Raw genomic sequence first — 140410 nt, 5'->3', positions numbered from 1 at the left:
GGTTTGTCACGAATGGCACAGCACCTTAACATGTAGTGAGTGGCCCAGCTGAGTTACTAAAAATAAAACTTTAAGATGTTTATTAAAATCCTGTAACCTCACTTATTAAAGGAGCGTGGAGTCCCGTAAAAGTATTAAGTCAGCCTTGTACTAGTTCTTCAAGGTTGAATCAGAATCATTCCCTCACACTTACAGATAGGAAAACTGACTTCTGCCAAGCCCAGTAATCCAGCCTTCCCCACCCTGTTGACTTCCACACTGGAAAAAAGGAGGTAGAGAGCACCCTGCATGCCACCCCAGGTAAGTACTTCTCAACGGTAAAACGACTGCGGCACAGCGGGCTGAGTAGCCACAGACTCATCTGCTGAGCACAGCGGTGTGACACAGCTCTCGGGAGCGTATGCAGCCACAGACTCTGCCACAGCAGCGTGACCCTCTGGAGCCAGGACCTACCGTACAATCCAGGAGAGGCAGGCGGAGCAGTACCTATGGCCGCAGAGCGTTTGCAGGGCTTTCTTCAGAATGTTATTACAGTTGCTGCACAGGTACTTCTGATCGGGCGCATCCTCACAAATGTTAGTGGGATATCCGAAAGGAAATTCATTCTCATCAGGAGAAGAGCCAGGGACATCCTGCGAGCCTCTGGTTGTTTTCTCAGCCATCTGAAGTAAACTGTCAGAGATAAGGAAAAAAAATAGGTGCTCAAACAAGCAGGCACAGGCTCACTTTGATGTGAGAGAATGTATCAGGCATCAAAGTCCACGAGCAGCTCCAAACCTGTGCAGTAACCTAGCGATCTGTTTAATCGAGTCTACAAGTGACATGTGTGACTAAATGTCACAGTGGGGTTTGACTAGGTACCTGCAGGAAATTACTGTACAGATTTAAAATTTCCCTCAAACACAACTTGAAAATGGACAATATATTACAATAAGGGGCTGGGGTTTTCTTTCCAGAGTTTTTTTACCTTGTAGGAAGATGAAGTAAATATTGCCATCATCTTAGAGCTACAATCCCATCAGTTCACATCACACACAATTATTTCCTGTAGAGTAAATCCCCAACCACCTTCAATTCCCAGCAGCCAAAATTCATGATTATGCTTCACAGATGCAGAAACCAAGCAACTGATGTGTTTGCAGTGACTTTCCTGAAGTCACAGAGCTACTGGTGAAACGAAAAAGGAAATCTTAAGTCCACAAAGTACTTAAACGCTTGTGCTCTTACCAGATACGCCTTGAGCCACATGTGCCAAGGTGTCGTGCACATTCAGTGTAAGGTTTAGTTACCAAGAGCTGTGCAGTTGAGTATTTTTGAAAAAGCAACAAAAAACGATTGTGGTGTCTCCACAGTCACTTGGGAAGTTCAGGAAGGCTTTTCACCCAGGGGCCTGGTACAGTTTGATCACAGTAATGCCTTTATAAATCTGGTTTTTTGCCCGTATATAGTTTGATCACAATGCCTTTATAAATCCATTTTTTTGCCCGTATACAGTTTCATCACAATAACACCTTTATAAATCTATTTTTTTCCCCGTAATGGTACTGACACGCAATAACCCAGCTCAGTATTACCAAAAGCAACACTGACTAATAAAGTCTCTGAAAAAAATGAAGCACAAGGCTGCCTAGGCCAGGCACAGGACAGGGCACACCCTGGATTTAACACACTCCTCTCTGGACAAACAGCATGTTCAGTGGCCTGGTATCGCCAATTCCCTTGGCTTCTCCAGATGTGTGCCGGGGAGCGCAGCACCACTGCAGGGGCTTCCCCATCCGCCCAGAACCGTCAATTAAAAACCAGTGACACTACAGGCACAGCCGGCGGGCTGGTGCCCGGTGAGGAGGCGGTAGACCAGCCGCCCGGCTGAGGAGGGGGCAGACAGAGCTGCCCGCCAGCTTCTGGCGTGCCCGCGGAGCCCGCTGGGCAGCAGCCCACCCGCGGGGGCCTGACACCGGTGACACCGGCAACCCCGGCACCACAGCAGCCCCAGGGCACGCCACCCCCGGCTCAGCAGGGCACAGGGGCGGCAGCGAGGGCGGCCAGCACCCCCGGGGGCCCCCCCACACCCTCCGGCTGCCCCCCGGGGGCCGGGCCCGTGCGCCCGGGGAGGCCGCGGGCGGTCTCCCCTCAGCGGGGCCGGGCGCGGCGGCGGGCGGGAGGCGCCCAGGCCGCGGGCGGCTGAGGCGGGGCCCGCGCTCCCCCTCCCGCGCCCCTTACCTGAGCCCGCCGGCGCCGGGCCCGCGGCCTGAGGGGGCGGCGGGGCGATGGGCCGGCGGTGGGGCGGGGCCGGTGCCTGCCCCGGTGGAGGCCGGCCGTGCGGTGCCGCAGGCGGGGGAAATGCAGGCGGCCGGCTCGGCGGAATCTGGGCGACTGCTGCCTCGCTCCGGCCGGGAGGAGCGGGGAAGGAAAGGCGGCCCGGGGGCCGGGGGGAGCCGGCCTTCCCCCGCCCGGGGCAGCGCGGCCCGGCTCCGGGCGGCGGCCCGGGCCTCGGGAGCCTGAGCGGCACCGACCCGCCGGGAGGACATTCCCCCGGGACAGCCGGCATGGAAGGTGCGCTTGGCTGACCTGTCCCTGACAGCCGCTCACAGCGGCGGTGACCCGACCCTGTCACTCAGCCAGCAATCATGCCTGCCCCGAGCACGATGGCAGGGAAAAATGCCCTGTCTGAACCCCTGCCCCCCCGCCCCCGGGAGCCGCAGCCTTGCCCTCCGCACGCCACCGAGAAGCCCCCCGGCTGCCCCCGACGCCGGCACTGACCCCCCCCAGCTAGCACAGGGCAGGTAATACATGCAAAACCTTCTCGGCTGCTCGCAGCGCGGTAAAGATTTCTACAAATGAAAGTTTCGCTCTCAGAAGGTCCTCTTTTCCCCTTGAAATTTCACTATGAAATCACACACTGTAACGCTGTCTGCCAGGATTCGCTTAGAAGAGAGAAAGTTGCAAGCTGCAAATGTGTCAGCTCTTCCTCGGGAAAGAAACTTGGGGAATACCGCTGTGGGGGGAGTCCTAGCTGCAAATTAAAAATAAAAAGCGGAGGTGGTTCTCTAGATGCTTCACTTGGCTCATTGCTCCACTACATTTACAACTATGTTTGCATCCCGGTGCCTTGTGACTGCAGGGAAGCTGCTGGGGCGGTTATTGCTCATCAGCATCAGCCCCAGCAGCTTCCCATGGTGTGTGCACAGGTAATAGCTCCACATCTGGAACAGCTGCCCTGGGCAACTGCCCCCTCACCATCATTCCAGATTACCGATCGCAACACCAAACAGACTGGAGCTATGTTGGATAATCAATGAGAAGGATGCTTCTGGCATCAAGACATAGCCCTCCTTCAAGTGTAGTATACTGTAGTGCTTTGTTGCATTGCTAAGAGAAATATTGGAATTAATTATGGAACTTTTTCCCCTCACACTGTTATAAACAGCTACGTTCGTGTTTTCATGAAGAAGCAAAGACCATCCATAAACTCTGCTCACACAGCTGCATGACTCAACTCCTATATTTGCCTGTATGATATAACATCATTCTTTTTCGTGCATTCCTCTGCTACACACATACTGTATTTATTGAAGATTTTCCAGGAAAAAAAAATCCATTAAACTTCTACCTTTTTGTCTCAAAAGGGCTGTCAAACGAAGCAAGAATAACCTAAACATTTTTCTAGACTTCAAAAGGGCAGTTTAGTTTAAAACCAAATACACCTAAGGAAGAAACCTCTAAAAAGATAGCCAGGTCCCTGGGTAAGATATATATTTATCCCTTACAGGATGATATACTGGAAGTCTATATACACACACAAAAAAATGAATCTTCTCAGGATACAGTACTGTGAAGATATTATAAGCACCAAGCCTGGCACTGTTTGCAGAATACAGGCTAAAGAAACCCATAATAACCAAGAAACAGGATGTAAAATGTTTATACAAAATATTCAAGATTGCAAATTCAACCATCTTTGTGGTAAATTAAAAATAACAGGAAGTATTAAAAATACACTCAGAACACAGTAAGAATGTACCTGGACTCTTTAAGGCAGATAGCTGCTCAGTTTTCTCTGTATGCTGGTTCATTTGTGGGACTTGGAGACAAATAATGACCATCTTCTAGCATCTAGGATTTCTAATAATAAAATTCCCATTCTTGCAAGCAGTTTGTCAAAAAGGTTTCCTACATTTATGTCCACAATCTCTTCAATTTTTTTATTAAAAATTCACCTGTGGGCCAAATGCTACTTTCAGTTCCACCCTGCAGTCCCACAGGAATCAGGATGCAAGACTGTTTCCAAAAGAAGGATTTGATCCTTCGCTTTGCCAGATAATCATTCCTTTGCTTTCCCTTGAATGAGACAGGCTTTTGACAAGTGACATGATTTTCTTCTGAAGGCTTTCACAGTTTAAAAATGATGATGCAAAGGAAATTGTCATTATAGGGGGAAGTGAACATAAGCCTGATGGAGCCAACTGCAGAGCCAGTTTTAGGGAATCCGTCTGGCTTACTGCCCTACATCACCGGAGTGGTGCTGGGTAAACCACTGGCCTACTAAATGCTTCCACCTTCCCCTGCAATGAGGCAGTAACTTTTGCTTCCTTTTATAAAACACTCAGATCTCACCAGATGAAAAGCATCATGTGCAGTTCAGTAACGCTGTCATATCACAAGAAAATGACTAATTTAGCAAGATGGGCGTGCAATTACCTGGTCATACACAGCCACGGTACCTGCATGTGTAACCTTTTTTAAGAGTCAGGATGTTATTAAGATCTGGCAATGAAATTGTGGAAGAGGAAAAGCATGTCAGTTTTACTACAGTTATTTTTAAGGCTTCCAGTTGAAATGTCAACATTCACCTATGTGAGTGAGAAGACTTCCCCTACCAATACTTGCAGAATCACATGTATAGTCTCTTCATTTCCACTTCCCTCTCTCTGCTTCTCTGTGCTGTAAACGTACTTGTAGACGCTGCAAGTGCAGAGTCATAGTGCCATGTACTAACTAAAGTTAAAAGTCTATGGGAAAAGTATGATACAGTCTTAGTAGTCCTTACGGCTGAAACATTTCAGTCTTATCATTAGGATTGTTAAAATTCATGGCAAGTTAATCTTGCACAGACAGTTGCTGCCAGGATGTGAGTTAGTTTCTGAAAAAGTTTCAAAAATATTTCTGGAGGTGGCTTTTTAAGCTTTTGTAATATAAAGAGGTGTAAGTTAATAATTTCAGAAAGATCAGTGTTTACACCAATGGGTCAGTTTCTGTTTCGGTATGAAGGGGCACCTATGTCTCCCTTCTGTGCTGTCAGCTTGCTCCTTTTCTTTTGCTTTGAGACTTCTCAAAAAGTATTACACCTCTGTCTGAAAAGGTGCTGAATTACACAAAGGAACTAAAGATAAGTTTTTGGTACTTTCCAAACTAGACATATTTCCTCTGGTAAATTTCCCCCATATGAGATCAGTTAACTGAAAACAGGATGTGGCTCAGAGAGAGATTAACATTTGAAGTTTAACTTTATTGTAGAGCCATTCCACCAACGCGCAGCATTGCAGGGCACTGTGTTACTATTTAAGATGAATGATCATTTTTACAGCCAAGAAAAAAAGGTCATAAGGGAATATATTTAATATGAGTATTTTCTTTTGAAAATAATCCAAGGGCTTGAGATTTTTAATGAAACAGATTTCTTAGTACATTTAAAAATGGAATTTAGGCTCAGATGTTAACTGTCTTAAAGACCATGGCCAATGTGCAAATAGTATTTCCAGGGCTGAGAATCTCATTTCAGAGAGGTGCATGAGATAGGGATGTCTCATTCTACAGAAACATAATTTTCAGTTAGCATAAATTATCTGGAAATATGCATATGTTCTAGGAAACCCTGAAAGACTGTTAAAACACAGAAAGGAAAACTTTTTAGTAAAAGAAGATCCAGGCCCCATGAGATGCAGTACTTCTAGGAACTGGAGCCGAGTGCTCCAAGCCAAGATTCCTGCCTGTTCATAGCTCTGATAGTAAGTAGTTCTTTAACGTCTATGCTATTACTTCTTTTCTGACTTACGCTGCCCATGAAATAGGAGTACAACAGAGTAGCTGTGACATTTCATCAATTGATCTTCAAGATTAGGAAAAGAAAAACCTACATGACATTTGATATATGGTTACCCTCAGCAAATTTGACAGCTTTGAAACAATTAAATCTCTTGTTTACAATAAAATCTTTTAAAATGTTTTTGTTGTATCTGCCTGTGCCCACTACCAGTTGTAGCTCTGCTTTGTTATAGTGATATCCTGAGGACCCAGCCCAACTCGTATTACAGGAGATGGAAAGTTTCCCACTCCATAAGAGTTGGAGTGTAATCCTCAAAGAGACACCAGGAATTAATTTATTTTTTTTCTCCATCCCTGCTCTGCCTCAAGATTTTTTCCAGATCATATTCTCTGTAACACAGTATTACCCTCAGCTTCCTAGTAATTTTTTTCCCCAAATAATAGATGTTCTGGAACATCTCTTAAGCATTTGTCAGAAAAAAAGCACCCATAAAATGGATGCTGTATACCATTTATCTTCTTTTAGTCACTTACTCAAGCAGTTTCCACAATACAAACTAAGGAATCACCCTGGAGAGAAGAGGCTAGAGAAAACTAAAGCGTTTTTCTCTGTCATAGTGACCTTGGTAGTTTCCTATAAGCAATACTACTTCAGACTAAAACCTCATTAAGAGATGACTGAGCCTGCCTCTGATTTTAGGCAACCTAACTAGGCAGACCTTCTTTACATTAAGCAGCTTCTTGGTGGTTTACCTGTCTTGGTCACTTTGTCACCATGTCAGGACAAACATGTGAAGTCAACATGGACCAGTTTACGACAGCTTCACCAGATGAAGCTCTGCTTTCTGTTGCAGCCTGACTACATTAAGGGCTTATGCTGGTACTTGTGGTTATGCTTCTGTTTCTCTGAACGTACACAGAGCCTGATCTAAACTGGAAAATTCCTAGCTGCTTATTTCCATTCTTAATGCTTTGGAAAGAACTCTGGGAATGGGAGCTGTGCCCACCAGGAAGCCTGCCAAAACACTCTTCCAAAGCTCTGGATGCAACATGAAAAAACAAGTACAGATTCAACATCTTTTGACTATAAAACAGCTGGCAAAATAAGGATATTCTATCGATAGCTCAGGTCACTTGTACAGTGTGCTATAGAAACCTACGCAATATCAGAAAACTCAGTATATTTGACTAGGACTAATTAGTGGAAATAGAAAAAGAAACACATTATTAAAGTTTCCTTAATAATTTCTTCATTAATCCTCATTAACGGCAAGAATTGAGGGGACAGTGAAGGCTATGATAAATCTCCACTAATTCTTTCTTAAGTTACCCATTTTGCTAATAAAGGCACAAAAAAAAAAGTTTAGAAGATGTTCTTTTACATGATAGAAGCAGAAAGAGACTGACTACGCACTAACTTGCATCTCTGTTCCACTGAGACAGTAATTTACTTTGCTATCATAGAGTGACTGATAGCATTGGGTTTATCTTTCTAATAGTATTTTTCAGCATGGTTCCTAAACCTGAATAATTTCCAGAATACCACTGACAATGTCTATTTGTGCCTGTATTTTATGGGCAACAAACCCAGCGAACATGGAAGTTCCCAGTGTTACCCAAGGTTTCACAGGAAGAAAGTGGTATTGTAAAGAAAACCAAAGCCCCCGTCAAAACATTGCTACAGAAAGAAAACTCCTGAGCGTTCGCAAACCGAGATGTTTTTACAGAGGAATCTGAAGGAGAAAGGAAAATATATTTTAAACATAGGAGAAGCCTGAATGAAAAAGTAAAGTTGGAAGTGGAAGAAAGCAGGCATAGAGAAAGACGGGTCTATATTCTGAACAGAGGCAAGCTTAGTGTTTAAATTCCCAAATAGAGAGTCCTCTCATGAGGCCAAGTGTCTTGGCAGCTTTGCCACTGATGGGACTCCAAAAGCACATCGTCACACATAAGTTTCCAGCAGTGTCCTTGGAATTCAGCCAAGAAAACAAAACTTGTAGCTCCTTGTCAAACATCTGCATCATAAATTGGATGTTGAAACCCCAAAGCAAGCAAACAGGGCACAAAGTGGCTAGGACATGAATGCTCCCAATCTGTTCGGGTTCAGTGACAATGGGTCATCCTGGAAGAAATCAGAATACAGATTGGCTTCATAGCACAACACTTCAGAATTGTGGCAAGTTTTCACAAGCTAAGGTTGTATTTTCTTTGTGGCAAGATATGCACCAGAAGGAAACTGAGCATTTTTAAATCTGGTTATCTAAAATCACATCTAACGCTTTTTCTTACCATGAATATTTTGCTTCAGAGCCTAAGAAACAAAGAAATGTTTCTGGGCTGGGCTGCCCTATGCCAGGACTCGCCCTGGAGCTGTTCAGAACTGGACACGGAGATGAGCAGGACCACCGCAGCCATGGGGCTGATGGACACACAGGAGCATAGCTTTCTACAAATTTGCTTTGAACTCATGTGAGTTTAGATATGTTCCCCCAGTTTCTGGTATAAATCCATGGAATCCTGTTAAATTACAGATTAATTTCACCCCTCCTGTTTCCCTGGGAAGTTTTTGATCCTAGCTTGTGTTTGAGATTCCTGACTAAAACAGAAGCTTAGCTGATCCTGCCAGGCTCCTGCAGTGGCATAGGGAAACTCTGAAGTGGTGACACTATTTAGCTTTGATGGGAAGCCACAAATGACACCAGGGACATAAAGAAGATTCCCCCATCAGCCTGGCCTGAGTAATTGTGTATAACCACAAGTTGGGCAAGTTTGATGGAGGTTGAAATTTTAATGTGAAAATACATCTCTGACTACGTTGTAGGTACTTGGTGCAGAAAACAACCACGTGCTGTCTTTTCATCCAGTACGTACAAAGAGATTCATTCCAGGAATTGAAATCTCTACCACAAATACATCTCCAGACTTCTCTTGTCACTGGGAGTACAGGCCTTTACAAGTGCCCTTACACCCTGTTGTAAATTCCACCAAACCAATACTTTTTATTGGCTGCTTCAAAAGGTCTTATCTGGCAGCAAATGCTGAACTCTGGGGATTAATGCTGTGATTATCACCCAAGACAGCTGTCCCAAACCCACTGTTGAACGTGGCATGAAGGCTGTGTGGTGAAAGTTGAGTGAAAATCAGGACCAAAACACTCCTCCTGACTTCCAGTTGCGTTTTATAACTGCACCTCGGGAGCACCCACCTTGCACCAAAAGCAACTGCAAATGTTACTTAAAACAGTTATTCAATACATACTGTTCTAACACATCCCAACTAGCTGGAGCTAGAAACAGAACACCTTTTAACATTACATAGACTGGTGACTCCAAACTTTTGGAATTACACCAATGGTGGAAACTAATACCTATTTCTACCTAGCTGTCAGAGTCTGGGGGATGAATATTCTCTAGTACCTTACAGCAGGAGGCTTTTATGGAAAATTTTATGATTTGGGCAGTGAAAATCTGGTTTTATGGCATATTACTTTTTATAAACAATGAAGGAAAACTGGCTAATCAGACTCTGGCAGGGACAGACAATGCAGCCACGTAGTAAGTGGGACTCTTCAGTTACAGCTGCAGTTTATGCCCACTGTCACCAACACTACCATTTATGTCTATACATTGTAAATCACATTTCAGCAGGTATAAACTGGCATAGTGAAATGTGAATCTCCTTGTGTGTGGATGGGCGAGATGTTTAGAAAATATTTTCTCTTTGGAAAGAAATTTTCAAATTTACTTTCTGTGATCCGCTTAGGAAAATACTGTACCTACAGATTTAGGTATCAAGTCTAAAATAATTGCAACAACACTGATTTGCATTAGCTGAGGATATGCTCCATGGCCTCACAGTACAAACTGCAGAGAACATATAATAGCCAGTGGAAAGAATGCACTGTTGAGGTTACTCTTGTAAAGCCAAATTAGACAACGCAAGTCCATGACAGGGCTCCTTGAAACCAGTTCGCAGTGTACTAAACCCAGACTTTGAACCTCTCTCTGTTTCTTTTGGAGTACTTTTAACTGGCACCAGTGGGGCTGCTGTCATTAAGAAAAAATTGATTTTCCATTGTAAACCCCAATCTTTGTGGTTTAATATCTCAGCTGATTCAAAATGCATCAAATATAACTTTTTGTTTGTTTTACCTGCAAAAGAAATCACCATTTTAGTTATCAAGCAGCAAATAAATAAAAGAAATGCAGTCTGAACCATGGCACCTTAGGAATAATCTGCATTTTGTGACTTTTAGCTATGAATATGGGTAAATATAGTATGACAAATAACCAGCTGTGTGTAACAAATATTCCCTGGGATGGAAAAGAAATGGTTGAATATAGCAATCTTTACTCAAGATTTCTCTGCTATTGCTTTCTAAACTTGAATGTTCTTTTTATGAAAGTTGTGGTGTTTAATTGAGTTTAGTATTTTCCAGGAAATCAGTTGCTGGTTAAACCTGTATCCAAATTCCAAGTTCATTCAGAACTTGAAAAGCAAAATTTAACACAAGGAACAGAATTTTATAATGACCCAGTAATAGGCAAAACCAAACTCTTAGTTCCCAGGAGAATGAAAGAGCCAAACCCAGATATTTCTCCTAATTAGAGGTGAAAACAGTAAATACCTTAAAAAATGAAAACATATGTAACTCCTATAAGGTGGTTTTTTACTGGAAAATAACTGATGGCCATGCCAAATTTCAGTGTGTTCTGATGTAAGAATTCAGCAGGAGATTAAGAACACATTTTGCTAGGAGACATGCATAAACATTAGCATTTACATAGACTGAAAATAAGCCTCTGTAGGTAGGGTCAAGTGAGACAACTCACGATGGAAGAACACCAAATTGGCAGCTCTCAGAGTGAGAGAGATTTTTATAAATGGCAAAATAATATTCACTCAAAAGAGAAAATAGATTTCCTGGGTATGTTTTCATCATCTCCCCACACCCCTACTATAAATGAATCTACTGACCCCTGTCAGTAGATTCCATTACTCCTTGTTTGTGGGAGTTTGAGACTATGTATTGAAAAAAGACTTTCCAACTTGAAAGAAATCTTACTAAGGGTTCAATTCTAGGATTTTGTATTGTTCTACCCAATGCAGGATCCCACCTGCTGACTCAGAAGAGAGGCTGTGCCTATAGCAAAGATTTTCATTGCTATACAAATATGGAAAATAATTTCCATGTGATATTCTCACTTTACATTGCTCAAACACACTGAACAAACTGCTCTGTGTGATGAAGTAACTATGTCTCCTCTTCCAGATGACTTCAGATTTTTTGTACCATCATAACAAAATAAAAATTATGCGGTAACCTGGACTTGCATCCTACTAGCTCATGTAAGCAATTACCTCTTTCACCTAATGTTTAATATGGTATGTTTTCAAGTCAGATGAGAAAGAATTCAGACAGCCACTTAAAGGTACTGAGGTATTAAAAAGCAAGATTATTAACCTGCTACAGGGATTTAGCATTCCTCTTCTAAAATTGTAGCATATTCCTAATCCAAAAATATTTTTGACAGAGCACTCATCTGGCTAAGGCTACTTGGAGCTCATGGCATATCCTGAAAGATTATAGATGGAAAATAATTTCTGCACTGCTAGTAAAACAATGTCCAGAGAATGGCACCATTTGGCTCTCTCCCTAAATTAGTCACAGTCATTAGACACAGCACAGCAGCTTTCATGACTAGACCAAAAGAGCACAAGTTTCATGTGTCACTATGCATAATAGGGTGGAATTCGGTCTATTCAAGTCACTAGCTGGGATCAGTTAATTTCTGGTTGCAATCAAGTGAAGAGAGAAATCGGTTCATTTTGTGACACTTTACTATCTAAAAATCAGCAAAATACAATTGGAAGCTTACAGGAGTATATATATGTATTTAGAAGAACCAAAAGGCTTAGTTTGTCTTAACCTTTACAATTGTTATCAACTTGGGAATTCAACCAATTCAGGTCTGATATATCTGCCAAGAGTATTCAAGGAGAATCATGTTAGAATGGCATCTGGTGATTTTTTTTTGTTCAAAGGCTGATGTGGGGAATATATTAAAAAGGAATAAAAGTATAATGACCAACTCATTTAATCAACTTTAGCGGGTCCTGCTTTCAGAGGTTATCTGTGCATATCACTAGGAGCAACTGTGAAGTTCACTTTGGAGGCTAGGTTGACTATAATGGCTATTATGTCGATAAATGACAATAAAAATCCTGTTTATACCTGGCCCTTGGCATGTGCCAGAACAGACAGGCAAGGCCACTTATTTCTATTCTAGGAGATGTGAGAGTAAATTTGGACTGAAGTACACAGCTTCTGGACAAGTGCCTTAATATGTGGGCAGCCCAGTAATCCCACAGAGAGGCTGGCTGGCCTTTTGGTAGACTACAAAAGCGTAGCAGCGGAATGCATGTTTTTCTGGAACCACTAAAGCTATCAATCGGTGATTAAAGCCTGGAACATTTGGAGACTCAAACACCATGGATATAAACAACCAAGGAATAGAAAAACACTGAATACAATTCAGATATAAAAGGACCTTTATAACATTCAGAATCCCCAGTAAGCGTGGAAGTACAGAATGTGTTTTGAAATAATTTCCTTTTCATAATACAGATGAGTCATCTAAGCAGTGATTATTCCAAGAATTTCCACTTTTGCTGGGATTCATCCTGTGAGTTGCTTAGTAGCTCAGAACTCTCCGACTACAAATCACTACAGTTAGCACGGCAGTTAGATTATAAAAATTAATCCCATGTAATTTCCACCTTCTTGTTTTACAACAGAGCTTGGGCTACCTGCTTTCGGAGGCGCAGGAATGGTCCCGGCACATTCGTAGCTCTACTGGAGGGCCAGGGCCATGCTGGGAACATCCTGGACCAGTTCCCACACGGAAAGGACTGGCAGGAGCTCCACTGTTGGCCCTCACCAGGCCTTGGCCACCATGGACCTGCCACAACAGAGCTTGGGCTACCTGGCCTCTGAGGCGAGGGAATGGCCCCAGCGCATTCCCAGCTCTAAGGGAGACCCTCCGCCACATTGGAAACGTCCATTCTCTGCTCCCACAGGGCAGGGCCAGGCAGCAGCTCCACTGCTGGCCCTCACTGGCCCTTGGCCACCATGAACCTGCCACAACAGAGCTTGGGCTCCCTGATTTCTGAGCCAGGAACGGGCCCCAGCACCTTCCCAGCTGTACCCAGGGCCCTGGGCCATGTCAACACCTCCGGCCTCTGCTCCCACCAGCAGGAGCTCTGCTGCTGCCCCTCACCGGCCCCTGGCAGCCACCGGGCTTGGGCTACCAGCTCCCTGAGCCACAAAACCGGCCCCCCTTTACTTCCTCACTCCAAGGGAGCCGATCCCCCGCTGACGGGGATGTCCGCAACGCAGCGGGCACGCCCGGTGTCCTGGAGGACCGCCGGGCCACCGACTGCGACCTCGGGAGGACTGAGGGGCACTTCCGGCGGCCTGATGGCCGCTTCCGGGACCCGGGCAGGGCGGGGAGCGGGTTTCCCGGAGCGCCGATGGGCGCTCTCGGTGTCGGGCTGGCAGCCGCGGCGCTGGGGTAGCCGAGGAGCCGCTCCGTGAGGCGGGAGGTGCCGGCTAGCCCGCCCTCCTCCGTGCCGGCGCATCCCCGCGCCTCGGGGTGCCTTGCGCGGCCTGCAGCGGTACCGGTGCTGCTGGGCCCTCTCGCCTCCGCGGGCGCCGCGCTCCACCCCGGCACTGAACGGAGAGCTGGGCGGTTCGTTAATTGTGAGGCGTGACGGAGCCTGTGTGTGGTGGTGGGAAACGCCTGCATTTGCATAATCGCATTATTTGCATGTGTAAGCAATAATTGCTGTTTAATCCATACAGCTAATTAAAGGTTACAACAGCCTGTGCTCGTGGCTGTTCCGATCAGTAGTGACTCCGAATTAGAAGAGCAGCTGCAGGTCCCCTCACTTTCTCACCCCAAACGGAGCCCAGCTCCCACATACGAATCCCAGGCCCACTGCTCCCACTCCCACGGGGAAGGTGCCAGGCAGGAATTCTCTTCCCGGCTTTCACCTGCCCTGTGCGGCCGTGGCACTGCTCCAGGGAAGCCTGAGCAGTGTGCTTTGTGTGTCGAGAAACGGTCAGGAAAGCAGCGGTTCGTCTGTGGATTTCAGGATTTTTTTTCAATGATGCAGCTTGTTGCCATCAGCTCTGCAGTTTAGCTCTGTGCGGGACAACAGCCCAAATCCAGCAGCACTCGGGCCTTTGTCTTTACTCACAGCTCAGGCTATAGTCAAAGTCACTTTCTACAAGATTCATTTATGCTGAAACAAGCAAAAATAAATATCTGATTAAAACCTTATACTCTCACAAGTAACAAAATCCTGCCAAGGACCACCAAGTGGTCCTACCAAGGCCACAATGGACATCAAATTTGGGAACAAGATACTGGACTGAGCGGCCCATCAGCCAAACCATTATTACTGAACCTGTACCTTTCCTTTCCAGGCTCAGCTGGTCACTCTAGGTAATACTGTAAAAACAACCTGGAAAGCTTTACAATAGAAAAACTACGATAGAGTCCAGCCCTGCAGGGAACCAGGTAACTCTGTCCCTCGGCTCTCCTGAAAATCCAGTCCTATTCTCCATATAACAAATTCCAGCATGTTTTTATGGCTTGTATTGCACAATGTCTGGAGGGAGCCAGAAAACCTGGATTGGGCTAACAGTTACGCTTGATATACAGCACTGCAGATAGCGGTGCATGTTGTGGGCGATAGCTTCCTACTCTAAGCTCTGTGGCTGCTTAACTCTGCAGAGTCACTGGGGACAAGTCAGGAGAAAATGAAAATCCCCCACTGGAGAGGAAGGAAGCAAATATTGTTCTGCAGCAGTCACTAAAAAATGGGACATTTGAAGCCTGAATGGGGATAACAGTAGAAGTATATGCAAAACTTTTATGAAGAACCAAATAATTCACGCAGGTGTAACTTCCAGTTGTGTAACATCTGTTTGGTCCAACAACAGGCAAATTGTTTGAAAAATTATTCTGCTTTTTAGCTGTTGCCATCCTTGCCAGTCTGGTATGCATATCTTCACCAGATGCCCCTGCAGCAAGAGCCTCCTTTGTCCCTTTCCTGAGCACGTTCCTCATCCAACCAGTTGTGCCAGAGCAACCAGTCCCACCTATGTCTCCACGGATCTGTACATGGGAAAATTAGTATCAGCAAAGTAAAAGGGCTTGGGCATTACCTTTCCACTCTTCAGGATTCATCTGAGCAGGGAGGGTGCAGAGCATCTTCTGCCTGTCCTGTAAATCACACCTCTGCCTGTCTTCCCGGCTCTCAGTGATGAACAGCTTTCACAGATCAGAAGAGGTGTTACCAGAGATTATAAAAAGAGTTAAAAATAGAATGCAGCAGGAAATATCTTGTCGAAGGAGAGGCTGGTAGGAAACAAACCACTGAAATGAAATCCTTTTTGGGTAGGCTGCCTCAATATGCTACTGTAAAGAGAATTAAGCAAAGGCTTAACACCACCTCCTAGAGGAAACCAAGCAGATGCTAAACCAAAGGTTCAGCAAGGTGTGCAGCTGCTGTGCAATAACTGATAGACACTTGTTCTAATTGGGTCTCAAAATTCGGAAACTGCTGTGCCCCAAAATCAGTGTATGGAAGTGTGGGGAAGGAGCCCCTAGATGCAGGTTCAGTGCTCTGTGTTCATAAATCACTGTGCTGCCAGGCTGCCCGGTGTTAAAAACATGCTACAGCCAGCACCAGCTATGGGAAGGTTGGCTTTGCTCTGCCCAGCAGGAACAGTCTGTGGGCGCCAGTCAGCACCAGTGAAACCAGCAGCCTGAGCTCCTCACAGCCAGGACCTTCCATTGAATCTGCCCTGGGAAAGCAAAGAGTGAAACTTCATTCAGCAGTGCAGCATGTGAAACCCAAGGGGTGAGTGGGGGGGCAAGCTGTCTTTAGAAACTCTACCAATTATCTGTGCCTTTTTGGAGCCTCAGGAACCTCTTGGAACGTATTTTGTAGTAAGGACAAGTGAAATGTGCAGCAGAGTTCTTAGCACTGAGGGGCTCGGGCACTCCAAGGCGCCGTATGTTCACAAAACCCAGAAGCAGAAAGGGAAAACTAAGGAACAGCTTTTGAAAAAACTGCTGGCTTAGCTTGGGCAAATGTCCCCACCATAGATACTAAGACTAGTTATGGGTTGAGGAAATTGTCGCTCGGAAATATAAGTGTTCATCAAAAAAACCCCTGAAAATGTTGTTATTTGCACAGAGTGAAGAGCTATAAACAGGATAGCCCTCAAAAGGCTAAGCTGAAGAACATCTTTCCTTGTTGCTTTGGATGATAACCTACCCCTGCAGGTTGACATCACTCCTATCCCAGCAAGGCAAGTCTCCAAAGCACATGGAAGCTCCCCATGAACACCTGCAATGGTGCCAACTCCCGAGCAAACTCTTATTTCACATCACTTAAAGTCAGATCTGTCACAGTTTTCCTCCTGGTTCCCCAGTGCCAACTGCCTGCCCTTCTCACAGCTTTAGGAGTTTGTGGCAGTGTTTGTGGGTTAGCACAGAGCAGAGGAACACAATCCCTGGGGCTTGCTGCCTATTATTTCGGGTACTTAAAGCTTTTGCAGCTCTTGCCATCCTCCCTGCAGAGCTCTAGCATCCTGGTGGCAGCAAAGGCCCAGGATCCCAGCAGGAGCCAGGATTTCACCTACAATTTTGCATGAATCAGTGCTAAATCCCCTGTTATACACAGTTATGATGCTCCCACAGGAACTTTTTGAAGCTCTTCTGCCATCTGGTTGTGCCTTTTGATTTGCTAAGCTGAATTTCTTGGGGATTTGCAGATCAGTTCAGTTCTGGGGACTTCACTCTTGGCATTTATGTCTCTAGAGGTAAGCGATGGGTCACAGTGTTCAGAGGTACTCCCCATTCACCCAGTGTGCTCAAAATTCTTGTTTTCTCATCCCCAAAGTGATCCCGGACTTTTGAGACTCACAGGGGACATTTCCCAGGGATCAAAGGAGAATCTACACAGAAAAAAGGATGGCTGATGGTGTAAAAGATCAGGCCTCTGCCATCTTCACTGGGTCCTGGGATGAGAAAAAGCAATTAAGGACATATTGATCACTGAGCCAATTTCAAAATCTACCCTCGGGGGCCTGACCTACTTTGGACTAAGCTGGCTCATTGTCAGTTTCCCCCCTGCTCCCAAAAGTATCTGCATTCACAAGGACACTGCTGCTGTCCTCAGATGGCAGTGGGGTGACATCTCCAGGTGTCCCCCAAGCTGGGTGGAACCTGCAGCTGGTAACGTCTAAAGGGATGCATCAGAGCTGGGCAGAGAGATCACAGATGCTCCCACAACGTGTGTTCTCAGCCCAACCCAGAGCTGGACCCCTGCTCATGGAGCAACTGGGAAAACCTGGGCAAACCCTTTTTTTTTTGTTTTTCTCTCCTTGGCAGGACAGATCTAACCAGGAGCCTTTGAGAGACTGTGACAATGGGGTAATCTGCAAGGCTATTGCCTTTTGGAGTGATTTACCAAGGCAAACAGCTGAGAGCAGCAGCTTTTACCTCCAGGTAGTTGGAACAAGGTGTTGCAGCCATTTCCAGGCACAGAGCACAGGATACAAGGCGCTGGGTGGGAGAAGGCTTCTTGGTGCTGGGTGCTGGTGCTCCATCTTCACCTGCCCCATGGGACACACACAAGCCCATCCCGGGTGGGCAGCACAGGCTGCACAGATGAGAGAAGTGGGGTGCACCAGTCACCCTACAGCTGCCCTGCAGAGACTTCTCCCTCCCTAGCAGCTCAGAGGCACCTGCTCATCCTTTTTCCCTTCTGAAAGGCTGAAGAAAGAAGCTGCTCTCATTTCACCCCCAGAACTGGATGTGTGCTTGCCACGGACGAGACAGGTACTTTTTCCCATGTAAAGCAAAACCTGAACTTGAATGCAACCAGTCTGATCACAAGCCCTCTGATTTCCCTGGGCTATTTTCAGATGGTTGCAGGAAAGCAAGGTGTGCAGGTGTAATCCCCTGCCAGAACTGGTTCTCTGGAATAGCAATAATCACAATATCTACTGGATTATTATTTTATGTGCATGCATATATGAATATGTATAAGAATGTGTATACGAGTATATGTATGGGCTATTTAGGGGACACAGAATTTAAGTGACAACCAAATACTTATTTCTCCCCTGCCTTCTCCCATTTGCTTAACCTTAAAGCAAGCTGCAAATAATTGGAATTTGGGATGTTACAGGGACCTCATGATAGAAGCAAGTGCTTGAGGGTGAGCTATGTTCTGCCTCTGATGCTCTGCTGGGAAAGACTCCAAGAAATCACAGTCTTCTCTGAACTAGGATGCAACAACAAGGAGAAAAAAAACCCTTTAATTTCTGTCCTCTGCTAAAATTAATAAACTTTACAGGCTCAATGTCTGAAAGTAACATGGGGGTCAAACTTGGTGAGGCAGTTTGGACCTCTAGTAATGGTGCCACAAAAAAGCAGAGCACAGGAGACAGCAACAGCCAAGCAAAACAGAATTCCTGCTCACTATTACAATAAAGAGACTGGAGAAAAAAAGCAGGTGGAGAAAAAAAAAAATAATCAGATATGCTCTGCCCACCTAACCTTGCTTGGAAACATGGAGTTTTAACTCCACATCAGTCCTGGAAATAAACTGATACCTCTGTTTGAAGAGTTGCAGAGTAACCCTGGGCTGCCTGGCAGGCAGAGCGTTGGAGCATGAGCCAGGTTGTGTGGCTTCTGTCTGCCAGTGGCCTCAGCTGACCTTGGGCTTTTCGACCCCAAGTGCCTCAGTTTCCCCATATACATGGTAAGCTCTGCTCTTTGTAAAGGGCCACTAGCAGGCAGGATGAGGGAAGCTGTCTGCACTTAGCTAAACCAATGTTTTTGCTGGTTCGTTTCCCATAGAAATACAATACGGGAGGAGAAGGGCATCCAAAATTTGCAGAGGATGGAGACAAGGAAGGCTGGGGCAGCCGGACAAGAATTTGCCCATCAGAATTGTGGAAAGTGGCATGTTTGGGAAACAGCTGGACACCCAGCCAGAGTCCCAGACCCGAGAGCAGGCAGTGGGCAAGCGCAGAGGTGGAGCTTGTGCTGGGTTTTTTGTTTGGTATAAAAAGCTTAGATGGGTCAATGCTAACCACAGCGCCTGGGACGTGGATGAGGGGAGCTGCACAGAGAGCAGACACCAGTACCAGCCATGGGGAGGGCAGCCACAATCCTCCTGGCACTACTCAGCCTAACAGCGACTATTTGTGATACCCAGGACACCTGCCCAGGTGAGTGGGGCACAGATCCTGCTGCCATCCCACTGAGACAGCCTGTTTCATCACCCTCTATAACTCAAGGAGCTTGGGCAAGGGAGGGGATATATGATTTTTTTCCTTCTATGCTTTTTTTATTTCAGCTGCAAGTGGGAGGAAGGTAAGGGGGAGGCTGAAGTCTCAGCAACCATTTTACAAAACTGCTGGCTCCAGCCAAAGGTGTAACATCCTTCCTTACTCACCCGTGGGATCTCCAGGAACAGGCTGTCCCAGTCGAGATTTTTTATCCTGGTTAAGGGGTTTTTGTTCTTGGTGCCTTGGCCCAGTTACTAAAGGGGGCAGAGCAATGCAAAGGATGGGTCAAGTGCTTGCTGGGTGCTGGGCACCCTGGCAGCTTGGGGATGCTGCACAACACAGCTTTCTGTCTGTATTCCTTGGGAAGGCAATAGGGACAATTTCAAACTGTCCTGCTGACAGGAAATTTAGTAGAGCCTTTACTGTCCACAGATGGGTCAATGTCACTTACTCTGCTGTCAATTCCCCCCAGGGCACCTCTCAGCTTTTGTTTTATTGAGCTACAGTCTTTTCGTCATGCACGTAATGTCATATATAACAGCCTCCTCTCCCACTGAACTCCCCTGAAACCAGAGATTCAGTATCTAGCTCCTCTAATATGTAAGCTCCTCAATGCCATCTGTTAATCCATACAACACCTGCAAACTCCCACCCTCATTGCTTTTGCTTGCACTGTTCCTCAAGTCCAGAGGGTTCAGATTCCTCTCCAAGACACTTTCGAGCCCTAAGAATCTACACAAAGACTTTCTTCATTTCCTTAGAGGTGAGAATAGTGGGACTGGGTGATGCTGACCGGCTTGCTGTTCTCCAAGGATGCCCAGGGATCCCAGGTGCCTCTGGCCCAAAAGGAGAACCAGGTCTCCCAGGAGCAAAAGGTGAGAGCCCAAACTCTAGCGATGAGCACTGTGATGTGAGATGGCGTTGTTGCTTTGGGTGGGGGAAGCAAGCTGGGCTGGAGCAGTGGCTGGCCTGGCCCTGGCTTCTGTGTGCAGTTGGAGGGTCAAATAGGAGCAGGAGATAACCCATCTAGAGATGTGCTGGTACACATGGTCTCATCTTTTTTTCCCTGAGTCCTGTCACAAGTGTGAAGTGGTCCTGGGTGGTTTCTTCTACAACAAAAACATCAATTTATTTTCTGAGTCTATTGAACAGTCTGGGTGGGAGGGAGGCTGTGATGCTCCTGCATGTCTACCAGGGGACAGTTTGGGAACTGTACTGGCACTCCCTACCCCAGGAAGCAAGGGAGATGGGGGTCCTTCAGGGTTTTCATAGCCAACTCATAGAGAAGGCGAATCACGTTAGCAGAGGGAGCAGATCCACTGCAGCAAAATCCATGGACTGGCTCCAAGAAGTACAGAGCTCATAGGATTTCATATGTGAACTGCAAATTAGGACTTACATTGGCAGGACCAGTGTAGTGTAGCTTCAACAGGAGAGAAGGAGTAAGATACGTTGCAAGATGAAATCTAATTAACAAAACCCAGCTTCCTTGTTTCCCTGGGCTTCTGCATTGTATCTCCCCTGGCCAGTTTGCAATGTGCACATATAAACTGAGTCCTTCCTTGCAGGAGAAATGGGAGCCCAGGGACTTCCTGGGAAAACAGGACCAACTGGTGCCAAAGGTAATACACAGCATATTCAACTTGAACCCATAAATCTACCCAAGTTCAGGACATGCACTGGGAAATTGGGTCTACAGAGATGAACTGCAGAGCTGGTCATAGTTGAAGAAACAGCACTGAAATAGCATAGGCAAAGCAGGATTTGGGGGGCTGGATCTTGCGTGGGGTGAGTACTAGAAATAGTGTCCTTGAGTCAGACCACACTCATCAGAGGAAGGTACTACTCTTCTTCTCAAAATTCTCCACTGATCCTTACCAGCCCTCTAAAATAAGACCTCTCCCCATTCCTTACTCCCACATTAACCTTCTTCCACCATGACAAACCTGCCCAAATGGCTCTCTGAGGAGCTTTGGGGTGCAGGAGGCATGATGCAGAGACACGATGCTGAGTGCTTCCAGCAGCCTCCAGCCCTGGACTCAGCATGTGATGCCACTGTAGCCCACTTGACCACAAGAGTGGGATCAGACCCCCAAGAAACAGCTAGTGTAGGGTGAAGCAAGGAGGGAATGGGGGTTTGTTTGCAACAGGATGAGCCCCAGAAAAGAGGAAGATGTCTGCTTTCATTCCATCCAGGCTGTACTTAAGGTCTTCAGCAGGATCTGTGTGCTGCAAACACTGAAAAAGTGTCACTTTTAAATAAACTAGTTTGCAGAACAAGGTGGCACCCAGGAACTGAGCACTGGTGCACTGACTAGCTCGGAAAACGGCCCCTTTGCATGCTGAATTAGGTAGCTATTATTTCCTGGCCAAAAGCATCCAAGAAAGTGAAAGATCTCAGCTGAAACCTCAGAGGAGATGGATGAACCCACTGCAAAAGCAGCTATTGCCCAAAATCTTACAGGTGCCTGACTAAAAACAAAAAGCCCCTCAAAAAAGTCGCGGAGCTGGAGCGGTGAACCCCCCATACGCTCCAGCAGATGGAGCAGCAGTTCTCTCTCTGCCCTGTATTTTCCTGCGCTTCCCGAGAGATGCTGCTGATCCGGAGAGCAGCCAGGCCGGGGTGGCAGCACCAGCTGGGACACGGTGGCTTTGCACCACTTGACAGCCTCTCCTGTACATTCGGGACATATGGACAGGCTGGAGCAGCCGCTTGGGGAGCCAAGTAATTCACTCTCGTTGAATCATCTGTGATGAGCATTTTCCTCTTGTCTTTTGCAGGAGCAGCTGGAGAGCCTGGCTTCCCAGGACCACAAGGTAAATCATGCTGCACTGAATTTATCCTGTGAGCTGGGTTAGTTAAACTTCCACCCTGTGCTGTTCTGGAACAACACACCAGGTGGGAGCAAATACCGAGAAATTAAAGTACCCACCAGGTACTGGATGGGACTGTTTGATGACAGTTGTGCCCCATCATAGGCTCAGCCCTGGTGTGGGTGGTGTGAGCCCCTCTCCCAAACCAGCTGTTCAGCAACAGGGGCTGTCCCCAGCTTGGGGGCATGATGCTGCTGCACAGCACCATCAGCTACAGAACCTACAGGGCTTCACACGCCCCAGCCTGATGGACCAGCCAGATTTGGGCAGACCTCTGGCATTCCCATGCTATGGCAGCAGGTAGAGACTCGGACGTCAGAAGAACATACCTCTCTACCAGCAATAGGCTGGAGGGAAAACAAGGTTTTGGTTCCTGCTGCTGTCATCCTGCACGCAAGGGCTGCTGGCACCCAGCGCTGAGCACTGGCTGCGCTGCAGCTTCCCACACAGGAGCTTGGCTTGTCATAGCTGCTGGTTGAGCACATTTGCTCCAGCTGGTACAGCTGCTCCCAAACCACTGACTAAAGCCCTCTGCCAGCAGCAAATATTTGACCCTGCCTTCCCGCAGGTGCGTTGCCTCCTCCTTCCCATTCCTACATGTCCCAGACCGATGGGACTAACTGGCACAAAGCGTTGGTACCCAGCTCGGTGGGCTGGCCAGCAGCAGGCAGAGCAGCCAGGTCCAACAGAGACACATCTTGTGTCAGTCTGGCCATTTAGACCTCCTAAACCCAAATCAGATGTCAGGGGAAAATACATCATGCCAGGTACAACAATCCAAGAGAGGCAAGGCTGCTGCTTCTTGTGCATCTATAATGTGTCCCACTTCCCTGGCAGAGCAATTGATGGTGTTGTTTGTCTAACAGGAATAAAAGGAGAGCCCGGATTTCCAGAAACATGGGGTGAGTTTCGTCCTAGCTCCTTCATGCCACCATTGGCTTCACAGAGCAGATAGATGGTGGTGGGACTCCCTGCACCAGAAGTCAGGACATGGCAGTAAAAAACCCCAAATTCAGAGTGACAATGAAAGACAGAATAAGGAAATATCACTGTTAGCCTATTTGCTTCTCAGAGCCACATGCAGCTTCTCTGTGTCTGCTCTGTAATCCAGCCAGGCCAGGAAAGTCCTGTCCTCCGAACACACTGCACATCACCTGCCCTCTGTGTGTCCTGGAGGAGATCTGCCTTGGGTTTTGAGAGCCTCAGTGTCCTGGTTTCCAAGATGAAACCACTAGAAACACCTCTATAGACATGCTGCTACTTCAAAGACAGTTATACCATCCTGCTTATAGTAGCAGATTCAGTAGACACAGTGTTCATGTGTGTGACGGCACTCAGATTAATTTATTCATTGGGGGAGGGAAGGAAAGGGAAGAAAAGAAGGAAGGAAAAACTTCAGTTGAACTGTCTGTCTCCATGAGCTACAACCAAAGCAGAGCTACAACCTGCTTTAGCTACACTTGGATGCCGTAAGGTCACAGTCACACGCAGAGGCTTGGGCAGATCAGAGCTGCTGTAACGCCTGGAAGAGGGAGTCTGTGATGCTCCTGGACTGGCCCCTTGCTGCTCCAGGCACTCCTTTGCCCTTATGTTTCCTGGGCATGTAAAACTATTTGACTAATGAGAAGAGGCCAAGTCCAGGACCATCCCTTCGTTAGGAAGGATGCCCATGCCCACAAGACAGCCTGGTACAGCTGTGCGTCCGTTCATCAAATACAGCACGCTCAGACGCCTGCACTGCCACCACCGCTGCCTCAGATCAGCTCCCAAGGCTTTCCCCTCTGAAAGCCACAGATGCAGCTGGAAGCTGGGATGTCTGATAGTGACCGCTTCAGTCAATCCTTCGGCATCTGTGAATCTGAGCTTCTGTCATCAGGTCTAGTTTTGGGGAAGAAAAATAAATTTATATATCATATATATGTATATATACAAAAGTACTGTCTGTCCAGTCCACAGAGGATGATCTGAACGCTGTTTTCTGTATTACAGGTAAGTGTTTTTCTGTGTCACCACTCCTTTGCTGCCAACTACCCACACACTCCCTGTGCCCCCATACATTCCTGAGCCTGGATCATGACTTTGTCATCCTGCTCAGAGCAGCTCCTCCACCCAGAAGCCCAAAAGAGTCATGGCAGATGAGAGGAGTCTGAGCACCTCAGACCATCTCTTAGCAGGTGCCCATCTCCCCTGTGATGTTTGGATCAGAAACTGCAGCGGGGTTTGGCTCCCAGGAGGTGTGCACCAGAGTTCTGCAGTGCAAAGAGCCAGCTGGGAGGCTGAAGGGCTCCAAGTCTCCTACTTGGGGCATGTGGCTGATGTGCCCCCTGAATACAGTGGGCATGTTATAACTCTTTCCGCTTGATCTCTTTCCCTGACTTGTACAGAAGCCAGGAACTGCCAAGAGCTGTTGGGGAAAGGGAAGAACCTGAGCGGCTGGTACACCATCTACCCACAAGGCTGCAATGCCACCACTGTCTTCTGTGACATGGACACGGATGGCGGAGGATGGATTGTGAGTAGGACGAGCAAAGGGAGGTTTCTATGTCCCTATAGTGATTTTTATTTGGGCTGCAAAGGATGGCACCAAAATAGAAACAAAAAAGGAGGAAAACACACACTGAGGAGACAGCAAGCCTGCATGAATCCCTGTGGATGCAGGGGATGCTCCTGAGAATGTCTCTGGGAGCAGGCTGAGCACCACAGACCCATTCCCCACTTAAATCAGCAAATAATTTGCTCCTCATTTCCAAGGGCAGGTGGAGGAGATAAGTGAGTGAGGGATTCCCCTGGGGTTTGGTCCCCAGAGACCCACAGGAGTGTCCTGATGCAGGGGGAGCATTTGCTGGGTGGGGGGCTGTGCCACCTGGGCACTGCAGATGCTTTTGGTGGGGAGGGAGTGCCCTGGCAAAACTGAGACTCTCCTTTCCTGCAGGTTTTCCAGAGGCGCTGGGATGGGTCAGTGAACTTCTTGCGAGGTTGGGATTCATACAAACGAGGTTTTGGCAACCAGCTGACAGAGTTTTGGCTGGGGAATGACAACATCCACTTCCTCACCTCACTGGGTAAGGTCTGCCTCCATCCCCGGCTGGGGTCCTGAGTTTAACCCCGTACCACACTCAGGCATTAAAGGAATCGGAGCTTCCTGCAGCTCCCTGAGGTCCCAGCAGTTAAACAGCGTCCAGGTTCCTGCTGCCCAGGACACTGCACTTAAAATAAAAAAAAAAAAAAGGCAATCTTGAAGCCAGGGAAGATAATGAGCTGGTTGCATGACCTCTCCTGGAGACAGACCAACACATCTTCCTACTAGGTGTAGCTGTGATGGCAATCGTCTTGTTCATACACAGCCTTGGAGTCACGGTTGTGTGCAGGGTGCCTGGGCGTGCAGTTCTCAGTGCCCATGACCACCCAAGATCAGATCCAAAAAGGTGCTTCACAAGAAAGCCATCAACAGTGCAGGAGATTCTTCAGGAATTTCAAATAAATCATAATCCCTCAAGTAGTGGAAGCTCCTCCCAAGTTAGCTCACGGCTCCTTAAATCCTCCACCCAGAAACCCAGGTGCATATTCCCCCTCCGCCCTGCACCACTACTGTCCACTTTCTTTTCCAGGAACCTGTGAACTCCGCATTGACCTGAGAGACTTCGAAAACAACTACTATTTTGCCAAGTATGCTTCGTTCAGAGTGTTAGGAGAGTCTGAGAAATACAAACTGGTGCTAGGAGACTTCCTTGGTGGAAATGCTGGTAAGTGAGCCCAGCAGCTCACTGGGCAAGGCTGTTTTCTAGCCCATCTCAGAAGTGTTCAGCATTTATAGGGCAGAGCAGTATCACGCAAACTCCTCGTGCTGCTTACACTTTGGGTCACTTTTTTAAAACTGGCTGTGGTACACCAGGTGCCAAGTGACCTCTGGGTGCTGGGAAGGACAGGGACACCCATCACCCACAGAAGTGTAACGCACAGCATTACCTACAAGCCCAGCCACATGGTTTAGCAATAAATGTGGAACTTGGTCCTGAGCAGCACCTCATCCAGCATAACCTTCCCAACAGTTCTGCAGCAGCTGGGCCAGGTTCTGCTTTCAGTTCCATTGGAAGGAAATATTTGCCCTCAAGGTTTGGCATTTCCAGGGCTGGGATGCTCTTCAATACTTGCAGCATCAGCACTGCATCCTCTTAATGTCTAATTCTTTTGTTTTTCTTTAAAAAAGCAAACAAATCCCCTGCAAAATTCAATACTTTTCATGCAGGAATGAATGAAACCAACACCTGAGATAACAGTGCTCTGGGTTTATGTAGCTTTGTACATTGCAACTCTGTCTGATAGTCCAGACCTCAGTACGTCTGCAGGAAATCTGAGCAGTGCAAAAGAAGTGGCACCTGTGTAACTGTGAGGAGAATCTGGCCCATTTTATTCACAGGCATAGGTAAGTTCTCCACGTGTTTTAGCAGTCCTGGCAGAGCTCAGGATACTCTTTTTCTCTAGGACCAAGCAACCAAGAGAACAGCAGGATTTATAAAACCTGCCTTGCATCCAGCCATGATGCCCTGCAGTGATGCACAGACACATATAGGTTCCCTTTTGTGCTCTCTACTGCAGTAACTTCTCATGTGCTCTCTGCAGGAGACTCCTTATCATACCACAAGGACATGCCGTTTTCAACAACAGACCAGGACAACGACATGAGCTCCTTTAACTGTGCCACAGAGTACAAGGGAGCATGGTGGTACAACGACTGCCATTACTCCAACCTGAACGGGATGTACTGGCTGGGAGTGCACGGCAGCTACGCTGATGGCATAAACTGGAAGACGGGCAAAGAATACCATTACTCCCATAAGCGAACAGAAATGAAATTCAGGCTGGTTTAACATGCCAAGAGGGTGTCTGACTAGCACCAACAGGCGCCCCTCAACAGCCTAGAGAAGACACAAAACATGATGTTGTTTGAGGGCGAATTTGGACCAGGAAGGGTATTACAGGGTGTGCCTTCAGCCTAGAGCAGGCTTTTAGAGACCAGAAGAAATTGGTGCTGGTTTGAGCTCCTGTAAGCCCCAGACTCTCACCTTGGATTATTTCCAGCAGCCCCACAGATGCTGACTGAGCTCAAGCATCTTTTTTCTGAAAAGTGCGTTACCTTGATTTAAAGACCAAGTGATGGTGAGGCTATTGCATCTCAGTAAAGCTCTCAGACATCACTACTCTATATGGTAATTACCGGTAATTTTCAGTCTAATCCAAGTATATGAAGCCTCCAGTGTTCTCACAGCCTCTTTTTCTGTTGGACCCAAGAGCCACCTGACAGGCACTGAAGTCCCAACTCCCTCTCTCCCTGCAGGCTGTGACGGAGCCACAACACAGGCCAGCATTGAAAGGACTGAGCTTCCAGCACAGAGCTGTGAGCACTGCTACCTTCCCACTGCTTCACACAACACTTGCTCCAGAACCTCAGGTGGGACCTCAGCTCCTGGAACCACAATAGTATTGCCCAGCAATTCCCACCACTCCTCCAGGGCATCTTTCCAGATCTCATTCTTTAGCTGCTGGGGACCAAGAGCTGGGTACAAAATGTGCATGCTGGTCCAGCAACACGTGTGGTACCAGGACACTACAGTAGTCCCAAGTCAAGCCTTGCACACGTGGACATCATGTAAATCACTAGCACATGCCAGTATCTTCCTTTTCCCCCTTGTTTCCAGTAGCATTTGAAGATGGGCTACCTGCTGTCCGATGGAGGCAGTTCATCCCGTTAGTGTTGATGTTGTATTTGACTTTTAGCAGAACTGGTTAAAGGGTCTTTTCCCAGACTCCTCCCCACAGCTGACAAAGGGAAGGGAGAGCTCACTGCCAACTCACTGCAGGGACAGCCCAGAGTCACCAGAAGCAGAGTATTCATTTGTGTTACATTCCTGACTGTCCTATGTTTATCACACTTATTGCACAGATGTGCAGCCAAGGCAGCTCCAGCCCTACAACACAGAATTCAAACCCTGTGAGTGAGAAAAGCGAAGAAACCGCTCACCCAGCACACCACAGCAGGTCAGCAATGTGCTACGAAATAAACCTGAGGTTTTGCATCTCCCTGTTCACTAGGTCCTGTCCCTGTTCACTTCTCCTTTTCAGGTACATGAGAAAGCATGTGTCTGAGCAGAGAAGCACACACTGAAAGTCCCACAGTCGTTTCCCTATCTCCAGGAGCTCTGTTTTGTTTTTCTCCTACTCCCAGGCAGATTGATATGCCCCCAGCAGGAGCAAGGTCCCACAGCATCCAGCTGTGTCTCACCCAATCCAGGCACTGGTGCTGTTGTCCAGCTTCTCAGAGAGGCCCAGCGTGCTGCCACAGACACCTCTGCAGAACCACAGAGCCCTCTGCAGAGACACACGAGCAGGTGCTGACATCCTCAGCTCGCTTCCCTTAGTACACAGAAACCTCCAACATTTAAATTTCATTTCTGAAGGACACTGATGTTAAAGGGATTAAGAGAACATCATGAACAGTTTACCCAAGCCCATGTAGCTGATATTCCCAGACCGCCACCTGGCTCCACAGAGGAAACGGTTAGGTATGACAAGCCATCACCAGTGCTAGGTGAGGGGGTTGGACCTGGCTGCAGAGCAAAATTCTCCTGCATCCCCTAAGCTGATGCAGTAACCCGTTGGCTGGCAGCAGCCCCTCCAGCACGAGGGAATTTTGGCTTATGGGCTGCTGGGGTGGAGAAGGTGACTCCAACGCCCTTTGCACGATGCTTGTGCTGCTGCTGTTACCTTGTGCCCACCTAACCTAAGTAAAGAAGCGACCTGAGACACCAGCTGACCCTGCCACAGAGGGCACAGCAAGGCAACGGACCCAAAATACCACTCTTTCATAGCTAAGACTCTTCTGTAAATTACTTTTAACTGAAGGTGTATTACACCAGCTACACTGATAGACCATGAAGCTGCTTGTTTAGTTGTTTGGAAACACAGTATTTCAGCAGCACCACTCAGCAGACCCAGGATGATGAAACACAGCAGCCAGGGCTGACGTGGAAAAGAACCATTAGACTTTATTCCCAAATGGCATTTATAAAACCAAACAAACAAAGACACAATGGAGGATGTGGGAACACCATGGCCCGTGGGGCGCAGCATGGCCAGGTCCAGGCCATCAGCACCTGCGGAGCAAGCGGCCAACAGAGGGAAGAGAGGAGAAGTGGCAGCTGCTGGTCAGGTCCAGCAGAGGCAAGCCTGCTGTGCTGCCCAAACCCTCCACTCACCGTCACACTGACTTCAGTTCAGTGCCAGGACTCTGAGGCATGAAATTCAACCACTAACTTGGACTTTGCATCAGAGAGGTGTGGGGAAACTAGACTCTGTGCTCCAGCGCAGGGGCTCGTACCTGGAGGGCATTTCAGCAGGTTTCCCATGCTCACCTCTCCCTCCAGCTCTCACCAGTGAAGAGAAACTCTTAGTCCATGAGATGCACCAGACAAATTCCCAGACCTGGAACTGTTCTCTGCACGCTCCCAGCATGGGCTTTTCTACTCCATATGGTGCCTGTATACAGTCTCAGTCCCACCTGCCCCTGCAGCAGGCACCAAAGGTCCTTCCAGCAAGGACCCAATACCCTTCAGTCACCTGAGATCCAGCACGTGGCCGCGCTGTGAGAGTGGATGAGGCACATGGCAAGCGCAGAAGGAACCTAGTTCTGCTCCATCACAGCTCAGACTGTGCTGGTTGATGCTATCCTCTGTGCAGAAAATATCCCCCCATTTAACCCTTGAGCAGGCTGCTTCTGTCCAAGCAGATAAAAAAACCCAAAAGATCTTCCTTCATACCATAGCATCACCAAAGTATGTGCAACTCCACACGCCTTTTCTACAGTGTCCCAGCCTCACTGTTGCTGTTCTGCAGGACCAGAGCCCGATGTCTAACTAGAGGAAGAATCAGCCCAGTCTGCAGCAGGGCACCGCCAGCACCAAGCCTTGCTGGTCCTGGGAAGGAGGTGGCCAGCAGGGCAGCAGCTCCGCAGGGAAGTGCCCCTAGAACAAGACACCTTCACCCCATCACAGGCTGTTTGAGGGGTCGGCGTGTTGAGGGATCTGCCTTTAGTCTGCTCTTGTGCAGGAGGGCCAGAGGAAGAACAGGCTCCAGCTTGTCACATCAGGCAGCACGGGGCAGGCTGGGGAAAGGCTTTGCGAAAGCAACGTGTCTAGCCAGCAACTGAGCTGAGGTGGACAGCTATCCTTCATCCAGAGTGGCCTTTGGAAGACTTTGTATCCTTAATGCCTTGGGTGTTAGGACAGACTGTTGGATTCCTCGTTCTCAAGTCTGTTCCTCTGTGGAAGGCCAGGGGAGCCTGGGAAGCCCTGGGAGGTTGTGGTTATCTCCTCAGGTCCATCTCCTGGTAGGCAAATATACACCCTCTGGTTCTTGTGCAATGCATTGCTGTGATGCTGCTGGTGGCTGGCTCTCACTGACACGCACCCATTGGTGCTGTTTGCACTGCTGTTGCAGTCCATTTCACTTCACTGCTCTTAAGTCCCCAAACTGGTGCAAGTCAAAAAGTGGCCACTTCTCCCTCCTTCAGGCTGAAGAGTTTCCCTTATTTTCAGTCTCCTACTTCTTGAAGCTTTGCTTCCCTGCCACTGGCAGTATCCAGCTGGGATGAAGGTATTTTCTGGGCAGTTTACTGTTGAGCAGGAGGTTTCTTACGCAAGTAAGTCCGTATCCCACAAAAGCACAATGGCACCTCTGGGGAATGAGGAGCTGCAGATGTCCCCTGGAGATGTGGCTGAGCTGGTGGCCCTGGTGCCATTCAGTGCGTTTCATGCCAGCTCCCAATTCCTTACAATCCCTGGTGAAAATGCACCGTGCTTCTCCACCAAGTCTCTGTCCCAGCACACTGACAGTCCCTTGTGCAGGTACCATGGCACAGAGACACCAGGCTATATGTGACACCAAATCCAGCTCCAAGAGCTTGAGATGAGGCCCCCAGGTGGGTCAACAACTATATATGGGAGAACATCCTTCAAACTGTAGGTTGAAGGCCCATTGAGCTAAACACTGAAATACTTTTTGGTGGACAGATGAATGATCCTTGCTCCAAGAGCTTACAGTCTACAAGAACAGAGCCACAGCTCCACCACTATACAGACTTTACACCTATTTACATCCACAAACGTTTTGGTTCCAGCAGAACATGTCTTTCAGACCAATGGCCCAGCAATCAGCCGATCTGGGGGCAGGGACTCGACTGTTCACCTCTTAATTTGAAACGCCAAACTATTTCTAGGCATTATTATTTCCACCTCTGGTTTGGATCCGCGGCCCCAGCACCCTCCTCTGGCCCACAGAAGAAAACACAGTATCAAAACCAAGTCCCTTCCTGGCTGCCTGAGCCCTGGGGCCCATGAGGGTGTCCCACCCTGTCAAGGAGGTGATGGGTGCTGGACCAGGCAGAGAAATGGGTGACATGCTGGGTGATGCTGGACCCAGCTCTCCCTGTTTTGGCCTCATAAGCTGCTGGCCCTGTGCTCGTTGCCGTGTTTGCAGCAGGACAAGAAAGGGGGAGGCAGACCCCTCCATCTTTGAGCCCCAGTTGAGGGCAGCAGGGAGAAACCCAGACTGCCGTGATGCTGGGACATGTGTCTGACAAAGCTTTTCTGAGAGGAGACATTAGTCAGTTAGTCCGTATCACGATAAGGCACACCCTCCCCATCACCTCGGCTGGCACAGGTCAGCACCCCATGGGTGGCTCTGTTGACTCTCCAAACCCCTGCCAGATGCCTCCGTGCCTGGCTGTGCCCTGAGCACGATGCCAGGAGACCCAGTCAGAGATCTTGCAGAGGGTACCTGCTCCTGCAAGGCTGCTGGATGGGTGCTTTAAGGCTTTAAAAATAAGGCGACACCAAGGCTCACCAAGCACCCCAGAGCCCCTCTCCTTCACACTGCACAGACCCCAGGCCCCCGAGAGGCGATTCCCCAAGGCCATGGGGATGGAGGAGGGGAAGGCCCTGGGTGTGGGGAAGCAGGAGAGGATGATGTTTCTGTTGGGGATTTGGAAAGCATCCTCAAGGGAATTTGGGTCCCTCCAGGATCATTTGCTTTTAACAAGCAAACAGACAAAGGCTGCTTGGTGTCCTAATTACATCTGTTAAAAATCTTAGCTAGGAAAAATATACCCTTGGTAAGTCCCTTCGCCATTTTTAACCATGTTTTCCATCCAAGAAATTAGAAACTGAGACTATGATTAAATAAACACCAGCACGTCACTTAGCTCTTCCCTTCCCCATCTTCCTTCTTCACTCCTGACACCCCAGACAGTTAATTTACAGTTCAGGTGATTCTCTGCCAAGCTTCACAGGAGGCAGACAGCTCAGCCCGAAAGCTGATTGTCCCTCCTAGACTCCAGGCTCTCTGCCACATCCTCCAACGCATCCAGGATTTCGGAGAAAGATGGCCTCTTAAATGCTTCCACCTGGAAGGAGAAGGGAAAGCTGAAGAGGACACCCTGGGAGGCCAGGAGGCGGGGGCTCTGCTGGCTCCCCCAAGGCTGGGCAACAGCATCCACCCACCAGTAGCAGCGGTGTGGGTGACACATGTGGTGGTGGAGCCCTCTGGCATCACCACGTGGTGATCCAGGCCTGGGTTGCTGCAAAGGAGCAGCAGCAGGACAAGTCCCATGGTGTGGTACAGCTCCAGCAAGGGCAGTGAGAAGGTGAAAACCAGCTCCACACACGCCAGCCTGGCCAGGCTGCGGGAACTGCTCATCCCAAAGCCCACCCAAAGGGTGCAGGGGCAGGGAAAGGCTGCAGGTGGGCATCAGGAGGGAGATGTATCATCCCCGGAGCTTTTTCATGACAGTCAGGATCTGTCTTCTCTCCCCGATGCAGCTCATCCTTCAGCAGGCTGTGATCCCTCAGCCCTCCCAGTGCCATCGGGGTGTACTCGAAGTGGGGCACATGGCCCAGGGCACCTGTCCCACGCCCCCGCCAGCCCATCCCAGGGCTGCCCGTCCTGCCTGACGCTGCAGAGCCAGCCGGAGGGGCTGCACAGAGACTCCCAGACCCACACATCGCACACAGGCAGAGACCAGCCCCAGTTCTGGCAGGAGCCCTTTATTATATGGACTGGCATTCAGAAGCTGCCTGGCAGAGGTACGGGGTCTGAGCACACACACATCTAAGCCTGTTGCTGACATGAATGACTCCTCTGATTCAGGGCAAGTTATTCACACATCCTCGAGATCCGTGCAAGGATTTACTCCTACTTGCTGGCTTGAGTTCCCAGCAATTAGGTCCATTGTGATGACCCAGCTTCTCCAATCTCTACCTTATGATTACTGCCTTTGGTTTTCTCTTCCTTTCAGAAATTACCTTGAATCCTTACTTTCTCTCTGCTTTGCCTCCCAGAGCTTTGGGCGGCATGGGGAGGCATCCCAGTTTTCACCATTTCTTTTACGCTAAAGCAAAAAAGGTTGGAGGACTATGCTCCGATGCTATCTGTAACCCAGGGCTGGTGATGGCGAGGCAGCATCCTCCAGAAGCGACCAGCCAGGTGCCTCTGCCTGCAGCCTGGCTTCAGGAGGGACTGGACACCATCACCCATGTGCTTCCCACTCTGGGGTCAACATCCAAGAGAACAGGCGGGACCTTGGGGTGTTTTGGGCTGTAATACACAAACTAAACACTTCTAGGGGCAAAACTGCATGGTGGATGAAAGCGTATTACTGGCCCAGGAAGATGTCATCACTTCACAGCTCAAGTGGCAGAACCCCTGAGAGCAGCAGGTGCAAGCTCTCCAGGGTTCACAACAATTTTGGTCTCTGTCATACAACTGTGACACAAATCCAATAAAAGCAAAGCAAAAAAAAAAAAAAAAAAAAAAAAAAAGCTAGCAAGAATCTCACCCGACAGCAGCTGGCAGCAAGATCTATCACCTGCTTGGGGCATTCGCCAATCATCCCTTGGAAGGCAGCAACATCCAAGCCGTAATCCTGTGAGGAAAGGGAAAGAATACGTAGACAAGACTTCAGCTATAAAGTCCTTTCAAAGCTCTTCATCCTTCTCAAAGTGTTAAAACACAAAATGCTCATGGTTTAAAGCTTTTTTGGGGTCTCCATCACAGTTTTTACTGATGGCTATACAAAGGTACTGGGTCAACATCAGCTCTGGCAGGACGGCACAGGTGGTAAATCATTAGCAGAGCTGGGAGACTGCAGCATCCTTCTGCTTGCTTTGTGCTATCCCTCTGGGGCTGTATGTGTCCTCCTGGAAAAGCTCAGACTAAGGCAACAAGAGCCACAAAAGCAGAAACCGGTAGAGGAACCAGCACCAGGTGCTGAGCAGTGGCTGCTGAGGACAAGAGCTGCAGATAATCTGGTCTTGCAACAGCAACTGAGAGTCAAAGGGGTCCAGCCAGCTGCTTCCCTAACTACAGCTTTGTCCCTCCAGAATTTGGAGTCTCTGATACATAATTCTCCTTCATCTTGTGAACACAGATGGAGTGTTAGTTCCTGTTCAGTCTCACAGAATCGTAAAATAATCCCCGGTCACTGCAGGTTCTTTGCATTCTGCCTTGGAAAGCAGCAATTTGCTGTTTTCCTGCTGGACTTTTCATTCCTGTTCAGGACAAAATTTCCCTTCCCACTTTGGGAAAGGGAAATGCTGATAACGTGGAAACAAAAAAGGTCATGTTTTTAGGGAAGCCCACTGTTTCCACATGAACTCTGTATTGACTGCAATGTATCTGAAAATAAACACTTGTGATGACAGTTGTGTTTAACCTGCCACTTCAACGGAGAAGCTGAAATGGCAAAGTGAAATGAAGGATTTGGAATGAAGGTCTTTAAACAGAAGTACTTAATCTCAAATTGCTGATCAAAGAAAAAGTTTTGAAAGTATAGACGCACTGAAATCTGGTGCACTGAAAACGTGGAGATTAGATTTTCTCACTGCAAAACCTGAGTGTGAATACGTACACGTGTGTGCTGGGCTGTCTGGTCCAGAGAGATGCCACAGTCTGGTACCATGGAGAAAACACCAACAGTTTGGGCTGCAGGAATCATTACCTGAGTCCTAGGAAGCACTTCAGGGTCAGCTGGGATCCTGCCCAGGATTTCACACAGAACAATGCCAAAGGAAAACACATCCACCTGCAGGAGGGGTGGGAGAGTGGGAGCAGGGACAGGGCATGCACAGAAGCGAAGCATGAGAAAGGGGAGTACCAACAACAAGGTCCTGCCATTAGTTACGCAAAAGCCCATCACAAAAGCCCACTGGAGATGGAGGCAGCAAACCCCTAAACTTTTTCTGGGCTTCTGAACCCACCCAAAACCACCACTGCCCCACTTGGGAATCCAGCCTCATCCTCAGGAAGCCTGGCCCTGTGCTCGTTCAATGTGTCTGGTGCTTCTGCCACAGCTCTGGCACCACCCACAGATCCTGCACGGGGCTCATCGGGCTGCAACTCATCAAGCATCTTCCTCAGAGATGCTTCACTCTGTTTGTCCCCAGCAGCAATCCGTTTCCTTAATAATTTAACTTAATGAGGCCACTTAAGGGACTTCCAAGTCACTAAGCAGAGCATCACTGAGCAAAGGTCCAGGGAGCAGGGCAACTTTTCCCGGGGAAGGAAGGAAGGGCTTTTCTGCTGTTGGGACACGTCAGCAAGCAGAGGAGACATCTCCTGTGCTCGCTCAGGAGCTCTGAGGATGACCAAGGCGCTGGGACACAGTGCCATACCTTCCGGTCATAGGGCTCTCCCCGCAGCATCTCAGGAGCCATCCAGAAAGCAGAGCCCACCAGAGATAGCTTCCTCTCCACGTCCTTCACTGGCAGCTCCACCACCTCCCTGGCCAGCCCGAAGTCTGTCACCAGTGCTTCACGGCCCCGCGGCGTCACTCGAATGAGGCAGTTCTGAAAGGAGCCCACGGGGCACGGCGTGAGATGCCTGGCGAGGAAGCACCTCACCAAGTAGCACCTCACCAGCCCTCAGCACCCCCCGCCAGTACAGGCTCTCCCCTTGCCAGAGAACTGCACCCTGGCAGCACGCACAGAGCGCGAGGCAGGTTAGGGAGGGACTGATCACATCTGAAGCCAGGAAAAGTCCTTCAAAGAAGATGGTTTTTATCTGAAAGAGACCTCAAAATGTGCACACCGATTTTGTTCGCCGCTCAGCCAAAAGCAGGCAGGGTAACAGCCACAGCCCTTCTTGCTGCCCATGGCTACTCTCCCCTAACATGGCTTTCTGGAGGAATTCCTGCAACATGATCTTAAGGTTTCTCAACATCCCAGAGGTTTCAGCCCATTCGGTTCCCCAGGATTTTCTCCTCAGCATCTGCTCCCAGGGAGCTACCAGAAGTGACAGGCATCTTCTCACTGACAACTACATCTCAAGCAAGCACACACACTTCTCTCCCATATCTTCAGCCACCATCCCTGTAGGATGAACCTCCTTCAGAGCTGAACCACCACAGCAAGACAGAAGGGACAGGCAGGGACCTCCAGCACTTTCCACCAGCAGATCTAGAAAGTTCCTGAGCTCATCAGCCACCACCAAACAGGAAATTACATCTCACCTGACTTCAGAGCACACTGAGCAAGGAACTGGTGGTCAGAGTGGCTCTTGCCTTGCCCTTGCCTGGTGCTGGTGATGCATGGTTAGTAACTGAGCCAAGTAACCAGTTTGAGATTACAAAGGTGAGATACATTCCTCTGCTGGTGTCCCTCAAGACTGTAACACTTGACTGGCTTCCCTACTGCCAACCTTCATCGATATTTCAAGTTTCTCTTAAAAAGCTCACAGAGCACCAGCAAAAACGGCTTGTAAGAGATACTCCCTATCCAGCATCCACAGCAAGGACCTGCAGGCTCCGTTTCCATGAATCACCGAGCCAGCCTCTGGCATTGGCTAACACCGATACGGTCCAGGCTAGTGGCCAGCCCCTCAGCTCACATTCCCTGTGGTATGGACACACTGCAGATCCACCTGAAGTTCGGATAGTTTTGCCCAAGAAAGATCAAGGAGGCACTCCCTTACCGCATTCCTACTGCCATACCAGTGGCAAAGCCACACCAAAGCCTGTCCCCATGGACTAACCTGAGAATGGCAAAGCCCCAGTGTTGTTCCAGCCCCCACAGGAACCCACGCTGAGGAAAGCGGCCTCCCAGCCGGAGGGCCAGTGCACCAGGAACGTGATGTGCCTTTGTGGTACACCCAAAGCCCATCTCCCAGATGCCAATCTTCACAGCCGGCACGCTGCCAGGTTGTGAAACCTGCAGAGGTACCCATCCTCAAATTGGTGACCTGGACCCTCCGGATCAAGAAAAACCAACTTCCCTGTGCTTGAGTGAGGAGACAAAGGTCTCCTGAGTTCTGCTGGTGCTCTGCACACAGGCAGGGATCATCTCACATGGCACTTGGTCCCAGAGCCCATGACCAGCTCCAGTTAGCCACAGCTTCCTCCTTGCTGTGAGCAGGAAAGGCACCCTCTAAATCCGGCAGAGCCTCTCCTACAACCGCAGGCAAAGAAAACCACGTGCACTCCTGTACACATTTCCATCTGGCTCCTTTTCTGACAGCAACAGCGCTAGGAGCGATCTATTTTCATCTCTGTCTGGGTCTCCTGCTTGGCAAGTGATGAATGCAACGTAATGACAGGTTTTCTCAAGAAAGCTTCCATGCCCGCGGAGGGATTGGCATGGAGCAGAGCACCAGCAGGAGGCCTGTGGCCTTCTGGTTACAGCTCTAAGGGGTCCCTGTACGGTCCCCTACACAGTCATCTTCAGCAGTCTGGGGGTGAGGACCCCTTCCCAGCTGCATACCTTGGAGTTGAGATCCCGGTGGTAGATGTTTTTGGAGTGCAGGTAGATCATGCCTCTGGTGATGTCAGAAGCTAAGTCCACTTTTTCCTTCCACGTCAAAGCAATGTCTTTGCTGGCCAGGAGCTCTTCCAGGCAACCCCCATTCACATACTGTGAACATAGACAAAAACTCCCCGGAGCATCCCGGGTGCTGAGCTGGACTCTCCCTCGCTAACCCAGGAGCCTCTCCTTTGGGATGGAGGGTGGGAATGCAAACGAAGGGGCCCCTCCAGGTGCAAATACCCCTCCTGGTACAGCAAGCGACTGCCAGTCTCTGGGCTCTGCCCCACCGCAGGGATGGTGCATGGTCCTCACTCACGGGGAGTGAACTAGAAGCCAAAATTCCTGGCAGTGGCTCAGGGACCCCCTTCTGGCACTGGTAGTGTAGCAACAAGGTGGGACCTCCCCAGTACCAGCCCAGGCTTTTCCATTAGACCATTCCAGAGCCACCCTGGAGGTCCTGCCACTCTCAGTCTATTTTACTTTCTACTCCTGCCCTCCATCCCTGGCTCTCCCATTCCAGCCCTTTGGTGGTACTATGCCAACCTGAAACATTTTTTGGCTAACCTGCCTGAATCTCACAGCCCTGCAGTGGCTGTGCCCCACTCCAGCTGCGACCAGCTGTGGGGCAGAAAGGACCAGAAGCCCTTTCGAGGCAATCTTGCTAGTCCAGAGCCACTCACAGGCACAGGAGTCAGAGAGGCGTAGACATGCATTACAGGACATCTGCCATCCTCCCTGCCAAAGAGCCGCAGGGTCTTTGCCTGCCTACAGCACACTTATAAGCAAGAAACCTTTACCTCCAGAATGGGGTACAGCTTGTCATCCTTCACACATATCCCAAGGTACCTGTGCAGAAGAACACATTAAAAAAAAAAAAAAAAAAGAAAAGAAGCCATCAAGGTTCAGCTGAATTCCTCACTTCAGAGCTACCTTAGAGACACCAAGCCACCGCCAGCTCCTGTCAGTGCCCACCGCTCATGTCCAGAGGATGTGCCCACCTGACGATGTTGGGGTGGGACAGCTTCTGCAGCAGGCTGATCTCACGCACAATCACTTCTTGGTCCACGTTGTTCTTGTAGATCTTCACCACCATCACTTTACAAGCAGCAGCCTGGGTCACCTGGAGTCAAGGTTGGAGCAGGACATCCCTTAGCTTCCAGAGGTCTGCCAGCCCCTCTGGACAACAGCATCCCTTCCCAAGGCCTGAATCTCATTTCCCTGCTGCCCAGAGCTTTGCAGAGTCATTTGCACAAGTGCAAGGTGCTGTCCCTGCCACATAAGCTCCACTCCAGGGATGCCTGCCTGGGTGGCTGGGGACACCTAGGTCCCTCCTGTCCCAACACATCACAACACTATTTCTTTGCTCTGCATGTTCCTTGGGTGGGAGCAGTTTCTCAGCCCACACTGGGTTACCGCAGAGCTGACCTCCTTGCATTCAACATCCTTTCCCAACCACAGCCTGCCTCACATCTCCATCCCTCCTTCCTACCTGGGTCTGACCACTGCACAAGGCTGTTGGCCACGCTCCTCACCCCGAGCTCCTTCTACGCCCCTGCCCAGAGCCAGCGTCCCCTCCACCTGGGCTGTCAGACAGGCACAACAAAGAGCACAGAGCCAGCTCATCTCTCCCCCCATCCCAGGACGGAGGTCCCGTGGCTGCTACCCAGCTGCAAGCTAACCCAGACCTCTGCTATGGACCACCACCAGGGATTTGCTCCCAGGGCTTCCCCCAAGCAGGGGTACTGGAAGGTAAAGAACAGAAAGCAAAATGCTTTTCCCCCTCCTCAGAACACCGACCAGACTGAGTAGGGTTTTTTAAGAGGAAATTTACTGTCCCCTGTGGAGGCACCAAGGCTGGGCAGTACTGACGGCAGGGGTGTCAGGCAGACTGCAGGACATGCAGGGGTCCCCTGGTGCTCAACCCTGATGGGACCATCCAGGGCCTGCGCTGCAGCTCCTGTTATCTGGCCTGACAATCCAAACAGCAGCTTCCAGACCACATCACAGAGCACTGTGGTACTTTAACCTTTCCACCCTCAATTAACATCTGTTTTAAGGAGATCAGCTGTGATCCATACTGATGTCCTGACAGCTCTGCCAGGGCTAGCAGAGAATCCAGCCGCCTGTTTAATTTTCTCTTATTTTGAGGTTTGTGGGGTTTTGTTTCTTTTTTTTAAAGGGAAAAATACTTTAGACACAGCATGAGCTGGCTTAAGAGCAGCCCTCTGAATCCCAAAGTGTCACCCACTGCTCTCTGTGATGATCACTTCAGGGATGAGGTTACCAGCCCAGGTGAGGAGAACAAAGAACTGCATGTAAGACCTGGCTGGGCTGGAAGGAGAGAAAGGTTCATTATGATCAGGGTCACAAAACAAATTGTCTTGGGAGCACCGTGAACTGCTGCTTCCTTTCTGAAAGAACACCACCTGACAGTTGATGTTATCTCTGGAATAACTGCCTCCCTACTTGAGCAGGTTGTAAGGAAGCCAGGGCTCTGCCACCCTCACCCCGTGGGACTTCATAGCCACAGACTGCGTCACAAGTCAGATGTAACAGATTATTAACTGTAATTGCACAGAGGTAAATATAAAAGATGATATCAGTCATCTTTACCCAAAGCCTGTGAGTGCTCCAATGCCCAGGACAGAGCACTGGGAGCAGCTGAAATCTGGAAGATCTGAAGAACTTTCAGAAGAGCTAATACTGAGTTTCAGCCAGACCTACCAGCTCTGCACAAACTCTGGTGGAGACAACGAGCCACACTGAGCTTCCAGGCCAGGTTGCACATCCCAGCTGGATGTACTTGGGCTGGTGGAGTCAGCGAGTGCTGGAGGTGTTCCTGGCCACAGGGCAATGCAGAGACCAGCTTGGTCTGGAGAACAAATGACTGAAAAGGAAAGGTAGACACCACCCCACCCCACCCCACCCCCAAAAAAAAAAAAGAGTAGTGGGAGAGATGGGCAAAGAAAGGTAGCGGGCTCAGAAGGTCTCTTTAAGACCACAGGCCCTAAGACTTTGCTCTGGCCAAGTTGGAACAGCCCTTGGCTCACCCTGAATCACACAAAGTGTCTGGTTTTGTCCTGGATCAGTGTGAGAACCAGACAAGGGCAGAGCAGCCTCCAAGGTATTCTCACTTCATGCTAACAGGTGATGAAGGGTACAGACTTGGTGCCAGCCTTGAGCAGAGAAATAAAGATGCAAATCTGGCCCTGGAAAGTTGCAAGCAGACAGGGAGTGGGACTGGGCTTCCTAATGTGCGTGAAGCTTTTTGAGGGCCAACCGAGAAAGAGGTTGCTCAGAGGCTCCCTTTGGACAATGCCTTACACCAGCTTTGGAAAAAAGTCACGCTGCATTTCTCTTCTGCTTTTTGAGCACCCTATGCATGAGAGAGCTGCCAACAAAAGAAGATTTATGCTTTCCCCAAGAGATACTCACTCCTGAATAACTCCTTATTGCACATCAGAAAACTAAGGCAGAGAAAGAGAGAAAGCACCTTGTGCCCAGGCCGTGCAATACATAACCCGCAGGGCAGGAGGCTGTGCCCAGTCCTCTTGAATCTGAGTCACCAAGTAGAACCAAGCGAATCCTCCTTCCTCAGCCAACCCACATATAACAACTCTTGAGAAGGGGCTTAACTGAAGGATAAAGGATGGCAAAACCAACAGGCAGCCCACAGAGGCAGTGCCAGAACACCGGGGACTCCACGTCCTTGCTGCAGGAGCACTTTGGAAGAGAGCATCTGTTGGCAAAGACCTTCAAAGGACAATCATCAGTGATGCTTCACAGCAGGAGCGCTGCTGTTCAGGACTACGGGTCCACAGGGCACTGGCTGACCCAAGAGGACCATGAGTCATCAGGGCATTCAGCTCGAATCCCAGACAAATGTCAAGCCCCTGCAAAGGACTGTCCTTGTCCCAAATCCTCCTCCACTGTCTTCTGACTATTTGCCCCATAGCATTTCATTCAAACTTCATTTTTTTTCGCATTTCTTTTTCTGCTTCGACTTTAAGAAGTTATTTCATTTTCATTCAAGATCCCTGTCTCCAGCCTGCCTACTGCTGGAATTTCATTCACTGCCAGGGCAGGAGGAAAATGTCACACACGGAGGAAACAGCAACTGTTACTATGAAAATCTGCTAGATAAAGAAAAGAGAAAGTGATGGCAACAGCACACCACGTAGGTGGGGAAAGCAGTTACCAGTGGGAGGCTGTGGTGGGGAGAGGTATTTGTCATGTGTCGCTCCAGTTTGCAAAGAGCCGCCGCAGACCTTTGGCCGGAGATTCCCCTCGAACAGCATTAGTGCACTGGCCCTGGGCCTGAAGTTCACCCAAAGGCTTTAATTTATCACAGCACCAAGCCCCGATGCCGTAGAGGAAGAAACAGAGCCTTGAGCAAGCAATGTGCACTTATCTATCCGACTCACATAGTTTCTGCAGTTCCATGGCCAAATCCTGCCAGCCTGGCTCCATTAGTTTCCACTGGCCACATGTGCTTACGCCAGCCAAGGATCTCACCCAGAATATGTCAGAGTACTTCTCTGGCAGAAGCATCTCATGCTGGCCCAGGGGAAATGCGCAGTCGTGATGTTTTATCACAGGGCTGCTCAAGCTGAGGAGCTGGAGGCAATGATGAAGTCAGGTCCAATTGGTTTGCACTGGGTCTGTGTCACGTCCCAACAACCAAGACCAGTGCCAGCAGCCACATTCTGGGGGGCTGCTGGGAGGAGAGATAAAGTGGGCAAAGCTGACCATCTTTGCCCTCAGAGGTGGAGGCTGAGTCTCAGTTCCTGATGTGAAGCACCTCCTTCGCTTTGCTGCTCGCAGAGCAGTGATGGCTGGGGGCTGCAGGGAAAGAGCCCCAGGTCCTGTCCACTCACCCCAGACAAAGCAGCGGCTTAACTCCCGGCTGAGGAGCAGCACTGGGCCGGGGGGGGGGGGGGGGGAGTAAAGCCAGCAGCACCCTGGCTCCTTTGCTTGCTCAGAGTTAAACAAACTCCCACACCAGTGGAGCCTTGTGCAGGGAGCGACTCACAACAGCCCCGGTGAGCAAAGCAGTTTTGCTCAGATGATTTAACATCCCCATCATCATACACTGGCTTGCAGGGAGCCATGGGTCTCTGGACATGAAGGCAGCAGAGGCAGATGTGGACGGATGCAGCAGCAGCCTCCTGTCCCAGGTTCCCTGCTCCTCCCCAGCACCACTGCAGTGCAGGGCAGCAGCTGGAGAAGGGTGACAGCACTGGTGTCTCCACGGGGTGTGGGTGGCAGGTATTCTGGGAAGCAAATGCAGCTCAATTTTACATCCTTTTTCTCTATATATTTTCCTATAGCTTTGATAACAAAACCTGCACAGAGCATAAATACCTGCTAATCTCATTCAACACTCAGTTTAGCTCCCTGACAAGCCTGTTGTATGGCCAGATGACAGTACCAGTAGACGCTGACTGACCAAGTCCTCCCATGTCCTTTGTCCCTGTGGAAGGGGAGATGTGCATCAAAGGCAATGTGCTGGGTGTGCAGAGCGGGGTGCCCTTTCCTCCATCACCCAACCTGCCAGAGTGAGCTGGGAGGGACCAAGATGAGGAAATAACTCAAGGGCAGGTTCCTCAGGTGAGGCACCATCTACACAGCCTCAGCAGCTGCTCAGCCGCTCTCACGCAGGTTGTGGGCTGCCTGCATGTCATTTACCTTGTAGACCTTGGAGAAGAAGCCGCTGCCTATCAGCTCGGCGTTGAAGTTTTCCCAGAACTCCAGCTTCCTGACAGCCGTGCGCAGCCTCTGCCAGCGGTCCATGTGGTAGTAGGTGTCCGATGACTCACCATAGTACTGCATGGGGCCGGAGGGCTCCGGTGCGATCAGCCCTGCCTCGCACATCATGGGGGCAGCGGCTAAAACACAGAGTAGTACACAGTGAGCCAGCAGCAGTGTTTGGACATCAGACAAACACCTGTACTAGAGGCCAGTACTGGACAAAGCCTCGGGAACAGAGGGAAAGGAGACAAGGCACTGAGATGATGCAGCCTGCAGCACACGTTCTGCTGGAAGCAGCCACAAGCACTGTCTCCTGGATAAATCATCGTGGACTTAAGCCTGCCTTATGCAGGTTGTGTTCAGACTTCTTCAGACTAGGACTTAAAGGTGGCAAATTAGCATATACTCACTTATACTTTCCAAAGGTTTCCGGTAGATAGGATGCATCACCTTCAACACACGATAGTGCAGCCCAGGAGAAGTCCAGAGGACTCGGTCTTGCTTAGCCGGCTTATATTGGGTTAAAAGCCACCGTGTCTAAATTAGGCTTTTAGCACGGGTCATGTGCCACATCCTAAGGTTACATCCATTAGCCCAGAGCTCTAGACAGGTCTTAGCTACTGTTGCAGACAGCGGGTCATAGCTTGATGTGCTAGCAGGAAACAATCTTAAAAGGGTGCTCACTTGGCAGGTTCCTTCTAAGTTCCTTCTAAGTTCCTACAGTTCCTTACAAGCCCAAAAGAATCACAGAACAAGGAAATGCCCCAGCAACCCTCCTCCTGTCTGTGTATCCTGAATTTGACTCCAAGCCCCCAGTGCCTTTGCTCGTGTTCCACTGCTCTGATTCTCACAGTTCCCTTGCCAGCCCCCCCTCCTTCCATTCCCCTTCCTGCCTTTTACAGCACCAGGCTCCCACCCCCCCAAAGCCACATGCTATCCTTTCCCTTCTCCCACATCTAGTTACTTAGAAAAATGCAGGAGAGGCAAATCCAGTGGAAAACGGTCTTCTGACACCCTGAGCAAGGCAAGTAAGGCGTCTGCTCCTGGATAACTGTAAATAACCGTTGGTATGCTACAAAGCTGTCTGAGCACCTTCCACTCATGGCATGTGCTCAGATTGCTGAGCCCTGGCGAGCTGCTTTGTCAGACTGTAACCAGATGAGACAATGGTCAATAAAGGGTAATTCTTCAATGTTGCCAGCTGAAACAAAGCTAAGCTCTGCCCTCCCTACATTTCTGACCAAGGTCTTGCACCAGACAAGGAGCTGCACCAGCATCCCTTGACCCCGTGGATTATTTCACGGCTACTTTGCATCTACAGGGTGAGGCAAAATCTGCACTAAGCCATGCATGAAATATTTGCACCAGTCACCTCATCCACCCACAGCCCAGCCCACATCCAAAAAGAGCTGCCAAACCGGGACAGATGGATGTGGTGGCAGGGCTAAGCAGGGCAGGAATTCGAGCCGAGCTGTGGGGCAGGGATCCCCGACACGAGCAGCAGGCGAGCTCCAGGCTGAGACGCTGCAACACAGGTGAACAACAGCACAAACTTCTGAAAGCAGCCAGACCCCAAAGCTGCCACCACAGGGCAGTCCCACACAGACTGCAGGATTCCAGTCATGGACCATGACGGATCAAGCACAGATCAAGCAAAATCAGCATGACACACAGGCTCCTACCTGATTGCATGGCAAACATCAGCAGGACAGTGGGCTGTCATGAACAGGGGAGCCCACGGCCACGATCGGTGGAGAGCACTCAGATCAGGCAGGGCACATCAACGAGGTTACAGGGCCACAGCTTTAGCCCTGCTCAGACCCAAGGACAGGTAACCAAGCAATATCCCAGGATGGGATGCAGCTGCAGGGACCTGCCTGGAGCATTTTGCCTTGGGGCAGTCACTGCTCCTGACAGCCAGCACCATCTGAAACGCACCGTGGCCGGCCCCCTCCCATCCTGCCCGCATCCAGGCACCACACGCTGGCACAAGGGAAGAGGCTCCTGCAGAAGCAGGGGACAGGACCTACATCCATCACGCTCAGCACTGCCAAAGCCACCCTGCTCTGGTTCTGTCACCGAAGGCATTACCTTCCCACAGGAACGATTCCTCCAGGTTCTGCAAGGAACCCTCTGGCATACAAAGTGGCCCAGCTGTGGCAGGGCTTGGGGCACAGGCGCAGCAGGGCAAGGCACTGGCACAAGCTGGTGGACAGGTGCAGCAAAAGGCTTTTATTGCTCAGCATGCAGGGCTGCAGCTCCAGGCCAAGCAAGTGGTGCTTCACACTCCATCAGCAAGACACAGAGGAGCTCCTGCACGACTGGCCAGGGCATAAGGGGATGCTAACAGGGGCTGACAGATCCTGCTGACCCTAAACCACCAAGGAAACATGGAGAAGGAATGGCAAAGGGTCTCCCTGAGCATCAGACCCATCACTGAGGGGGCACTCTCAGGGTTTACCCACTCCTGCCCCTGATCCTGGGACACAGGTTTGCCCTCTCCTGTTGTGTGGCTAGCGAAACAGCAACACAGCAAGCCACAACCTCACCCTGGAGCGCCAGTCACTCAGCTGGCAGAGCTGTGGCGGGTACCCCAAACGATGCTCTAGTCTCCAAAGACACACCCAGAAGGCTCTGAAAGCTTCTCCCTTCTCTTTAGCACCCTTCAGTAACAAAAGAGGAGCCTGTCCTTTGCAAAGCAGCACACCTGCAGGTGCCCTGGTCCCCAGCCACCTCCTTCTGCCTGCAGGGTGACCAGGGCACAGGCGTGACAGGTCCCCTTGGGCAAGGCAGGCTGCCTGGGGCTGCCTCTTCCACAGGGAATGGTTTCCTTTTCAGAGGCCTCTCTGTTCAGCGCTTTTCCCACGTACCATCTCCTCCCGCCATGACCTAGTTCATCAATTGCTTCTTTGTCCAGTAAAGAATCCCTGCAGCATCCCCAGCATGCCGGGAACGGCCCCTCGCATTATGCCACTGAGTGGGAGCCGAGTCTTTATTTTCTTCTTATAAATGCAGCTGTTTGTCCCCAGATTAGTGCTGACACATAGGCTGGGGGAGAAAACAGCCTTTCAAAATGCCAAGATTTATTTGAAGGCTTCCTAGGAGCCAGGGGGGCAGGGAGGGAGGGGGAGAAGGTGGGAGAAGGATGGGGAGCAGGCAGGGTGGTCTCAGGGGCCAGCCCACAGCCGCAGGCAGCAGGGCAAGGCACATCCTCATGTCACCAGCAAGGTTTAGAGCATGCAGAGCTGCGCTTTTTGTCTGAGCAGGCAAAGCGCGGAGGCAGCTGCCTGCTCCCTGGTGCTCCCAGCTCAAATTCAACCTATGGTGGGGAGACCAGGCTTGGGCATGGGAGGAGGCTCATCCCCTTCCAGACCACCTTTGCCTGCAGGGAGGGGGGAGACAGAGCCACTGGCTCCCACCACCTTCTGGGGAGACTGCCCATGTCCCCAGGCTTTGGGCTGTGCCCGCAGTGAGCAAGGAGCATCCTCTGTGCCCGGCTGCCAACACGCACCTCCCAGCTCCCCGGGCAGCAAGAAGCACCAAGGATGCAGCTTACGGGCAGCCGGGAAACGTTTGGATACTGAGAGCACTGCAGGGAACCTACTCCTTGCCATGTCCAAAACATGAAATTAGCAGTCATTTTGAAAAGCAGACCTGGGGCACCGCTTTCCTCTGGACTTTCCTCACCTGCAGACACAGCGAGGCCCCTGCACGCTGCAGGGAAGGGTCAGGCTCCGCAGCAGGGCTCACTGGGGCTGCCCGCGCTTGCTGCCATGCCATGCACCCAGCGATGCTCCAGCAGCTGCCAGGGCCGGCAGAGAGGCCGTAACCAGCCCTGTGCATGCACCCTGCGAAATCAGTCGTGCAGCTCCAGCCCCACCGCTGCAGCTGGCTCCAGCCTGGGGAAGCAGCTGGCAGGAGCAGGCAGGCGGCGGCAGGTTTATTCTCTCTGTTCAGCAATGCAGCACCCACAGCTCCCACCCCCTGCTCAGCAATGCAGCAATGTGCATCTATTCCCTCCGCTCAGCAATGCAGTAATGTGCATCTATTCCCTCCGCTCAGCAATGCAGCAATGTGCATCTATTCCCTTTGCTCAGCAATGTTCATCTATTCCCTTTGCTCAGCAATGCAGCACCCATGGCCACCCAGCCGGCAGATTGACTCTTCCCAGACCTGTGCACAGCTGGACAGAGCCCCGAGCATCTGCCCAGGCTCCGCTATGAGGACGCAAACCCCAGGCTTCAAACCCCTCTTCCAGACAGCAGATTTTCCTGAAAAAAGGGAAGACTAGACCCTTCCTCCCCTCACCTGCTGAACAGCCAACCTGCCTCTCCTGCCACTGTTTCCAGGACTTTTCTTCCCATCATCAGAGAGCTTCTCCCCAGCCTCCTCTGCCCATAAGTGGGAGGTTGGACCAGCCCCAGGGGCCTCCCTGGACCAGGAAGCCCAGTGCCTGATGGCTGCAGCCTTGCCCTGGGGAGCAGCATGGAAAAGCTTATCTGCTGCTTGCTAAGCTCCGTGCAAAAACATTCTGTGAGTGGGATCACTCTGTAAATGAAGTATCTATGCCAGGGCAGCAGGGTGCCACCAGCACTGGGGTCTGCAAACCATGGAAGCCACCTTCCCAGTGGAGCAGGGGGTGTATGCTGACTGCGCACCCGTGCCTGCGTGCAGGATTTGGTCTTGGGGGGAGATCAGGTACAGAAGTTTAGAAATCTGTAGGTGCTTTCAATATTTTGTAAGCATCTAGCACTGGGGTTTACCTGTTGTGCTGCTGATAATGGTGCTGATGCTTCACTGATGGCCAGTTGTCTACATCTCATCAATAAATCAGCACATCATTTCAGTCCCCAGGTGGTTTACATCTCACAAGTTGAGTGGGTTTCTCCTGCAGGCGTGTGCAAGGCTCCCTCAGCCCTCTCCACCTGCCCTGCCTGCGCCTGGCTCCGGCAGCAGCAGCGGCAGCTGGAGGGATGGGTGCTCCTCGGCTCCCCGGTGAAAATGCAAAGTAAATCCAGATAACAACGGTGACATTAAACAAAACCATTTGCCTAAGCCAGGTGAACAAAACACCTTAGTAGTAGAGTTACTCAGCATTTATCTCGGTCAACAGAAATGGACTTTCTTCTGTCCTGGCTTGTTCTAACAGACACTGGCAAACCTTGTAGTATTAGGAAAATGTACTAGGTTAAGCAAAATCACAATGGATTTGCTTACCAGTACTAGTTTGCCTATCCCTAAAAATATAAACCCTAAAAAAAAAAGTATTTTTTATTCTTGACTCACATAAAAATAGGAAAAACTATTTCCTGAATACTCCCAGCCTGGGAAGGAGGCTAAAGACAGACCACAGCTCCTGCTGCCCAGTGAGAGGATGGTTTCCCACAGATAAAACAGCGACATTCACCAGTGTGAGGATGTCAGGAACAGCCCTGCAGCCAACAGCTCTGGCTCTGCCTGGATGCCATCATTACACAAAATAGCAATTAGCTTTTCATAGACATTCTCACATTCATGAGAACATCTAGTCTAAGCTGGGCTGTTTCCCTCAAGCTAATCCCAATATATTTGATCTCTCCAGTCAAAAAGACAATTTTCTGTTGGAAAAAAAATAAAATAAAACAGAATCAGGGAGGCGAATTCCTCTCTCCACAGGAAGGCAAATTAAAGTAAATTACGCAGCAGGGATAAAGGGATACTTGCATTTCATTTGAGCACAAACATGTTTTTCATAGAATGAAATAAATAAATACAGCCCAGAAAGTAAGACTTAAAAAGCTCAGGGTAAGTTACTGGCAGGATAAATCGTTTTCACTTTGCAAATTTAAGTGTTTATTATGCTGCTGCCAACAAGGACATCTGTGAGCCACAGACCTGGCCGAAATCCTGCCCTCCTGCCATGGCACCGTGCTCACAGGGCCAGGGTCACACCCGGGACTGCAATCCCAGCTTCGATTTAGCTGCTCTGATTGCAAACCTATCCCCTGCCAGGTATGAAAGAAACCTTAGGAAAGATCTAAAATCTGGGATATCTGCTTCCTCCGGAGATTTAAATACAATGGAAAGTCACGAGAGGGTCGACAGCTAAGGTATCCTTTTGCTGAGGGGAAAATGCCAAGGAATAGGGACAAGGACAGTAAGATCCTGCAAATGGGAACTCAAGACGATCCAAGAGGACTGCGGGTTCTTGGCACAGGCAAGTATAGGTACTCACAACTGGCCACTGACTGACACAAATCCCCTTTGAAACCTGGAACAGTTAAAAGACTCCACACGTGTTATGCTGAGGGTGAACTGAAGCACTGGAAAACCTGATCAGGACACAGTCTTGCTCCCACCTAACTTACCGACAAGATGCATGCCATTCAGAAAGCAACCCAACCAGAAAGCATAGAAGTTTCCAGCTGAAGATCTATGGCTGATGCTACCTGCAAGGGGTACACAAGCTCTTAAGATCTTCTGGCCCCAAAAATCAGCATTTCCCCAAGGCTTTCAACGAAAAGATTGTCTGTACCTTTAGCTTTAGCAAGGAATATTTTTGAAGGTATGTGGAGACCTGGTTCTCCAGCAATTGACCCCTTCCCACGAGACAAGACTAGAGGGGCATGAAAACACAGCCGGCCCCCTCTTCACCCAAAGACCCTTATCTCCAGCCCCCTTGTGCCCAGTGGACTGAGTCCCACTTGAAATGGCTTTCACAAAACTGATCAAAGACGCATCCAGCCAGGATGCATAAGGACATTCAGGCAGCCACCGTGCAGTTTGGCCTCTAGCAGGGTTAAGGACAGCCAGGCACCTCAGTCTTCCAAGAAGAACAGGGCTGTTCTGCACTGTTTTGGGCAAATTTAACCCAACCATCCATGAAGGTCTCTGTGCAGACCCTCCCCATGCACAGCAAGTGCCACGGTGGTTCCTGCCTGGGGGGAAACTGGTGGGTGTTTTGGAGGAAGAAAAACAAGACAAGAACAAGTGAAAACACGCTCTCTGGGGCAGTAAGCAGAGAAGGCTTCAAGTTGGCTCACCCTGCAAAATGGATGATGATCGACAAGGCACGCGGATTCCTTTGAGATGGAAAGGTGCAAAAAAAGAGTAGAAAAAACTCCAGTTGTAACAACTCAGCAGTCACAAGCCTAATCCCACACATTTACTGTCTATCTCTGCTCCCTTTGCTACACCCTTCATGCATTTTCATTTTAATTCTGAAGACTCACGGTACAAGACCCCTAATTGATGTCATACGGCACTTACTTCACCAGCACATATAAACCTCATTTTCCCCTGACATTTAATTGACGCTATACAAATGAAAAAGCAGAGCAAGGCACGTGGGCGTTTAAAAGGAAGCTCAGCGTGTGGGAACTATCAAGCATTTGAGCTGGCTAAAACATCTCAAGCCCACCCTCTCCATCAAGAAAAACACATTAAGATGAGAAAAGATACCTTGACCTTACTGCTAAAATGTCCGAGCATCATCTGAGAGCGATTGCCATAACCTGCTTGTTGTTACAGCCCAGAGAGGAGGTCTGAGGGCTGTGGGTGGCCCAGGGGGAGAGGTGGGAGACACTGTCACACAGCCCATAAAGGCTGGGTTCAAACATGCTCCACAGCAGGTGAAAGCCGTGCCCGTTATCTTTGGGGTTTCCAGCCAAAATCCCAAAGATCAACCTCAAACCTCAACCACTCTGTGTGGCTCCCAGAAGTCGAGAGATTATTTTTAGCTCAAGGATTGTTCCTGGTACAGATGGCCAGAGTCCTAAGCTAGAATAAAGGCTCAGGCTGGCTGCCACACGCTGCTGGCAGATCACCCCGCGGTGAATGAGCCTCTGTATCCATCTCTCCTCAAATGCCAAAAGCCACTAACAGCACTTTTCTGGCTTTGCAAGACATTCTGATACCTCAGCATGGAAAAAACCATCTGCAGCGAACAGCATTGCTCTTTGCAAGGGAGAACATGGTTTCCTGCCCCTTGCACCCCTCCTGCGTGTCTTGCTTGGTCTCCCAAAGCATTTCCTACCTCCTGTCTGTAAGAAATCAGTGGGCTGGAGACAGCCACACACTGCACAGCGGGTGGGCACACTGGCAACTCACCGCAGCAGTGATACCTGGCACTAACGGCGCTTTATATATTCCATAAGCAGCTGGAGTGGTACATGGCCTCTGCCAGCTGTTTCTGAGCAATGCAAAAGCCCCCCAGCCGAGCTTCACACACAAGCTCTCACACCTGATGAGTAGTTCTCCCCCTGAACCTGGTCTCTCCCTTTTCAAAGGACTGGACATGATGGGGCTCTTGCCGGCTCTTTTAACACCCACAAAAAATACAACAGAAACAGGTGAATAGAAACAGCACCAAATCCCCTGAAAGTGCTTCATTTCGCAGATGCTTAGGGGGCATTAACTGGATGATGCACTTTGGGAGCCAGGTGGGAAGAAACTTGATTTTACACGTGGAAAACCATCAGTAAACAGCTTGAAGTCACAGAACTGCCCCAGCAGCATCTCAGAGAGGACCCAGCAGACCTGAGACCTGTGCTCTAACCATATCCCCCTCCCTCAGAGACAAGGGGATGAGTTGGGTGAAAAAGATAGCTAACAGGGACCCACCTCCTGTTGACTGCTGTATGTACAGGCTCCCAGTGAATCATGGAAAGAATTGCCCAACGGGTCCTCGTGGCATCCTCCAACACTGGGGTGCTGGCTGCCACCGGGGACAAGGACAGCCTGGAGGGACCATGAAACCCTGCTCTTCTGAGACTGTTCCTAGGAAAACACTAACCATGCTAAACTGAATTAAACATTTTAAGATCTTTGATATGTGGAGGTGGGCAGATAGCAGAGTCACCACCGTAACTGTGCTGCTCCATAAGATTATTCATCCTGCAGAAGTGGCACAGCCCAGTGAGTAAGGAGCTGAGTCAGGACATCTAGGCTGCACCTAGGCAACCTAGCCAGTATCTCCTTGGCATCACCTTTCCTCCTCCTTTCTCTTCCTGGCTTTTCTCAGCCCTTCAGGACACAGACCAGCTCCTAATCCACACAGAGCTTGCAAAATGAGTGTGATGTTTGGCCCTGGCTGGACACCAGGCACCCCCCACAGCCACTCTACCACCCCCCTCCTCAACCAGGCAGGGGAGAAGAAAATAATAACGAAAGGCTCGTGGGTTGACACAGGTACAGGGGGATCACTCAGCAATTACCATCACAGGCAAAACAGATGCAACTTGGGGAAATTAATTTAATTTATTACCATTCAAATCAGAGTAGGACAATGAGAACTAAAATCAAAACTTAAAAACACCTTCCCCCCACCCCTCCCTTCTTCCCTGGCACCAGCTGCAGCCAGCCAGTGAAGGAGGGTCTGCTGTGCCCCTTCTCTGACTCCAAACAGCCAGTTTTGGCCCCGCATCCACTTATAAATCATCGCTTCCCAACACCTCTGGGATGCAACAATGCAGGATTGAAGGTGGTACATTTTCTAGACATCTCGGGCTTGATGAGTTTAAGGGAGAGCAAATCAACCCCTGGCTCATCAGGCATGAAAAGCACTCATGCATCACCTGCATGTCCCATGCACCACTCCCAGGTGAGCAGAGTTTCTCATTTCAAGCCCAGGGCTGCCTAAAGAGCATCGCTATCACCATGGTCCTACCTCTCACACCATGACACCAAGCACCAGCACAAGGCACTGCTCGACATTTACACGGAGTGCAAATGGGAACTAGAATAAGCTCTTCAAACTGCTCCCTGCAGTTCTTTGGTAGGTACGCAAACAGAGCTGAGGGTTCAGCTGGAACTAGCACACAAGAAACTGCAGCTGCCTGTCCTGAAACAAGCCATGGTCCATTTGGGATCCTGTGCATTGGGGCTGCCAGGAGGCTTGAAACTACCAACAGAAGACTGAGGGCTTCTTGTGTGGGGCCTTAAAGGTCTGATCATCATGCTAATTGCAGAGGAGGGACACTGCTCTGCCCCACAGGGCTCAAGGGACGCTCCCAAGGGACTCCTGACAGTGGGAGCGCAGCCATGGGCACAGCCATGTCTCCAGGGCAGAGGAGAGCTGCAGACTGTGCTCTGACGCAGCGGGGGGGATGGTGCCCACCCACCCTGGCACCCAAAAGGTCCTGGATGAGGTGGGACGCAAACTGTGCCCTGCCAGCGGTGCTGAGGATGCTGCAGAGGGATACCCCAGGCGGTGGGATCAGTCTTCCTTGGGAAGTGCTGTCTTTCCCCAGCAACTGTTAAAACCACCAGGGAGACCCACTCGGACCAGGCACCCCACTTTCAGAGACCTCAACCCGGTGAGAGGTGACCCTGGGCCCCCAGTACCCTCAAGGCTACCGGCCTTAGTTTGCCCTTCTACTGATGGCAGCCATTTGGGCGGAGAGGAACAGCACCTGAGAGCCACCTGAGAATTAAAACAAAGCAAATCCAGCCTTTAATTTAAGGGATGATCCCTTGGCTGAGGGAACAGAGTCTGCTGCTGCTGCCCGCAGGCTTGGCAGATGCCAGCCATACGCCAGAAGCCTCAGCATGCAGGGAAAGCCAGAGAGCGGTGGCAATGCTTTCGTAACTCAGGCTCACAGCCCTGAACAACCTACTGGACTGTGGTCACAACAGAAGTACATTAAACCACCTCACTGTGCAACCCTCCCTCACTCCAACCATCACAGCTTCCCACCCTTGCCCACGTGCCCTTCCCCATTCAGCGACGCTTAGGGTCTGCTTCATTTTCATTGCAAAACTAAAGAATCATCCTTCTCTTCAGCAGAAATCATTCATCCTATTCCCTTCCTAAAGAGACCCCTTTCCCCCTCTCCACATTTGCCGTCACAGTCTGAGGAAAAAGATGGCAAAGAGCTGCTGAGAGGATGCTGAAAAGCTGCCTCCACATCTGCGGCAGGTGGGCATGCAAGCAGGCAGCCCCCCAGCTGGCTGAATTTTGAAGGCTGCGTAATTCATCAGTGCATTGACTCATGCTTCCTAATCCTGCCTGCAGCACAAGACGCATGTGCCTCCCTGAGGGGATGGCTCCAGCGTAACATTAATTCACTCCTGATCCACTGTGAGAAGAAGGGCAAAGCTTCCCCTGGGCTGAGGCATGCCAAAATATCCGCATTCCCCAGCCCCTTCTGCTCAGCTGCCTCTGGGGTGAAGAGGTGGTCACTCAGAACAGGGACCTTACATGCCCCACGTTGCCCTCTGGATGTGTTTCTCTCCCTCCATCTTTTCCAGGAGCCTCTGGGGCACCATCCAGATAATTCACAGCCTAACGCTGCATCGCCCATAACCTCTCTGTGCCTCATTCCCCAGTATGCACAAGGAGATGAGCCCGAGCCCTTGCACCGCCCCGTTCACTCCAGCACCTTTGCAGATGTGCCACCTCGGACTAAGCCACCCCCGTGCTGGGGGTGAGGTGGTGGTGGGTCCCCAAGCCCCCCAGGTGCAACAGGGATGAGGTGGTGGGTCCCCAAGCAAGAGGCGTCTCAGCAGCAGACCTGCATCCAGCAGAGGACACAGACAGGCTGGTAAACCTGGTGTGGGACATTGCTAGTTCAGAAGGGTCATCCTGGGAGAAATTCTGCCCTTGTAAGCTTAAGAATGCCCCGACGCATGTCTCCCCTTGCACATTATCTGCTCTCCAGCCAAAGCAGGACTGCAGTAAATATCCAGCAGATAAAGCTGAAATCCAGCTAGAGCATCTCCGATGTTATTTCTCCCAACAGCGCAAAATTAATCACAGCGGCCCCACCAACTCCAGCTGGCTTGCCCCCAACGCTGAAGCCATGGTCTTCAGCAGCTGGACGATTGATCTTTTCAGGCAGCTTAAAACAAATGAATGAAAGACAAAGAATTTGGAGCACATTTTTTCAACCTTTCACAGAAAAGGGGCAGAAAATCCCTTTTCAGCTTCTTGGCCCTCTTCCTGCAAAAAGCTTGAGCAAAATTATTTCAACAGGTTTGGAAGAGACTGCTGTGCTTTGAAGCTTTCTCAACACTGGAAAAACACATTTTCAGACCTGCTTTCATTGCATTATGCAGCTCGTGCACAATAAACCACCCCCTCTCACACTATACAGATAAGGTCAGGAGGTGACAAATCCTCTTAGATTTACTAGCACTGGAGAAGGCTCATTTCAGCCAGCCCATTTCTCAGGCTCGGCCACCAAATCTTCCCAGGAGCTGATGTGACAGCCAGTGCTGGCACGATGGCCAACTGCCCACCTCCACCGCACCAGCAGGCACGCAAGGAAAACACACCGGCTGCATGACTCTGTGTTATAAGAAACACAACTGAGGCTCCAGGTCTCAGCCGTGACACAGGTTTATGCACTGCAAACACAGCTGTATTAATTCGCTTTTTTTTTTTTCCTCCCACAGTAGACTAATTCATGCTCAGAAAAAAAAGCTACAGCTGCTGACGGTGGGAAGCCATCGAGGGAGGACCCCAGGGGTGCTGAGCCTCTCCATCCAGTCTGTACACAGGGACTAAACCCATGGTAATCTACCTGCCGGAGGCTGCATGAGATCAGAAATAATTTAAAAGCCCTTGTGCTTTGAGATGGAGGTAACCAGACCCCTCTCAGCATGGCAGGCGAATGCTTTCTCAGGAGTTCAGCATCTCCACAGCACTTTTTGGGACCACATCCCTGCCCTGCACTTGGCCCCAGCCCCCCGAAGCCAGGCTGTGCAGATGCAGGAGAGATGCTCCCTGCTCTGACAGCCTCCAGGATATCTCCTGCAAAACACAAATCCTTCCCAGGGGAGCGAAGGAGAGCAGCTCAAATCCTGTTATGTCAGGGCAAGGGCTTGTACCGAAACCTGAGTTTTCCTCAAGCAGACAGGACTGCTCTCCCCCCTCCCTCCAAGCCTTCCTCTTGCCACTGCGTGCTGTACCTAATCCACCACTGCCTTATTAAAAGCCATATGGCTTGCGGGAAGTTGAACTTCAGTTGCCTGACAAGCTGCCCAGCTCCCCTGCATGCCTCCGAAAGTCAGGTTACTCCTGCTAGGGAAATTAATCAATCATTTACCCCCATTAAATCTGTTTCTCCATGTAATGCTATGTAAACAAGCAGTATTTGCACAACGCCACGCATTATAAGAAGCTTCCCAAGGCAAGCAAGCTGCTTCCAAGAGCTCTGCGCATGTCATCACAGCCAGCTAATGTCGGGGACACTGAATACAGTAAAGTCTCTCTCCAGGGAACAAGGGATCACTCAGCAGCTCCCAAAGGGCCAAGGAAAGAGAAACAGATTCACACCTGAGGTGAGCATTTTCATATTAATGTGGCCCAGCAGACTGAGCCCCTAAGGCGATCCCAGCTCTGCACAGATGTTATCTCTTACCAGTCCACTACTGCAGAGCAGGAAGACTTGGCTATTGCTAACAGATGGAAAAACGAAAGCTAAAACGTAAGAAAAACAAGTGAAGTGACTTGCCAAAGGCCACGTGATGAGCCAGTGTCAAGGTGGGGTGTCAGGTCTGAGCTGTGAGGGGTCAGAAGGGACCCCTCACCCCTGGGCTCACAGACCTGGCTCTGCTCATTTGCCTTCCAGGCTCCCACTCCCAGCTCAGCGCAGCCGGGATACAGTGATCTGTATGGATAGTTCTCCATGCACGTTTTTCTTCTCTGACTCTGCCCAATAAAGCTTTTGAAACTACATAAATTTTTAGCCCCGGAACATACCTTGGCCAGAAGCTGCACAGCTCGCTAGCACAGCCCACTGCACAGGGAGCAAGGATCAGACCCGCTGAGCCTCAGCACCAGCCTGGGTGCCTCTGTCAGTGCTGCCCCCCGCAGCAGGCTCTTCCCATCCCCTAATGTCACCGCAGAGCCCCTAACCCAGCACTGGCAGAGCAGCAGAGTGGCCAGCAGACCCCCCAGCTGGCAGGCTCATGCCCACGGTGGGTTTGTACACTGATTTACTCGCTACCCACTTCCACACCGAGGAGGGAGGGCAGCAGAGAGGAACCCTGGAAGCCAGCTGAGTGGTAGGAGGCTGGTAAAGATGCAGTTCTTGCAGCAGCAAGCTCATGCAGCTTACCTCTCCCAGCACATCAAGGCCTGTTCCCACCCCACTGTAACTCCAGCACCTTACAAACTTGCAGCAGTATGGAGCTGACCCACAGTCCATGCACGTTACCTAATTACAGCTGTCACTGAGGACATGGGAGGACCACAGCAACAGCCAACCACTTGCTAAATAGCGGCAACAGGGACACCTCAGGTTCGGTGGCAGGAGATGCCCATCTCTAGCTTTAGACACTCACGCTGAAGGTCAGATGGGGTAGGAGACAGGGCACTTGCCATCAGTGCTCAAAGTTGAAAGTTGCCTCAGAAACTGTGCTCCAAGTCAAAGCACCGTGGCCCTCACATAAAGTTTTCGTTGCAAAATCTGCCCTTAGGGGAGAAGATTATGCAAGACTGAATTTGAACAGCAGCAATGACCCTGAAGTGTTTTCTTTAAAGCCCTGAATGTTTTAAACTCTGACTGCAGGAAACTGCCAGGCTTCCAGTCTCCAGCAGAAGAAAACCAGCTTCTGTGCTCAGAGGGCAGACGAGCAGCAGCTCTCTCCACACAGCTGGAGAGCAGAAAAATCACAACTTCTGCCATAAATGGCAATTTTGGCATTCCTCCCTTATGCCCCATGCTCTCCAGGTAACTCCTGGACCATTCCCCAGGTGCAGGTACATCAGAACATCTTTAGGTGCAGCCTAAGGATACTGAACATACTCCCAAAAGCTTTGCCAACTGGTGTAGAAAGGTGTTTTGGTTATGAGAGGACCTCCAGCTTCAGGCCACGAGCTTACACGTTGCTTTGGGATCCTCTGAAACATCACTAGAAAGCACCAGACCTAACAATCACCGGGCGAATAATTTAAGGAGAAATAATCACAGCAGGCATCAGCAGTGGGGACTGCTGAGGGATTTACTATGTGAGAAGGACCTTCCCTGGTGGATCAGAGATGCTGGAAACACAGCTGCACCTCACCCCACACAGCCTCCCCACCCGCTGTGAGCAGCAACGTTCCTGCAAGAGTACCCGTTCCTGGCAGACTAAGATTCAACGGGAAAAGGACAAGCAAATACATGCCAGGCAGGACCGTGGGCCAGGTGAGGACCCTCCAGCGAGGTCCCTGTAGGACCCTCAGTGCTGCCTGGTCTTCCCCACACTGACTGGCCCATCCCATGATGTACCAGGTTTGCAGCCTGGGGCATCCCTCAGCCTCACTGCTCAGGTCCAGCTTGATTTTATATCCTTCTGTTGGAGGACGGGAGCACCCTGACTCTCGTGATTTATAACCATCCACACACAGATAGCTCCACGTTGAACTCCAGCTCCAGATGGCGTCTGCTCGGCCCCTGCAGGTTCGTGCCAGGCTGTGACTGACCTTGCATGATAACGGCAATCCTTTCGCTACTCAAGGCTGGCTTTTTGCCGTTTGTTTACCCCACAGCTTTACCTACACCCTGCATGAAGGTTTTACATTGCCTCTAACTTGGTTTTCCCTGTTGTGTGAGTTTGTCGGTTGTTCTTTTAAAGAAGAACAAGATACATTTAGGATAGCAGCTGAAAGTAGGAACCTGTAGCTTAAGCGTGCTGTCTCCTGGGTACTGCTTCTGCACTGGAATTGCTGAACTTAGCAGGGAAATGGAAGAAACTCGAGCTGCTGGGGTACAGGTGTGGGACAATCCTGCCTGGGCCACCCCGAGCCATTCCTTGCCATGGCGAGGCCCTACTCCTAGGGCTGCTCTGGGGCAGATGGCTGAATCACAGAATCACAGCATGGTCAGGATTGGAAGGAACCTCTGGAGGCCACCTAGTCCACCCCCTGCTGAAGCAGGTTCTCCTCGAGCAGGCTGCACAGAGTCACATCCAGGTGGGGTCTGAATGTCCCCAGAGAAGGAGACCCCGCAGCCTCTGGGCAGCCTGTGCCAGTGCTCGGTCACCCTCACAGTAACAAAGGTTTTCTTCACATTCACTTGTGTTGCAGTTTGTGCCCACTGCCACTTGGCCTGTCGCTGGGCACCACTGTAAAGAGCCTGGTCCCGTCCTCTTGTCCCTAAGGTGTTTGTAGACATGGATAAGATCACTCTCAGCCTTCTCTTCTCCAGGCTAAACAGGCCCAGCGCTCTCAGCCCTTCCTCATCAGGGAGATGCTCCAGTCCCCTCATCATCCTCATAGCCTCCGCTGGATCCCCCCAGTGGTTCCCTGTCTCTCTCATGGATCTCGGAGATCCACGTCTCCAAGCCAGTCGCACCAAGAAAGGGCAGGGGAAGAGGGACCTTTTCTGCAAAGCGGAGACTGGTCTGAACACCCCCCTCTCCTTCAGCAAACCCACCTGCGCCAGCACCTGCACAGCAGGTACAAGCACCATCAGAGCAGCAGCACCACAGGAAAACTACTTGCTTAGATATAGGGAAAGGTGACACAAATCAACTGCCCAGGAACCGCACACCAAGCACAAACTCTATCCCACCCCTTGGGATCTACATTTTTTTTTTTCTTTCCAGCCTTCCAAAAAGCCCAGAGCCGTTCTCTGAGTTAAAAATGGGGACAGTGCCAGAGACATGGGTCTCTATGGACCACCCAGTAGGGCCCCAGGGCCAGCAGCTGAGAAATCACCTCTGGCTCCGCTCAGGACCATCCCGGGCCAGGAGAACGCCCAGAGTACCCCGTCCCCAGGCTGCTCCCCCTCTCCATCGCCCCCAGAAACTCCTGCCCCTGTCCAGCCGCTCCAGCGGGAGCCTGCGGGACAAAGCGCACAGCAGGCTCTCGGCACCGGGATCAGCTAGGTCTCGGTTGCTGATCAGGTTGGATCAGGTAGGATGTCGGCACCGGGATCAGCCGGGCTGAATTAACCCAACCGTGCCGCCTCGCAGCTCGGTGCCGGAGAGACCCGGCGCGCCCGGGCTGCCCCGCAGCCTGCCCGGGGGGAGCGGGGCGCGCTCCCCGCGCCCGGGGCTTCCCCTGGAGAAGGGAAAGAGGAGCCGGGGGCCCCGGCCGGGGGTGCCCCTTGTCCCGCGGGGGGCGGCCCGCCCGCTCGGACCTGCCGGGCGGCGGGGACACGGCGGGACGCGGCTCGGCGCCCCCCGCCCGGCCCGACCCCCGACTCACCTGCTGCGGCTCGGCCCCGGCTCCTGCGGGACTCGCTGCCCGCGGCTCGGCACGGCCGCCGCTCCCCGGCGTGAGCCCGCACCGCCCGGCTCGGCACGGCCGCCGCTCCCCCGGCGTGAGCCCGCACCGCCCGGCTCGGCACGGCCGCCGCTCCCCCGGCGTGAGCCCGCACCGCCCGGCTCGGCACGGCCGCCGCTCCCCGGCGTGAGCCCGCACCGCCCGGCTCGGCACGGCCGCGGCTCCCCCGGCGTGAGCCCGCACGGCTCGGCCCAGCGGCTGCTCCCCCGGCGTGAGCCCGCACGGCTCGGCTCGGCTCGGCCCCGCCCGCCCCCGCCGCGATGCACCACCCCCGTGCCGTGCACCTGCCCCCCCCTCCGAAGGAAGGCGCCATCTCCCCGGGACCCCTCCTGCCCCCAGCGCGACCCCCGGTGCCGCAGCCCCTCCCGGGACAAAGGGCCTCCCCCCGCCCCCCCAGCACACGGCGTCGTACACCCACCCACCCACCCCGCGAAGCACAGCAAAGGCGACCCCCAAACATCTCCTCCCGTGCTCCCCTCTAGGTCAGGAACCCCCCCACCCCACAATGGGACCGTGGCTGCCTGAGTCGCCCCCCCCGCCCTGCCCCGGGCAGCCCACCAGAGCTCTGGCTCCCGGAGGATGGCTGGGCGCTGGGCAGAGGGAAGGCAGCTCCCACGCCGGACACCACAGGGGCATGTGCCCATCTCGCAAGGACACCACTGCCGGACCCCAGAGCATTCAATGACAACAGACCCCGGCACCAGGACCCCCCAGTCCTCGCACAAAGCCAGCAGAGCTCGTGCAAGCCCAGCCTGAGGAGAGCAAGTGCTTTCCATTCCCAGCTCCTGCTCCCAGCCTTCTCACCTCTCCTCCAGCCCTGGCTCCTCTCCCAGCTGCTACTCTCTCCCCCCACCCCCAGGGTAAGGGTGCTTGTGGGGGGCAGCCGCACAGCACCCACCACCATGCACTCCAGCTCCCCACAGACCCATGGGACAGGAGCAGGATGACCTCTCACCTGCGCAACGGGCACCGCAACATTTCTCCACCAATAAAACCTCTACTGCGACACGGGATGAGGCTGCCCTGTGGGTTACAGCAACCCCAACACGAGAGCACCCAGGGCTCATTTCGGTTATTTGATGAGGTTAAGACAAACAACAATCTGGGTCATGAGCAGGAGGCAGCTGGGACTTGAGGAACGCAGCTGGCAACAAGAGAGATTGGGCAGCCACAGCCAGAAACATCTGTGCTGCACTAGTGACACTAGTGTGCCCCAGGACAGGGGACCGAGGCACGTGCTCAGCCCTCTGTCCCCACCGAAGAGCAGGGGCTAGTGAGAGGTGCTGGCAAAAAGGGGCAGCCAGCCCCCTGCCCTCCTCTCCAGCCCTGCTGGCTCCCTGGGGACCCTCCACGCTGTCGCAGCTGGAGGCACACAGAGGCAGGAGCAGCGTTTATCCCATGGGAGATGCCTGGTGCAGCCCCACAGGCTCTCCTGGGTGAGGGTCATTAAGTCCCCTCTGCAGAGGGATTAAGCAGCCAGGGTTGTTTCCTCCAATAAGAATGAAATCAGGGGAAGCAGCATCTCCATTTTATGGACCCTCTTCCCCCAAAGCACCACAGACCCCCTCCCTCAGGGTGGCACAGGGCACTGACGTGTGGAGAGCAACATCTAGCTGCTACAGACCACAGGTTTTGCCTGCATGTCCCCAAGGCCCCAGACACGATGTCTTGAAGCCCCTCATACATGACAACCCCCAACAAGGGATGCAACAGCAATCCCTTCTCTGGGATGTCCAGGGGCTGTGCCCACCACGTGAAAGGCAGGTTCCGCAGATCAACAAGATGCAGTTTCAAAGCCACTGTCCAGTACAGAGAGACAGCATTTAGACGTAGCTAGCTGTTAAGGCTGTTAATGGCTTCTAGGTACCTGACTTTAAGAATATTTACTGCCCATTTACTGCTATCTTGTAAACACGGTTGCTAAGATGCAGCTGTACAACGAGAAACCATCTTCAGAAGCATCCTTGCACTGCAGGGTCTGCCAGCAGCTGGCTGGGCAGTTACCCCACCGAGACTCACAACAAGCAGCGGCATGCAGAGCTGCCCAGCCCAGGTGGGCTGGCAAGTCAGGCCACAACTTTGGGCTACAAACTCCTCCCTCAAATGGGTGACCATTTCAGGCACATTCTCCTTACGACCAACACCAAAACACAGTGGGAAGAAGCAGATTTGCACATGTGGCATCAGGAGCTCGTTAGCAGACTGGCACCCCGGGGCTGTCGGTGAGGCTGGGCTCTCGGTACCTATGGCTCCGTGGCTCCATTTCCTTTAGGAGAAACTGGGAAAGGGATTAACAGGGACTAAAATCAACCCCAATGACAGGGCAGATGTGTCAGCAGTCTCAGCAAATCCAACAGGTCAGCCAAGCAGGTCCATTTGTGGAGAGAAGCTCGCATGACCAAAACCTCCCACTAGGATGCAGATGCATCCCATTATTAGTCCCAGGCACGTCTCTCCTCACTGCAGAGCCATCTCTGCTTCAGGTATGGCTGGCCAGGCTTGCTGCCAGGCAAGCTCTGCTGCTTTTGCTGCCCTCCCTCCTGCCTCCTCCTTCCACAACGATCAGCAAGAGCAACACGTTCAGTGCTGCAGTGAGAGAACCCCAGCTCCTTTCTCCCCTGCCGCTCTTCCCCACACACAGACTGCGTACCCGCATGATGCACCTGCCCAAGCTCATGACCAGCCATGCTCCACAAAGCACCCTGCTACGTCATCCTGCCGCACCTGCAAGCACAGATCATTTTCCCTGCAAGGAGCAGCACGCAGAGCAGCCGGAGCAGCAGCTGTCTGCTCTTACAGCCAGCCAGGCAAGCTGCAAGCTACTGAGCAATCCCCAGCGGGTGTCAAAGCAGAGGTGCTGTCCCCATGCTCAGGCCCAATCCAGCTGAACACCACACAGGCAGCCCAACATCAGCCGGATGGCCCAGTGGTCCCAGTGCACACATCATTAAGGCGAATGAACACCAGACGGGCAACCCAGCGGGATCACCACTTTTAAGTGGACACAGCATCAGCAACAAACTTCACGGTGTTGATGGCTGAGAAGCACCCGCATCACTCTGCAGAAAACCACAAGAAGACCCAGGTATAAGAGCCACTTCTGTTTCCTCTTGTAAAAATTCTCTTCTCTTGTCCAGGTGCTTTTCTCCTCTGGCAACACCTTCAATGATGCCACCATTTCTCCCAGCCTCCTTGGTGCCCCCAGCCCTCAGGCACCCCGGGCAGGAGCAGGGGCTCTGACACGTCTGTGGCAGCATGATCAGGCAGCAGCTCTGCTCTGATGGAGGCTTGCAACACCTTCCTCCAGCCTGCTTTCAATCGCTTTAGGATTATCAAGGACCCTGGGAGGTTGTCAAGGTTGGTTTTTTTCTGTGTGCTTGCTGTCAATGAAGTAATTAAACAAAGGTCAAAGGGTGTCTGTCCCTGGAGGAGCTGAGCAGCCAGTTAAGCCTCTCATCTGAAGCCCAGCCCAGGATGCCAAGCGATTCTGCGCATTTCCAAGCCGGCCAGCAGCCGTACCGCCCCATCGAGAACTTGTAGGGTGACGGCTGCCTGTCCCAAACACGGGAGGTCTCTGCAGGTGGATGCTGAAAGATCACTGACAGAACCACAGATGTGAAGGCCACAGCCAAGATGTGGTCCTAAAGCACCAGACTGAAGAGGAGCCTCTGGCAGGTGCAAGAAAGCCTAGCAGAAAAGGTCTAGCATATGGAAAATCCTGTTGGTGAGAAGGGATGGGGCCCAGGTGCATTTCAGTGAATGCCCTGATCTTGAGACAGCCACTTTGCCCCTGGCTAAGGGACCCCTGGGTCCCCCAGCCAGGCCTGCAAACCAGAGCAACAAAGAGAGGAACAGAGAGAGACCTGAGATGGGTCCAGGCACCTGCATTTTTTAGACCCAAACTCACGGACACTGTGTCCTGCAAAGCACAGCCTGACATCACTCTGTAGGTCGCACTGCAAGATATTTATTCCCTTTGTGCTCCTTGGGAGGTATCTCGTAGACAAGACTCGCGCCTCTGTTAGTCCTGCCTTGGACAGTTTTGGGGCTCATTTGTCATTTCAGCCACATTTGACAGAAAGGTCAAGACCTCAGAGGTGCGTGGTTTTGTGAAAACAAGGCAGCAAATGGGGAAGTGAGACCCTGTTTGTGCTCCCAGCGTAGGAGGTGCTGCAGGCTTTAGCAGACATTTGAGAACCCACACCCCAGAGCAACTGCCTCAAGGTTCAGCAATGGGAGAGGCTCTGGTAGGAGCTTGCATCGTCTTAGACACCAAGAACAGCATAGCAGCATACCCAACTGAAAGAAACCCTTGGAGAGCACCTCTAGTCAGCACAAGGACTGCCCGTGTCTGCCAAAACATCTGCTGCAGCTCCTCCTGCCAACATGGGGCAACCAGGAGATTGTTGACACCGAATACAGCGCCACAGAATCGGGTCCTGCCAGAAGGCAGAAGTTTGTAGCTTGACAAATCGTGTGTGCAAATCCTTCTCACACCCCAGAGGAGGAAAAATCTGGTTGACATGACACCCTGCAGGCACTGTGGCTCTGGCTTACTGTGGTGGTCCTTTAAACAGGCCTGAGGTGGCTGCTGCGCCCTGTCCCACACCCATGTCCACCCCTCCCACCAGCCTGCTGCACCCGTTAGTGGCTGCCTCCAAGACCTAGTCCTTGAACATCCTTGAGGACTGGTAACATTCCCGCCTGCTAGCCCGAGCAGGGGCAGATGTGGTGTCCCTCGGCACATTCCCAAGCCGTGGGATCTGCTGGACCCTGTGCCAAAACAGCAGAAGCCTGGACTCCGGCAGGAGCAGCGTGGTGCAGGGAGATCCCTAGTCTCACCTCTCCTGCCTGCAAAACATGATGCTGCCCAACTGCTCTGCACAACCAACCACTCATGGCAGGGACCCCCGCAAGTCACCACCAGCCCACCCACTCCTGCCCACAGGCAAGTTTCCTGGCTTAAGAAAAATCACCCTTAGCTTTTGGTGTCCCTGAACCTTACTCGGGGATGAGCTGTGCCCTTCTCCAAAACAGCCAACTGGCACTGAATCTGCCCCACTGCCAACTGGATTTGGAGGCATTGCTTGCAGAGTAAATTTGGGGCATGAACACCTGCCAGAAGTGCGCAGAACGCTCAAGTTAAGAAAAGCCAGCAGTGAAAGTGCAATTTCTTGGGGGCAGAGCCCCTTTAGCAGCACTCTCACCAACACCTTCTCCAGGCTGCATAGTAGCCGGGTGGTCCCTCCGGTTTGTGCCCCATCCTCCCTGCAGTGTGGAGCTGCGGGTCCCGGCAGCACCTGTCCCGTGGTGCACCCCAGAGCACCGATCACAGCATCTCCCAAGGCTGCAATGCCCACAGCCCCAGCCTGCCATCCCCGTGCGGTGCTGGCCCAGGCGGCAGAGGTGGCCGATGGAGCCAGCCTCACGCCCAGCCGGCTCTGCGAGCCCCAGCTCTCCCGCAGCAGCTTGGCAGCCCCATCACTCCTCAGCTAACTGCCTCACCAAGGTCACGGTGCCGCTAAACCTGACCTCCTGACAAATCTTATCAGGAGGCTGGTACTGTAACACCACTTAGCACAGCGCGCACACGTTCTGCTTTGGCAAGCCTGTACATGGATTGGTGTTAGCACCTGGTCACACACAAACTGCACGTCACCTCCTGCATCCGAGGCTCAGCGTCACACCACACCCTCCCTGCTTGCCGTGTTCCTCAGACACAGGGTTTCTTTGTACCTCCAGTGCTGCTCTGCTGAGCTCTGGCTTAAAGCAGCAGCAAGCACAGCCCTGGGAACATCCACCCAGTGCTTTACAGGGATATGAACAGCAAACGACATAGTCAACCTTTCTTCTGATGATCACCAGGCCAAAAAAAAAAAAAAGATTAGAGCAAGCACAATCTCTGCAGGGAGGCCTTCTCCCAGCCAGGCACTACAGCCTTCCATCACGTCTGCGAGCTGAGAGACCTGCCCCTCAGCATTCTCCTGGGCTACACCACTTCTGCAATCCAGAAAAAATGCTGGTGCCGCTCAAAGGCATGGCCGCACCTTGCCCCTGCTCCAGCTGCCCCTGCCCTCCACCCTGTGCCAGCACCAGCCTCTGCACCGACCATCCTGTGAGCCAGACCTGAAGACCAATCCCTCTGAAAATTAATTCAAAAGGAGGTAAGGGAAACTATTTACCAGCTGGCTCAGCTGCCTGGTTCTGCTCTTTACTCAAGAGCAAAAAGTCCAGGCCTGGGAGGGAGCATGACAAGCACCTGATCGGGGAGGGGGTGCCCCCCTTCTAGCTCTGACCTGGGGCATACACAAGACCAATAGGTCAAGTAACCTCAGCCTCGCTGCAATTACAGGGCCAGCTTCCCGTCTCCGCGTACACAGGCCAACGTCCAGTGCTCCTCTTTTTGAATCCTTGACCATCTCCTGTATTTTTCTCCACTTGCTCCACACGTTGAAGTATAGGGACTTCTTGCAAAATAAACCTGCATTTTTTTTTGTTCCAAGGGATGCTCCCAGGCCACCAGCTGAAAGCAGAGGTAAGGTCATAGTGCTCAAACACACCATATTCTCACTCTCAGCAAGACTGCTCCAAGACTGTTCCGTGCTGTTGCTGCAAGCAGCCAGAGGAGCAAGGGGAAGGGAAGCCAGGCAGCTCTGCCAGGAACCACTGCAGCAGGCAGAGTGAGGGAGGCTGCGCTCTCATTTGGCTGCGGTTCAGGAGTTACACAGGTGAACACCAACAGCCCTCGGCCTCAGCCACGGCTCATCAGGGAGCTGAGTGCTCACCCACGGCGCCAAACCCCACCGCTGCCCCGACACCTCTACTGCTGCCCCACAGAGCCCCCCGAGCTGAGCAGCGATGAAGGCCTGCTGGGGATGCCTTTGAGCATCAAATAGGTATTGCTCGGTTTCCAAGGCGCTCTGGGAACTTTTGTAAACGAAGATACATAGATCCTAATTCTTCCAAAGAGGGAAACTTAAGTTACAAAATTTACGATGTGCAAGGCTATTTATAATTGACTATATGCTTAACCCCTCTATTTTCAATACATTTGAACATCCCGTTTCCACCCTGCCAGCTCAGACCAAGGGACCTTTACACCAGCCATCCTTCAGCAGACAGACAACAGAAATCAATCCACAGAAAGGCAGCGCAGTGCCACAGGTTATTAAAGCAAGACGTGCTGCTCAGTGCAAACAGGACAAGCATCTGATCTCTCCACTTTCACAGAACAGGAACTTCGAAACAGTTAACCTAGGGTAGACAGAAGGATTCGCATGATTTTAAATGAATCGACAAAATTCAAATGCAGCCTCCAAAATACAGGATCACACTGTTTGGGTACAGAGGTCACTCCAAGCACCCTCTGCTCTTTTATCCCACTGAGGCCAAGGATCTGACCAAGGGAGACTGGAAGGAGCTTGTGGAGCTGGAGCTGCCCAGGTTGTCAGTCTGAAAGTACCACCAGAGAAGGACTTGTCTTTCTCAGTTCAGTATCTTTGGATGAGGTTAATATTATTGACAGGGGAGGGACAAAAGCAGACTATTTTTTTCTTTTTTCAGATCTTGGAAAGCCTTTGGCTCTTTGCCCAATCCACCAGCAAGTATTTTCATTTCTGAAGACACATTTCTGAAGATACTAAGAGCCTTTTTAAAACCATTATTTTATTAGGATCGGTTTACACAAGTGCCTTTGGTGAAAAACCTTTTCCTCGCCCCAGGACAAATGTCATTGCCCATGTCACCTCATAGATTTCCCCAACATCTTCATAAAGCTTGGCAATGAGTACAAATCCTTTCTTCTTCCCTTAAAGCCCTGGATTACACACCTCACAGCCATTACTTGTAGCCTAACTCTGCAAAGCTCTTTGGGACAGAATTTATCTAAGCAGTAGTCTAAAAATAAGATCTTAATCTTGCTGCGTGCAGCACAGCCTTCACCCTGAGCCCAAACGGGACCCACTCCAAGGACCAGTTCCAGCCTCTTCTCTCTACTGCAAAAGCAAACAATTTCCTGCTAATGTGTTTAGTTTTCTTCGCACCAGTTCACATTTTAAACTAACAGGTCTGAAGACTATCCACTGGTTTATGAAGCAGAAGAGACTCCTATATTACAGCCTTTCTCTCTCCAGGAAGGCGAGAAGAAAGTTGCTTGAGCCTCATCCTTTGCAGAAATAAACCTGCTCAGGAGCATCAGTTTTAAAAACAACAGCCCCCCAGAAATGAGGGATTTCAAAGTCTTCATTATAACGACTCTTACTGAAAGCACAAATGTGGGAGTGCAGGAAATTAATTAAAAAATAATGTACTTTAAGTACTGCTCAGAACTCCTCTAATATTTTCATTCTATTAAGTTCATAAAGTAAGCATAACACTGTTTAAGTCCTAATGCATTAAAAAACAATTTTTTAATCAGGTGACCAGTCTATCAGGAATAAATCTTATGCACATTTCAGACAACAAGTCGGTAAGATCTCTACCTCCTGTAGCCCTAAAGCAGCCCTGGCCAGACTCACTCACTCACTCAACACTGAAGACTGGTGGTGTTCTTCCATCATGCCAAGGCAGGCTAGATCTGACTTCTACCTGGTTTTGTTACCTTGTGGCCACCTGAACCAGAGCAATCGCCCACGCTGCGGTTGCCACTGTGTGGTTGCAGATGGTAATAGCAGGACACGAAAATGCTTCTGCAGCTTCCCACCCATGACCACATCCCATAAATCTTTCTCCTGTAACAGCTCCTTTGGTCTTCATAAGCTAAACCCCTTCCTTTATAAACTTCTACGACGTTCACAGTCATCCTGTAGGGTGTCTGACACATTTTGAATAAGCTGAACCTATGGAGTAAAACCAGGCCTTTTTTTTTTCGCATCTTTATAAAGCACTTGGCATAACAAGATCACACTGAATCACAGGTACTGCTGAATTTACTTACAGCCACAGTAGCAGGTCCAGCCTGTCCTGTTTACAATGTGAATCTCTCCCTTTCCCTTTTCTTTCAGGGCTGCATACCCTTTGGGGTACCTGCTGGGGCCTCCCTCAGGAACTAAAAACCTAGAGGAATCACCCAGTAACTGATTTCACGCTGCTTGTGACTGGCTCTCAGAGCAGCACAAGCTCCCTCTCTCACCAGTATGCCCAGCCACAGGGCCACCAGTGCATCACCACCATGGGGGGCCACTCCGCTATGGTCACACAGCTGCACCCTCCAGACCTCCTCTCTTCTGCTGCTCCCTCATCCACCGTTCCTCACTGGGGAGGGGACCACAAGCCAACAAGCCTGATCCTCACCCTGATTTCCTCCTGTGCTGCACTCCCTCTTCCCTCACGCTTACCGGGTACTGAGCTGAGCGGCTTTCACTCCTCCCCAGCTCTTCCCCCCCACCACGGAGGGGCCCAGAGGTACCACTACTTGGTCCTTGCAAAGGCCAGCACGATTCTGCCCCAGGAGGCAAACGCTGCAGAGGTTTGAAGAGCAGAAGCCACCAGCGAGGCCAGGGTGGGGACACCCTGTCCCCTACCCTGCAGCTCCCCCCAGACCTGGGGGGCCACCACAGTGGCCTAGTGCCAGTGCTGACCCTCCTCACCCTCAGCCACACGCGGAGGTCCCGGCACCAAGCCCAGAGCCACGATGAGCAGTTAGCGCACACAGCACCCCTGCTGCCCGCGGCGGCCAGCAGCGTGACCGGGGGGCTGTGAGGCACCACACGGCCCCTCAGAGAGGGCACAGAGACCCCCGCCAGCCACCCCACTGCACCTATCGCCACAGGCCCCTCGCTCCTATCGCTACAGGCCTATAGCCACAGGCCCCTCACCACCCTGCCCCACCGCTGCGTCCCCGGACTGGCGCTGAGGCTCCTACCCCGACCCCTGCCGCCCTCCACGGGGCCCAGGGGGGGGCGTCCGGCCCAGCCCGGCCCCGCATGGAGCACCCCCAGGCCGCGGGGGGAAGCAGCCCCAGGCAATGCCCCGTCGGCAACATGGCGGCGCCTGGCGAGGCGGTCCGCTCGCACAGTCACGTGAGGCGGCGGCAGGTCGTCACGTGATGCCGAAAGCCGGGGGGGGGTGGGGGGTGTCATGTGACCAGCCGCGGGGTCCCACGTGGGAGGGTGGTGCGGTGTGTGGGGTCCCCAGGATGGTTGTAATGGAAGCGCTGCTGCCGCTCCCGCTCCTGCTTCTCTTCCCGGTGCTGCTGCCGGCCGGCGCGGCTCCCGGTGGGTGTCCCGGGCCGGGTGCCCCAGCCGTCGTCCCCCCCAGCTCCCCGGGCCGGGGTCCCCCAGCCGGTCCCTCTTTCCCCTCCAGCTCCCCGGGCCGGGTGCCCCAGCCGTCGTCGTCCCCAGCTCCCCGGGCCAGGCCCCCCAGCCGGCCTCTCTTTCCCCCCCCAGCTCCCCGGGCCGGGTCCCCCAGCCAGTCCCCTTCCCCCCCCCCCCCAGCTCCCCGGGCCGGGGTCCCTGCTCCCTTCCCGCCCCCCAGGCCTGGTCCCCCAGCCGGGCCCCGGGCCTGGCCCGGGGGGTGGGGGAGCTGGGGGCCATTTTCCAGGTGCTGATGGTCCCCTGCAGCCCCCCGGGCAGTGGGCCTCGGGCTGGAGGAGCACATCTTCCAGCAGGTGCGGGACCACTTCAGCTTCGAGCCCCCTGGCAGTGAGACCTTCCCGCAGCGGTACCTGGTCTCAGGTAGGTCCCAGGGCTGTGCTGTGGCTGAGCAGCGCCCAAGCCTGGCCGTGGCCATGGCAGGGCCTTGCTGTGGCTCAGAGCTTGTTAAGCTCAAGTTTTAATTGTTCCTGTGCTGAGCTGGAGAGCCTCTCAGCCGGGAGAGCTGTGATGGGCAGCCGGGAGCCAGCAAGCTGAGTGCCAGCCCTTTGTGAGCCAGCCATCCTCCCTGCCTAGGCCGGATCCTCCTCGCCTTCCGCTCTGATGGGTGCCGGTGCGGGGATCCTTGCTCCGCGGGCAAGGGCAGGCCAGGAGCAGCAGCTGCCTGAGGCTGGCACCAGGGCTGGCTCTGTGCATGTGTCTTCACTTGGCCACAGCATCTCCTACAAGTGCAATTCAATGCTCTGAATATAGCAGGAAAAACAAATAGTGACCTAAACATTGCATTCGGTGCCCAGCGTTCTTAGGAGTTCAGATAACTCCTCTTGGGTCAGTGTTTTGTGTTGTCTAAAACCCTGTGACTTTACATAGCTTGAGCCACGCTGAACAAGGAGTGCTTCCAGCCAGGAGCCGTCAGCATCTTCCTTTTTAGCCAAAAAATGAGTTATCTTCCATGCAACAGACAGTACGAGAGAGAAAGCTTTTCCAAACAGCATGTGACTAAAAAGACAGCAATTTCAATAACCAGCATCACATGTCTTTCAATCCTGCCTGCTTGGAGAGATCTGTAGGGATGAACAAAGGTGGAGCTGTGGATAGCACCAGCCCAGCCTGGTACCTGCCTGTGCCTGGGGCTTTGCACGCAGGATCTCGCTGCTGTCCCGTGCCCGGGTTCATTACCCGGTGCGCAGCACCAATTCACACACCGAGCCAAGGTATTTCTACTCTTTCTAGTTTTTGAAAAGTAGGGAGCTGGGTGGTAACCCACAAATGCCTAGCTCTCCATCAATATTGTCAAGTTTTGACCATCGGAGTTCAGCAAGCAAAGACATCAGCCTTTGTTGGTTACAAGTTACATAATTCCTTGATCACCTAATACCCAGTTTCCTATTTGCCAAGTAATTCTTAATTACTTTGTTTGCTCAGTCTCAACTTTTTGGGTCTGGGGGGTTTCTTCAGTTGGTGGTTGTGATCTCCCCCTGCTTTCACCTTTCACCAGGCATGAATTCAAGGATCAGTTCAGCCCAAAGATATGGGAATAGCAGTGAATTTTGATAGTACACCCAAGGCTGAAATTTCAATAATTAAGTGGCCCTTTTTGAACAGAACTTTGGGATCACCTGGTTTAAAGCATTGCATATCTTTTGTTTTCTTTTTAAGGTGTTATATCTGTGTGTCCTGGGCAGAGCTGGCTATTTGTTAAAACCAAAACATTAACGTTGCAATCCAGCTGGTTTGCAAGTAGTTTCTTACTCAAAACTCCTGTGAGTAGTTCCATTCCCCACTACTGTTTCTTGTGCAATACAAGACTTTTCAGATTATCAGGGAGATACGGAAGGAGCCTTGTTATTTCACAACAAGGCACCTGACACTGGAGGTTTGCTGGCAGTTCCCCAGGATTTCAGTCTAAAAATAGATCCCTTTTTAAGCAACCTGTCTGGTTTGGGTTTGGCTCCTGTGAATGGTTGTTTACTCCAGGAGCCACGAAGCGTATCAGAAGAAAAGCCAGAGCAGAGATAGCACTTCAGTTTCCTACCCGATACCCAAAACAATGCAACACAGGATCAGCCTTGTTGTTAACCGAGCGGCAACTTCACTCATAAAAGGCTTGAAATCCATTTCCAATCCTAATTCTGCTTTAGCTAGTCGGTGTTGAGAATGCAAAGAATTAAATTCAGGCATCTCTGTTAATGGAAACAGCCTCGTGTGACATGCTGCTGCAGCGGCAGCCACAGGACAGCAGTTGTTGGAGGGTCCCTGTGGATGATGTGGCAATGTGTCGAAATCAACACTTAACTGTCTGAGGTCTGTTGTTGAAGAGAGCTGTTTGTTATCCCTCTTAATTCCTGTGCAAGTCAAGACTAAGCTAAAACCAAATGTTTATTAAAGTCAGCAAGCATTAAAGCAAGTGTTTGTTAGATACGCAGGTATTGACATCGTGGGTCAGCTTGTCCTGCCAGTCTCAATTTGCCTTCAGTTAGTAACAGATCTGAGAGTGAAACACATCATCTTCATACATCATCATGTATGGATGTGATATATCATGAGAGATGTGTGTTGCATATATGACATATATCATCAGCAGCATATCCTGGGCTGCATCAGAAAGTCGAGGGAGGTGATCCTGCCCCTCTACTCTGCTCTGGTGAGACCCCCGCCCCGCAGTGCTGTGTCCAGCTCTGGGGTCCCCTCTGCAAGAAGGGCATGGACCTGTCAGAGCAGAGCCCTGGAAGTGGCTGTGGAGGAGGGCTGGAACACCTCTGCTGTGGAGAAGGGCTGAGAGAGTTGGGGTTGCTCAGCCCGGAGAAGAGAGGGCTCTGGGGAGACCTTATTGTGGGCTTTCCGTACTTAAAGGGGGCTTATAAGAAGGATGGAGAGAAACTTTTTAGCAGGGCGGGGTGATGGTTTTTAAACAGAAAGAGGATGGGTTTGGATGGGACGTGAGGAAGAAATTTTTTATTATGAGGATGGTGAGATACTGGACCAGGTTGCCCAGAGAAGCTGTGGATGCCCCATGCCTGGAAGTGTTCAAAGTCAGGCTGGACAGGACTTTGAGCAGTGTGATCTAGTGGAAGATTTCCTTGCCTATGGAATGGGGATTGGACTGGATGATTTTTGAAGGCCCCTTCCAACCCAAACCGTTTATTGCTATGTGATTTACAGCTTGACTTTACATTGTACATCACAGTAGAAAGATGATGGCAATTCCCTAATGCCCCTTTTGTGGGAAAAGTGATCTGCCCAAGTCTTTTGGGTTGAAAAGGGCAAGTAAATAGGAAATTGCTCTTTGGGGTGGCAGCTGTTTCCAAATGCCTCGCAGAACTTGAGACTGTAGGGATTTTCAGGCAAAAGTGAAAGTTCCAGGTCATGTGCTGATCTCATGGAAGCTCTTATTTACCCCCTGCTCAAATGAGAGATTTTTGTAGCCTGACCTTTCTACCCCCTTTATTCCCCAGCTCAGGTCTGGGGGATCAGCCTGCTCAGAGTTCTCCCTTGTTAAGTTCCTGCCCAAACTCACCAAAAGTAGAGTAATTTCATGCTCATGTGGTTTGTTTTCTTTTTTTCTTTTTTTCTGTTGTTCTTTTTTTTAAACTGCTTCTGTCAATTGTCTCAGCAAAGTTCTGGAAGAAAGGATTTGGACCCATCTTCTTCTATACCGGCAATGAAGGTGACATCTGGACTTTTGCTCAGAACTCAGACTTCATATTTGAATTAGCAGAGGAACAGCAAGCACTTGTGATTTTCGCTGAGCATGTGAGTATTTTAATCTTTATGCATACGATAGTCTTGTTCTGTTCAGGATTATGGAATTCAGCTTTCTGCAGGTCCAGAAAAATAATAACCTCTCTTGCCATGAAGCTGAAATATACCTGCTGTAAGCTTTCTCCTCGTGGTAGCGGCTCTTCTTTATTTAACTATGGCTTCTGATTTTTTTTTACTATGCCTACCAGCAGTCCAGGATACTACTGTTCCAGTAAAGCCTGTGCCATGGTGTATTTGCTTTAGACCAGTGCTTTTGTAAGATGTTTCCACAGGCCTTGAACTCCACACTGGACTAGAGGGTTATTTTGTTCCGATAATATTTTATCTCTCTAGCCTGTGAAGTCCCAAGCCAACCTTTCCCACACCAGTCTATTAAATCTACTATCCCACAACTTCTGCATGCAGAGATTACCATGTTCCCTTTTCTAGCTGGGGATTTCAGGAGAGACACATGTGCCAAGGGGCCACTTGGTACCCACTGAAGCAGCTTATTTTGGGCTGTCCATCCTCTGCAGGATATGGCCTGAAGGTCTATTTATCAGCTGCAGGAGACAAGGCAATTCCTCAGTTACAAACCAGTCGGAGGACACCACGTGCTGTTATTGCTTCCCGTTTGTGCACGCTGATCACAGCTCTGTAGTGAGGGCAGAGGAGACCCACAGCTTGACACCCACATTTCCACGGCATCTCTCTTTCCTTTTAGAGGTACTATGGGAAATCTCTTCCATTTGGACTTGAGTCAACACAGCTGAAGAAGACGGGTCTGCTTACCGTGGAGCAAGCCCTTGCGGACTATGCAGTGCTCATTACCGAGCTTAAGCAGCAGTATGGTGCTGCTGCCTGCCCTGTCATTGCTTTTGGAGGCAGGTAAAGGTTGCGTGTGCCTCTTCCCTTCTCAGCATCCTTTCCCAGCCATAGTCTTGCTGTTCTTGTAGTTTGGTTCTCAAGCAAGTTCTGAAGGCGGAGCTTTAAGCTATCTCATAGAGGAGGTTTGCCTGTGCCTGAGCTCCCAGGAGCTCATCCCCAGGTCCCGGTCAGCTCTGCCATCAAGAATTAGTCTCAATTTGTGGTTGCTTTGGAGAAGCACCACTGACTAGATGTTTCGAGGCATGTTCAAGGTACAAGTCAGCCAGAACTGCAGAAAATGGAAATCTTTCAGAACGTTTTACATTGGAAAAACAGAAAACTAATAACTGGTAAAACATTCTTTCTTATACCCCCTGTATTTATTAAACACAGCCTCTTTAACAACAACCAGCCGTTTTTATTGTAGGCCCCTTTATAATCCTGCTCTGCAACCTGCTGCTTGGTTCCTTCTCGCTTCCTAGCAGGAGCTCTTCCCCAAAGTGCTAGCTCTGTTGATGTCCTTGTCTCTTGAATGGTTCCCCATGCTTGTAGCAGAGGGATGCTTCCCTTTAAGAAGCTTCCACCACGTACAGGGCTCCTAGTTCAGTTGTAGTGACCTAAAAAGCATTTGAACTGACAGTTATCATTAACCTTCCACATAACCTGTGGTGGCAAGTGGACTGTTGATCTCAGGAGTGTTTGTACCATGGCTATGAGGACAGTAGCTAGTGTAAAAAGAGCCAGGAGCTGTCCTGGGATGGGGAGATGGGAGAGAGAGTCAGGAAAACCTGCGAGCTGGGCTGGACGTTGGACTACAGCTCCATGTGTGTAAATCAGAGTTGAGGCTGCAGCAACCCAGAACAGCCCTAAACCCAAATGAAGAATATGGAAACACAGCAGCGTTGGAGCAGCACAGCATTTCCCATGGGAGGAAAAAACCCCATCCCTCTTCTGGTGCTTAGAACTTTGCCAAACTTAACCTGCAATTACCTGTGGCAGGTTTCAGCTATAGCCTGTTTCCAAGCCCAGGGTTAGAGAAATGTGTATTGCTTTGCATGTGGGTGATGTGAGAATGGTATTTACTCCAACCACGTGAGGTGGGGGGAAGGGAGACCTGGATACCTGTAACTTGGAGCTACTAATACTTGTAACTTGGGGTTAGACCAGGTTTTACCTGCATTTTGGGGCTGGCATTTGCCACCCCCAGGAGTGACCTCAGAGTTACTCCACAGACGTTGGTATATGAGTAACTTTTGTCACCTTGGGTTTGTCTGGCAGCTCTTGATATATCTGCAGATGGTGGCCCTGGCACTGAAGCTTCCAAGGTGGCTTTGAGTTTTAACGTGTTATTTGTTAACATCTCCCCTTCCCTCTATCTGTGCTGATCATCTATCAGCTGTTCCTAGGGGTGCCCATGGATAATTCCCAGCCCTAGAGAGGGCTGTATATTCTGGAGTGTTCAGGGACAGCCTTTGCTGAGAGCCTAGCTAGCCTTTATAACCCTGTATGCAAAATGTGTCTCCTTCCCCTAAAGAACAGCGACAGCTTTGCTTGAGCATCACTTGGTCCTGCACTGCAGCTGTCAGGATGGGTGAGTTAAATACTGGGGCAGGGTTTACGTTCGGCTGCAGAAGCAAACTGGGCTGCTGTATTCCCACTGGAGCTGCTGGGAGTGTTTGGAGAAAGGCCAGAAGCACACATTGTGTGCTGCTCATTGGCCATAACTGGATCTTTTTTATGTGAGGACAGCAGCTACTAGATGTCCATAAGCTTCTCGTTGCCTGGGGTTAGATGAACCTGTGAGTGCTGGCCTGAACTTTTGAGTGACTCTGTTATAAGTTCTCTGTTAAAGGAGATAACTCTTTTGTCTCTCCTGTGGCAGCTATGGAGGGATGCTGAGTGCTTACATGAGGATGAAATACCCAAACATCGTGGCTGGAGCGTTAGCTGCCAGTGCTCCTTTGTTGTCCGTGGCTGGGCTTGGAGACCCCACTCAGTTCTTCAGAGATGTAACAGCAGTAAGTAGCGTCTCTTTTCAGGAGCATTATTTTCTTAAAGGAAGATAGATTTTTTTTCTTTTTCCATGCGTTTGAACAGACACCCGTCTTCCCAACATAAGCAAGTGCTGGGCAGGGAGTGCAATTAAATGGGAACCCACAGGGGAAAGCAGCAGCTGCAGATGTGATGGCTGGGCGCTGCCTTGGCTGTGGCAGCCCAAAGGTGAGCTCTGAGGAGCAGCACAACTCCTGTTCCAGCACCTTGCTTTTAGTGGTAACTAAAGATTCACTTTCCCATTTCTAGTGACTTGACCATATTACAACCTGAAATTTATCCTTTGTGCCTGGCTGAACTCCCTTTGGATAATTTATTCTTCAATCCTCTCCCAAAATGCTGTATTTTGTCTTGATTTCAATGATTCACAGCAGCTCCTTAATCCCAAGGTGACTGCATTTCAGTGGAGAGCTTGGAAATCATCATTTCACTAATTAAAGGTATGTAAGGTGTCCTGGGTTCACTTAAAACCAAAAATTAAATGTGGCTTTCACATTTTGAGATCATAGGACCCATAGGAAAGTGGTATTGTGCAGAACTGATATCTAGTTTATAAGAAGCGTGCTACCTGGTAGTACTGAAATCTGGTGACTGTGTCCGTTTTGCCTCTTTTTTGACATGAATTTCTAGATCTGGGTGACACAGGTGGCTTTGCATGAACTACCCGTGTATGAAACCTGTGATCTTTTTGCTCTTATTTACATATATGACAACTTTCTTTTGATGCAGAGACTTAACAGGACAGATAGCATTACCAGTAAGTGTAAAGAAGAGACAATCATATGAAAATAAACGCAATAGCATTTGAAACTCTGAAGTTTATAAGAGAAGATACCTTGTTTTAAAATTATACATTTTAAAACAAAAAATGTAATACCACTTAGTCATCTAACAGGCCCTACAGTGGGAATTATTCCCTGGTTGAAGCCATTTCCTTCTCAGAAACCCTGTTCAGCTGGTAGCTCTGACTTGCTTCAGCTGCAAATATGCTGTGAGTCATTACACACCCCTGAATTGGGGCTTTGACCTTTTCACGTGAAAAAAAAAAAACAACTTCCCAATTCATTTTTAAATATATTCTCTCTGCAGCAGTAAGCCAGCCTCTGGGCTGAGTTCCTAACCAGGCACTTCGTGTTGTTTTCAAAGTAATTCCTTCCACCGTCAGTGTGTTTGCATAAAAGCAATCTGTGCCGCTGAAATCTGAATTCAGTGCTCTTCTTGGTGAGAGAACACCCCAGAGAGCCGTTAATACTAACGAAGGCACAAACCTTTGATGGATCATTGCGGGAGCGCTCTCTTCCCCTGAGTCAGAGCGCGCTGCCTCAAAGCAGCTTTCTCTGTGACCGTTGCTGAGCTTTTCCAGCTCACAGGGGAAGTGAGAAAAGGGCAGAAAGTTGATGTTGTGGAAGATTAGGTTCTATATTCCACCTGCCCTACCTGCAACCAGGCAGAAAGCCCCTGTGTGGATACTACACGTGCAGCCCCATGCGTGCTTCCCACAGGGGTACTGCTGCAGGGGCTGTTCAAGCCACCAGCTTGGGTTGGTTTAGGCAGCTGAATTAGGTATAATTAGGTGTGATAGTAAAGCTGGCAGCCTGGGGGGGAGAACAGCTTCCCTTGGAATGGCTGTAATGCCTCCTCCCTCTGCTGCTGTGACGGCTCAGCTGAACCATTCCTGGATCCATAGAGGAGAACGGGAACATGTGGTGGTTCCTTAGTGTGCTGGGCAGCGTGCTGCAGCCGTCCAGCATCGCCTAGTGGGGAGCTCAGTCCAGCATCGCCTAGTGGGGAGCTCAGTCTCGTGGCAGCCAGAGCAGACCTGCTCTCCTCTGTCCCAGGTCAATCTGTCCCCACACTCCAGTTAGAACTATTAGTAGGTGAAGATCAGTAAGCACATCCAGAAGGAGATTTGGAACCCCTAAAGGGATGCCCAGGTAAACTGTGGAAAAAGCCACAGTGACTTCTCTAAGCATAACTATTGGCAGAGTTAGGAATAGAAGAAAGGTCTGAAATCTATTTTTAGTAGAGGCTGGGTCTTTGTAAGAAAAATGCTTAGTTAGTGATTTGTGGTTACTTAACCATTGCTCTAGTAAGGGTAAAGAGACCTTAAAAGAGCCCTAATAATTATTTTTATTACAAAGCACCGGTTGCCAGCATATCTCAAACTGCCTTACAAGCTGACAGAAAGAGTTTGGGTTGCTAGAGCCTGCAGTGACAGAGGCAACTTGTTCCACCAGCAGAACCAGCCGCAGCTCTTCAAACATACCTTAAAGTGCTTTTTCAGGATCAGTAATGAAAAATTTTCATATCCCAGGAAAAAGGATATGGCCTTCTTGGTCATCTGGCAGGTCACTGGCAGGTTTAAGAAGAGCAGGTCTTGGTTCCCAAAGCAGCGCTCTACCCTCTGTGCATAACTGACTTCTCCATGGCTCATTCTCATGGACAAAGTGCAGTTGGAAGGACTCTATTGTGTGTTTAAAAAGGAAAAAAAAACCCAAACAAAAAACAACCAAGCAAACTACTGGGCTTAGCAGCCTGGCACCCACTTCCCATGTCCTGGCCAGGTATGTGTGTCCTCTCGCTGCTTTGTGTTTGGTCCAGTGGTTCCATAAGTGCGTGCCGTTCTGTCTAACAGCCACCCCACAAGGCCTGGAGAAACAGCTGCTGCTTGGTCTGAGCTGTGCAGACCACTGGCTTCTGCTGGGGTGTGCTGCTTGGAGCACAAGGCAGATGCATGGTGTCACTGCTCCTGGAGGCACGGATGAGGTTCTGACCAGCGGGCCAGTATCCTGGTACTTCTGGCAGTTCTTCCCAGTGCAGCCTCCACATCTATCTCCTCTGTGCAACTGTAATCCTCTGTCTTTTCTGTCCCATCAGGACTTTCAGAAGTCCAGCCCAGGCTGCGTCGCTGCTGTCCGCAAAGCCTTCCAGCAGATTAAGGATCTGTTCCTGAGTGGAGGTAAGGAGAGAGCCCTGCAGGTGGCTTCCCAAGGGCAGCCAGTCCCAGCCGTGCAGAAAACAGTTGTTTCAGTTTTCCTTCGGCTAGGTCCTCCAGCGGTTCAGCTAAATCAATGCAAATGCCCACCTGGCTGCCTCTTTCTGCTTATACAATTGATTTTTGATTTAATGAGCAGTTTCTGTTAGCATTAAAATTAGTAACCAACACCAAAATGAAAGCATCTCTGTGGGGGCTTGTACAGTGTTAATGAAACTGTCTTTTCTGCACTGAAGTGCAAAAACACCTGCATTTTATGGTGGTGAAGTATCATGTTGCAGCAGATACTTGTCCTCAACACCCACGCTGTTGTGAACTGTTGGGGTGGATATGACAGCTGCATGGCTCGGCTCACTGGACATATCTGAGAGAGATTTGAGATGCAATCTAGGTCTTGAAGCAGCCCTCACAGTCTCTTTCACCTCCAGCCTTGGACAGTTAGGTGAAGCCAAGGACAGAGACTGGTGAGGATCTCTGTAACATGCCCCAGGTAGGGCAGGTCATCGTGGGCTGATGCAGCATCTCCTGGGAGCCCTGTGTGGCGCTGGAACAGCTGTGGTGGGTTCTTGGTCTGCCTCAAGCCCGGGCTGGGTCTGTGGTGCTGCACGTCAGGGGCTGTGTGCCTCCGAGAGCTGCTGTCGCTGCCTCGCTACAGCACTGGTCCTGGAATTGCCCAGAGCAGCCAGGAGTCCAAACCTCCTTTTAGCTTTGGGTCACAGCGTGAAAAATACTACTATTAAATAGCCAAGGTCTTCGAGGTCTGCCTTTCCGCAGCGGGGTGGATGAGGTGGTCATATTTAAGGTTTAGGCTCTCCAGTATCCAGAGGCAGGTCCCAGGCTTTTGATTTCCAAGGAAAGACAGCCAGGCTGCAGTGGGCAGCGTGTAGGGTAGGATGGGGACCGACGGGAACTGCAGCTCCAAAGTGTGGAGGATACAAATGAAGGGAGCAGCTTTCTCCAGCAGAAATGCAAAGGTGTATGAGTGCGTCTTGGAAGTGCATCCAGTATATGAGCGCATCAGTCTTCCAAGATGTATTTTCTGACTCCAGCTGACCTCTCTGCATCACACTGAAGTTTGAAGGCACGTCTTGGGAGTCCTTTGTGAGGGCTGTTCTCTTTTCAGTTCTTACTGGAAATGCACCCAGCTCCCAAGGAACATTTTTTTTTATTTATCCACGCCCCACTCCATTCTTCCAGCTTTTGCCAGTTCTTCCAGCTGTTGATGCTCACTGGGATCTGTATACTGCACCATGCTTTCCTGCATAACAGCTTGCCTGGTGACACATCAGACCCCAGGGAGGGAGTCCACAGGGGCGAGGGGGAGGCAGCCAGGCGGGGCGCTGATGAGGATGGCTCATACCAAGCTGCTCTCGCTGTGCCAGCGGGGACTGCTTCTGTCTCAGTGGGTGCTGGTTCCTCTGGGCTTCCCAGGGAGGTGTTGGCTGCTCCATGGGGCCAGAGTGCAGGGTGCAGAGATGCTGATGCCTGTACATCCACGTGTGTGTAATTTTAAATGTAACGGGTCCTTCCCAGTAGAAACTTCATCTGTGTGTTACAGCATCTCCTTGCTTCTGAGTGAAAGAAGATGCTGCAGCCTGGTATTGTTTCCCTCTTGAAGTCTGTGTCTTTCATTTTCCTTCCCTCTGCAGCCTACGATGAAATCAGCAGCAAAATGGCCACGTGCAATAAGATCTCTAACAAGGAGGATGTTTACCAGCTTTTTGGGTTTGCTAGAAATGCCTTCACCATGATGGCCATGATGGACTACCCTTACAAAACAGATTTCATGGGTCACCTCCCTGCCAATCCAGTGAAGGTGAGTACCAGGACGAGGGTGAGGATTGTGGTGAGAATTGCTACTGTCAGGCACACACTACTGGTGATGGTGATGGGGAGGTGATCGTGGATGCTTGTGGTGTTTGACCTTGGCTGGACACCAGGTGCCCACCAAACAGTTCTGTCACACCCCTGCTCAACCAGAGAGGGGAGAGAAAATATAACTAAAGCCTCATGGGTCGAGGTAAGGACAGGGAGACCACTCAGTGATTACCATCCTGGGCAAAACAGACTCAGTTTGGGGAAATTAGAGCACAAAGAGCTGTGCAAGCTTGTTGACTTCAGCTTTTGAGCACTAAAAACCTGTCGCTTTTTAGAAAAGTACTTTGTTGTAGCCCACCTCAACACACTTTCATAGATGTATTATTTTTCTGGTGGGGAGGGACCGAGTTCTAAAAATTAGACTCCTTGCTAAGCATCACCCAGGCTGATGGGATACCTCAGAGTATAATGTACGGAAAAGTCTGCTGCCCTGGGGACTGGAAAACCTGTATGCTTCCGAGAGAATGGGAGGTGGTGAAGTGTGGGAAAAGACCTGGTTCTCAGGGGTTGCAAATACTTCTCAGACGCTGGCTGCTTTTGAAAGGCCCCAGATCACCAGTTGCTGTTGCAGTTCTTGGTCTCTTCTGGTGTGCTCTCAGCGCTGCTGTTCTCTGTTGCACTCCAGCACACGGTGCCGATGGAACTTTATTTGCCTCTGGCCTTGTGGCATTTATGGTTCAAGTCCTGGAGCAGAACGCATGCTGTGCGAGAGATCGTCCAGGCTGCGCTGTACTGGGAGTCAGGAGATGCTCTCTCTGGCTCCACTGGGCATGGCGTTCCCTTCTAGGGTCTGTTTAACAACTTGTAAAAAGGAAATATTCTACCCTGCCTTTAGAGGGACATTAAAATATTCTGATTGTCAGGGGAAGGAGCTGTTGTGTATCACTGTGGCCTCTGCATAGCTGCTTGACTTGGTAAAGGAACTGTTTGTCCTAGCCCTGTCTCCTTGTTTCTGTGTATTTTGCTGCTAGAATGGAGGAAAAGAAACCTTGAAACCTGTTGCAGTAGGCCCTTGGAAAGTTGCTGAACTATAAAATGTTTAAGTGGTAATTTTAATGACCTTAGCCCTTCCGCGAACGGTTAACTGTTCTGTCTGCAATTTGCCTGTCATTTTCTCACCCAGGTCAGCTGTGAACAAATCCTTGCGCACACAGATGCAATTCAAGGCCTGGCTGCTCTTGTTGGTGAGTTAATATCAGTTTGAAGTCTTGTATTTAACACCCTGTTTTCTAGAAGCACCTGTAAGTAGAGCCTTGCGTTGTTGGCTGGCAACTGCAAGAGCTGTTAAAACTAATGTCTGGGCAAACGCTGTCAGATCTGTCTGATGTGTTTCCATCCTACTTCTTTTCTGAGGTAGAGTGGGACTCTTGTTTCTTTGTGAGGAACAAGCTGAGGGTAGATTTCTTCCTCCTGCCCATGGGGGAGCACTTTGTGCCTCTCCCCATCTCCCCAGCTGCATCGACTGGGGACAGCTTAATCATGCAGGAGGCATGATCCACCAGAGCTTTAGGCAGGCGGCTGGCTTTCTTCCATACCTGCTTCTCTGTGTCGTACAGGAAAACACTGTCTTCTTTCCTCATGTGCTGCAGGGACCCACCTCCTGCGAGGTAGAGCGTGGTGTCATGGGCTGTGATGCTGAACTGGCAGCAGCTGAACAGGGGTAGCGTTAGCGTTGTCCACTGATTGCTTACGGGGCAGTAATACTCAGTCTCGTCGACGTGAATCCATTCCTCCACCTGCAAAGAACCAGACCGACACTCACCCAGCAGATCATACCTCGAGCGGGCTTTACTGTCACGTCAGGCTTGCTTGGTTCGTGATAAAGGAAACCAGCAGCTCAACGTCTATTTGAATACCATGGGGCTCAAGGTGCCGGATTTTTGATCCACATTTAGCAGTCAGAGCCTAAAAAAAAACTCTAATAAAATACCAGAATGGCACAGCTCTAAAGGAGCTTGCTTTTTCTTGGGAAAATCAGAGGAGTGAGCTGAGCAAGGTGCCACAGGGACCTGCTGGAACTGGCATGGGCCAAATCCTGCCTGCTCACCAGACTTCTACACATTACAAAGGAAATCATCGAAAGGGGGCTGCATTGGATTGAATTGTGGGCAGTAACTGAGATTGTGTCATCTGGAGGAATTTGATGTCAGCCTCGATGTGCAGTTTCTCTCTGTAGGTTTCTGTCTCTTACTCAGTGAGCAAGCAAGTAAGATGCCCTCGTTCCTTCAGAAGAAACTGTACCCATCGTGGTCAAATGGGGCCAGGCCCCGAGTCTTTACACTTTCAAATGGGAATTGATGAATGATCTTTGAAAACTCAGTTCTCTGGGCTTCAGGGAGTGGGATTCTCCTGAAGTGAGCTGGTCAGTCCTTGTCAGGTCTCTTCCCAGAAGGCTGGGCAGCACTTTCCCTCCTCTTTCAGATCTGGAAAATCCAGGTTTGAAGAGATTTCAGTTGCATTCCAGGAATAGAGCCCATCTTTCCTAAAATCTAGGCTGGTCCTCACCGCAGTCCATTCCTCCTCCTGCCTGCCAGTGTTTCGCTCCCTCTCAGCTCAAACAAGGAAAATCAGGTGGTCAGTGTGTTTGGGGAAGGTGCATGGGCAGTTCTACGTTTGGGTGTTCCTGTGTTAGCAGGCTGAGCCTCCACTTTGTTTTCTTTATTGAAAAAACGGCTTTAAACAGCCTTTGTACTCTAGCAAATAAAGTGTGACAGCAGGGCAGCTTCTGATGTACATGATTGTGATGACAGGCACGTTTTCATGAGCTTATTGGCCTGACTTGCCACTGTGCTGGTGCACTAAGAGGCCAAAAATAATAAAGTTACTGATCAACCTGCTGAAATAAACCAGTCAGAGCCTAGCAACAGAGACCCCAGTTTTGGATCAGAGTTGGGATTAAGAGCAAATTAACTTACTCCTTTTAGAGTCCTTCCTCCAATGCAGAAGATCTTGTCCCTGGCTGCGGCCATCCCATGATTGCAGCGGGTAAAAGCCATGGCACTGTTGCCAATCCAGCGTCGGAGGCGAGGGAGGTAGCTGTAAGTGTCTCTTAAGGTTTTACCCCCAGAGAAGCCCCCTAGAAGGAAAGAAGAGATCTTGAAAATCCATCCTTCATGCTCTCTGACATCCAGCAAACCTTCTGCAAACATTAGCAGAGCTGATTTATTTAAATTTTTTTGCCTTTAAAATACCTAAGAAGGTCAGATTTAAAATTTCACCCCATTCTGCAGAGCTGATGCGATGTGAAATCTAAAACCTGAGATTCTTAGGTATTTTAAAGAGCATAAAAAGAAACCCAAACAAAACAAACCAGTTCCAGCTCTTTCTGTAAACTGTTTTCCACAAAAGGCTTTTGAATAAGCTCTTGGGATGTTTCAGGTGTAACCAGGAGCAGCTTTACTTGGGAAATCTGCTTCCAGCATACACAGTCACAGAATGGTTGAAAGAAAAGCATTCAAAGCTCTTTGAACTTTGGATTTTTGTCAGAAGGTCAGAGCCAGTCTGTCAGTGCTGTTGTCAACTTTTTCTCCTTATTAGCCACTTGAGTATTTCCGGGGTGCATTATTGCAGAAGGAGGGTGCTGCTATGGGAAGGATAAATGCCTCCAGCTGCCTGCCTGTTGAATTCCAGCCCGCAGAGAGGCTTTGCAAACAAGGAGGATGATTTCAGGTTGGCCGTAAGCCCCAGCTCAGCTCAGCGTGGGCACTCTGCCTGCATGGGGCTTGTGTTTTAATCTGGTACTGAAGTGATCCTCTTAATTTTTCAGTTTGCTTGGGCAGGGCTGTAGGCTGGCGAAATCAAATTTGCTGTTACCCCACTAGCTGAGAAGGAAATGAAAGCTATAGGTAGGTAAGATACCAGAGGGGTATGGTGTTACCCAGTTTAGGTTTCTATCGTGTGTTTGAAGCTCTGTAAGACAATTTTGTCGTCCCTCTCTGGTAGGAACCAGGGATGACAGAGGTTAAACAAGCTGCCTGTGGCACTGTGGGCCACCTGAGTCAAAGCAGAGACCTGAACCTGAGTCTCAGCCATTCCCCCAGCTGAACCATCACCCATCTGCAGTGCCAGCGCAGGTGCCCTGCTGTTACTGGGGTGCACGTCTGGGTGGGACGGGCTGTGTGCACCTTCCCTGCCCTTAGGGCCTCGGGTGTACGCTCCATCACAGAGGAGCGTCCTCCACTGCAGCTGAGGTTAACCTGGACTAGGTCAGCACTGTGATCCCCGCTGGCCTGGTTTGCGAAGCTGGGAGCCTACAGCGATGGCACTGGTCCGGTGCTTTTAACACAATGCTTTTCCGAGGACAAACCAAAGATTATCTTTCAAGTCCAAATCAGTAGCTGCAAAAGCTAATGATCCTGCAATGATTTCCTGAAGTGTTTTTAAACCCATGCTGCTTTATTGTTAAACGTCCTGCACCATCTACCAAAGACCCCTGTGAAGGCTGAGGATCACTTGTCAGGCAAGAGCTGCACAGGCTGGGTGGGTAAGAGGGCAAAAGCCCCTATTATCCTTCTTTTTGTACAGATTAACAAAGCGGCACAGTAGGGTTAGTCCCACATCTTCCATTCAGATTAATACCAGTGTTAAATCCCGTCCTCAACACTATGGCAGCCTCTTCCCAGTTTACCTTTTCAGACAGCAAAGCTTTGGGATTTAGCCAGGATTGCAAGGTCAGAAGCAAGCAGGGGTGTGGATTGCAAGCAGATGGTGTCACGTTTAATGTCTTGGAAAGAAAATAATTCCTGCCATGCAGGAGGAGGGCAGTGAGGCTGTGCTAACACAGCAGGAAAGGGGCACTGGAGCTGTGGGTGTTACTGGTGTGAGTGCAGGCTTTGACTCTGACATTAAGGTGCCAGCAAAAAGCAATGAAACTATATGAAAATAATCTGCTATTAGCTCTCTCACCTGAAATATAGAGAATTCCCTTGTGAGTTGCACCTGCGTGATCAGCGATGGGTGTGGGGAAAGGAGCTGTGAACTCCCACTTGTTGTCAGTGGGCTGGTACAATTCCACGGTGCAGGTGAGGGTCCCTAGCAGCGTCCCACCACCCACAGCCAAAATGCGATCAGTCAGCACATCCGCGTGGAAGCGTGTCCGCCTCTCCAGCATGCTGGCCACCTGGAGCCAGGAGGTGTTGCGGGGATCAAATCGGAAAACCTAGGATCACAGCAGATGGGTGATGGTTAGCAGAAGGCTGGGGTTAGCTTGTGTCTTGTGTGGCTTCAAGAGCTGGTAGGTGTTTTCCCTGGTCTGAGGAGGGCTTTATATTCAGACCTGGACAGGCTAAACTTCCAGTGCCAGCCAGCTGATGCAGCAATACCTCCCCAGTGGAGCTGGAGGCTCAGTTATGGCCTTTCTGCAGGTTTCGGGGGTCTGGGAAGAGGTGGTGCTCTCAGCTTGCAGCAGGCAGGAGGTAAAACACATCAGCTTAATGAAATACCTTTGTTTCAAACTCCAGCTAGCATGTGACAGCTGAAAACCATTTCAATGAGATTTAAACAAGCCCGTTTTCCATCTCTGCTATTGTTTGACTTTTGTAGTAAAGAAAGCAGCTGAGCTTTGCCCACTGCTTTTGCCCAGGAGAAGGCAGGAGCGGCTTCCCCTCCCCTCATCCCTGGTGGCATCTCCACAGGGGCACAGCATCTCTGCTGCGGCTGGGCTTCCACTCGTCTCTTGTTCAGCAGTAAATACTTCCTGGAGCTCGTTTTGTCAGTTCTGGTTAGAAAGTCAAGGTCACTGAGCCAGAGCAGTATTTGCAGAACCACATGCAGTGAGTGCTGAGCTGCTGCTGTAGCCCAGCACCAGGGCTTCAGCACCCTCACCCGCTGCTGCCGAGCTGCCTCCTGCCTGCAAGGCAGAGGAGACTTGCTCTTTGCAGCGGCGCTGTTGAACTAAGTACAAGGCTGAAATAAGCCCCCCTTGGGAGCAGGAGAAAGAAAACCACGATGTTTTTTCTAGTAAGCTCACTGAAGCAATCTAAGAAAACGTAAAATCCTGCACAAGTCTTTTTACTCTCCAGGTAGAAGGGGAAGGTCCTGGGAGCTAAAGGAGATTTGCTTTTCAAGGGCAAAATGAAGAAAGGAGCAGTTCTAAGCAAAGTGGTAGGCTTTAACCGTACCCCCTGAGCATGAGTCCTGTGGCAGCAGCAACAGGGGTAGGGTTTGTGGGGTCGCTTGGTTGACTGATGTGGACCTGGCTGAACCTGCACTGTGGCAGTTGTGTACAGATTAGGATGGCAGTTTACCGTAGGAGCAAGGTGAGACCAGGTCAGGACCTGATTACTTCCCAGACAGTTTGGAAGCTGTATTCCCAAGGGCTTTCACTACTGCATGCAGCACTGAGAGATGTATAGAGGTGGGAGGTCTACGGTGGGCAAGAGGAGTGACTCCCTCCCTTCCTCACCCTGCTGTTTTCCCCAAGGCTAAAGGTTTCTTACGTCTCCTTACCTCGTTTGATGGCTGCTTTCCCATGGGATCGAATGTGCACTGTCCCCCGATGACGAAGAGGAAGTCATTGATGACGGCCACACAGTGGTTGTACAGGGGCACGCAGAGGTCCCCGACCTTGCGCCAGGTGCCGCAGCTCTGGTCTGTGACCCACATCTCTCTGCACACGCAGTTGTCGGCGGTTCTGCCACCGGCCACGAGCAGCATGGTGGAACTGGAGCGGAGGTTGGTGCTCCGGGTCTGCAGGACCGGCTGGGCATACAGCTGCGAGTGGTAATCCAGAGCTTCCCGCAGGTACCGGCGGCAGCCTGGATCCAGCCTCATAAGAGGCAACTCCTGGACGTACCTCTGCAGATCCTGTAAATGAATGAGGGGGAGTCTTACGCGCCTTAAAATATCTGCTGCGTCTTTCAGCCGCGTGCAGTCGTGCTGCAGCCAGCTCACAGCAGCTCGGAACAGCTCCAGCTCACTGCATCCCTCAGCATCGGTCCTGTCTAAAATTTCACAAAGGGTTTCTCGGTCCAGGTCTTTCAAGCACTGAGGATCAGCCAGGATCTCTTTGTAGTGCTGCCCTACGTAGCACATGGCTTTCTGTCTCAGCTCTGCTGGGCCGAGTTTTTTAGCGATGTTAAGAACATCTAAGCAGTTCTCACAGTTCAAGCAATCCTCCAGAAAGCGAAAGCACAGTTTCATCACCTCCCGAACCAGGAGGGTTTCTGCAGCTTTGAAGGTCTCCTCAATATTCTGTAGTGAGAGGTCTAGTTTGTTGGAGTAAATGAAGTTGAGAACATTCCTCAGCCCGGCAGCACTGATGGCTTTCAGCTGGATGTGACCATCTGGGCTCCCCGCTCTTGTCAGGTTTCCAACAAACAGGACCTTGCAGTAATTACTTGCTGATGCTAAAATGATCTTGTGGGCTGGAAAGCGAACCCCTTCCGCCTCCAGTGTCACATGGCACAGCTTGCTCTGTGAGCGAAGGCTGCTGAGCCCTTCCAGGAGTTTCACTAGGTAGGTGTCTGACCCGAGCCTCGCTGAGCTGCCCCGCGAGCCTCGCAGCATCGCTCGGGAAGGTGTGTAACCCTGGAGCAGCCCCTGGACCCTTCACTGCACGCACTCAGTGCATCTCACAGGCAGCCTTCTGCAGCTGAACCAGTGACTTTATGCTTCAAGGGAGCTGGGACTGATCTGCCCATCCCACGGAGCCATCCAAAAGGCTGCAGGCTCCCCCCCCCCCCCAACAGCCTCCGCTCGGTGCTTGGAGCGCTGCGTGCCGTGCAGAGCCACGTGGGGCTGTTTGCAAGCGGAGCCATTGGTGCTGGGTATTGTACAAACCCCCCAGCATTTGTGGTTTTTCCCTGTGGGCTGTGGCACTGGCAGCAGCGGATGGCCACCAGTGTAGCTGCATTCCTTCTCCTCGCTATCGGGTAACTACCCATCCACACAAAAAACAGCTCATTCTTAGCGCCTCCCCAGCTACGCGCTGCCTGGTCAGGTGCTCTTTTATCTGGGCAAGCCTGCACATGCCGCCCTTCCCTCCTTGAACAACGGTCAAACAAAATCCTGTCTTTGACTGAATCTGGTCGGTTCGGACAACAGCTGCTTTCAGGGCTGGGGAGGGGGAGGTCTCGGCAGTTGTGTGCTGTTCAATTTGAAGCATTCAGCTCGTGTCCTGCATGCCGGCTCCTGGGTGCCGTAGGGACTGGAGGCTGGGCTCTCCCAAGGGTGTCTGAGACTTGCTCGGCTTTTGGCACAAGCAGAGATGGCAGGGAGCGCCTGGGAGCCTCTTCCTCCCTGCAGATACAGCAGAAGCAAAGGGTATTGTGCGGCTGGGCTGGAGACAGGGTGAAAGCTTTGGCATAAAGTTGGGATTCATAATCCAGCGCTGGTGCAGCCCCTCCTAGCCTTGCCCAGCTGGGCCAGCTGCCCTGCTGCTTGGTCTTGCCCATGAGGTCCGGGTGGGAGGCGGTGGGGAGACAGCAGAGAGGTACCGACAGCTTGGCTTTGTGCTGTTCCCACCCGGCAGGGGTGTTTTACAACAACTCCGGCTCAGCGCAGTGCTACGACATATACCAGCTGTACCAGTCGTGTGCTGATCCCACAGGCTGCGGCATCGGCTCGGACGCTGAGGCCTGGGACTACCAGGTAAGCTGTCAGACACACCAACAGGTTCCAGCTTCTCCCCCGCCCGGTGACAGCTCTTGTATGGCTTTTAGGTTTGCACCGAGATCAACTTAACTTTCAACAGCAACAACGTGACTGACATGTTCCCCGAGATGCCCTTCACGGAGGCCATGCGAGAGCAGTACTGTCAGAGCAAATGGCACGTGAAGCCACGAGCACACTGGCTGCGGACAAACTTTTGGGGAGGAGGTGAGTTGTGCTGGCTGCTCGTTCCTTTGCATCACCCCGTAGTCACCTGCCTGTCCCCTGGCTCTGCCCAGCTGAGCTTTGTGGGGACAGGCACAGCGCAATAACGAGTCCTGGCAGAAAGTCACAGCCTTGTGCTGACTTGAGCCAAACAGACCTTTCTGTACCTCCTTAAGAAAGAAGTGGAAAACCAAAAAAACTGCCAAGAATTTTTCTCCTGTGTTTTCTGTTCTTGGCCATGTTTGTTGCAGTAGCCAAACCCGTTTGGATAAATGGGCAGGCAGGAGGCCACTCAAATGTCTTCTCTCTGAATTTCAGACCTGAAAAGTGCAAGCAACATCATTTTTTCAAATGGAGATTTGGACCCATGGGCTGGAGGTGGGGTAAGCACATGCACTCCTGCACACCAAGTAGAGAGCAGCCTTTCCAGGTGATACACTGCCCCCCTTTCCCTTCCAAAGCAGCACTGGGGATTCATCTGTAGCCCATTTGAGCTTCTGCAAGCAGCTGTTTTCTGCTGAACCGTTCAAGAGCCTCGGGACATTAATGATGGACACATTGAATAGTGTTCATCAGCCAGGCACGCTGATGCAGCAAAGGTGGCTTCACTAGTGCAGACCCAGGGTCTGAGCCACAACCCGTCATCTTTCTGTGCCGAGACCCGGGCTGGGTGCTGACAGCCGAGCGCTCCTCGCTGTCTCTGGTCTCTGTGTACTTTGGGAGATGTTGCTGTAAGCAACTCGAACCAGGGCGTATTCTGGCTTAGGTTCAACACCACTTCAGAGCGGTGGCAGAGCTCTAGTTTAAAATATAAACCCCCAAATGACCCAGAACAGGATTTTGAGTTAGTTGAGCTCTTGATTGTCATGGAGGAGTTCCTTGGTTTAGGCTGTCTTGGCAATCCCAGCTGCAAGAGGAACAGGCTGCTTAGGGTGCATGAGCCCAAAGGAGTCTGTTACTTCAAACCACCCGGACTGGAATAGGTTTTCATCCTGGAGGAAGCTTCACTTCATTTGGGACAGCTGATTTGGCTCATTAAGACACAATATCAGCTGAACCAAGGACTTCTTCCTGTGCTTTAGCTAAGTCCTGCCCAGCTCACCTTCCAGTTTGTGAACTGATGTCCATTTCTGCCTGGTAACTTGGTGAGAGTTTGTCTCTGCTCCTTCTCCTTCCAGATCAACAGCAGCCTCAGCCCTTCACTAATTGCATTGACCATTAAAGGAGGCGCTCATCACCTAGATCTCCGGTAAGTACTGAACTCTGCTTTGGCTGACAAAAATCTTACTGCCCTGGGTGCTTGATCTCAGCTAGGCACAGCCCAGGGAACCAGGGAGATCCTTCACTTAAGGAGGACTGGATACCAGCTTGTTTGGAAGAGCAACCTTCTTCTCCAGTGCAGGGCTCCTACAGCCCTCAGGGATGTCGGGTTGTGCAGAACTTGGCACTAAGCTCACGTGCTGGCATTAGAGCATGTTCTTGCACAAGGATTGGCACAAGGGTGTGATAGCCTGCAGCCATCAGTCACGCGAAGTAGACCAGTGTCTCTTGGTGTTAGACTATCAGCCCTCAGGCTTGGAGCGGGCAGCAGCCACCGATGCCAGGGAAAGCTCAGGGCTCCAAAGCCTGCCTCCCAGCCTCCTGGCGGGTGTGACAGCATAGCTTGTTTTCCAGGACATAAACACAAAGTACAAAAGAGAGAATCTGTGCTTCAGTTCCCTGGCTTGGCTTTTCCTGTGCAAGAGGCAAAGAGCGGCTGCCCCCTGACCAGCTCCCCCTGCTTTGCTTTCTCTAGAGGCCGCAATCCAGCTGACCCCCCATCTGTCACAGAAGTGCGCAAGCTCGAAGCGAGCATCATCAACGGCTGGGTGAAATCTGCAGGGCTGGAAAGAGCACGGGAGCAGCACCTGGGAGCTTCCGCGGACAGATGGCTGTGACTGTGTCCATGCCCACAGCATCTGCTGGGCACGCGAGGCTGCACGGAGAGCAGCCTGCCGTGGGTGCTGCTTTGGGAAAGTGTTCTGTGTTCTCTCCTCTGCCGCGATGGTGGAAATTCACCTTTCTGAAGTGTCTCACCTGCCCCTAATCAAGCATCAAAAGAAAAGCAAAAGGCCAAATGACTGACTGAAACTCCAGCCACGCTGTGTGGGTTTCATGCTCACCTGCTGGAAATGAAAAGGCATTATAAATGGTGAAAATAACAAAAGCTTGCCTGGAAGGCCCAAGAATTATCACTGTCCTGAACAGGATGGTTGCATGAGGCACTGTAAGGTTGAAGCGAAATTATTTTTAGACAAAAAGTAAGCATAAGATGACTAGCAGAAAAGTAGAGGTACGGTCATTACTTATACAGGTTCACATGGGACTCCACTAGTGTGACCAATTATATATAATTTGGAAAAAAAAAACCAAAAACAACTCCAGCAGCCTCATCCAGTGCTGTAGGTTTGGGAGGTTTTGTTTGTTTTTAGTTTGAACTTGCACAAGAGATTTCCAGTTGTTGAGCTGGAGATTTATACAAAGTAATCCCGGTGTGTAGTGCTGTCACTCAAGAGCTGTGTATTAGTGACCAGTAAAGCACACCCACTTGAGACACCTTCAGATCTTTTTAAAATAAATTACAGGTTTATTAAACTGTGTGATATAATTTCATGGCTTGGTAGTACAACCAAAGAAGATTAAAAAAGGAGACTTCTCACCTTTCCAGCTGGAGTAAACTCATCTTTGCACATGAACAGGTGGATCCTTACCTACTGGAATTACACCAATAAATACTAGCATAACTGCAAAAATATTAAATCCTAGTAATCAACTGGATGCCTCAGTTGATCCATTTACAATGATTTTATGGCTTAGCAGAGAAGCCTCCCAGGTCATCAGAGGTTTACATTACACAGGCAAAGTCACAGCGTTGGCTTCAGCTCGTTACACTGCTCAAAGACCAAGCGCTGCACCAAGTATTTGTGTGGCTGGGTCCTGCCTGCCATTGCAGCACGATGGGTTCCCATGCCAGTCACGGGTGTTATTGCACAACACTCGGGTGCTGACAAAAGGGTTTTTTTGACCCATTTACCTCTTCCCTGTTAAGTACAAAAAGTCAAAGCTGCTGCTCCCCAGCCCCCGCTGAGGAGCACGGGGCGGAGGCAGGAACAGATGAAGTCCCTTTATCAAATCTTTGAGATATGTACAAATGAAGGACAACAAATGGAAGACACGATTAGTCAAACTCCAGTCCCCAAAGAAAAATGTTTTAAGACTGTTAGTGGACCTACACCCTCAACGAGACCCGTATCATCTCTATTTGTGCTGATGAAAACCTCTGCCAAGAGCTGTCCCCATCCTTTTTGCTCAACACTGGCCAGGCTTCAGCCTTGTTGCTGAAACCCTGGCTCCTCGATGCTGCCGCTTCCAGCCTTGCTGAGACGCTAGCATCTGGTATTCAGCCTCCATGCCCACAGACATACCCCCCCACTTTCCTGAATTTAGATTTGCTGTACCCCAGCAATTATTCAGGAATAGCACCACGTTAGAAAAAGCAGATGGTGAAGACATGCCTGCAGACAGGATGACATCTGGCTTATGTTACCTTTCTAGCAGCATCCTTAGCTCGTAGCAAGCAGGCACCCTAATTAAACCAACCCCACCACATTCAGCGTGAGTCTTTTGGAAGGCAAACTGCACCACCTTCGCCCAGTGGCTTGTTTCATGCCTGTGGGCAGAGGCCCAGGTGTCTTCTGACCTTCCAGAAAGGTAAGAGTGCTTTAATCCTCTTACAACGGACTATACTGAGCTCGTTTTCCTCTTGCAGATTGTACTTGCCCCAAAGGAATCCACATAGTGGGAGGGCCACAAGTGGTTTGATTTATACGGAAGAATGAACTAAAAGCTTTCAGATACCATGGCAAACAGATAAACAAAACATTCATGGACTTCCACACAGAAGATAGATGAGCAGCACTGAAAAGAATTACAAAGAGGCTTCAGGAACTGTGGCAGAATTCTGAAGCCAATGCCACAAACGTCCAAAACCTTTTGAAGCCTTGGGTGTGGAAGAACGGGATCCAAGCGGAAAACCCTGGCTGTGCGGTGCTCTCCAAGCCGAAGGGAAGAGCCCAGCAGCAGCAGTCACTGCTCTTGCCAATCACTGGAACTCGCTTGTGGCTGAACTTCAGGGAACACAAAAGGAAAATGGAGCGTGAGCAAAGTGACCCAAGGCCCCATCCATGGGTGGAGCCCCCATGCTGGCTTGAGATCTGTACCAGCAGGGCTGGTGAGAAAAGGCTTGTTTAGTCTATCATCACGTACCAGCACAAGGAGTATGATCAAGATGCGAACATGGCACAAAACAGTCAGAAATGTCTCTCTGGTCACATGCCTTTAAGTCAGAGCTTGAAAACTGATCATGCAAATCAGCAGGTTCTCCTGGCAAGCCCAAGTCATCCATTTCTGAAGAACTTGGGGTTGGATTTTAGTGGAAGCTGAGACCTCCAGACTTTGACAGCAAGTTCTAGCAATACTTCAGAGACAAAAAAACCCCAAGCCACTCTTCCTCAATCCAAAGTCAGGAAACCCTCAACCCTTCTGTTGAAGCAACAAACTTGCCAGACAGCATCATGGAACTACCCTGGCACGTCATTTTTACTGGTCTTGTTAAATATACCAAGTGTGACACTGGAAACTGGGAGCTGAACTGCCTGTAGGGTTCTTTCGAGGAGTTCACAGCTGCAGGAAAAGGGCAGGAGAAATTCGCAACTGCAAACACGTTAGTTACAAAAACCTATGCTGTCTGCATCCCTCATCACTGCCCTGTCACACTGGTATAAGAAACAAAGCAGATTCTTTGCCTAGTACTTGGACAAGTAAATACAGCTGTATCTGAGCTTGGCATGGAAGGTTGAAAACCCTGTGACCAGAAAGCCATGTGAAATGCAGAGCGGCTCCTGCCAGCCAACGCCTCAGACCTTGCAGAACTGCCAATTTCTACGACCTGTAGTGAGACAGACTTAAGTTCTCAAAAAGTTCCGAGATGAGATGCTAACTGTGGCCCCATCCACCTACTGAATTTTCTCCGAGCAAACAAGTGTTTCTTTCTGAGCTATGGCTTAAAGCCCAGCGTGTGAGACTTCCAAGTCCTACAGCTGTGCAGCACTCCGTGGCTGTGCCCATACCCATCTCTGTTTCTCAGTGAAAGCATAAGCGAACAGTATAGCTGGGTGGGGATGAGTTTTTTTTCTTTTTTGTTTTAATTAGGCAAGGCATTCAAGCTCTTGGAGAGAAACCAGGACAGCTCTTTGTGCAAAAGGACAGAAGAGATGGCCTTTCTGCAACATTTGACTCAAGCATCAGAAGTGTACCGGTAAGCTGAAATACCAAAATGGATTACAGACCCTGCAGTTAAGGCTTTGGCTCAAAGAACCCCAGAGTGCTCAAAAGAAAACTTCTCAAAGACTTGCAAAACTTCTGTTGTGCTGTGGGGGCACACAGTGGAATCGTGACGGGCTGTGAAGCTCCGAGACTAATCTGATGACAAAACATACTATGTTAAGGAAGTAACAATAAGTAAGCAGTTAAAAAGACCTTTGCAAAAGAACAGGAAGAAGCTGATAAGCTTTTATCGTTTTGGTTTGTGCCATTTCACATGTGATACAGGAGTTTGAAACAAACATTTGCTCTCAAATATAGAGCTGAACAATCTTAACTTCAGATTTAAAGGATGAGGACAGTAAAGCCGCACTTTGCAAAGAGATTCCATTTCCCAGGAAGAATTAGGTAGAAAAGAAATCAGTTGGACCAACAGGCTCAGCTAAGACAAGAAGTGTGTTTGGGAAAGTGATGATTTATTATTCTCTCCTTCCTTTAACTCATTATGAAATGGACTATTGCCAATCGTAAGGCAAAACAATTATAATACAGACTCCCACAGTCCCATTTGTAGAGTCAATTACATTAAGACTAGCATAAGACTTCAACAACAGAAGACTTTTGGTGAACATTTATGTGTTCCACTTTCTAAGAAATGTCTTTGTTTCCTCAGTAGGGCTGCCGTCTAGGTGAAACAGCAGCAGAAGTTTTACAATCCATAGCAAAGTCATTAACTAAAGGTTCAATCCCAGCTTCAATTGAAGGCACAAGGCCAAAGCAACACAAGTCAGCTGGACCTGAATAGTCTCACTGAAGTTATCTTTTTTTTTTCTTTGTCTCCAGTTTTAAAGCCTTCAGCTTTTAGCCAAGGCTCAGCTCCTCAAAAACAGAAACCTACTCCACAAGCATTAACAATGAAGGTGTTTCCTCCCACATTTCAACAGCATTTTCCTTCTTTACTGTTTTGTCAAAGAAAACAAAAGTCTTAGGAGCAAATCTGTTGTGCAGACAAAAGGCTACAGCTACTGGATTCCACTGCACATGTAAGTGAGAAACTAATTTCCAGGGTTACTGGTGGCAGGTGAACTGGAGGAACATGAACACTGTGCACAAACTTTGTCATGTCTTGCAAATCCCAGGGTCTCTTTGATGACAGAAAAAGGTGCATTTAAATAGTTTGTAAAATTTGTCCGTTTCCGTAAGCCATCATTGTACATGGAATGATAAATATTCTTTAAAACACTTAAATAGTGGTCCCAGCTTCTGACTCCAGCGAACAGAACTGATCAGCATAAAACAAATAAAGATGCATCTTCCTTTACAAATACTATAAAATACATGTACCCCCTCAGCCACTGAAAAATTAACCATTACAGTCAGATTTCATTAGTTCCACTTCGCAGCCCTAGATTTGGAGGGGACTGTACCTCACTGTCACTACCACACGCCTGCGTACTTCCCATTGCTCCCATTAATGTGAGGGGAAAGAACATTTTGGTGAGAACAACCTCTTTCAGAAATATGAACAAGGACATTTCTGAGAACTTACTGGCGGATACAGGACTGTCCAAGTAGCTACAAGTAGCTTTTCCAAAAGGAAAAGCACTATAGAAAGCAGATTTCCAAATTCATGGTTTAAAATCTATTTGCACATATAAAAATGAAAGATCCCAGGGCTCCCATAAGATTCCTGCCAAAAAAAAAAAAAAGGGTCTGCTTTGTCTTTGAGCAACTGAACAGATTTCACTAATTCTATTTGGGACCAGGAATTCTTGCAATACGTTTAGATTGCTTGCTTTTAATACTATCAATGAAAATAATTCTACCCAGAGTACTCCTAAGGGGGGAAAAAAAATTTCTCCACAGTCCAAAAAATTATGAAGAAGGTGAACTTTGCTGTACATTTGTACACTTGTTTTGAGTCAACAACCACCTTACAATGCAGTATCTGGACAGGAAAGGATGGAAGAAGGCTGACTTAGAATTATACCTAATGTGCTCACAAGCTTTCCCAGTGCCCAACCTCAGAAAGCAGCTTTCAGTCAGAATACCTGAGTCTAACTGATGCAAATAATATATAAAATGTATGTGTAGTTTCACTTGCGTTTCACATTATCTCCTGCATTCCTGCAGATAAGTTAAAAAACTGCAATACCTCTACAAAATTATATACCACTTTGAGCCAAACCAGCAGCAAATTCTTTTCCATCATTCATTTCAGATACAGCTTCAACAGATTGTTCAAAGTGCTCTATAAAACTAAGACACTGTACAACAGATGCTTTGCTGCCACTTCCTTCTTCTAACGTGATGCAGCATAGCTCGGTAGTTTGGAATGACATCAGAGTATCAGGAGCAATACTGACAGCTTTGCTTCTACCTGGGACATTACACTTCTTTGTTTATTCCTCTGAACACCTGAAACACCACACAGTCTTACGAAGGAACAGTGTGTTTCAGCAAATCCAGAATAAACCAGAAACCTGTAGGCTTACTCCTTCTTTCCAGGAACAATCCTGTGCTGTAAGACTACTTGCTGCATTCCTGATATTTAATGAGCATTTAGTAAGACTGATGTGAGTGCATTCTGGTTCTCCAGAGCCCCATGAATGTCATGGTCCACACCTCTGTTCTCTGAACCTCATCATCAATACCAGGAAAACCAGCTCAGTATGGCACAGCTTGTCTGTCCCAGAACCAGGGATTAGATTTAAGACTGACATGAGTTCTCCAAACCAGAGATGCTTCCCCCAAAGGTTTCATTTGTTTAAGCCAAAAAAAAGGTGCAATATAGCATCTCTCCTCAAACCCTGAAAAGTATAGGGACTTGAAGATAAAAATGCCACTAGAAGATCTACTGACACCCAGTCTATGCTGACACCCAGATAGGGAGTGGATGAGCTTCTGTGTTAAATACATATTTGTCAAGGTTGATTAAGTCTATGTCGTCTGAAAACAGCAGAAACATGTATTTGAGTGTTTCCCCAAGGAAGAAGCTCTCCATCTTATCACGTGGCTCTGGATTACTGGGATTCTGGACGTTGTTAATGGAAGTATAACCACCTGTAGGAACCTGTGCCAAAAAAAAAAAAAAAAAAAGCAGATTTTTTTTATATTTCAATATACTAAAATAAATTACTTTTACTTCTTAACATCCAGATGCACTTGGAAATAGTAAGTGCTAAGAAACAGATCAGCATGTTTTTCATTTCAGTCTTGGTTTTCGTTCACATATAAAACTTCAGTTATGAAAAAAAATCTCATTGTTTTTTAAAAGAAACCACAAGGAGGATAAAATGAAGTTAAATGTCCATATGCTTAATTTAAAAAGGTACCACAAAGAGCATCCCCTTGAAGTTTCTGGACAAATGTAGAGAAAGTAGTGCAATTTCCACATTTGACTTGCTCAAAGTACCATACCTATTTCCTCTTAAGAGCAGACCATGGATATTTAATGACCACTGGCATCTAGGCCGCACTTTTACAGCATATCAGAGTGATATCTCCATGAGCACTGTAGTCAGAATGAATACAAAACCCCCTCAATTAAAGCATTAATGCCATTTCATGGCACTATTTATTTTTTTCCCAACTTTAACCAAAGGGTTCCTTCAATCCAGCCAGGTCCTTCTCAGCTTCTAAATTCTAAAAAACGTAACAGCAGAGATCCTAACGGCTTCCAAGAAGAAGCAGAGACATTTCGGTAGTTTGTGTACAGCTTCTGCATTTTACTTTTTAAGCAATGTAATGAAAGTTCTTTCCCTGAACGCACTAAGCGTATCTCAAACTGTAAGGCACCGCATAAACTGAATTTTATTGTGTGTTCTTGCAAATTTCCCCACAGGTACCTGATGACTCTTGAAAGATAACAGGTTTCCAAAGTTCTTGTTAGAGAGCAAGTGAGCTAATACAGTCCTGACAGAAACAAGGCGATTATAAGTTGACCTTACCCGTGTATATTTATTGAAATTCTGCAAGATTTCCCAGCCCCAGTCTTGATATTTCTTATCACCAGTGAATCTATACATATAAAAAAGGCTTTCCACAGTTTCTGGTCGCAGTAAGTTGTGCCTGTCTGCAGGCTGGAAGAGAAAACAAAAACAAAAAACAAACAAACAAAAAAAACCCACAAAAAAACAACAAAAAGGCAAGAATAATTCAGACAGGGAATTTCCTCAAGGACACAAGCAGGAAGAAAAACAGCAATTCCCATCTCCACCTATTCCAAAGAGTTCAGTATGCGTAACAGCTTCTAAATACACTACAAGATTAATTAAAAACAAAGGCTAGGATACACCTAGACTAGCGAGGCAGCAAAACAACAAGCTGCTCCACAGAGCACATCACCAATACCCGGCTGGCAGTTTCAACAGCAGAATAGAGACACAAAAGAATCACAGTTACAGTTCAGGCCAGCTATCTGTTCACCTTAATTTCCACATCTTTGTGGCCCTTTTGCGCATGAAGATTGAAGTGCACGATCTCCGGACTCAGGCCTGTCTCTACTTGAGCATACATCTGGTAACAGGTTTCTATAAGGGCTTCAGCCAATTTCATATGATCAGCAGTCAATCCATTGTGTGCTCCCAGTGCCAAAGTACCAGGCAAAAAGCAAACCAAGTGATCCTGCAAGACAAGACAACTCTTACTGTGGAAAAAATGATACGTGAATACCTGTTTGTTGTGTGTGCCTCTGTGTCCCTATGTGTGTGTCTTTTTTTTTAATTCTTTCTCTTCTTCAAAACACATTTCAGGTACCAAGAACTTCAGGGTAACATTTTAACAATCTGATGTAATATAGCATAAGGCAGGCAGTGTTATTAGAGACACCATTAATTTGGAAAATGTACAAGACACTGGGTTTATGTAAAGTTCTTGAAAAAAAGGTGCCAGGACAGGGCAAGGAAGAAGAGTGTGGTTTTTGGCACACATTACATACCAGCTCCTGAAGGGGGGGTGGGCAGAATCACCTAAAGGTTTCTCAATAGACACACCTAAAGGGACAAACTGACCATCTGAATTTAATTTTAAACTTAAAATGGTACAGAGATGGGAGTCAGCCACAGAAAACAAAGCTTTGGAGAAAGGGGAGAGGTCAGCTGAAGGAGATTTTCTTCATTCTGAAATAATCACCTTAGCATTACTGCAAGAGAGGTAACATCTGTGCAAAGACCGTTAGACTCACTGACACAACTGGAAAACACTGATAAGCCTTCAAGCATACTTCTGCCTGGAAGCTTGCCCCTTTCTTGCAACTCTATTATTTAGGGTAATAGCAATTTTTTACCCCTCATGTCTATAAAGCACCAAAGAAGCAAGAGCATGATTTTTCTAAACTCTGGGATACAGCTGGTTCCCATTCTCACCACTAGCCCTCCAAGACTCTTGTTTACTGCCAGCTGAATGCCATGGATACCAGGCACCTTGAACAAAATATCACTGGTTCTTCATGCATATATGGAAGAGGGGCACCTGAGGACGATCGTGTAAAGAGTATTTCTGCTTGCTTTCCCAAAACAGAACAGCAGCAATGAAAAGACTGCAGAGACGTTCTTGCTCAGCTTTTAGTTGCTACAGCAAACAATTTGTTCAAAGAACAAGAGGAGTGGTGTTACTTCAAGAACTGTGGAACATAATTTAGTTAAACTTCAAAAAAACCTCAACTGTCAAAGTCAGTTGAAGAACACATCAGAAAACAGGTTGTATAAAATGCCCAAATATTCAATTTGCAATACAAGACTGACTGTCCTCCTTCAGGGGCTAATCCACCACTGATACTCTGAATGTAAGAACTGCAGATTAATGTCACATATGGAATTTCAAATAATTCTTACCATTCAGAATGAAATCTCATGTCTCATCATCCAAAAATAGTAAAAACTCTGGTGGACAAGCAGCACCTGTATGGACCTTTAAAAGCTTTGTCCAGTCCTAAAGGAAATGGTTGAGTGTGGAGATTGTCAACACAGACACAGGAGACAAACAGCCCCTTCTCCAGCTGGCCAGGGTGAGATTCCTGTCAAGCCTTTCACCCAATAATAACTGATCAAATACCAAAACTCCTCCCTGGAACAGAAGCAAGTGTACTGACACATGCAGAAATCTAAGCCAAATCTATCTGTCCGAATTAAACTCTGTCATATCTTGGGAAAAGGGAGCCCCTTTACCCAAAACCCAGACTCCAGCCCCACTCACAGCCGGTTTGCAAAGCATTTGGGAAATTCAAATGCAAGAAGCACTTGCTGAAAAACAGAACTGAACATCTCAAAAATGCTACACCAATAAACCAACCAAGTCAAAGAACTCATTAAAGCTCACTTCAGGAATCGAAAAAGTATGTATAAGGCTACACATAATTTAATAATACACCACTCATCTTAAAAAAAGGCCACATACACACACGCTTTACCTGCACTTACACAAGATCTTTAACTGAAAGATCCTAAAACGCATTCTGAAGAGTACGAATGCACAAATTAAGAGCAGGGAGTTAAGGTCAACCAATCTGCCCCACTGGCAAGCAGCATACTTTTTACTCAATAACTGTACATGTAGGAAAAGAAACAAGTATCACAAATGGACAGAATCCTCCAAAATTATCAGGTTGGGGTTTTTTGGGTTTTTTTGACCCAGTAATACAGTATTAGATCACCTGTTTCTTTTGAAGGTAAACCTGAAAAGCCAGGTGTGTAAGGGTCCACACATATTGAATTACGGAAAATAAATAATACACAGAAAAGGCATTACCTCAACAGTTTCAGGTACTGGAATTTTATGATCAAAAAAGGGGAAGGGGAGGAGAGAGGAAGAAAGTTTGACTCCAGCACCAGAATGTCCAGTCTTACAGGAACAGAAGTGGATTTCCTAGATTAACCCAAAGGGAAGGCCCCTGGTTTGCACAGGTGACTAGTATCTACAAACTAATTACTCAGTACTGCCATCACACTGGCTATATATAGTCTGGGCTTTTTTTTCTTTTTCTCCTGAGTTTTTTTCTTTGAAGGGGGGAAAGAGGAAAGACAGAAAAAGCAGCTTTCCCTGTCCATATGTTGATTTTTTTCGTGGTGGTGGTTTTTCTGTTTTCTTTTGTTGTTTTTTTAAATGCAGTTGTACTTCTTACCATCTTGGCACTGAAATGGCCATGAGCAAGCTCTCCTACAAAAGTAAGCTTCTTGGGTTCTGATCGCTGAAGAAGATGCTTTTTCACTCCTTCTATGGCTCTCATATAGTCTTCCAACAGTCTGTGAATTAAAATCATTCCCAGTTGGCTCACATACATGCAGTCAGAACACATTTAATCACAGCTGATGTTCAGCTCAATCCTTTTGGAGACAATTATTTCAGTCTCAAGAACAGTATTTAATCAAATGTGAAGATTGACAAAACGTCTTCAAGTCACCATCAAATGGACATTAATTAGTTAAGTTATCACTACCATGTAGGAATATTGGGTTTACTTTAAGTAAACTCTAAATTTAAAGTATTAAAGAGAACATATCCCCAACTGTTTCTAGGCAGTAACCAGATTCCATTTACTTCCTTTGTATAGATGCACCTGCTGATATAAAGACAAGCCTCAGAGAAGCATGTTATCGCTCTATATGCATTAAACCCATGAACAAGTCCAACATAACTGGCTTATAAGCAGATAAAAACTGCTTAGATTTTTTGTCTTGTTTTGGCAGAAGCCTTGTTTTCCAGCATCTCTAGTTCCTCTGCTCCTTGCAAATGTTCTCTTCCACCTATCCAGTGCAGGTAAGAGAAACTTAAGAGACCAAAAGCAAAGTTTACACAAACGTCAAACTTCAGCCTCCTCTTATTTCTGAGGAAAGTTATTCCTTATGGATTAAATCTCCCACCTCAACCATCCTGTAGGATTCACCTTTCCCTAACAAGCTCAGAGAAAACATAGACATTGTTGGTGAAACGAAGTATTATCAATATTTCAGAAGTGTCTAATTACACCCCCCATCTACTGCAAAGACTTCATTCTCTTCTCCTGTCTATAACACTCCTCACATCTGATGTGCTGAGGAAGAACAGTTTTCTGAAGAGAAGTTCCACGACTAAGCCTAACTCACACTGTTTTTATATCAAGTTACCACAGGTCCTTATTTCTTGCTTAGCTTGCTTTTAAAACAGTGATATTTTCAGTCAGCTATTGGGCACTTACATTATTTCTCTTTAAGCAGCAAACTAAACCAGAAAGTTTTACAGCTCACATAATTCTCACATCAATATGAGAAGTGGAAAGAACTTACTCATTTTCTTTTTTCCCACCCTGAATCCATTGCTTGAGTAAATACTCATAGTAGCTGTCAGCTCTGGCTCCCAGAGTATAGACACCCAAGTGAGTGAACTGCCCGCTATTGGTGTTTATGAACATAGGCACTAGTCCATCATTTTTCCCTGAGAGGGTGTGAACATGCTTCATCACCTCTTCTACAGCTTTCTAAAAGAAATAATATAGCAAACATAAGTTACAGGTAGGAATGATACACAAAACTGTGGCTAGTAACTTCAGGCTGATGACAAATCTTTAAATATTCTTCCTCAAATTAGCATCAGGAACATCAAGTTCAGCTTGTGCAATATATTAAATACAGGGTTGCAAACTTTCTGGCTTGCAAAACATGTTGTTCTGGGTACATTTAAGTACTCTGAAAGAATTATAACTATTTCCATTCCTTCACGTAAGCCCACTCAAAAGCCAGTACTACGGCACGAGACTATGACCTCACTTATTCATATTTACAAAGTAGAAGTCCGGCTAAAATAACAACTACACGAATCATGCAGTAGCTATAATTTCTTTAAATAACTGCACTCTTCAAAACTTGAGCTATGGATACAGTTTACAACAGTAAAACAACATTGCCAAACAAAACGAAGGGTGGAAAGTATTCTTTTCCCTGGAATTATTTTTATTTCAGCTAACTCTTCCTTACACTGTGACCTGCTGTGAGACCCTTATCTAGTGAATCACATTTTAGCTCCCTGGATGCAACACCAAGGTTTTGTTCGTTGCATTTAGGTAATGGCATCAAGAAACCGCACACAGAATTCTAACAACATTAAGCAAGGCACAGTTTCACAGTCCCCTGTTTAGGGGGAGACTTATTTTTTCAAACCCTGACAACCTAGCGTCAAACAAAAATACCAATGATAACAACTGGGGGCGGGGTGGGGGGGGGAGTGGGTTTTGTTGTGGATTAGTTTTGCTGTGAGCTTTTTGTTTGTTTTTAATCAAAAGCTGTTTCTGAGGGAGAAAAATAATTTACCTCCACTATTACTTTTTGGTATCTAAGAAAATAATTGGAATTACTTAGTTTCTATTCCTTCCCTCATCTAAAGTTTCTCAACTCATTTACCATCACTTACAGACTACAGAGACCACGTGTATTGATGGAGTGTCGGTGGTGGAGCTATAGACAGGTGGAAAAAGAGAAAAATATCAGCTGATTCTTCCATACCTGGAATTTCTCATCTCCAGTGAGACGAGAGAGCTCCCTAAATTCCAGCTGAATACTAGTCACCTCTGCCACAGTGCTGTCGGACGTCCAACGAGGTGGATGTGCAGTGCCCCGGCCAATGTTGACATCTGAATATGGTATCTTGGAGGGGGTCTTGAATGCTGGCATAAGCCTGTTCCCAATGTCTTTCTAAAAAAAAACCCAAGAGCACAGGACAAAACAACAAACAAAACAAAACCTAAATACATGAACACATGCACACCCCTTCAGATTTTCTTTCACAAAGCAGAAAGAAAAAGAGAGGATAGCAGCTTAGTTTTAGATGGTGCAGGAAAGCCAAGAATTAGAAAGGGTCATGGATCTATTCATAGTAGTGACTACAGATTTTCTACCTTGTTCCTAGTATTGCATGCCTCATTTGAGTCTGCAATCCCTAGCCACGTGTTGTAATTCTGAAGTCATTGGCTGCATCTAGCTAATCTAAAGAGGTGGCTGACGCTGTAAGACACACAGAAAGGGTGACAAAAGACAACTATGACTCTTTGCCAACCATTTATTTCCTCTTTTGTTTCATGAACTTTATTATGGTCAGCTCTTCATCAACAGAAGAACAAGCATATAAGAATACCTGATAAAACACAGCAAGGCTCTCAGGTTATCCAGAGAACAAAAAGAAGCACAGGCTTAAAAGATTAATGGTAAATCCCTTCCCACTGCTTTAAATTTGAAACTATTAAAAAACAGCAACATTTAACTTTCTGATTAATTTTCCCTGAACTTTGTCCAATATGGAATACATAATCCAGTTTCATTTGTAAGAGTAGTCACTCACAGCTTTTTCCAGGAAGAGGCTATCTCCGGTGAGATGGTAGGTGCTCAGCAAGCCCCCCAGAATACGAATAGTGCTTTCAAAGAGGTTCACATCCACATTCTTATCAAACACTAAATCATTTGCTACCCATTTTCTTGCTTCTTCAAACTCTGCAAAGTATGAAAGGTAGTTCAGTTATGAACTTCTGACATGTTCCAACAACTAGACTAGAGACATTAGTATTCCATATATCCATGACACTTACTTATATCTGTCTACAGAGATGATAAAACTCAAAATGAAGAGCACATGCTGGAAGAAGTTTGCCTACCACTGGCTTAATTCTTATTCAGTACACACCACAGATGCACAGACAGAAATACCCAGCAAAATAAAATAAGTTCCTAATAGTCTAAAAAAAAAAAAAAAAAAGAAGAAATTGAGGATTTTTTATTAAAATACAAAATTGAGATCTTTTAAGTCCACCCATTTGACTTGTCAATTAGTTACATTTGCACAAGAGCCTTCTTAACTTTTAAATTAAATCTTATTAAACCAAAGCTGTTATCTACTAAAATCAGTTACCAGCCATTAGTATAGCCTTTAGCCAAGCAAAGTCCTGGGAAGCCTGCATCCTACTTCAGCACTTAACCCATAAAATCCAAGTATGCAATTTTTTCTCTCTAGAAAGAATGGTTTATCACTGATTCAAAAAAGAATGTAAAAGAAAAAGCCATTTTAGATTCAACAGCCAACTTAGCAGTAGCATCATTCAATGACTGCTTTTGCACAGGGTCTATGTGCATGTGAGTTAGTTTGAGATAGCTTATGCCTTTAACTGTGAAGACTAAGCTAACTCACACCTTCCAGAAACTCCAACTTGTGAGCAGGCGCAGAACAACCAGTTTCCCAGAAATGGAAGGTATTCCACAGGAGATTAAAGCAAAAGGATGCCTCTTTGTTCTCATGAGAAAAAATGTCTTGGATGTTGGGTTAATATTGGGTAAACTGAGAAGAACCACAGAAAAAATTCTGCTGTCACGTTAAGCACAATCTAGCAGTACAACAGAAAAGGTAAGGTCCTCTTTGACAGAAATGTCAGCATTCATCAGCTTAGAAGAAAGATAGGTAATATCAAACAGAACTTTCATTTATATAGCATTTGTTATTCAGAAGAAACCCCAGGAGCTTTCTAAGGCAATCAGCAAAAGAACTGCTATAAAATATGAACAAGCTTTCACAAAGAACCCATTTTCAACACACCTAAATTACTAATAACTTATTTTTAAAGCTCTATGCAGTTCACTATTTTTGTATGAAAAAAATCTGCACACTGTCAACTTGATGAAACTTCAAGATAGCCTGCTCAGACCTAGAGCTGCAGACAAATGATGTGGAGGTTCTGTTCAATTTAATATTCTACACAAACTTCAAAGGCAGAAGAGACAGAACCATGAAAGACTTTGACTGTTCATTGTCCCCTTACTAGCGCTCTGTTCTTCCTATCTTCACACAAAAAATTGCATGATTGATAGAAGTTTACAAAGGTGGCTATCTACACCAAGGTTAAATAGATACAGTTCCAGAAATTTTTAAATACCACTAAAAAAAACCTGCACCACAAAAAAAAAACAACAAAACAACAAACAAAAAAATCCTCTTAAATACTGCATAAACAAGTTTTTTTCAGCAGAATTACAAATTTTTGGCTTAGTTTTTAAAAACTCTTTGAAAGTTTTCTAACATAGTCACTTCCAGAATAAATGTGCAAAAATACAGACCACAGAGTAGTTCAGGAAAGAGGTACTGAATACTCTTTCTCCATCCATTGATTCCTTACAAAAACAACTTTCTTAAATCCAGATATGAAATATTAGTATTAGGTGTGACAAAACACAACCTAGGAGCTCACAGGCTAACTACACAAGACTGATGGGTAGAGAGCCTACAATGTATAACGGCACAAAGATAGCACTAGGGTTTTAGGACAGAAACAAAAGTCAGGAGGCTTATTAACACATTCCTCAGTTTCTAGCAGATATACCCATTGTTATATGTAACAGCAGAGTATTTTTTTTCTGGCTCAAAATTCTATTCCAAGAAAAAGTGTCCTTTAATATAGTAGAGGGTGGTTTTATATTTATTTTTATCCATAAAAAACTAAACTTCTTTGCCACACGCAATAAATGTTCCCCTCAAAGAACTCTAAATGTGTACTGCCTGAACAGAAAAATAAGGAATTATTTTAGAGGGGGTGGGGAAGCGAGGAGAAAAAAAAATACCTTCTTTTAAGCCTAAAATCCACATAGTATCCAAGGCATCAATTAAGGTAAGCCCAAGTCCAAACCATTCGCTGTAAGACTTTGACAAAGGCTTCAGCTCATCGTGGCCCCAGGCAAAATCTTTGTATCCTTTCCATGCGTGGCGGAAGGCTTCTATCACAGCCATCTGACGTTCATTTATGGGCACTGCAAAAGGAAGACAGCATCTCGCTCAAGACTTCTGGCAGGGGAGTTATGCAGCTATACCAAACACCACTTTGCTGCATTCTACCCAAAATAAACTTTCTTCCACACTACATGACCAGTGTAATAGAAAAACCATGCTCATATTCTTTTCAGTACAGCCTCTCCTCTATGGAATAACCAGTCAGTGTTTCTGGTGCAATTTAGCCAGGTGGAAAGAGAGATCTCTCCCTGGCAAAAAAAAAAAAAAAGTCACTTACACAGATAAAACAATCACATGCACAGCTGTTACATGAGTATCAATAAAGCTCAAAGACCTGAAAGTCAGGAAATATCAGAATTAAGATTGCTTAAATCAACTGTAATTCAGCTGCTGAATACATATGCTTAACAATACAATCCTCAGCTAATTTACCACATACCATTTTTTCTTCATCTTCCTGGTCCTATTCATTGCTTTCTTCTAAATTTAAAATCAGTTATGTAAAGTGATTTCTCTTTTTTTTTTTTTTCATTTGATACAAAAAGGAAGAAAATTTACATTTTCCATCTTGAGCAAAGCCATATCTTTTACCATGGCTCTACTGAAATTTTTGCTCGCAATTTGCCATGAAGTTGAGCTCACGTTACACTTCCAACACGAAAAATGTCATGCCCATTAGCTGTTTATAGTTTTGCAACATTTCAGACAAAGATTTCTAGAGTGGGAAACACCAAGCAGCATAACTAACCCCATATATATTAAGCTAGCAAAAGCCAAATATATCACGTTGTAATATGCCACACTTACCATACCAGAACCTCCTCATATGAGCCCAGAAAGCAGAAAAACAGGTTCTTTACTCCACAAGGACAGCAGCTGCAAAACCAAATTCTACAGCTTTCTGGTAAGCCTTAAAAATAGTTCAGTTTAATTCAGGGAGGAAGTCACTTTCCCTGTATTTGCAGAACAAAAGGAAAACCACTGCTGAAAAAGGATGCTGTCCCCCTTTCAAGCTCTCTTTAGACCATCCTTTCTTGGAGAAAAGATGGGAATGTCTGCCTCCTCACAGAGGCTGTATTTCAAAGATTTGTCACTAAAATTTATTTTCAAATTCTGAAGGCTGTCATGGTGGAATAAGGATACTGAAAGGCTTGGATGTCCTAGGTAAATAACCTTTCCTACAGCTTTTTTTTCCTTTAATTAAAATAAATTAATTAAATAGATGTGTTCAGGGAGGAATCGCACAACTTCAACCACAGAAGTGAACAGAAATAAACTTATCATTAACTGCACTATTTACCTGGTTCCTTCTGGTCTTCAGCTTCCACAGATGAAGGTTTCTCTGGTTCCTTTATTTTAATAGACGGAGGTTCAGTGCTTTGGTCAGGTTCTATCACTGCTCCTCTCCAGCTGCCGAAATTAAGATTTAATTTGATCACAGAAAGCCATGCAAATGAATGAGACTTATCCTGCATTTCCTTTCTCCCCACAATACTTTGATAAAACAGAAGTTGCATTTTGTATCAAGGATCAAAATAATTATCCTGTCCACTAGATAATTTTTCTGTTCAAAGAAATTTGCACCAGAGAAATTTTACTGGATTAAGAAATGTGTTTTACAGGCTCTTGGAATTCCATCAAGTATCTTGGCAATGGAACTGAATAAAGAACTTCTAAAAAGAATTAAAACACCTGAGAGTGCTGCACTAAAAGTATTTGGCTACTTACAATTCTGAAATGATCAAAGGAGCCACTAACACTAAATAGTACCACACGTATTATTATCATCAAAAAATCATGAATAAGCACAAAGGACTAGGTGCTTAAAGTACTTGTTTTACTACCAAGGGGTTCACAAGCCTTCCCTACCACCACAGATGCATAAATCAGTTTTTACAGGTTTTTATTAAAAATCTCACGAAGGAGAAGTCTTTCAGAATGGATTTGAGTTCAAGTTCATATCAAGATCAAACAAACTCGACCATGCTATTCAATACATAGATATGTTGACTCTGAGTTTATAATATGCCTCCTAAGGGAACCAGGCTTACAGGACCTTTAAAGTTTATATTGTTTACAGTCAGCATACAGACTCACACAAATCAAATAATTTCATTTCTTATTTTCATTCTTTAAATTTGTAACTAGTTTTCATTAGGCTTTCATTCCTATCCCAAGTTTTCCAGTTACCACCTGTTTAACTCTTGAGTTTTAGCAGAAGTGGAAGCACAGGGATAAAACTCTTCCAAGTCATTCTGAGAGGTATCAGATAATACTAACAGCCAAAATGCTGATGCAGGCACAGTTCTGACGCTAAGATCAGCTCAGCTGTACCAGTGCTGAAAAGGACACAAACATATTAAAAGCCAAGCCTAGTGTTCCAAATCTTAAGATCCGCTGCTGAACTTGTAGTAGTTTATATCCAACTTACATCCTTTCAGGTATACGCAAATCAAAAGATTTCAATCAGTAATACCTTAGGGAATAACTTACTATAAATATAATCACAGCAGCATAGACTTTCTGTAGAAGATACTACCATAGCTGTATAAGGGGGTCTTTGAACTGTATGATTAATCTTTTTTAAGAAAGAAGTGTATCTCATACAGTTACACGCACACAACTGCGTATACTTCTATGGCTTCTTCCAGTTCAGCTTGGGTTTACCATGTTTAGTGGCATCACACCCCTAACCAACACTGACACTGGTATAATTTTCCAAGTCTGGCCAAGGACAAAGACACTTCTGACAGTATAATTGTATCAATACTGGTACATTAGTATTTACTGCAAAACAAATGGCAGAAACCTACAGACACTGAGAATTCTCCTGAGCTTTAAGGGTGTCTAAGTGTATTAGAAATATGGACAGCCTTGTAAGGCTCCAAATACTCTGCAGTTCTATGATGTAAACAGTAAAAACAGAAAAGCCACACATTCACTGAGATTAAATAAATAAACCTAGCAATACCAACAGCTGTCAGGCCAGACCTGAGAACAAATACATGCAAGGAAAGAAATCAACCTCAGATACAGACAAAAAAAGCCCTTACAATTTCCATTCCAACATCCAATGGGTCTTGACAGGGGCAAGGGGGGAGCACTGTAACTTGCTGGAAACACTTCTACCTGATAACGGATTTCTCTGTTTTCTCTTCTTTATCAGCCTGGACCGGCTCTTCTGCAGCCTTGCTGGCATCATGTCGGGTCTTCAGCCTCACATCCCTCCATGGTGGCTTGATCTGAAGATTGGACGGACCACGCCGAACATGAGGTGGTTTTGGCGGCTTCTGAGAAAATAAAGAAAAAAACCATGCTTGGTATGTTGCAGAGATGGTAAAATTTCAAACCATAAATGAACAGCATTCCAGTGTCAAGCACAAACTTCAGATAAATCTTATTTTATATCATATCAGCATGCAAGTTCTGCCCTGAATGGAAGGTATGCTAAAGACCTTGGGTTTTTGTTTGTTTTAAACTTTTGGAAAATTATCCCATCCTTAAGCTTACACTGATAAATCGCTTTTAAACTCCCCTACTGCTACCAGGTATTAATTTAACACAAAGCACTGCCAAAGGACTGTAAAGATATTTGATTCCATTTTACTAGGCACAATGAATTTTTATTCAAACCAGCAAAAAAGCATGAAAAAAAAAAGCTTACAATATGCCAGTGTTAGATAATACCAAAAATTACTATATAGTAATACATGTACATTTGTGCACAACGAGGGGAAAAATTAATACAACATTTCGTAGTCATTAACTGGAAATCCCAAATTTCATGAGGTAAATACATGAATAGCAACACAGTCACCAGTATTCCTCTACTCCACTAACCCACACAGTCAGTTCATGTTTCTTTCCCGTCACACTCCACACAAATGTAATCCTTCAAAACCTACCAACATCTGTTCTGTTTGCTGCTATTTTTCAAGCTACAAAAAAAGCTATTCCAATTCAGTGTGACACTGACTCTACCCTGCATGTCATACTCAGCCACGACTCTACTTAGGCTCCTCACAACAACAGGACTGATGTCCGAGCACTCCGAGTCCAAACAAATGAATCATAGCAGGGAAGCGAAGCCTCAAGTGAGAGGTCACTGTGACCTAAAGTCCTGGCACTCCTAGGTATACCAGTGATTAAGTAATAGTACACTGAACACAAATAAAAAAGGTAAAGCCAAGATATACCATACCAAAGCCCTTCCTGAGAGGAGTGCATTCCACCCAGAGCAGATTTCTATTGCAAGTTATAACTCCTTTCTCCTCAACAACTGCTGGAATCAAGCACCATCTGCAGCTTTTACAAACTTTTGTAGCTTTATAAAACTCATTTCTTCTCATAGTACCTGTGGTGAAAGCTCTGGGTAGTCTCCAAGGTTGGCATCTGCTTTCTGGGGTGCTGGCAGAACAGCTGGATTTGCCAACTTTAATCCAGGAATTTCTGGTTCTGTTCTCTGATCATCCAATGACTTGTTTGTTAGACCTAGACACAAAAAAACTGCTCAACACAAGGAATCAACAGTTTAGGCTCCAGCTAGCAATCTGTAACATTTTGCTGCATTCACATACTAGATGCACCTCCAAAAAGCATTTCCATTCACAAAACTGATAAGCACACAGGAACGGTTAGGCATAAAGCGTCTTTTGGTATTAACACTCTCCCTTAACATACAAGGAGGCTGCTAAAAAGCACATGCTTTGTTTTTAATTCCTATTATTTTAGACACTCAATACAGGCAGTAAGATAGTATCAAAAGTAAATGTGCCTTTGTATTGTAGGAAAGCTTGGAATTTCTAATCTGATGGACAATCAAAACCAAGAGAGGATTATCTTATTAATACTGCTTAGGTTTGGGTTACCAATATTGACATAACAGAAGAATCACACTCAGCCTCCAAATCTTAATCAGTTAAAACAAAACATTCTTCTAGTAGAGATAAAACAAGGAAAAGGCATATGAAAAATATTTGTGATTAAGCAGAAACAAGTCACTGAAACATGTCACATAATATCATCTCATAGATGTGGTTTAATGGATACACCCAGTCATTGTCAATAAAAATTAAAACTAGTTATAATAAATACAACAATCTCTTAAATATAATGCCCCGCTCTGGTAATTCTGAGCTATACGGAACACATACTTTTCCATGGTTCCCCCATGCTTGTGTATGAAATGACTCCACAGACTGCCAAGAAGGCAAACAGGAAGAGAATTACACTCCGCTGTAGTCGAGACAGCTGCTTCCATTTCTTTAGGAGAGAAAATAAGTAAGAGGAAGAGTACTTAGCACAACATTAAGAGCCTACTCATTTGAAAATAAACTCTTATCAGTTCATTCAGAGCAAGAAACACAAACTGAGTAGGTTTAATTTTACCCTCTGTTTCCAACTGCAGGCATCCATTGCTTATTTTCTTTGATTAAGAGAAAAATAGAAATATAACATGCTAGCATAAGGCACAGCAGTCTCAGAGAAACATCAGAGCCACTTGCTCCAAGAACCTCAGAGACTGCCAAGTGCTGAGATTCCCAGAGAGCATCACCTACAGTGCACAGACTTTCATCACAACCTTTGCTGGCTGACCTGTGCATCTGCCCAGATGTCAACTGGGAAATAAGCCAAAAGCCTCTTTCCTCCCTTCTGGCTGGGGAGGGTACTGCAGAACAAACATGCAAAGTAAGAAACAGAAAAAAGTCACAGGAAAACTAAAAATATTACTGCAGCAAAGAAAAAAGGCTCAAATCAGTTAAGCACCTATCAGTGGGCAAGAAAAGCCAGGCATCATGCCTCTAAGCACATGGATCTGTCACACAGAACAGGTCCTGCCACCACAAAGTCACCAACCTGCAGCAATACAAAAATGAAGTAAACCAACAGAATAATGAACAAGACAAACCCACAATGTTTTCAAGTTTAGTCCTGGGCAAAAACGTGTTTTTAAAACTGATGTATATACAGTAAGATCCTGCATGTCAGACAGCAAATGCTACATTAGCCTGAGAAAGAAGTTTTGTGCATTGAGAGAGAGAAGTTGGAGTTAAACGTTAACTGCTAACTTACCATCTTGTTAGTTTTCTAACAGCCCTATCAAAATTTACTAGAGCAGAATTTTGCTTCCAGTTACTGGTTTTGGCATACAGAGAGGAACCTGCAGTTTCCTACAAACCACTTTACACCCCACAGTGCTTCTCATAGTCCTTATCCTCTTAATAACAACCAGAGGCTGCAGATGTTTCAGTGAAGAATTGTCAATGTGTTCATGTTTCTGAGCCCCAAAGCACACATTTCCCATTTTCCTCCCACACTGCTGACAGTATGGAAATCCTGTACACCCTTCCCTACACACACCACAAGATGCTGATTCCACACCTTTACCTTCAGCTCTAACTGCACAGCAAACCCCATCATCATCTCCCAATTCAGAAGGATGCTTAAAACCCAGCAGCCCTGTGTTTCCTCAAGGTAGGATGGAAAAAAGAATCACTGACTGTGGTGTCTTGGGATGGGTGGGAATGAGGCACAAGAATACAACAGGGCATTTACCACCATCTTACTTTTTTTTTTTGCTGACAAAGAATAAGGATAAAAGGAAGGGCAAAACATCTTGTGCCCTATCCGCACACTTCCCTAGCTGTTAAAAAGAGAGAAGTTGCCATACGCTGTGTCCCTAAACAAGTTCTTCATATGCTTCATCTGACCACCTGTAAAGCCTCTGTAGTGACTATATACCTCATCTCCTATCTGCAACAAGGGTTATCTTGCCCTTTTGACTCACATTTTCCCACCCTCCCTCTCCAGCCCAAGACTCCCACTCCCTACCCCCAAGCAGACAAGGTCAATTCCACACGGCTCTGCCGGAGACCCTCTTCTCACACTCAGCCTTCCCACCGAAAGCAGAACTGTTCCCTTTACTATCCCAGGGCAGAGGACGGTGGTCCCCCTTCAAACCCTAAAATAGCAGGCAAAGGCACCAAGACCAAATCTCACCCTGCCGCCACCCAGAGAGCGGGGCTGCCTCCCAAATGCCCACTAGCAGAGGGCAGTATTTCAAACACACACCATATCCTCCTGCCTCAGCTTTGTTCACCAAAATTAAGATATAACTTAGAGCACCCTCAGCCAGCCTGCACTCCACAAACCCCTCCCGGGTGGGCAGATGCCACCCAAACACAGCAGTGTTTGCAGTGAGAGCAGAGGCCCAGCCCGGGACCACCCCTCCCTAAAGCCCAGGGCACCCCCATCGTCAAGTGCTCACAGATTAGGCCTCCTTCCAAGCTCGGAATGGGGGGTCCCAAGCCAGGACCCCACACACACAGTCCAGATGCACTCAAGCCTAGGGTCACACTTCATCGCCCACCCCCTACAGCCCGGCCTTCCCCAGCCCAACGGGGCTCCCTCATTGCCAGGTGCCCCCTGCACCCAGCTTGGCTGTACCGGTCCCCTCACGGCCCGCAGACCCCCGCGGCCCCCGGCCCCTCACGGCCCGGCGCCCGCCCTCACCCGCCAGCAGGAGCGCCGCCTCCAGGCCTTGCTGTTATTGTAGCCGCCGGCCCCCACCGCCTCCTCCGGGCTGAGGGTGACGGAGATGAAGTCCCGTCGCGGCGGCGAGGCGACGGCGGCGGCGGCAGCTGAGTACATGGCGGCGCCTCAGGGGCCGCTGCCCGCTCGCCCGCCACCTCGCGCGCCGGCCGCCATCATCGCTCCTCCCAGCACAGAACCGGGCGGAGCGGCCGCTTCCGGGTGCCGCTCTAGCCCCACAGCACTTCCGGGACTCTATGGCACCCCCGGTGAAGCCGCAACCTAGCAACGGCGGCCGCGGGGGGACCGGCCCGCCACGGGGGAGCCAGGGCCGCCACGGCGGCGGGGGTGGCTGCCGGGGACGGCGGCAGGCTCCGGCCCCCCTGAGCGCGGAGGGAGCGTGGGGGCTCGTTCTTCTCACCGCAGGCAGGGCGGCGGCAGCCACAGCCTTCACCGCCTCAGGGAGCGCGGGGGCCCTGCGTCCCTGCCGCCGGTGCCACCGGGGGCCGCAGCACTCGGAGGGGGACCCTTGCGACCCTGAGCAAAGCCACCGCTCATGCTGGCACGGGCACCCCTTTCGGGCTGAGGGTTAGTGGTGTCTGGGGCTGAATTTCCTTCATTTTCCCTGCTTTTACCACGAAGCCAGGCCCTGCCCAGCAAGGACTTCAGCTCCCTGACAGGGGTAAATGAGACGGAAGGAGAGGCCGGGAACCCCCGCTTTTCCTCTGTGTTGTGAGGTTATAATATAGACACCAGTCAGAGAAATACTGGCATGAAAGAAACATAAATGGAAATGTGTGCATCAGAGGTGATCAGGAAAAAACAATGACCAGTAACAGAACGGCCTGTGCACTCCCATCAGTCAAGCTCAGGAGGTGTGAGCTCCCATCCAGCTTGGAGAACCACACTGGTAAGGCTCAGGACCAACCATGCAGCCGAAGACACTGTGCCCCAGCAAGAGGAGGATGCAGCAGACACTATTGCTCCTCCTGCCAGCCTGCGGGGAAGGCGAGCACAGTGAAGGAAAACCCCAAACAACTGCTGACTCTGAGAGGACAGAGAACTGTCTCATTTATCATCTGCCAGTGAAAACCCCAGAGACACGTTTTACAGCTGGCATCCCTTGTCCTCTACATCATATACTGGGAGTCCTGGGCAGACAAGGTGGGAACACAACAGGCCTGAGAGTAGACAACTGAAATATCTGAGAGGATGCGAATGGGTGAGTGAAAAAGCAACTTAAGCAGTTGTGTAAATAAACCCTTCTGCAAGACCTGGCACTAAATTTTGGTACTCAGTAGGCTCCACCTGCCCCACACAATTCCTTCTCTCATCTGCTTCTCCAAAGACCCCCAGCCCTTTGTCACTCCCTGTGCAAATAGTTCCCTGCATCTTCACTGGGGAGGAGGAGGGACATTACCAGCGGACATAGAAGAACAGGGAAGAGTGCTGTTTCGTGATATACACATTCAGAGCCACATGACTGGTTTTGTAATAAATGTTCTTTCTAGATCAGGTTCGTAGTCCAACAGGAAAAAGAAAGCATTGAAGCAGCTGCTTTAAGACTACTGCTTTTAGTGCTGGCACTGAATTCACAGTCTGCCGTGCCTAACTATTCAGTTAACATGCATCATTCAAGCCTTTAAATTTGGAATCCACCTCACTAGATTTCCAGAACAAATGGAGTATTTGGCATTTTTCTAAGCATTTCATGATTAAAAAAACTAAGCAAGCAAACAGTTCTGGTAGATATGAACACTGCATAAACAAGGGAAGGAACAATTTAACAGAAGCCAGAAGCATGCATTAATCTTTAGTATTTATTTTCCTATCACAGGAAACTACTGATTCATGTAGCTTAAGGATACATTAAAAACCTCAGCAGCCTTCACATGGGTGCCAAGAGAGCAACATGGGGTGGAATAGTAAGGAATTAAGTGTATCTACTTCTGAGCTTTGCTGGGTTCAGCACTAAACCCCCAAGAGGGGACAATCTCTGCTTTGTGAAAAATTACTAACTTCCCCTACTGATTGTTCTATAAATAGAGCCCAGTTCAGAAAGTGCCTGTCAATGGGAAGCCAAGCAAACGTTGCATTACAGTGAGCGGTCATTACCTACATAACTGTGAAAGGCTGACTCAGATCTAAATCACTCAAATCTACTTAAAAATAAAAGAAAAACACACACACCACCCACAGTTAAACTCCTTCCCCTCAGTAAACTGAGTTGAAAAGCTTGGGAAAAAAATAAGATTGCAGGCAAGAACACAGTCTTCCATTTTCTGATGCAAAAATATATCCCATAGCATCAGACCCCTTCAGGAATTATCCTGTGCTGAGTTCCACATCCCCTTGTACATCTGAAGCGTGGGCTTCCAGCCACGCCCTCAGTGACACTGTCTCAGTGTCCTGCAGCTGTGATGACAACACCCATGACACATAAGGACAAAGACAACAAGCATATTTTCCTCATGGATGAGACACAGACACATAGAAATCACAGTAACATCTTTATTATAAAAATGCTTAAGTGTCCAAAAGTTTCTGGAGTACTATAGGACCTCCCTTTGTTTCAGGTACTTTTTAAATTTCATAATGCATACCAGAATTATTTTGTTACACAGAGATTTTATTCTTTTTTTAAGTTCTCTCAACGTTTTTTCTATGTTCCAGTTTAAAATGTGAGCTGTCATAGAAAAAAACCCAACAGACAAGGCATTCAGCATTCTAATTCAGCTTCTCCTTGAAAACAACCTCTAAAAACCATGTCAGCAGCGCAGTGTACACATGATTAAGGCACATGGGAACCAAAGTTTCAAAAGAGAAAGCATTTTAGGAAGAGCAAAAGAAACATCCTTTCTTTATAGCACAGTGCAATTTAAAACAAGCATGTGCCTGAATCAACAAGCAATACTCACAAAGATACAACACAATTTGTTCTCCAATATAAAACTTGACTGACAGGAATGGAATGACCCATAGAAACACCATGTGAAAAGAATTACAGAATTGGATTCAAGGACAAATGCTTAATTTATACTAAAAAAGGGAATTCCTGGCTGCACGTGCAAACTGAGGTAATCAAAACTGTCATTAGCTGGTTTGCATGTGCAAAACATTCATTGCTGATGTGCACACAGATACACTCTGCCATCGACATTTAGATGCTTGCTTTGGAAAAGATGAACTGAAGTACACACTGTATTTACTCCCAAAGACATTTTTATACTTCCCCAATATTCTGAACACAGCTTCACCTCAGGAATTACAGAAAGCCACAGAAGTTATTAAAAAGATTTATGCCTAATAAAATAACATCAGCAATTCCTCAGTAGAAGCACATGCATGCAATAACACTCCAGATGAGGCATCTTCCTCACCACCTTCCTTAACACCTGATTTAGGGGAAAAGTACAGAGTGCTCCTCAGGCAAAGGCCACCCAGCAGTGCACCTGAAGCATCCTCATTAAGGGTGAGATGACTTTGGTGTGTTCAGTGCCTACAGCAGGCAGGAGCCCGAATGGCACGAGCTTGCCCAGGGCAATGTCCAAAGGCTGAACAAGAACCATCATTTGTGGATCACAGCCACCCTGGGATCCCTTGGCCAGGGCTGAGGTCACATGCTACATATGTTCTGACAATTAACGTCCTTAATTAGCTAACACCTATCTTTACATTATGGTAATATATTTAAAAGGAAGGCATCTAAAGAATTATTTCATAGGTGAAAGTGCTGGAAAACTGCTAGCCAGAAACTGTAGAAGCAGAGGCTGGTGTTTCACTGTGTACACCAGTTATGCTGGGATTAAGTCTTTTTGGTTGTTGTTTTGGTTAAGCATTAAATTCTGCCATCAGGATTTGTTCCTCTTATTAACATTCAGGTACTTTTTAAGAGAGTCCCCTTTGAGGGTATATTGCATACATTAAACAGAAAAATGAAAAGTATATAAATGATTGTTATAGATAGGAAGAGCAGAGGGTTGTGAAAAAAATTTCTCATCGCCTTTTTTTTTTTAATTAAAAAACCCAGGTCACTAGAGCTCTAAAGAGCAACCAGTCTAAGCTGCATATGTTTATGGTTATGTTTTCTTGGAATGGCACCAGCGTTCCTAGACATACTAACTAGTCTGTTCTGCTCTGGAGTCCAAACTTCAAGCAATGCTTACACACAGCAGCATCCCTACCTGCAGCAGACTCCTCTGCGTGATCTGGTTAGAGGACACAATTGCAGAATTGAATCTTCTAACCAGCATAGGATTAGGGAAAAGACGGATCTCTGGAGAGAAAGACCCCAGTACACAAAGTCATTCTGTAATTTTCAGGATGGGACCTCAAACTGATTCTTCAGCTGTGTACACAATTTTTAAAAAACAACAAAAAAACCAAAACAACAAAAAACCCACCCCAAGCAGCACAAACAAGATACCTAACAAGGCACTGAAGAGATTTAATCTTGAATGCAAAGCTGGTTTATTACCACCCTGACTGGCTCTTTTACATACATGTATGCGCAGCAAATAAGAAATATAAAATCTGTTTGGTACCTGGAAGGTATTAATCTTCATTCAAATCCAAGTCTACAGAACAGACTGAGGTAAAAGGCATAGCCTTCAAAGTTACCAAACAGAACTGGTGAGCACACACATGTGTGTAAACACAACTGCTGCAAGGATCTGGCATCAATCCAATACTGCAAAGCAATATTTTTTTTTTTAATATAATGCACTTCATAGCTGACAATTTCAGTGACGTCAGTCCTTATAATGGATCTGACAGACAGGTATCTGATTTGAGGGGGAAAGGCCTCCCTCCTCTTCAAGAATTTCCTAGCATTGCTGCTTTGTTTTCATCAAGTACAAAGGGAGAAGGGAAGTCTTTGTTCTTCATGTACGCCTCCAGACCCTGAGAACATGTGAAAACAGTACCGTTAGCCTGTAAATGGATCTGGCTGGTTACCTGCACTATTTTTAAGTCTATGTAATGTCCTCAAAGAACAACTGACGACCCAAAGTTAAAAGGTCACGGGAAGAACAGACAACAGCAACACCTTCCCTGGTGACAGAGATGGAAAGTATTTCAGCCCCATGCCTGGGGTTCATGAAGGAGAGGCACTGAAGAACCATAAAACAACAGATCTCAGAAACAAGCTTCCTGAGGAGGGGCAGACATGGGAAGGTGTGTCCTTAACTCACATTAGAATAATCCTAGCAAAGAAAAATCAACTTAAATCGTGTTGCTTTCATTTTGTTCTTACAACACATCGATTGCGATGAGTTTGCCACCTGCACACAAAAACCTAGTGAAGATGTAAAGTATAGTGATCCCATGAATTGTGTAATTTGAATATTCTGCACTTTTCATTCAGAAGGTCTCAAAGTACTTGGGAGTCTTCATGAAACTGTGCAGACTTGTTGCAAATCTCATTTTACAGATGGCTAAAACTGAGATCAAACCAAGTGCTGAAGAGTAAACCACAGTGGAACCATGAAGGATAACCACGAGCCCAAGTCCTAGTTCCCTTGATCTTACAACGTCTCAGCAAGCCCAGGCTAAATACATCCCCCGTGTCTGGAAGGAAACCTGCATACCTGCACACTCTTAAAAATACCTCCCATAGATAGTTATTCTCACCTCTCCAAAGTAAGACACTAATGGAGAAATCTCGCACACGGCCGGAGGATCTTCAGTTCCTGAGAGACTAGAAAACACAGGATTAACTTCTTGCTATGCTTAGAAAACAGTGCATCTTCTTTGAAAGATCATCAAGAACAGGATATCCAGAAGGATAAGACATTTGTTATACTCACATGCACCAGACATCATTCAAACACAAACTGTGAAAATACAAGGTCTCAAATGTTTCTCATCAAAACAAAACCATTGCTTTTATAGAGTGCTTTTCAGGTAAAGTGAACAGCTTGTGGGTTTATTAAACTGTGAGTTGATGAAGTAATAGCCCCATGGAGTAAAAACAGCTTCCTATTCAGTGTGATGCAGGAAATATCTGAATTGGTCATTGTTGTAACAGCTGATCCTTAAGCCCACCCGAGAATCTTGCTGGGCTTTAAACATGAGACTACATTCAAAAAAGCTGGTGAGGACTAAAAATTACAATTCCTTGGGCTGGCTAAATCCAGAATAATGGAAGAGGTTGCCATTGCCCGATGAACTCCTATAGCAAGAGTCAACTCATGACCCCGAGTGCAGGAATCTCTAGCAGCAATAAAGCCCAGAGCACTGTGCATTACCACCTAGAGCACTCACAACCACTACCAGAGCAGGAGGTGTAACAGACATCACGCTGCATGTTCAGAAAAGACCTAAAATCATGCCAAGTCACCCTGTGATCAAAGTAATGCCCAGTTTTGTAAACAACCATACCGTTAGCCAGCCAGCATGGTTGGGTGGCCACAGGCAGAGAAGCTGCAAAGGTGGTCACAGAGGTTTGTACCTGAGTTTCTCTGGTGTCCTGCAACCATTTTCATCCAGAAATCTGGCCCCAGCCTTGAGAGCCCAACGGTAATGCTGGGCCAGGAGGGCTTGCCGAGCAGTGGTAGGAGTGTCTTTGTCAGCTGTGTCTGCATTTTTCAGTGGTGAGAACTCCTCTTCTCTCAAAACTTCAAATGCCACAAAATTCCTACCGAAAACAACGATAATGAAAAACAAAGCTAGTCATCAGCCCTGCTGATGCAACAACAACTTTCATGGGGAAAGGCTCATACATATTTTAGGGACCAGCGATGTATGCAGCCTGGGGCAGTCAAGCTAAGGAAAGCCCACCTCCCACGTGAAGAGCAAAGACGTACCAGGGCTGTACAATGGAAAAACACAAGAAGCCCAATCTCCTTGGGGACATAACAGCAGCTTCACGACCCTCCAAAAGCTGCACACAGGTGAGAAGCAAAGCCACAGTTCTGCAGAGGTCCCACAGAAACCTCTCCAGACACTGGGAGGCTCCTGGACAAAAAGTCTCAGCTAAGAGCATGGCAGGAGGGAGAGAGCAGTGATGCTTGAAGCTCTGAAGCTCAGACACAGCACCGAGCTGTGCGGCTCACTTCACAGCACAGCACCCCTGCTCCAAGAAATGGCCACTCCACTTGGGAGTCTGTAGGCAAGGTCAACTGAGGACACCAGTTCCCAGGGATGAATAAGCAATACGGGAGGATTCACAGTTGAAAGCTAAGTACAGCTGTTTACCAGAAATGAGAATGCAAATTAAAACATCCCACAGCAGCATCTGTGCATTTCTGCATTTCACATGTGAAGAGCAGCTGCCAAGCTGGTTTTGCTGTATTATTAAAAAAGCACAAGGAATCACTACTTGCAAATGAGTCCTTTCAAAGCTCAGAACGTTGAATATTCAGCATGATACTTCTTTACTGAATGCATGTCAGGTAACAGGTACCAGTTCAAACCTTGGGCTCTCTGTCCTAAAGTGAATCCTCTCAAAAAAAAATAATACTATCCCCAAAACAAAGATAATTCAGTTTGCCTGAGGTCTCTTTTTGCCATTTATTTAAGCCTAAAACAAAATCTTTACTGCTGAATTCCAGACCTTGAAAAATAGGTTTTATAAGAACATTTATGCTAAATTCCTAAATTATTAAAAGCTGTATTCCCCAAACACAAAGTAAGTACCCCAACTGTGCTAACACCGTGGCACAGCGCACTCGGCTATGTTTCAGAGCTTGGCAAGTCAACACTGACAGTTCCCACAGCAACAGTAACTTGGCCCCACAGTGCTCAAGCAACCTGTTTTCCAAGAACAAAGAGTGTAAGCTGAGCCCTGGCATAACACACACCAAGAACATAACCAGAGCAGCAATTGCCAGGGAAGCCACAATCCTCAAAGACCCAATTTTTGCGAATCTGAATACTCCAACATGGGATTGTATTAAATGCTGGCTTTGAGTTCGATTTCCTTTTTTCTTTCTTTCTTTCTTTCTTTCACAGGACTAGCAGATGCCAGGCCAGCCAACACATCCTTGGAAGAAGGAACAGTTCTGGGAGCATGGTCAGAGCAAGCCGGGCTATGCCAAGCACCCTGCAACTGCACCTCTTGGAGCCTGCAGCGTTACTGTTGCGCTGGAGCTTGGTGTAAATCCAGCATCCTTCCTAACAAGCCACCCACAAACCACACGCTCCCTGGCAAGGCCTGTTACAACCTACAGTCATTCAAACAAAACATTGAGAAAGGGAGGGAAAAAATAAAATCATGTCTGCCACTAACTTAGAGAACTGGAACACATCAAACACAAACTTCTCCAGCTTTATCCCGTTTGGTTTTAGCGGTTTTACCAGATTTCCCTCCTCGTCAATGTAGGGCACCTTCTTTATGGCTACATGATGCTTCAGCTGTGGTTCATATTTCCTGCAAAAGGAGAAGAAACAAGTTCATTTCCTTCCTGCCCACTTAGAACGAAGTAATACATTTCTGGGAAGCAGATGGCTTATTACTGCTCTGGGTCATCTCTCAGCTGTTGTGGGTGTTGCTCTCTCCAAACTGATCCAAGTCACATCCAGGAAAAACACTTCACGGAGCAGAGCAGCCCTGCACCAGTGCGACATGACAGGGTAAAGCAAGAGGAGACCAAGAACCTAGCGTAGAGCTGAAATTGCAGGCAAAGATTAAAAAAAAGGTAACCCAATTGTTACCTGACAGGGATGACAGCAGAGCAAAGCAGGTCCCTCACACAAGGGTGGATCAAGCTCTTCAGGAAGGTTGTACAGCTGCTCACTGAATGCCCAGCATCACATCCCCACCTCCCAACACCAAAGTGCAGGCTCCTTCCCCCGCTTCATCCTCTCCCCTAACCTCTGTTGCCCCAACGGATGCCATGGGTGACACCTCCATTGAAAATCCTCAGCACGGGGCTGCATCATGGCCAGCACTGCAGCCTGCATGGCTGTTCACCTCTGCAGGCCCAGGGGGTCATGCACTGGTGTATCTTGGTCAATCTAGCTACAGCAAAGCAGGCAACCTCTTCATTAGGTAAGGCCTGAGGAGCACGCTGGGGCTCTCAGAAGGGGAACATCACTGCTTTGGACTGTTTGGAGGAGAGCAGAAGTGAAGAGCAGAGCAGGAGGTACCATAACTGCAATTCCAGGGTGGCAAACGGGAAGACCCACTGTTGGAGGCATTTCTGGGCTGCACAGCTGCCTAGCAGGTCTGCTGGGACTTACTGGGCCACTGCCTCCAGGAACTCGACTGTGAAGAAATGGTTGCAGATATTGCCAGTGCTGTACATCAGTCCCCCCTCGGGGCTTTGCTGCTGTGCAGTCTCCAGGCTGATCTCACTGTATTCCACCACCTGGTAGACCCCATCCACACAGCACAGCACCCCAACAGGCTCCGTGGGGTAGGCTTTCTCCACCACCTGCAGCCACAGGACAGAGGGCTATGACAAGGATGAAGAAAATCCCAGCACTATTCCAACCAGCTCCCACATACAAACGATCCTACAGGACTATTGCACGCTGATCCTGCAGCACCTTCAGAGCATGGGCAGGGCAGTGCCGAGTGTGCAGGGTATCCCAGAGGCACATTCTGCCCAACAACTGGACATCAAACTCTGTATTCACACGCTTAATTGCACAGTTGCTCAGAAGACAAACCAGTTAAAAAAAATTAGCACACAGGGGGGCACTTCTCTTGTCAAGGACTGGGACCCGGCATTAAATGAAAAACGTCTGCAGGTATTAGCCCTCAGCTCCCCATTTGCATGAACAGTGTTAATGATTAAAGTAATATATACCTGCTGCCTAATGGGGACAAAAAGCAGGCTGGTTTGGCTTTCCCCATCTTCCACAGTGGGATATAAGGAATGCCTCCATTGGACTTAAAGGTACATTTATAAAACGCATTACAACCCAGTCCAATGTGGCTTCTAGATGGCCCAAGTGCCTTTGTAGAAAGGGCAGGGCACAAAGAGGAAGCAATTCCAGTCTGTAGTTTCCTGTGCAGTCACAGTCCCTGCTTTAATTGAAGTTAATTTTCCACAGCACTCCAGGAAGAGCAGAGGACACCCGCAGGTGGGAGCTCTGAATGCAACGCAGGCAGCAAGCAGCTCCTCTAAATCTGCTTGAAGTGAGCCGCTGTTCAAAGGTCTGAACACCTCAGCTCATTCAAGCCAGCAGCTTCCAAGTGTAATCAGACTTTAACTCCCCAGGGGAAAACAGCCCGGCATTAGCTCCGCTTCACCTTTGCACCACAATCTGCCCCTTTGGAAACGCAGAAGCCTATGAAGACTGGATCTGCCATTTTCACGAGGATATTGTCCACACAGTATACATGGACATACTGGATTCCACGCTGCTTCATGTCATCCAAGATCTTATTATCCACCAAAGCACGGTATAAGCCACCATTGCCATCTATAACACAAGAGAAAAGAGAAAGCCCTGGTTAATTAGTGACTTTATGGAGTTTTTGCAACTAACAGTGTAAGTTGAAAGTCCTGAACAAACTTTCTTGAAGAGCAGCGCAGCGAATGCTTTCTAGCCAAGACTCACTGCTACCAGGTTTTATTTCCAGCTCTGCCACAGTTCAGACAAGCCTGTTGCCCTCCACACCCCAGCTCCCTCACCAGCAGCATGGGACTGCGGGGACCAGCCTCGCAGAGAAGAGTTACAAAACTTTATGAAGCCTTGTAAGATCTGTGGAGGGAAAACACTACAGGGCAAAACATGATGCAGAGGGTGGGAAAAGCCTGTTATTTCTTCTCCTCAGTGCAGAGCGAGAGCGTATTTAAAACTCAGCTTGGAGAAAAAGACAAAAATAAGTCTGATTCTGGGGACTTAATAATCTGCAGGGGGAAGATTCTGTTTATCTTCCCCCTGCAACTTCCCAATGACTTTTTAAAGGCTTGAACTGCAGATGCACAAAAGACAGTTGCATTTTGGTTCATCACAGATCACCCTTCCACAGTTCCTCTTCTTGACACCCCTGTCACCTCCTCTGACACCCCTGTCAGCTCAGGAATACCACTCTGTAGCCACAAAACCACATCACTGCAAGACAGCCCCAACCCAGCTACCTTCACCGAGCCATTTACCATCTCCAGAGTAAGAGGAGAACCTTACTAGGTGAGACATGGCAATCATTTTAGAAAGAGTTAACTCGCTTGCTGCTTTTTTACCCATTTCCAGCTATCAGCCTCAAACGGGAGCCCAGCTCCCAGCACCTTCTTCCCAGGAGGCAACACCCCAGGGACCCCACGCACAGCCCTGCCGATGCACGCTGTTCCTAACCTGCCACTGCACCGCTCCTAATCCTGCCAATGCTCCCAGACTTTGATAAAAAACATGTGCTGTGGGCAAATCTCCAGCAAGAACTACACAGCAATTGCTACACTCTTGATTACCAGCCTGAACATTTAACTGAATCCTCCCATGCTAATCAGAATCATTAACACTGACCTCCAAAGCCTGCTCCATGTGCCAAGGCTGGCTGATGGCTAGTAGCAATTATCAACACATATTACATCACTGCATGAACAACGTTAAGAATGAACGGCGGGGTACCTGGAGCCATAGCAATTTTTCCCTTCTCCTCCAAGATGGCCTTCCCATCAAAGGTGACAGCGGGCAGCATCCGTTGCTCAAACATGACCACGTTGGATCTATCCAGGTTGAAGTAGTTGTGTTCTACAAAGAACTCCTCTGTCGGTGCCAGCGTGAACTCACTGGTCATGATGTACCTGGATAGGAACAGGTGCTGAGTAATGAGCGAGAAAAGCACAAGCCAAAGAGAAAACTACAAACAGAACACAAAAGGAAGGAAACTCAAGAATGTTAAATGAGAGACGCTACAGGAACCTGCGGTTTGCAACCAGAGCAGGATTGCTCTCCTCCAGAACTCATCCCGCAGGAGGACTGCACAGGGTCTTCTGCACAACCCCACCCTCAGGCTTAGCTCCAGCCAGGACAGAAATGCTAAATGTGAACTGCATATCCGAATGAGCTGGAAAACAAGGCAAAGGACGGTACAATAGCCTCATTCAGCCTAGATTCAAACTGATGTTAAGTGTCTAAAGAAAGACTGACCAGCACGAGGTGCTGAGAATGAGCTGCAAATCCACAGCAGCTCAGTCGGCCAGTGCCTCTTCTGTGCCAAGGCAAACAGCAGCATTTTCAAATACTGGCTGCATGATTTGTTTTTCCCTTAATTTTCTCTATTTCCTCATCTCCTTCCACCTCCACATTGCTGCTGTCTCCCCCTCCATTACCCTCCTTCTTCAACAGCAGCTACGAGCCATCTTCATCATCTACTTGTCAAGCCATCTTCATCATCTACCTGTCAAGCATTTCAACAATTACTAGAATAGGTATACAGGGTCCTTTGTCAGCACACATGGGGAATCAACCCCTTGCAGAGCCTGGACCACACACACACACACACACACAATTTACACTTTTGCAGCACAGCACGGCCTGGCCTCTGCTGTACTGTAGCAGCCAACTGCCTCCTCAGTCCAGGGACTGAAACTGTAAATGTAATCAGATGTTTCATCCTGCAAATAACCTGTCCTGGCTTCCAGTAGCACCAGGGATGGTGCATTTGCAATTCAGGTCATGCATGCATGGCTACAGAAAGAAACACCATTTGTAAAACAATGTGCTTCTCTGAATGCCTCGGGCACCTGCTCTTTCACTCTTCCTAAACCCCAGCTCAGGCCAGACTGATTTCATGAAGGTACCTCTTCATAATCCAACAAAGAGCACTTAGCAGAAAACACTACCAGAAGCGTGCTGCAGCACCTCCCTCTCTCTATCTCCCCCACCACATCCCATAGGGTATTCATATTTTGCAACTTGCACAGAGCTCGTCTCTTTTGAAGGCTTTTGAAGGCTATGAGCAGCCAGGAGAGATGGCAGCCAGCTATACACAGCGACAGCAGGAGGTGGCCTGAACACGGAGCGTGACAAGCATTTACTACTGTGAGGGAAGGTGGTTTTTTGCTGTGGCAGAAACTGCAGGCAAGGGGAGGCAGAGGGTCTTGGAAGGCGAGTTCTAGGCGATCTCTCCCTCCATGCAAGAACCTGAGAAAGCACAGCACAAACATGAAATCTCTTGCGAAGCATCTGAAGCAGGCACTGTAAAGTGCTGTTTACTGTTGTCAGGGACTGTGCTTGAAAAGGCAGCATGGTACAGCAGTTAGGGTAGAGGTCAGTGATTCAAGGGCAGTGCTCGGTCCCTCAGGTCTGCAGACACGGACCCACCACTTCCCATCCCCGTGCACCCTCCTCTAGCTGCTGGCATTGCAAATCCTGCAGACAAAAGTCTCCCTTTGTATAGCACCCAGCAAACCACTTCTAGAAGACAGCATAGGCAAGAGCACAATGCAAAGACCCCTGCACAGTAGGTCTCTGGCTCCAGGTCACCTACCAGGGGATGGCACACTTGCAGTGGTGTCTCTGGCCAGCGAGCTGCTCCACTTTGCGGATTCTTTCTGCTTGGATCTGATACAAGGTCTTGCCACTGGGCAACCCCACGTTGTACATGCCCTTGGGATAGCTCACTCCCAGGCGAGTTCCTTGTCCGCCAGCCAGGAGCAGCACTGCCACCTTGTTCTGCGCGATCTGATGCAAGCCTGAATGGGAGAAAGAGGAACATAAGAATCACAAAAGCAATCGACACCCTGTGCTCTTCTCCTGAGCCTTTCTGCTGAGCTCAGGCAACAGCCAGCAGCTGCCAGTTCAATGCCCACTGCTGGCAGTTCAGAGAGAAATGAGATGCTGTGCACGATATGAAAAAATTCATTTCACATCTTTGATGTGGCAGTTTCATCCCCTAAAGCAGCAGATGGCATAACAACAGGCAATAGCCACGGGTTGCAACTTAGGAGGTTCAAAATCGACATTAGGATTAAAACTCTTTACTAGAAAGGTGGTGCAGCACTGGAAAAGCCATCCAGAGAGGTGGGGGATGTCCCCTAAGGTTTTCAAGGCTTACTTTGATAAAGCCATACCTGACCTGACCGAGGGCTGGGTATGGTCCTGTTCCAAATAGGGGTTGGACTAGAAACCTCCAGAGGTCCCTGTCACCAACATTTCTACATCTCAAAGAACTGAAGTGTTGTCATCTTCAGTAAAGGACTAGCATATCTGGAATCTGCCTTATCAGCTATCCGTACTTGTGCTCCAACTTCTGTTCTGCTGCAGTCAGGACACAGCCAAGCCTGCAGAAACCGCAGCTCCCACAACCTAATTAAAAACAGTACCATCTCTCCCAAAAAAACAGAAAAGTCCAAAACTTGGGGAAGAACCAGACCACATAATAAACACCCAGCCCATTCACAGCCTTTGTTCCCTGTCTTCTCTCAAGCCAGCATCACAGTAACAACTGACAACCATGAGAAAGGTTCTTCCTTAGGGAACACTTTGTGACTGACAACCATGAGAAAGGTTTTTCCTTAGGGAACACTTTGCGTTCCTCCAGGAATGCAGCAAGCCCTGGGACTGCCCAGGTCAGCGGCTACACCTCTGCTGCTCCACGTTACACTACCAGAGCCTTTTGCAACCTAATGCCAGAAGTCTACCAGACATCGCTGCACCTGCCACTGCTCCCTGTGGTCCAGGACACCCCGTGCTTCACCCCAACATCCGAGGAGATAACACCCCCCCAATTTTAACCACACCTGGGATTAAAAAATTCCTGCTTGGACTGGAAGACATAGGGACCAAAGATACTGAATTAGAAGAAAAATTGGTTTTATGTTCATCTTTAAATAATTGGCTGTTTAAAGGAGCAAAATCAACCTGGCTTGGGTTTAATTCTGTTCAAAAATCTAACTTTCAGCAATAAAAAGAGACACAAGTCATTTGTCTCAGTGCAGTTATACTACTAATCTCCCCAGGCTTACAAGTTTCAGTCCCACCACAGCAGTAACAACATTCTGCCTAAACATACCCCTTCCGAAAAGGCTCACGATGCCCACTCAGGCACACAGAAGGAAGCGGTTATGCAGCCCTGCCATCGCTTCACTGCAGAGTGAGCCTCTGAGTCCGCAGGACCACAGAAGCACTGGTTAGAAGCCACCTCTGGAGACCTGTAGTCTACCCTCCCACTCCAAGTGGGATTAGGAGAGCTCTTTAGAGGGCAACCTGTGCTGCAGGTGGAAGTCTGGGGATTTCAGAGTTTCAGGACGTCCTTGGATAGAGGGGGAAGCTTGAATGGGTTTAAACATAAAATTTAAAAGGGACAAACAATAGCACTGGGTGAGCTGTATGGTGATGCAAATAAAATAAGCATAATTTCATGCAACAAAACACAAGCAATTAACGGCTCCTTCACATCTTTACTGAACTTCCCATCACAAAAGTCTTAAAGCACAGAGCTGGGGGGTCTAAGGTGTTAGTTACACCGCAATTACTCACTCCAGTCCCTGGCACACAGTTTGCTGCCACGTGCTCAGCACAGTTTGACAGCATACAGCACCACTGCAGGAGAAGGGAAAGACACAACCAAAGGGCTCCAGGTCTCCCAGTGCCCCAGCTCAGGTGGTGGCTGTTCCCACACTGGGACCCAGTGCAGAGGCAGCAACAGGGAGGGAAAAGGGTGCGGACAAGACCTCTGCTTGGCACACAAGCCTGGCACACCTTCATTCCTACCAGCCTCCTCTCCCTTCCCTTCTCCCAACTCCACACACAGACCCAGAGATCAGCAAACTGACAGCCAGCTCAGCACCAGACCAGCCAGGGGTGCTCAGCTCCCAGCTGGCCCTTGAGCCCACATCCACCCCAGGACCAGTCCCGCCATCACCTCTGCTTGTGCCTTGGAGCCACAGCCATAGGACCAAGCGGGAAGGGATCACGGGCCAGCAGAGTGGCCAGCAGCAATGACAAAATTACCAGTGGGGAGAGAAAAGTAAAATTATTGTGGTTAGAAACCAAAGCCAAACTCTTCAGCTCAGGGCACTGCTGTGGCAGCCTCCCCCTGTCCTGCGGCAGGGAGAGGACACTCACGGCTGCAGCTGAAGAAGTGAGTGTTACCATGGGTGAAGACATGGTTGCACAGATGCTGCCCACTCCCCCCCCTGCTTTATCCCAGGAAAAGGAATAACGACTGTCATGGTCCTGAGCTCAACCAGCGCAGGGAGCTGATTCACCGCTCTGCAAGGAAATGCCTCTCGCTTGGCCAGTCTATCCCTGAGCAGGCTTAATCCTGGCCTCTCCACAGTAACGATAAGCCTCTCGTAAAACAAGATAAACAGCCGTGTCTGAGCGAAGAAAAGCCCTTGGCCACTAACACTGTCAAGTGCACTCGCCGTCATTCCCACAGCCAAGGGTGACACTGCACGAGTCACTCTCCAGTGATTCCCAACCACATTTAAAACCCACAGCGGATGTACACGAGCCCAGAGAGCTGGCAATGGCAAAGGTTCTGAATGTCACCGTGCCACAGCCGCCGAGACAGCACCGCAAGACCAGCATGTGCAGCTGTGCAGGGCCAGCAAGCCCAGTGAGCACAGGAACTAATAATCATAGAATGATTTAGGCTGGAAAAGTTCTTTAAGATCATCAAGTCCAACCCTTAACCCAGCACTGCCCTGCCCACCACTAAACCATGTCCCCAGGTACCACATCTACCAGTTTTTTAAACACCTCCAGGGATGGTGATTCTACCACCTCCCTAGACAGCCTGTTCCAATGCTCGACAACCCTTTCAGTGCAGAATTTTTTCCTAATATCTGATCTAAACCTCCCCTGGTGCAACTTGAGGCTGTTTCCTCTTGTCCTGTCGCTTGTTACCTGGGGGAAGAGACCGACCCCCCCCGCCTACAGCCCCTGTCAGGGAGCTGCAGAGAGCCAGAAGGTCCCCCCTGAGCCCCCTCCCCTCCAGGCTGAACACCCCCAGTTCCCTCAGCTGCTCCTCATCAGACTTGTGCTCCACACCCTTCCCCAGCTCTGTTGCCTGTCTCCGGACACGCTCCAGCACCTCAACGTCCCCCTTGAAGCAAGGGGCCCGAAACTGAACACAGGATTCGAGATGCAGCCTCACCAATGCTAAGTACAGAGGGACGATCACTGCCCTGGTCCTGCTGGCCACACTGTTTCGGATACCAGCCAGGTTGCTGTTGGCCTTATACACATCACCATCCAGTTGCCTCCAGCTACTTGCTCCTCAGGATGCAAATATCTGGCTCATCCACAGCTGCACCAGTTGTGCCACAGCTACAAAACTACCAATACTCACAACTAAAGTTCCTAACAACTGACTCACCTTGATGCACATTCCTGCAGTAAAATATTCACTCCTCTTAAAAAAAAAAAGTCCAACTTATTTCCTGCAGCATATGAAATACAAACAGCTCAACCAAACAAAAAAGGGAAGATGTGCTGGCTGTTAAGATACCCACCAATGCTGCAGTAAGTCTTATTCTGCACAGAAAGGAAAAAACAAAAGCAGGTTTTGCAGGAAGAACAGATTGATCTTGCAAGAACAGACTGAATTTTTCTGCTGAACAAGCACATCAGCCCAATTACAACAGCAGTCAGCAAGAGAAAAATAAAGCAAAAACCCCAAAATCCTTAATTCTGCAGAGCAGTCAGATAACCAGAAGAGCTCATCAAAACCTCTGATGAAATGGGAGCTGGGAAATGCCGTGCAGGGGCACAGGGATGCTCCCAGGAACGAGGCCATATCTGCAGGGACACACATCACCCCAGCACTGCCCAGGTTCAGCAGCACAAAGTCTTGCTCCTGATTACCCTGCTGTGGGAAATAAAACCCAGGGACGATTCCCATCTCCAGCATTAAACTGTCTGATAAAAACAAACCCCAGGGTACCAGAACCGCATCCCCCTCTCCTGGTAGAAACTAAGAAACACTGCCAGCAAATCTGACGTGGCTCAGGCCATCTGGATTTCAGGGCCAGGTGACCTGTGCATGGTGCTGGAGATCCCAAACAGACCTTCTGGATCCCTGTAAGCACCGCTTCCAGAGAGCGAGGCCAGCCGCACGCAGCCTGCCGCCCCTTCCCTTCCCTCCCCTTCCTTGCTGCAGGCGGCAGCACAAGGCAGATACACCAGCTCCTCGCTGGCCTGCCAAGGTGGAAAAAAAAGGATCCAATTTGGTAAACTTGTTAATTGAACTGCACAGCCCTGACCTAGACCCATCTACCTCTAGGATTCATAGGTTCACCTCCTCCTTGCTGCGATGCTCTCAAGCAAGAGGCAACCACAGTCCGGGCAAGTCCCCCCCCAGTTACATCTGGGTGGCTGCTACAGTGCTGGCTGGGTGCTGACACCCTCTGCTCAGCTGCAGACGTGAGCGTGGCTGGTGGAAACCACAGTTGGACCAAGCTCACGTGGCCCCTGGGTCACCAGAGTTTCCTCTCGCTCCTTCCATCACTGCTCAGCCCCGTCAGCAGAGTCTGATGTGGCAGAAAAGCTCTGCACTGTGACCTCGCCACTGCTGGTTTTGCTTTTATTTGCAAATTGTTACTCCCCTGCCCGCACCACCCCACCTCTTTGCTGGCAGGTTTAGGCCAAGGCTGTGTGGACACTTGCCACAATTTATGCAAGTGTCTCTCTGACCACAGCTGGGTTTTTTCTGGCTTCCTGTTTTTTATTAAGATTATTTTTCAACGGTGCTGTTATATTTTATAAAGAAGGAGGGGAAACAGATCTGAACCTTTGTAAATAAATAAAACGGAGTGTAAACTTAGGAAAAAGCGCAGGATGTCAGTGTAAGACGTGCTGCGGGAGGAGAACAGCACCACATCCAGCCATGGACCCCATCCTTCACACACCCACGGGGTGACCAGGGAATACCACCAGCATCTCCTGGGCTCCAAAAATCACGGATGCTGGGTTTTTCTGGGCTTCTTCCACACTAGCCATCCACTCTGCTGCCAGATCCCACCTCCCTCCTGCGCCACACGTGGCACAGCTGGGATGGGGCCCCTTGCCAGCCCAAGGCCTGCCCTCACATCTGGAAGTGATCTGAGGGATCACCCGGGCGCTCCCAGTTGGGCAGCAACACAAACCCTCTGCCCCCAGCCTCGCCAGGGTCCTCACCCCCGCCGGCACCGAGCAGTTGTACCCCGGCCACCGTACGGTGACAGCCAAGAGGGAAAATCCCATGTCCCAGCCACCGTATGGTGACAGCCAAGAGGGCAAGTTCAATGTCATGGCCCCAATGTGCTTGCACAGCCCCTGCCCGCCCCCCCCACACACACACCTCTCCCACCCCACCTGCCCCCCCACCTCCCTGCCTGCTCCCCTTCCCCGCCAGCCCCCCCAACTCCCTGCCTGCCCCCCCCGCCTCCCCGCTGGCCGACACCAACCCCCCAGCAAAGCACGGTGCCGCCGCACGGGATGCCTGCGCCGCCCCCCCCCCCCCCCCCGGGTTAAGCACAGCCCCCGTCTCCGCACCGGCAGGATGCCGCGGGGGGGCAGCCCGGCCCCGGCGCGCCCCGTCGGGTATAAGCCACCCCCGGGTGTTTTTTTTAAGCAGCAATATTTTGGGCACCGAACAGCGGGAGGGCCGCGCTGGGCACCCCGCCCTGTGCCCCCCCCTCCCCGCGGCCGCCCCCCGCGCTGAAGGAGGGGGCGCAGCAAGGCCCCCGGCCCCGCTCACCTTCCGCCTCCCAGCGCTCCAGCGCGGCGGCGCCGCTGCGGCGGGCGCTGCCCAGCAGCCGGGCGGGCAGCGGCTCCATCCGCCCGTCCAGGTGCTCCGGCGGGCCCCGGGCCCCGGCCGCCGCCGCCAGCCGGCAGTGCTCGCCCAGCCCCGGCGGCAGCGCTGCCAGCAGCGCCCGGCGCTGCTCGGGGCCCAGCTCGGGCCAGAAGCGCAGCAGGTGGCTCTGCCCGCACCGCGCCAGCCGTGCCCGCACCTCCTCGGGCGGCCCCATGGCGCAGCTGCCGCCGCCTCTGCCCGCCGGCACCGGGCGGCACCGGGCGGGGTCACGGCACGCCGGGCCCGCCTCCCGCAGCACCTCCCGCCGGGGCCACGTCCGCTTCCCCCCGGGCGGCTCCTTCCCGGGGCCCGCGCTGCCAGGGGCGCGGCCTGCGCCCCCCGCCCGGCCCCAAGGCCGAGGTCACAGCCCCGCCAGCGGGAGGGACGCGTTTGGCTGCTGGGGGGTGTCTGATGGGGACCCCGAGGCTGTTGGCGCTGGGACCTGTGTAGGTGGGGAAGCCGCGCGCCCCGTCTTCCGCCCACATGTGCGAATGCATCGGAAAGCTCCCGGGGTTGTTGCAGCGGGCGGGCAGCTTGGGGGTCCCACCGCACGCCGGCCATGATGCCCGCTGCAGGGTCAGACCCCCTGGCTCCAACATCGGGGAGATCCCACCTCATGCCAGCCTTGATGGCCGCTGCAGGGTCAGATCCCCTGGCTCCAACATCCAGCTCCTCACCAGAGACGCGACACGGGCAGCGGTGAAGTGACAAGATGCGAAGACCCAAAGGCTGAGCCAGTCCCCAGGAGCCAGAAGGCAGGCAGGGGGGCAGCCAGCCCTGTGGCCCATGCTGTGGTCACAGGCTGCCGAGAGCAGGGACAGTGACATGTCCCATGCACCTGCCTGCGAGCCACTGGTATGTTCGGTTCCCTCGTGACGCTGGCCAGCTTGGCACTGACTCCCCATCGCAGCCATCGGCTGCCCCTGTGGCTCCAGCCTGCTGTCGGGGCAGGAGGAGGTGAGGAGAGGGACAGACACAGCCACCTCCCCGCGTGTGACTGCAGTCAGGGGCACTGGACCCCCACAGATGTGACATCGGGTCAGGAGGAGTCCCTGATAGTTGGCCCAAGCTTCTGTTTCACACTCCATTTCCTGTTTAACGTGACTCGACATAGCCCCTGCTTGATGTTTCAAATACTCCTCACCCCGCTCCCGTTTACACAAAATCCCTCCCTGCTATGGATGAATTCCCTGCCTGCCTGGCATGGGAATGGGTGCAGGTCCTTTCACACACGTGGTGCCTGCACAACCATCGACCCTTGTTCATCAGAAAAGGCTCTGTCAGATCCGACTGACAAATCCAGCCCTGCCTTTTCCTGCAGGACCCGTTCAGCCCCAGCTGCCTGACCTTGAAGGAACTCCAGCACATAGCCATGGGATCTCATAGCTATGGGATCTGTAGCTGTGAGATCTCAGTTATCATGCTGATGTTGGTGAATGTGATCCCACCCCCCAAATCCAGCCATCCACCAGAACAGGTTTGTCTTGCTGCACAGAGTCCCCTGGGGTTAATTCCACAACCCGTTGCACCCGTGTGGGTAGGAATTTTCTTCTGTAAAGCAATAAAACCACTGGCAGGTTGGATCAGATATACCAGGGAGGACAACCTGAGAGAGCAGGAAGGAGGTGCGCTTGGGCCAAATGAAAAGCAAACATGCAGGTGGAACAGGAAAATCGTCATTAAAAAAGCTCCAGCACTGGGAAAACAGAGAGCAAGCACTGTTCCATTGGGGTAAGATATTCTACCAGGAGAGAGGCAGAGCTTCTTAATTTTAATGCCCTGCTTCAGGCTTCAGTATATAGGTATCCACTAATACATTGCCCAAAGAAATGCAGTTTTACAGTCGTTCCCTGAATAAGATGAAAGGCTGAGTAGTTTATGGCTGTGGCATGACTTACTACACACTGCCCTTAGCCGCTCCTGGGACAGCTGGCTTTGTCGGCAGCAACGGAGTGGAGTTTATGATAGGACAGAGCAATTGCTAGATGGATTCCAATCAGAGCCCTTGCAGCATCTATCACGCTTCCATTTCAACCTCAGACCATTCCCCATGTTTAAACTCATTGTGCTGAGACCCCATCAGCTGAAAGGGCAGGAGGGTGAGACCAGACACATGTGACTGCCATTTCCTACAACACAAATCCTTGCTTTGTGGCCCCAGGCATGTTGCAGGGCAAGCAAACGAAACCACCACCCTCCTGGACAGCTTATTTTAGCTTCCCACTCGCTGCCCTCCCATGCCTCGTGACAGCCTGCCAGCCGCCAGGCAGCCACCAGACTTCCTGCTCACTGGCCCTCGGAGGGAAAAACAACCGGGAGGAAAGAAAAATGACTGTAGGAAGTGCCATCCCCCTCCAAAGCAAACAGAGCATGTCCTCAAGAGGCTGTGTAAGCAGCAAGGTGGAAAACACATGGCATCTCGGAGCTGGGAAGATCAAACAAGATAGCCCTCCCGCAAGGGAAAATCTGCTGCGTCTCCGTGACCGCACTCCCCTTGCTGTTTTTATCTTTTCCCCAGAGGTTTCCTGGGCACACATGCATTTCTGGGTCGTCACTTTGGTACCCTGCTGGAAGTGATTCCCTGCACCCCCTCTGCTTTGGGGCTGAAAGAAGAGGTCAACACCAGTTGTACTTAATGAATCGGACAGTAACAGGGAGAACCAGAACCTGGCATCTGGGCGGTTGTTTGCACAGCTCCTGGACTGATTTTAACCAAGCCCTGACCTGGGTATGCTCTTGGAATCTGTGCTGGCTGGGGAGCAACCCACTTTGGATGCAGCACTGTTTTGCTTGGCAGTGCAATAGGTAGAGGTGGGCTGTGCTGTTGCTAGCTGGTCTGCATGCCAGGCAGCAGCACGCATGCTCTGAGCCCACAGACACGCATCTGGTCCCCCAGCAGACCTTGCTTTCCCCCACAGCAGCAGAGGCTCACAGCATCCGCCTAAACACTGTCATCAGGGGACAACCTCATGGCCACAATCACCATGTGTCTTCTGCAGAGTCAGGATTTACATATAAACACCTAAGTGCTGCTGAAGTCAGCATAGGGCTTAATCTACTGCCACTATTGCCCAGCGTCACCCATTGATGGTCACTGGCACGTAGGAAGGTGCCCTGGTCTCCACCATCAGCACCCTGTTCCCTCAGCTCTCTGCTGGGGTTTGGTGTGGCTGCTGTGACCTCTCCTTCCAGGCCTGGCAACATTGGTCAGTGGGACGTGCTGGCGTGCCACCAGCCTTCCAGGGGACATCAGGCACCCTGTGCCCTCCCCGGGGAGGGGCAGTGGTCAGTTGCATCCCACCACACTAGAGCAGTGTCACCGCCGGTGCCTGCAGGCCAGCCTTGAGGGACAGTTGGGC

At 49.0% G+C, this 140410-nt stretch overlaps 7 protein-coding genes and 1 long non-coding RNA gene across 15 annotated transcripts in view; 3 read left to right on the top strand and 5 right to left on the bottom strand.

Annotated features, from left to right (window-relative positions):
* TRAF1 (TNF receptor associated factor 1) overlaps positions 1–4336 on the bottom strand; it is a 21381-nt gene extending 17045 nt beyond the window's left edge. Inside the window, exons 1-2 of one of the 6 annotated variants that reach the window (XM_055807811.1) lie at positions 4022–4336; positions 454–672 (exon numbers count right to left, since the gene is read on the bottom strand). In XM_055807811.1, the coding sequence (XP_055663786.1) occupies positions 454–662 (209 nt within the window). In that variant the 5' untranslated portion in view covers positions 663–672; positions 4022–4336. Of the gene's footprint in view, positions 673–777; positions 2135–2220; positions 2692–2799; positions 2954–4021 lie in introns of those variants that run through there. The other 5 variants (XM_055807797.1, XM_055807788.1, XM_055807793.1 and 2 more) reach the window with 5 other exon arrangements.
* A 14903-nt stretch (positions 4337–19239) lies between these two features.
* On the top strand, positions 19240–28344 carry LOC101913919 (ficolin-2-like). The gene is made up of 9 exons (XM_027778261.2): positions 19240–19363; positions 20185–20298; positions 20992–21045; positions 22205–22240; positions 23164–23199; positions 24682–24809; positions 25230–25359; positions 25906–26040; positions 26918–28344. The coding sequence occupies exons 1-9, from the start codon at positions 19285–19287 to the stop codon at positions 27163–27165; spliced, it is 960 nt and encodes a 319-aa protein (XP_027634062.1). The 5' UTR covers positions 19240–19284; the 3' UTR covers positions 27166–28344.
* Positions 28345–29320: 976 nt separating this feature from the next.
* LOC101914086 (dual specificity testis-specific protein kinase 2-like) lies at positions 29321–61267 on the bottom strand. Of its 2 annotated transcripts, none has more exons than XM_055790700.1 (9): positions 61013–61267; positions 43831–44030; positions 39141–39262; positions 38940–38988; positions 38101–38250; positions 36019–36192; positions 35346–35429; positions 34185–34271; positions 29321–32753 (listed from the first exon to the last, which is right to left on the bottom strand). In XM_055790700.1, the coding sequence occupies exons 2-9, from the start codon at positions 44017–44019 to the stop codon at positions 32652–32654; spliced, it is 957 nt and encodes a 318-aa protein (XP_055646675.1). In that variant the 5' UTR covers positions 44020–44030; positions 61013–61267; the 3' UTR covers positions 29321–32651. The 2 variants fall into 2 exon arrangements, with proteins under 2 accessions (XP_055646675.1, XP_005231402.2); XM_005231345.3 differs by lacking the exon at positions 61013–61267 and adding an exon at positions 44304–53143.
* A 9901-nt stretch (positions 61268–71168) lies between these two features.
* DPP7 (dipeptidyl peptidase 7) lies at positions 71169–94381 on the top strand. The gene is made up of 13 exons (XM_055805821.1): positions 71169–71304; positions 71650–71763; positions 75014–75153; positions 75866–76029; positions 77891–78026; positions 80938–81019; positions 82705–82871; positions 84057–84117; positions 91404–91522; positions 91594–91750; positions 92066–92130; positions 92926–92996; positions 93543–94381. The coding sequence occupies exons 1-13, from the start codon at positions 71226–71228 to the stop codon at positions 93682–93684; spliced, it is 1497 nt and encodes a 498-aa protein (XP_055661796.1). The 5' UTR covers positions 71169–71225; the 3' UTR covers positions 93685–94381.
* On the bottom strand, positions 84103–91397 carry LOC106112076 (kelch-like protein 9). Its single transcript, XM_013294340.3, has 4 exons — positions 89381–91397; positions 87839–88091; positions 85849–86009; positions 84103–84669 (listed from the first exon to the last, which is right to left on the bottom strand). Exons 1-4 carry the CDS (start codon positions 90437–90439, stop codon positions 84271–84273), a joined length of 1872 nt encoding a protein of 623 aa, XP_013149794.2. The 5' UTR covers positions 90440–91397; the 3' UTR covers positions 84103–84270.
* Positions 94351–117577, bottom strand: MAN1B1 (mannosidase alpha class 1B member 1). Its single transcript, XM_005231347.4, has 13 exons — positions 117353–117577; positions 114994–115102; positions 114195–114331; positions 112970–113130; positions 111141–111250; positions 109675–109860; positions 107414–107562; positions 106582–106770; positions 105370–105560; positions 104229–104349; positions 101537–101734; positions 101059–101190; positions 94351–100181 (listed from the first exon to the last, which is right to left on the bottom strand). The coding sequence occupies exons 1-13, from the start codon at positions 117488–117490 to the stop codon at positions 99978–99980; spliced, it is 2025 nt and encodes a 674-aa protein (XP_005231404.3). The 5' UTR covers positions 117491–117577; the 3' UTR covers positions 94351–99977.
* Positions 117578–117651: 74 nt separating this feature from the next.
* Positions 117652–125599, top strand: LOC114010458 (uncharacterized). The gene is made up of 2 exons (XR_003551878.2): positions 117652–118592; positions 125324–125599. It is a non-coding gene; the product is annotated as an uncharacterized LOC114010458 (long non-coding RNA).
* UAP1L1 (UDP-N-acetylglucosamine pyrophosphorylase 1 like 1) lies at positions 119868–137282 on the bottom strand. Of its 2 annotated transcripts, none has more exons than XM_055813861.1 (9): positions 136956–137282; positions 130758–130962; positions 128894–129069; positions 127572–127744; positions 126554–126747; positions 125601–125741; positions 123822–124007; positions 123002–123068; positions 119868–122272 (listed from the first exon to the last, which is right to left on the bottom strand). In XM_055813861.1, the coding sequence occupies exons 1-9, from the start codon at positions 137224–137226 to the stop codon at positions 122186–122188; spliced, it is 1500 nt and encodes a 499-aa protein (XP_055669836.1). In that variant the 5' UTR covers positions 137227–137282; the 3' UTR covers positions 119868–122185. The 2 variants fall into 2 exon arrangements, with proteins under 2 accessions (XP_055669836.1, XP_055669846.1); XM_055813871.1 differs by lacking the exon at positions 136956–137282 and adding an exon at positions 135516–135533.
* Positions 137283–140410: the final 3128 nt, after the last annotated feature.

Source organism: Falco peregrinus, chromosome 1 (assembly GCF_023634155.1).
Source record: "Falco peregrinus isolate bFalPer1 chromosome 1, bFalPer1.pri, whole genome shotgun sequence".
NCBI lineage: Eukaryota > Metazoa > Chordata > Aves > Falconiformes > Falconidae > Falco > Falco peregrinus.
This window is presented reverse-complemented; position numbering and strand designations above follow the sequence as displayed.

Bases quoted from the DNA above. Each gene is read 5' to 3' on its own strand.
- LOC101913919 (XM_027778261.2), top strand. From the start codon at position 19,285: ATGGGGAGGGCAGCCACAATCCTCCTGGCACTACTCAGCCTAACAGCG. The intron at 21,046-22,204 runs GTAATACACAGC...TGTCTTTTGCAG, and splicing joins AGGACCAACTGGTGCCAAAG to GAGCAGCTGGAGAGCCTGGC. The intron at 25,360-25,905 runs GTAAGGTCTGCC...TTTCTTTTCCAG, and splicing joins CCACTTCCTCACCTCACTGG to GAACCTGTGAACTCCGCATT.
- LOC101914086 (XM_005231345.3), bottom strand. From the start codon at position 44,340: ATGCATCCTATCTACCGGAAACCTTTGGAAAGTATAA. The intron at 39,263-43,830 runs GTAAATGACATG...CCTTGACTCCAG, and splicing joins TCTTCTCCAAGGTCTACAAG to GTGACCCAGGCTGCTGCTTG. The intron at 38,989-39,140 runs GTGGGCACATCC...TCTTCTGCACAG, and splicing joins TCCCACCCCAACATCGTCAG to GTACCTTGGGATATGTGTGA.
- DPP7 (XM_055805821.1), top strand. From the start codon at position 71,226: ATGGTTGTAATGGAAGCGCTGCTGCCGCTCCCGCTCCTGCTTCTCTTC. The intron at 76,030-77,890 runs GTAAAGGTTGCG...CTCCTGTGGCAG, and splicing joins GTCATTGCTTTTGGAGGCAG to CTATGGAGGGATGCTGAGTG. The intron at 82,872-84,056 runs GTGAGTACCAGG...TTTCTCACCCAG, and splicing joins TCCCTGCCAATCCAGTGAAG to GTCAGCTGTGAACAAATCCT.
- LOC106112076 (XM_013294340.3), bottom strand. From the start codon at position 90,439: ATGCTGCGAGGCTCGCGGGGCAGCTCAGCGAGGCTCGGGTCAGACACC. The intron at 88,092-89,380 runs GTAAGGAGACGT...CTGTGATCCTAG, and splicing joins GAAAGCAGCCATCAAACGAG to GTTTTCCGATTTGATCCCCG. The intron at 86,010-87,838 runs GTGAGAGAGCTA...CTTTCCTTCTAG, and splicing joins GGGAATTCTCTATATTTCAG to GGGGCTTCTCTGGGGGTAAA.
- MAN1B1 (XM_005231347.4), bottom strand. From the start codon at position 117,490: ATGTACTCAGCTGCCGCCGCCGCCGTCGCCTCGCCGCCGCGACGGGAC. The intron at 115,103-117,352 runs GTGAGGGCGGGC...TCTCTCCTAAAG, and splicing joins GGCGGCGCTCCTGCTGGCGG to AAATGGAAGCAGCTGTCTCG. The intron at 106,771-107,413 runs GTGAGTGACTAC...GTTTTTTTTTAG, and splicing joins GCCTCTTCCTGGAAAAAGCT to AAAGACATTGGGAACAGGCT.
- UAP1L1 (XM_055813861.1), bottom strand. From the start codon at position 137,226: ATGGGGCCGCCCGAGGAGGTGCGGGCACGGCTGGCGCGGTGCGGGCAG. The intron at 129,070-130,757 runs GTAGGTGACCTG...GTTCCTATCCAG, and splicing joins TGCAAGTGTGCCATCCCCTG to GTACATCATGACCAGTGAGT. The intron at 123,069-123,821 runs GTACAAACCTCT...TGTGTTTTCTAG, and splicing joins AGGACACCAGAGAAACTCAG to TCTCTCAGGAACTGAAGATC.